This window comes from Scyliorhinus canicula, chromosome 23, assembly GCF_902713615.1.
Source record: "Scyliorhinus canicula chromosome 23, sScyCan1.1, whole genome shotgun sequence".
NCBI classification, from domain to species: Eukaryota; Metazoa; Chordata; class Chondrichthyes; order Carcharhiniformes; family Scyliorhinidae; genus Scyliorhinus; species Scyliorhinus canicula.
In genome coordinates this window covers 7,416,078-7,559,471 of record NC_052168.1, presented here as the reverse complement: position 1 = coordinate 7,559,471, position 143,394 = coordinate 7,416,078, and the positions used below count along the sequence as shown (strand labels likewise).

Below are 143,394 nucleotides of genomic sequence, written 5' to 3'. Positions count from 1 at the left end.
ATTCGGCGAAATAGAGGCTGCAAGTCATGGTCAACACATTCGTACCCGTTTCTTTCCAGGTTACTCAGGCAGTGGACAACCGGCACTGAGGACCCGCCCTGTCTGAGAACCAACCCTTGGTCAGCCAAGCTCGGGTATGGCACAGCACGCCCTACCCGGGGATTCCATCCAACTCGTACCCGTAGCGGCCCATACGCAACTCATTCGGACGTTTCTTTCCAAATCTTGTTTTCATTTTACGTTAGGTAGCCCTTCGGCCACCATCCCACATGCTATTTACATCCGGAAACATTCGGATGGTAAATCAGCAAAGCCTGCGAGACGGCTCGCAGAAGGAAGGATTGTTAGGTGTATGCTGGTCTTTAAATTCGCTTTTTGAAAAAAAAATGAGGGGAGTCACAGGGTGTGACTTAGCCAGTCATTTTAAAGGGTCAATTGGGATTTGAAAGACAGATGCACTAACAAGTAAAGATCTTAAACTGTGTATTGACAGATACTGTGCTTGATCCCAAAGGTTTCAAAGGACGAGACAGAGGTCGAAGCCAGGATTGTCAATACCGGAGGAAGAAGGAAGAGAAAGAAGAAGAACAGCAAAATGATGGAAGCCCACTTATTACTATTTAATGTCATATGTATATGTGTGGAAACAAGACACGTTTCCCCCACAACCCCCACCGTAAATGTTAGTACAGCAAACCCCCAGTGCTCAGCTCTGATCAGCGAGGTTCAGACCTGGTGTACTAAATTCATGACGTGGTACTCCATGTCCTACATAATCGAATCACTGTTGGTGATTGCGATCCTCACCATCCTAGTGCAGACCCTCAGGTTGAGGAAATGGAAGAGGAGAGCCTCTCGTTCCAGCACCTCACCCATCTATAGAGTGCAATCCCCCATCTTCGGATTCCACCAAACCCCTCAACCCCTCACTGATTACAACACTCTGTAAATAAAATTCAGCCATGTATTATATTGTTCCATACTCGACTGCCGAGTTGGGAAGTGTTATGTTGTGGTGTGAATGGTTAAGATTTTAGAGTGATTAAATGTTTAAGTTAAGGTTAAGGTTAATAGTGATAGGTAGAGGTTCCCAATTGTAGTAATGCATGTCCCTTTGAAATAGGGCCAAGTAGAAATGTTAGTTAAAATTTTTTTTTTCTCTTCTTCCCATAGTTTAGAACAGAGTAGAACAGGAACTGGCAAGAGGTCAGAACACAAGGAGGCAAAGTACATAGGTGATCCTTCACAATAGTATGATTGTGAGGATCACAAGGAGGGAATGTAGCCATGCTGGCCACGCAAAATGGACACTGAGCCAAACTAAAATGGAAGGCTGCTGAGAAACAGACAGTTCAGCCAGAACAGCAGTCTGCAAAGAGCAGTTTGCATTCTGCAGCAGCAGAAACCAGTTTGGGCTCAGGTAAAGAGACCTTAGCTAGGTGCAAATGGCAAAACGCTTTGCATGCTAATGAGGCCATCAGACTTGAACACCCACACAATAGATACATTTGGTTCTGAATGGACACATTCCAATCAAGACCCAGACATCGAGGCACCAGAAACCTCCGAACAAAAGGACATAAGAAACGCCCCCTCCATCACGGAGACCCCCTCGCATTGGGGAATTAATCCAGTATCGATAAGAAATTGATCCAATAGGTAGAGCCCGCCCGAGAAGAGGGAAGGACAACGGAACCCCTATAAAAGATAGGGACCTCGTGTTGTCCGGTCTGTTAAACCTGTGCTCCGGCCCCCGACTGACACCTGGTATCCTGACTCCAGCCGTTGAGCACCAGCCGCCGAAACCGTAAGTTCAACGCTCGCTACGCGATCCAAGCCCGCTAGACTCCCAAGTGCCAGAACGCTTGCTGAAGGCTGCAGACAAAACCAGGACGAAGGCCTCGTTCTCTGACCTTGCCTGTTCCTGTTAGATAAGTATTCTGTTTGCTTATGTTTAGTTGTAGCTTAGTCTCTTAGTGTGTGTGTGCATGAGTATTTATTATTAACTGTATAATAAATATTGATCGTTTGAACTTGACTAATCGGTGTATCGTCTTTATTACTTTGAATTTGACCTTGGAATACTTGTGACGTTGCCTATACGGCAGCTGGCGACTCCAGAGCTTAAATAATTACATAGAACAGAGCCTAGCAGTGTTAAGCACACGTCGAACTCGGAGGCGTGTTAATACACTCCAATAAACGCGTTTTACGCCCATAGTAAAACGTGCAACAGGGGTTTCTGGGCAATTTTCCTGGGCAAGCACATGTCCTGGGTCAGACCTCCCCACATGTTTGGGGCAGCAGGGTAGCATGGTGGTTAGCATAAATGCTTCACAGCTCCAGGGTCCCAGGTTCGATTCCCGGCTGGGTCACTGTCTGTGTGGAGTCTGCACGTCCTCCCCCTGTGTGCGTGGGTTTCCTCCGGGTGCTCCGGTTTCCTCCCACAGTCCAAAGATGTGCGGGTTAGGTGGATTGGCCATGCTAAATTGCCCGTAGTGTCCTAATAAAAGTAAGGTTAAGGGGGGGTTGTTGGGTTACGGGTATAGGGTGGATACGTGGGTTTGAGTAGGGTGATCATGGCTCGGCACAACATTGAGGGCCGAAGGGCCTGTTCTGTGCTGTACTGTTCTATGTTCTATGTTGCTGTTCTGCTGCCTATCCGGAAGACACCTTTACGCAACCCTAGATTCTATAGATAGATAGAGAAATACAGCACAGAACAGGCCCTTCGGCCCACGATGTTGTGCCGAACTTTTGTCCTAGGTTAATCATAGAATTTTGGACACTAAGGGCAATTTATCATGACCAATCCAGCCAATCTGCACATCCTTGGACTGTGGGAGGAAACCGGAGTACCCGGAGGAAACCCACGCACACATCTATGTGACCTATACTCGTCACAGAACTAACTCTCTTGTTCTTCGGTATCTAAGCATCTTAAATACCATTTATTAATTATTTATTATTTAATCCTTATTTTAACCATTGCAATTATCAGGCCAATAATGGAAGCTCGTCATTCCATGTTGCTCGATTATATCGAGCTGAGTTGCTGCAATTTGGATTTGGAATTGATTGATTGTCACGTGTACAAAGGTACAGTGAAAAGTATTGTTCTGCAGACAGTCCGGACAGATCGTTCCATACATTAAAAAGCATCCATATCCCAATTGAAATTCGAAGCATAATTCCCTGTTACTTTGCCTGATTAAGCACACTTGTAGCCGGCACAGTTGACTGCAATGTAAAGCTCCACCAGACACACCCCATCCAAGTAAAGCAGGGGTTAGATGTTAAATCGCAAGGAACATGTCTGAGAGGGAGAACAGGGGTTGACTTCCTTTTCCTCAGCTTGAAGCTTGTGGTATCATTTCAATTGACGTAAAGCAAAATTGCTTGCTGCGGTATTCTTTCTAAACCATCCTGCAACTGCTCAAAGATGAAATTCGAAAACCCACATCTGACAAACAAGGTCTGCGTTCATTAAGAGATGAGCAAAACTTAGTCAGCACTTTGGCTGAGAGATGCGCAGAGCTACCGGCTGCCTGACGGTTGTGACGGTGGAGATACCGACCGGTTGAGATACTTAGAACATAGAACAGTACAGCACAGAACAGGCCCTTCGGCCCTCAATGTTGTGCCGAGCCATGATCACCCTACTCAAACCCACGTATCCACCCTGTACCCGTAACCCAACAACCCCCCCCCTTAACCCCACTTTTATTAGGACACTACGGGCAATTTAGCATGGCCAATCCACCTAACCCGCACATGTTTGGACTGTGGGAGGAAACCGGAGCACCCGGAGGAAACCCACGCACACAGGGGGGAGGACGTGCAGACTCCACCCAGACAGTGACCCAGCCGGGAATCGAACCTGGGACCCTGGAGCTGTGAAGCATTTATGCTAACCACCATGCTACCCTGCTGCCCCTACCATACTGCTGCCATGGCCTGAGATGCTCGGGCGCCGCGATACCACCAGGGAAAGACAGTACCCTGTTTTCACAGGTTTAGGGTGAGCAAGACATTGACTGTGCGCCTTCAATATACACTGGCCTAAAATTTATTGCTCCAGATACTCACAGAGGAAGAGCCAATGCATTCAATATTGTATTACGTAACACAGGTACCGTAGCATTGTGGGTACATTACTGGACAACCATCCAGAGGCCTGAACTAACAATGCAGAGTACGAACTCAGATGTCACCATGGCAGCTGAGGAACTTTCAATTCAGTTAATTAAATGAATTTGGAATATAAAGCTAATGTGGGTACATCCAATTGTCCGAACTGCACTGTGGGTGCACCTACACCACAGGGCCTGCAGCGGTTCAAGAAGGCAGCTCACAACCACCGTCTCGAGGGCAATTAGAGATGGGCAATGAATTCTAGCGCAGCCCAAATTCTATGGACGAATATAAAACTGGGCTAAGCTGTGAATTTTACATGGATTAGCCCCTGCTGTAAACAGTAGGAAGATCAAACCAGCATGTTGAGCATTCAGCTTGTGGTAGCATGACTCGGGGTATTACGGTACCTGGGAGTGTGAGCTGCCATTGGTGCAGAGGGCTCGCTGCTCATTGGCCCAGGTATCGTGTTCACTGTATTCTTATTGGCCAAGAGGAAGGTGGCTCCGCCTACGAGGCGGGGTATATGAACCCGTGTTCCCCTGCAGCCAGGCCATTTCTGTACGTCTGCTGCCAGGCTCACTTCTTGCTGATTAAAGCCTTTCGTTTCGGACTTCACCTACGTTTCGTGTCCATTGATTGTGCATCACAGCTGTTCCAAAACAAAGTTTTCATTAGATTCTGCACACCGTAAATTGACAATTGATTCAATCATGGGGAATTACACAGATTTGACAAATGATAGATGCATCATGGGATTAATGCAAGGAGCAATTAGTCACTCCATCCCACAGATGGACCTTCAAACCAATCTCAGCAAAGCAGAGGTTTCTTCGAGTGAAGCTACCCATTCATTTCCAATTAGTCACATGCCGTGGGGGATTTTGTGGTCCAAGTCTCTGAACTACTAGGGAACTAGTTGAGATTTTTCCAACCTCATTCGCAAGAGCATTCACCAGAAGTGGGTTGAGAAAAGGTTTCTTTTGGTCCTCGAGTTCTTATCGCGCCCGTTCCTTGGGAACATCTCACATGGGACCCTCAACAAATGCGGTCATCCCAAAGGTTGATACTCAACCCTTCCCATCCACATGTGCTGTTCTCTCTCTCTCTCCAGGTGACGTCCTCTTTGTCCAAAGGTTGCTAAATGCTGGATCGTCCTGTGATCTCATTAGGGGGCAAGGCAAGATTTCAAGAACTTTCTGTTGCTACTCAGATTTTGATTTGATTTGATTTATTGTCACATGTACCGAAGTACAGTGAAAAGTACTATTCTGCGGCCGAGGGAACGTACACAGTACGTACATAGTAGACAAAAGAATAATCGACAGAGTACATTGACAAATGGTACATCGATAAACAGTGATTGGTTACAGTGAGGAACAAGGGGCCAAACAAAGCAAATACATGAGCAAGAGCAGCATAGGGCGTTGTGAATAGGCAATAATTATTAAATCCAAGACCCCAAATAATGATATTTGACAACTACCATTCTTATCAAATGATTTACCAGAGGTGCGTCACAGAGTATCTGATATTACCGTGGGTAAAACATACAACTTGGGCAGGAGTTTAAGGATGGCAAGGTTTCCCTCACTGCCCGCCTTGCAGGCATTTCATGCTCCAATTAGTGTAAATTGGCTGGAAGCGGGCCATCCGTGACCCCCCCCCCCCCCCCCCCCCCCCCTCCAGCCCACTCGGGAAGTAGTCACGTCTTAGACAGCTGCTGATCAATCTGATTGGCCGGCTCGCTCTCTTGCCCATGCAGTGCCAGAAGCTGCACTGCACAGAACAGTGAAGTTTGAGGGTTGGGGGGGGGGGGGGGGGGGGGGGTGCTTGAACCTGATTTGTTTTCAGGCTCCCCACCATATCGTGGAAACTCTCCAACCAGCCTGCAAAATTGAGGCCGGGCAGGAAACGGTCAATAATTGGCCACTCAAGGGCCTCAGTTGGGGCAAGGGTGGGTGACCTGTCCAAGACCTTGGACGTCCCGGTCCAAAGTTGCAGAGAGGCCGGAGCAGGCAGGAACCTAGTGGGAATCCCACCTGAGGAATTTTACGCTCAACCCACAACCACCCCCTGCCCACAAACCCGCCGGCAGAGGGGGCATTGAATTCTGCCCCAGCTTCTTTTGAAGATTTGGGTTGCTGAACAAATGTTTAAACAAAAGGTGGGACGCCAATGTGCAGGCTAACTTTTGTTTGTTTTTTTGGACAAGAATTGATCCACATGGAGAATCGCTTGACCAAGTAGGGGCCTCACGGTAGCATGGTGGTTAGCATCAATGCTTCACAGCTCCAGGGTCCCAGGTTCGATTCCCGGCTGGGTCACTGTCTGTGTGGAGTCTGCACGTCCTCCCCGTGTGTGCGTGGGTTTCCTCCGGGTGCTCCGGTTTCCTCCCACAGTCCAAAGATGTGCGGGTTAGGTGGATTGGCCATGCTAAATTGCCCATAGTGTAAGGTTAATGGGGGGATTGTTGGGTTACGGGTATACGGGTTACGTGGGTTTAAGTAGGGTGATCATTGCTCGGCACAACATCAAGGGCCTGTTCTGTGCTGTACTGTTCTAAAGTAGTTTTGACCCTCGGCTAGATTCATTGGCTGTGCACATGCCCACTGCTTGTCCCTTCTGGCCCTCTACTTGCCCTGGTGGTTTTCTTGATGCCCGCCCCCCTGCCTTCGGTCCACCTCCCTTCTTGCCCGCTTCCTTCTCCCCCTCCCTTCCTCCCATGCTCACCTGCCTGTCCCCTCCCCCCTCTTTCTCTCTCTTCCTTTGCCTGTCTTGTTTCTCCTCCCACCCGCCTTTACCCATGAGCTGCTGTTCGCAAACATGTCTTGGAATTGTCTGGTGACTAGCCTCCACAAGCTGTGGAAGCCTTCCTCTGAACCACGGATGCCGTATTTCTTTTTAGCTTGAGAAATTCCGCTAGATTGGACAGCCAGTCTGCGCGGCCTTGGGTGGCACGGCCGATCGCCAGCTGAGCAGGAGTCATCGGCAGACAGTCAGGGAGGCAAAGGCAAGGGCGTCTGCCCCTTTCCCCAGAAAGAGCTCTGGCTGTTCCGATACTGCGAAGACCACCCCAAAGACCGCCACTAGTGGGCAAGGCTCCACCCTCGCCCCCACAACCTTGGACGTGGCCTTAAACGGCGTCCAGTACCCGACAAGCCTGGGGTTTACCAGAACATGTGGGGGTAGCTGGCCAGGCCTCCCTGGCATTGTTCGCATTTGTCCTCCAGCTCCGGTCAGAAGCCGCTCACGCGCGTTCTGGTTAAGTGCGCCCTGTGCACCACCTTTAGCTATGTTAGGCTCAGCCTTGCGCATGAGGAGGTGGAGTTCGCCCTGTGCAGTGCTTCGATCCAGAGTCCTCCCGCTTATCTCCATGCCTAGCTCTCCCTCCCATTTCCCCTGTGTCTCGTTAAGGTGTGTCCGCCCGTACATGTCACCGCAGATCCCGTCCCCTAGTTCGTCCACAGTGAGAGGTCTGTCCAGTAATGAGTGTCCTGGTCTCTGGGGGAAAATCGTTGTCCCTTTTCTAAGGAAGTTTCTGATTTGTCTCTATCTTAGCTCATTTCAGGAGTTGGAGCTTTTCAGTGAGTTCCCCCAGCGTTGTCTGCGTATAGATACCCCACCATCACCATCGTCCTGCCTCCACCTTTTGAAGGAAGCGTCCATTGCCGCGGGGATGAATGCAGATGGGGACCATGTTGAGCACAGAGGACATTTGACATTTAATCTGTGTGCTGTATCTGACTTGCGAGTGTTTGACTGGACAGCGTAGAGCTGACTACGTCTATCACATCTTGTATCCAATGTGGTCAGTGCTTAATGCTGAGATTCGATAATGGTGTGGAGAGGGGGAAGGAGGATGTTCTCCCCTCTATTACCGACATCTCTCACCTTTATCTAATCAGGAAGAACTTACATTTGTGTAGCTCCTGTCAAGACCTCCGATCATTCCAATGCACTTTAGGCCCAATGAAGTTCCTTCGTAGGGTAGTCCCCTTCTTTTCTTTGAAATAGTGGCCACACAATCTCTTAACTCCACCTGAAAGAACCTCACTTTGAGGTCTAACGTGAAAGATGGCAGCCCCAACAGTCCCAAGTGAGACAATGCACTCAATTCTCTGGGGTGGGATTTCAGCCGACAATTTCCTAGAAACAATGGAAGTAGGAGCAGAAGTCAGCAATTCAGCCCCTCGAGCCTGCTCCGCTATTCAATCAGATCATGGCTGATCTCTTCCTGGTCTCAAAGCCACCTCCCTGCCCGTTCCCCATATCCCTTTAACACGCTTTTAAAATCAGAAATCTATCTATCTCCTTCTTGAAACCATTCAATGACTCAGATTCCACCGCACTATGGGGGCAGCGAGTTCCACAAATTCGCCACCCCCTGCGCGAAGTAGTTCCTCCTCATCTCAGTTCTGCATCGACCGCCTCTTAAACTATATCCGTGACCTAACTGGGGAGGTGGGAGTGCTGCCAAGCGAGCCAAGGCTCGTGCTTAATAACCAAGGGAACGAGAAAGTAATTAGGGACTTAAAAGTTGGGCGGTAGTGAATTTTGGTGGATGATGAACGCAGAGCCGGCAACTCAAAGCATAAAAACCAGAGATGTGACACTCACAGTTATTAATAACATCCACCTTGTGCAAAGTAATTTAAGATATTGACTCCCGTTACAAAGCATAAGATGTTCCTGGCTATGTGCCGCCTCTGATTTTGATGGTGAAAAGTTGCTGGGCCGAAATGCATTTAGGTGACTGCTGACGACAAGAATGAACTTGCGAATTCTGTTAACAGCGCTTCTCAGAACAGGAAACAATAAATTCAATACATCGTTTCAATGCCACAGGAACATCCTGCGAATAACAGACGGTAAAGTTTCAGTTTCATGGTGTATCGCTGTTAAGGCTGACTGACCACATATAGAGCCTCAAGTTCGGAGCAAAAACAAATGCTCACTTTAATTACTTGGGATTCTAATGGTTCAGGCATGATGTTGCCATCATTCCGTCCGTTTATGATAGGGAGCACAATCGCCACCAAATCCCCCTCCAAGTAACACGCCATCCTGCCTAGTAGTTTTTCTTGGAACGGGGAGACATGATTGAGATGTATAAGCATATGAGAGGCATAGGTAGGCAAGGAAAAACGTTTCCCCTTTAGTGAAGGGGTGAATGACTGGGGGGCCTTAGATTTAAGGACAGGGGCAAGAGGTTTAGAGGGGATGTGAAAACAATTTTCACCCAGAGGGCGGTGGGAGTCTGGAACTCGCTGCTCCATAACATTTAAGAAGTATTTAGATGCGCCCCTGCGATGCCAAGGCACACAAGGCTATGGGCCAAGCGCTGAAAAATGGGATTGTTTTTTGACCGACACAGATGCGATGGGCCGAAGGGCCTTTTCTGTGCTGTATGGCCCGGAACTATACCGCTGCCCTTCACTGTTATGGGTCAAATTCCTGGAACTCCCTCCCTATCAGCACTGGGGATGTACCTATACCACGTGGACTGCAGCGGTTCGAGAAGACAGTTCACCAACACCTTCTCATTTTGCCCATTAGTGGATGGGCAAAAAATGCAGGCCGGGCCAGCGACACCCACAAAGGAATGGAAGCAACAGATTTATTGGAGGCCCAGTAGGTTTATTTTGGGATAAGGGATTATTCCGGATTTTTGTCTATTCTTCTGCGGAAACTCCAAACAACGGGGTGTGGTCATAAAGTGGATGGCTTCAACTTTCAAAGGATTAAGATGCACCCTGGACCTTGTAAGTTAGGCCAGGTTTCCAGCTCCCCGGCCAGATGGTCCATTCGTAGCGGCCCGGTTGGGTGAACACCAGGGTTTAGTCCGCTGGACAAGAACTAGAATGAATATCTCTATTCCGATTGGTTCATCATCAACTCATCGAAAGCGAGTGCATTAACCTTTCCTTTGATAAATTGCCAAGTTGGATTTTGAAACTTAATTTTCACCCCCTGTGGCTTGACCCATGACTGTTGGATGCCATTGGCACGCTTGGAAATGCATTGAGACACCTCAGCTCCCAGTAATCCCAAGTACATACGTCATCTTCCTTCCAATTTCCCCCCACAACCCTTCCTCTCCCCTCCATCAGTGAAGAAGTCTTGTCAAATGTTTTTAAGGCAAAGGTTTTTGAACAGTAAAGGAATTAAGGGCGATGGTGAACGGGTGGGTAAGTGGAGCTGAGTCCACAAAAAGATCAGCCATGATCTTAGTGAATGGCGGAGCGGGCTCGAGGGGCCAGATGGCCTACTCCTGCACCTCGATCTTATGTAAGGCGTTCAGTGTCCGTGACATCTTGTTCCACGGTCTCCAGTTGTCCTCCAGTGCCTTACTCCATTGGCAAGCCTTCGCAAGTGATCCTAGGCTGTGGAAGGACCGTCGACAGGATGATTACCTCAGGGCTGCCTGCTCCATATCTCCATTCAGAATTAGGAGCCAGTGCTGACATTCCCCCCCCCCCCCCCAATCCCCTCGCCCAGGGGGCAGATTCCAAACCGCTGAAATGACCCAAGGAAAACAGCAGTGCATTTAGGTAGCGCCCTTCGCAATTCAGGAGATCCGTGATCGCTCCACCACCAAAGCATCACTTCTGGAAACGATGTCACTGTTGCACACTGGGCTAAATCGCTGGCTTTGAAAGCAGACCAAGGCAGGCCAGCAGCACGGTTCGATTCCCGTAACAGCCTCCCCGAACAGGCGACGGAATGTGGCGACTAGGGGCTTTTAACAGTAACTTCATTGAAGCCTACTCGTGACAATAAGCGATTTTCATTTTTCATTTCATTTTCAAAACAGGGAGGCCGATTTGCGGACAGCAAGCTCCCACAAGCAGCAATGTGATAAATACAGCCAGATCATCCTTTTTTGGTTGAGGGATCGATACTGGGCCTGTTTCCGGAAGAATACTCGCCCCCAGTCCTCCAGATAGTGTCCATGGGATCTCACGTCCCAACTGAAAGGGCAAAAGAGGCCTCCGTTTAACTTTGATGAGATGAAATGCATATCGGCGTAGATTCAGACACATACCTGAAATAAGCTCAAGCAAAGAGAATGGTGACTCACAGGGGGAGTTTATTGCTGCAACTCTCAATCTGACTCCCTTAAATCTCAACTGTGATGGGTCATGGGTTATTCACCTCCTTGAATGCCAGCTGCGTTTCCCACATCCACATGTTCTCTAATCCCAGGAGCATCATTCAGTTGTGAGAAACGATATCTTTCGGAACATTCTGGAGTAATTATGGAATTAGCAGGCCAGATGTGATACCATTTGATAACAGCTCTCTCGCCTCTCCGACTTCGAGAACAGACGCAGTTCTGAGCAGCCAGAGACAGGGGCGCACAGAGGTAGTAGCCAAAGGGAATCTAGACAGGTGCGGTGCAGAGGTTAACAGATTGCATCAGGTGCTCGATAGGATGACATCAAAAGATGGGCGGGGGGGGTGGGTGGGGGGGGGGGGGGGGTGATGCTTTGGTAACTGTCCATTGATCTTTGGCCAGGTGGGATTGAACAGCTGATTGACGTAAGGCAAACAGTCAGCCCCCAGGTGTCTTTTTTCTAAATGCTTTTTATTGGGTTTTTGAACAAAGTATATTTGCCATTATGTACACAGGATATGATATATATATGTAGAAGAGAAGGGCACACGCACAAATCACAAAGGAAAATGAAAAACAAAGAGAAAAAGGTAACAATACAAGAGAAATACAAAATCAATTATTTACACACACAAGTAGGCGTCTCTTTGTGGGGTGGGGGGGTGGGGAGGGAGGCGCGGAGACTGGCGGGGGGGGGGGGTGGAGAGGGAGGCGCGGAGACTGGCGGGGGGGGGGGGGGGTGCAGATATACATTTGGGTGCCGGAGAGACAATTACGGAGGGCAATACTCAAATGGGTCTGGTGCTGGTGTTGTCCCTTGCTTCTCCCGGACGGATTTCGCTGCCGTTGTCGTCTCGTGCTCACTTCCGCTTCAGCCAGCCCAGATATCCTAACCGGCGCTCAGAGGGAGAGAGGGCTGTACTGATTGGCAGAAGCCTTCGTAAGTCCCAAAACCTCCCAGTCAGCTCATAGGGGCAGAGAACAAAAGAGTGGAAGGATTAGACACAGAACGAAACAAAGACACTGCCGCCAAAACCTATCTCAGCTGGTGGGGTGCCTTCTGACGGACGATGGCTGCTGATTCGTCCGAATGTCTCGGTTCCGCCACGCAGGGGTTGTGAGGATGAGATTGGGTTCACCTTCTGACCCCTGGTCCTATGTCATCCTGTTGCTGATGTCAGTCGAGAGGGGTGGAAGGGGGGGGGGGTGGATGTGGCCAAACCCGCCGGGTCATCTCCCGTCTGCTGGGTCGTTGGCCGCCTGGGTACAGGTCAGACATCATGTTAGAAGCAATGAGGCCCTCGTGCTGCGATCATTGGAATCCCGTGAAGATCCCAAAAGAGTCCTCGCCCTTTTTGATCCTACTTCAGCCTTGATTTTGCTTTCTTCATCTGACAGAGGAGAAGTCTTTATCCTGATAACTGCCTGGCATCTCAGTTGTTATCCTGGACTTTGCTCCCAGATTATTACCCTGCTGTCGGTCGATGCTCTCAATTTGCTTGCTTGCAGGGACTGAAAATGAAATGAAATGAAAATCGCTTATTGTCACAAGTAGGCTTCAAAAAATCAAGTTACTGTCAAAAGCCCCTAGTTGCCACATTCCGGCACCTGTTCGGGAAGGCTGGTACTAAACCAGCCCCTGGTGTGGATGATTCGGGTTTGATGATTCGGGTTTGATGTCCTGGCGCCACTGGTTATCCTGGTTTAATAAGTTTATATCTTGTTAATTCATGAGTTGTGCAAAAGTATCTTTATCCTAATGTATCCTGGTGGGGATAGAATGGTGTCGCGCTTCTTGATTGTTGTTGGAGCTGCACCCATCCAGGAAAGTGGAGCGTATTCCATCACACTCCTGACTTGTACCTTGTAGATGGTGGTCAGGCTTTGGGAGACAAGAGGTGAGTTATTCACCACAGGATTCCTAACCTGTGACCTGCTCTTGTAACCACAGTATTTATATGGCTAGTCGAGTTCAGTTTCTGGTCAATGGATATTGATAGTGGGGGATTCAGTGATGATAATATCATTGAATCTGAAGGGAAGGTGATTAGATTCTCTCTTGTTGAAGATGGTCATTGCCTGGCACTTGTGTGGCATGAACATAATTTGCCAATTCTCAGTCCAAGCCTGGATATTGTCCAGGTCTTGCTGCATTTGGACATGGACTGCTTCATTATCTGAAGAGTTGTGAATGGTGCTGAACATTGTGCTGTCATCAGCGAACATCCCCACTTCTGACCTTATGATGGAAGGGAGGTCATTGATGGAGCAGCTGAAGATGGTTGGGTCCAGGACACTATCCTGGAACCCTGGAACCTGATGCCCTGGAACAAAAATGATTGACCTCCGACCACCACAACCATCTTCCTTTGTGCCAGGTATAACCCCAACCAGCAGATGTTTTCCAGTTTTGCTAGGGTTCCTAGGTGACAGCCCACTCTGTCAAATGCTATCATAATGTCAAGGGCAGTCACTATTGTTATGGGCCAGAGTTTAGAGAAGCCCAAAGTGTATCATGGAGTTCACCTGACCCACAACTTTTAATAGATTGTGGTATGGGAGCATACGGCCCACTCTACAGGTGTAGTACAGCAGAAATGGAAAAGTAATTTTTAAAGCATAACAATGTTTATTCTATGAACTCAAGTTAACCTTTTTAAAACATACAGTGAACACCTTAGCGACTCAAATACAACCCCCAAAGAATACAACACTAAGTAATCCTTAAGCTGTCCTTTTAACAACCATAGGACTTAAAAAAGAACTTTTAACAGAAGCACATCAGGTTAAAGTCACTACTGAGAACAGTTATTAGTTGTAGATCACCAAAAGATCAATTTATAGTTTTTATATTACAGAGAGAGAGAGACTAATACCCCTTCTGGCTGTGACTGCAACTATCCAACACTGAAAACGAAACTAAAACACACCCTAGAGCAAACAGCCTAAAACATAAGTAAAAAGCTGACAGACAGCCCAGCTCCACCCACACTCTGACATCACTGATAAACACACATTTCTTAAAGGTACATTTCTTAAACACCCATTTCTTAAAGATACTCTCATGTGACACTATCACCTCACCTTTAAGTGTCCAACTCTTTTTTGTCCATGTTTGAATAATGGCTATAGTTAGATCAGGAGCTGAGTGACCCTGACAGAACCCAAACTGAGCAGGTTATTACTAAGCAGGTGCCATTTATAGCACTGAAATGAAATGAAATGAAAATCGCTTATTGTCACAAGTAGTCTTCAAATGAAGTTACTGTGAAAAGCCCCTAGTCGCCACATTAGACATAGAATTTACAGTGCAGAAGGGGGCCATTCGGCCCATCGAGTCTGGTACCGGAATTGAACCATGCTGCTGGCCTTCCTGGGTCGGCTTTAAAAGCCAGCTATTTAGCCCTCTGCTAAACCAGCCCCTGCTAAACCAGCTGTTGATGACCCATTCCATCACTTTACCGATGATCCAGGGTAGTAACTGGCCGAGTTGGATTAGTCCTGCTTTCTGTGTACAGTTCATATCTGGCCAATTTTCCGCTTTGCTGGGTAGATGCCAGTGCTGTAGCTGTCCTGGAACAGCTTGGCTACGGGCGCGACAAGTTCGGAAATAGTGCCGGAATATGGTCAGAGCCCATAGCCTTTGCAGTCTCCATATCACGCGGAGTGAATCGAATTCCCTCAGGAATGGCACCTGTAATGCTGGGACGGACAGGAGGAGGCCGAGATGGAGGGAGAAACTTGAGTTAACGTTTTGATTCCAAAATGACTCTCCTTCGGAACTGAAGGGAGGTAGAAATCTGATGGATTACAGGCTGTAGAAAGGGGAGAGGCGAGGTCAAACCTCGAAACGAAGGTCTGGGATAGGATAGAGCAGGGGTGGGCAAACTACAGCCCGCGCATGCGGCCCGCCAAAGGTCTTTATGCGGCCCACCAAGATCAAGTCATAAAAAAATTTTTTTTTTAAATTTAAAACAAATTTAAAAAAAAAGTTTTTTAAAAAAATTTAATTTTAAGGTTAATGGGGGGGGGGGGGCTGTTGGGTTACTGGTGTAGGGTGGATACGTAGACTTGAGTAGGGTGATCATTGCTCGGCACAACATGTGTTTCATGTGAAGTTTCTACTTTAAAATATTAATTAATAAAAATTAATTGCTTTTTTTTTTAAAAACCTTTTATTTTGGCTATTTTAAATATTAATTGTTTTACTTAATATACTATGCGGCCCTTTAAAATTGTGAATTTCTGCATGTGGCCCTTGCACGGAAAAGTTTGCCCACCCCTGGGTTAGAGGGTGGGAGAGGTTCTGTGGATCGAGCTTTGGGATTGATTGCAAGGATGTTACATTAGAGGACTTGCACTTTCTCACAGCTCGGCCCAATTCTCAACCTGCGGATACTTTACAACCATTGAAGTACTTCTGAAGCAGAGTCAGAAACGTGGCCAGCTAGTTTGTGCTCAGCAGATATGAATTGGAAATACGTGCACTCACAATGGAGTCATAATTGCAGGAGATTTTAATTGTCCAGATATAGATTGTGGTAGGAAAGTTACTGCGGTAAGAAACTCAAAGACCTGGTGAGTGTATTTCCTGAGTAAGTACACTTTCGACTCCCGCAAAGAAGGAAGACCGTCTTGACATAGTTCTGGGTTAACACTAATGGTGCGAGAGGCAGCTTAACGTGGGAGGAACATTCAGTCCCGTTAACCTCAGGGTAAGACAAGGAGAAAGAAAATAAAGTCGAGGGCAAGGGTACATGAATAGATTTTAAAAATAAGCTAACTTATTGTATGCGACACTGCGCAAATTAAAGGAAAAAATGGCAAATTGGTCCGGAAATGGTCGCTGGGAAGCATTAAAAATGGAAAGGTGGATCGAAGTATATTGAATTAAAGAGAAGAGGGAATGAAAACCAATCAAACGTGAAACTAATTAAAGCAATTAGCACATGCAGAATAAAAAGTCACAATAAATAATTAAGTACAGGAAAGCTCTAAAGAGGGAGGTCCCTGGGGCAGCACGGTGGCACAGTGGTTAGCATTGCTGCCGAAGGTGCTGAGGACCCGGGTTCGAACCCGAGTTCAACTGAGAGTCGGAATGTGAGAACTGTAAATTAAATACTACGCAATTCAAGCCCGTAAATAATATCCACTGGCCGATCATACTTTAACAATGAGATAATACCAAAAAATGATGAATCTATTTCTGTCTCAGGGAATTAATTCCTACACACCTACATATCAGCATGTTCTCAATTTACCGGCTCGCCCCTAAAGATAACAACTGTACTTCACCCGATCTGAATCATAGAATTTACAGTGCCATTCGGCCCATTGAGTCTGCACCGGTCCATTGGAAAGAACAGTCTACTTAAGTCCACACCTCCACCCTATTCCCGTAACCCCACCTCTCCTTTTTGGACACTAAGGGGCAATTTCGCACACCCAATTCACCTGACCGGCACATCTTTGGACTTGTGGGAGGAAACCGGAGCACCCGGAGGAAACTCTCGCAGGCACGGGGAGAAACGTGCAGACTCCGCAGTGAGCCAAGCCGGGAATCGAACTCGGGACCCTGGAGCTGTGAAGCAACAGTGTTAACCACTGTGCTATCGTTGGAGATCATGGCTGGGATTCTCCCTTCTGGGACCGGCCGCCGTATTTTGCCGCATGCTCGGGGGTGGGGGGTGGGGGTTCATCTCTCCACGCCGGCCATGGTGCAGCCCTACAGGGGCTGGCACGGAAGGAAGAAGTGCCCCCACAGAACAGGCCAGCCCGCAGATCAGTGGGCCCTGATCGCAAGCCAGGCCACCGTGGGGCCCCCCCTGGGGTCGGATGCCCCCGCCCCCTCCTCCCCCCCCCCCCCCCGAATTACCTGCCAGGTCCCGCTGGTACGTGAGTTGAGTGATTCACGCCAGCAGACTGGCCAGAAAACGGACGGCCGCTTGGCCCATCGGGGCCCGGAGGTTGCCGGGGGGCGCTGCCAACAGCCCCCGACCAGCGTGACGTGAATCCCGCCCCTGGAGAATACGGCAGCCGGCGTCGGGGCGGGATTCAAGCCCCCCCCCCCCACTAGGATTCTCCGACCCGGCCGGGGGCGGGGGGGGGGGAGAGAATCCCGCCCTGCCAAGCCGCATTGCTGAGCGTTACTGAATACTCGTTGACTGGCTGAAGAATCCTACGGCTACGTTATTTCTGCGACAAAGCTCTGGACCGTGAAAACTCATTCTCGGTCTTCTGCTCTCGTTTCTGTTGGGAGGACCTGCGAGGGGTGATCCCCTGATTGCTTTTATTTTTTGTGAAAATGAGCTGATGTGGCTTTGTATTGGCACCAATATGGAACGCAGACGTTTCCTCGGTGTTTAATAGTTAGTGCGATATGTGGACTATTACGCAGTTGATTTTCCAAATCGTCGCTACTCTCGAACGTTTAATAAACAAAATATTCTTACCCTGCACTGCCGAAATAAGGTTGTAGAAAAGTGATTTTTTTTTTTTCCCTTGGCCCCTCGAACATCTCTGTGGAACCATCCTAGTTCAATAGCAGTTTAAGAATCAAGATCTGGATAATCTACTTCAAACCTAGCACTTACGTACCAGAGAGACTTGCATTTGCATAGTACAACTCATCAGCTCAAGGCTCAAAGCGCTTTAAAATCAATCAAGCACTTTTGAGGTATAGTCATGGTTGTAATGTAGGAAACGCACACAAGAAAATCCCGCAGAATCCCAAGACAGCACAGGAGGCCATTTGGCCTGCCGTTTCCACACCGGCTTTACGACTGAACCCACCAAGTTCTGCCCTTTCTCGGGCACTCTTATGCAATGAAATAAATTAACAGGTAACCAGGGGCAACCTCAGAAGGTAGTCCGGATCTGGAAAGCTCTCTCAGTGAAAGGTAAGTAGCAGCTGATTCCATATATAATTGGAAAAGGGAAGGGGAAAGGAAGAAGAACTTACAGGGTTAACGGCACAAAGCAGAGATTGGGACTAAAGCCCAAATTTTAATTCATGCGTGAAGTGATGGGTGGAATCTTTCCACAATTTGACAAAGTGTCAGGCTCAGACTTGTCGTGTTAAGCACAGAAAGATAACACAGGCCGCAAGTGGATGCAGCTTTACCTGAGAGATACTCCACACCTTGAGGTTAGTTGAATATGATTTATTGAACCTGTCATACTGTTAGCTCAATCTTCTGTGAGTTCGACTCTCTGCTGACCTAGTGTGATTAATCTGTCTGACTGAAGCAGACTAGCTCTTAGCCACGTGCTGCAGGAGTTATATGATACGTACACCCTCACACTGTAGATGTCACCAGTGCAAAGAGGCGGAGTGTGAGCGCCTCGTGCCTTTTACAGTGGGTAAACCACCCCCAAGTGTTCTGCCTGCTGATTGGTTATGTCCTGTTCTCTGTATTCATTCGCTGACTGTTTGTGTCTCATTGTGTGCATGTCTGCATACCATGACAAGAGTGAAAACTGGTTCTCACTCTCCAGTTGCACAGACCTGTATTCCCTGAAAATATTGAGTCTCTTGGAGAAGAAAGTGGGCACGGTTTATTATTGTTTTTTATTCATTCACAGGATGTGGGTGTCATTGGCTGGGCCGGCATTTAATGCCCATCCCTGTGGGCATTTGAGAGTCAACCACATTGCTGTATGTCTGGAGTCACATGTAGGCCAGACGGGGTAAGGACGGCAGATTCCCTTCCCAAAGCATTACTGAACCAGACGGGTTTTTAAAGTCAATTGATAATGGTTTCATGGTCGTCATTAGACTTTTGATTCCAGATTTTTATTGAATTCAAATTTCACCATCTGCCCTGGCGGGATTCGACCCTGGGTCCCCACAGCATGACTCTGGGTGTCTGGATTACTAGTCCAGCAACAATACCACTATGCCCCTGCCACCCACGTCACGAGGCGGAGCCTGATAGAACCAGCAACCAGCTCAACAGAGAGCGGGGCACCAGCTCAACAGAGAGCGGGGCACCATCTTTAAAGGGAGCCCCGATCAACACTGCAGCTCAACGGTCCCCGGCCCCCATCACAGAGATACTGAAGGCTCCACCTCGCCCATCCTGGCCAGCAGTCCGCCCCCCTCACCAACACCGCGGAGTCATCGCTGGCAAACCGCCTCTCCGCTCACTCCCCCCAACACATAAATAAATGCTTGCCCGTCATGAGCCGCCACGAGGGCCTTTCCCTGGCACTGCCAGGAGGCACCAGGCACATCCCTCTCCTAACCTCTGGAGCTACAACTTACCCTCTGCGGCCCCGGAGAGATCCCTTCGGCTGCTTCTCTTTCGGCCCAACCCCCCTCCCCCCACCCACCCCCCCCAGATGTGTACAACATTTGATAATATTCTTGAGATTTGCTGCATTGTAGAGCGGTGAATAGTGAGCGCGACAATCCTGCAAACCACATAACAGAAGATGGAATTTATAAAATTGCCAAACTCCAAAAACAAAGTCGTGACAGCTTGACGTCCAGTGAAACGTCTTGGCTAAGTCAAACATTCATGGCTTGCCAAGTCCCGGGGACAGAGAGGTCTGTAGAAAGGAAATTTCCCGAGTGAAGAGGATGAAGGTCGGCCGAAGGAGCATCAGCCAATCAAGAGCAAAAGAGTTCTTTCCGACAAGTGACTTTATTGGTTGTAAAGTGCTTTGGGGATGTCCTGAAAGGTGCTATATAAATGCAGGTCCTTTCCCTCTATGAAGGTATCGATGAGAAGGAACAAGAACATGAAAGGGGCAGCACAGTGGTTAGCACTGCTGCCTCACAGCGCCAGGGACTCTGGTTCAATTCTGGTCTCGGGTGACTGTCTGTGGAGAGGCTGCACGTTCTCCCCGTGTCAGCGCGTTTCCTCCCAGTGCCTAAAGGTGCACAGGTTAAGGGGATTGGCCACGCTGCATTGCCCCTCAATGTCCAGGGATGTGCTGGTTAGGTTACGTGATTACGGGGATAGGGAGGGGTGGACAGACATAAACGGGCAGAGTAACTCCACTAGTCCAGTGGTGGTGGCAGCCCTGAGAGTTTGGGGCCAGTATGTGGGACCAATGGGAGTACGGTCTGTGATAATTAACGGTTTTCCCTGGGGTGTATGGATGGGGGGTTCCAGATATGGCGAAGAGCAGGGATTGAGAGGATGGGGGATATGTTCATAGAGGGGAGCTTTCCGAGTATGAGGGCGTTGGAGGAAAAGTTTGGGTTGGCGAGGGAAACAAATTCAGGTATCTGCAGGTGTAGGACTTCCTTTGTAAACAGGTGTCAACCTTCCCGCTCCTACCGCTAAGGGGGATTCAGGACAGGGCAGTTTCCAGAGGGTGGGGAGGAGAAAGGAGCGTCTCGGACATTTATAAGGAGCTTATAGGGTCGGAGGAGATGCAGACCGAGGAGCTGAAACGCAAGTGGGAGGAGAGATAGAGGTTGGTCTATGGGAAGATGCGTTGAGTAGAGTCAACATGTCAGCAACATGTGCCAGGCTCAGCCTGATACAGTTTAAGGTTGTTCGCTGGGCTCACATGACAGTGGCCCGGATGAGCAGATTCTTTGGGGTGGAGGACAGGTGTGAAAAAGTGCAGGAGGACCGGAGAACCATGTCCACATGTTTTGGACATGACCAAAGCTTCGGGGATTTTGGCAGGGGTTTGCGGACGTCATGTCCACGGTGTTAAAAACAAGGGTGGCGCTGAGTCCAGAGGCGGCGATTTTCAGGGTATCAGAAGACCCGGGAATCCAGGAGGAGAAAGAGGCAGACATTCTGGCCTTTGCTTCCCTGGTAGCCCGGAGACGGATGCTATTAGCTTGGAGGGACTCAAAGCCCCCGACGTGGGAGACCTGGCTATCGGACATGGCTAGCTTTCTGTTTGGAGAAAATCAAGTTCGCCTTGAGGGGGTCACTGTTAGGGTTCACCCGGAGGTGGCAACCGTTCATCGACTCCTTTGCGGGAAACTAATCATCAGCAGAAGGCCGGGGAGGGGGGGGGGGGGGGGGGGGGGGAAGTTAGATTAGAGTAGGGGGTCCATAAGGGTGGGACCTGTACGAGATGTAAATGGCTTTTGCACTATGTTTATGGTTTCATGTATATTGTTTATTTTGTTGTTGTTACTATACCAAAAATACCTCAATAAAAATGTTTAGTAAAAAAAACGGGCAGAGTACTCATTCGAAGGGTCGGCGGAGACACGATGGGTCAAATGGCCTCCTTCTGCACTGTAGGGATTTTATCAAGTTGCCAAACTCCAGAGCCATATCAGCGATGGCAACTCCAAGAAACCTGAGGATATGAGTACGGTATTTTAACAAGAATTCCAGTGGAGGTCGCTCAGGGATTGGAGAGAATCAACAGGGTTGTAAAATGTTGAGCAGGCCCGACTCCACACCCATCAGCTATTCACATTGTATTTAGTAAAAACCGGTTGTATTCCATCGCACCGAACACAGACGGGTGGGGAAATATCACAAGCGTGTAAGTAGGTGAAGTTGCAGAACGGCGAGGTAATAGAAATAGCATCTTATATTTTAGTTGTGCATGGTGGTTTTGCTGAAGACTGCTACAGCCAGATAGCTCCAGGAAACTGCAGCCCAAGACTTTAGCATAATTGCTCAGAGCTTGCAATGGGCTGTGCAAAACATTATAGGGGGGGGCTGACCTGGCACTGGCCAGGTACATGAGTTTTGAGAGTCACTAAATGAGGCAACAGGCTCAGCACAGTGTACAGATGGGGTAGTTTATTAGTAGTTTTTGATTATTAAGTTTTAAACGGTGCAATTCTTCAATATGCTTATGCTACATAACCTTTGATTGCAAAGTGTGTTTGTGACGAGATTAAATCGGCCCCTTTGTTTTGGATCAACGTAAGAAACAGCAGAAATGGTCAAATGGCCACTCAAGCAAGCTCTGCCATTGAATAGGATCATGGCTGATTGATAACCTCAACCCAGCTTCTTGCCGATCTCCAGATCGTGATTCCTCAGAGCCCAAAGATCGATCAATTGCAACCCTGACCATACTCGACGACTGAGCATCTGATTTCAAACCTTGAAAATGCCAAGAATTCCATCCCTCTGAATGAATAAATTTCTCCACAGCTGAGTGCTAAGTGGCCAACTCTTTATTCTGAGTCTATGCCTCCCCCCCCACGATTCTCCAGCTAGCCAGGGGAAACAGCCTCTCAGCCTTTGTCCTGCCAAGCCCTCTCAGAATCTTACTGGTTTCAACGAGGCCGCCTTTCATTCTTCTAAATTCCAAAGAGTGCATGCCCATAATGCTTTAAATTCTCCTCACAGGACAACCCTCTCATTCAACCCTCTTTGTTGCACGCCCTCTTGAGGCAAATACTCTTCTTTGATAAGGTGATCAAAACCGCACAACGTATCCACGTGAGGCATCAACAAACGCCTGTGTAATAGCAGCAAGACTTCATTACTCGTGTCCTCCAACACCCTTATAATGAAGGCCAACATCTCAATTGCCTACTCCATTGCTTGCGGTAACGTGTGTTACATTTTGGTGTTTTGTGTACAGGAATACACAAATCCATCCGAAAACCAACATTTAAGTGTCACACCATTGAAAAAAATACTGTTATCGCATTCGCGAACGAAAATAGCTTCACATTTTCCTAACTTCTTACTCACTTAATCATAGAATCTCTGCAATGCAGGAGCAGGCCATTCGGCCCATCGAATGTGCCCCAACCCTTCGAAAGACCACCTATCTAGGCCCTCTCCCCGTAACTCCACTCAACCGTTGGATGCTTAGGGGCAATTTAACGTGGCCAATCCACTTACCCGGCACATCTTTGGACTGTGGGAGGAAACCGGAGCATCCAGGAGAAACCCACGTAGACACGGGGAGAACGTGCAAACTCCACACAGTCACCCAAGGTTGGAATCAAACCCGGATCCCTGGCACTACGGAACAGCAGTGCTAACTCCTGTGCCAGCCACCTGCAGACTCTGTGTCCTCCACACAGCTTACGTTCCAACCTAGCTTTGTACCGACAGCAAAATTGGATACCTTACATTTGGTCCCTTCATCTAAATCGGGAATATGGACTGTAAGCGGCCAAGGCTCCGGAGTTGACCCTCACGACACCCAAAAAGCCCGACCCGAAAATGACCTGCTTATTCCTACACTCGGTTTTTTGTTTGTTAACCAATCCTCTACACATGCTAATAAATTGCCCCCAACCCCATGATTCCGTATCTTGTCTGATCTTGATAGCTCTCGCTGGCTGATAGGTTTTCACACCTGCTCTCACAAGTTTCACATCTGCGTTTATTGCCCGAGCAGTAAAAGTAATTTATCCAAAGCATTTTTACATATCGCTCAGACCTGATAAAAATTTATACAAACTCATACCAGCGTTTTTAATTGAAGACTGACTCTCTATTTTCCCAGTTTGTAATTTGATGTAATTATAAAATAAATATAACATTTAAGCCAGCGCAGACCGAGATTAAAAGTTAGTACACAAAGGAGTCTTAAGTTCGACAACCTTGATTCACTTTTTTTCATATCTCATCTTATCAATAAGGCTATTCGTTTTATCGGCATTTTATTCACATCTCCGGCTAATGTCAAGGAACACAAAGTCCATTGTTCACCAGGAATGACTTGGAAAGGTTGAGCATGCGCTGCAATTAGAAAGTATTTGGTGGCATTTCAAACTTCCTCCTCTGCCACCTTCGCAGTAGAAAGGCTTAAGGGATAGGTGTTTTTTTTTTGCACTGAGAGCTTAACTTGGTTCGAGGAATTGGATTCAGGCCGCACCAAAATTATTGTGCATTAAACACTCAAAGGCAGCAGAGAGAGGAGGGGGTTTGGACTCCATCGATTTGGCTTCGAACCCTGGGTCCAACAAGTCAAAATCCTGGATGACTATCACACTGCCCAGTACCAGAGTTGAGAGGATTGGCTTATGAGTAGACTGGGATAATACTCATTGGAATTTAGACAAATCATAGAATTTACAGTGCAGAAGGAGGCCATTCGGCCCATCGAGTCTGCACCGGCTCTTGGAAAGAGCACCCTACCCAAGCCCACACCCCCACCCTATCCCCATAACCCAGTAACCCCACCCAACCCTAAGGGCAATTTTGGACACTAAGGGCAATTTAGCATGGCCAATCCACCCAACCTGCACATCTTTGGACTGTGGGAGGAAACCGGAGCACCCGGAGGAAACCCACGCACACACGGGGAGAACGTGCAGACTCCGCACAGACAGTGACCCAAGCTGGGAATCGAACCTGGGACCCTGGAGCTGTGAAGCAATTGTGCTAACCACTTTGCTACCGTGCTGCGCCAAATGAAGGGGGAATCTTATAGAAACAAATAAAATTATGAAGGGAATAGATAGGATAGAAACATGGACGTTGTTGCCACTGGAGGGTGAAACTAGAACTAGGGGCATAGCCCCAAAATGAGGGGGAGCAGATTTAGGACTGAGTTGAGAAGGAATTCTTCACCCAAAAGGGTATTGAGTGTGTTGAATTCCCTGCCCAGTGAAGCAGTTGAGGCGACCTGATTGAATGTTTTTAAGGCAAAGGTAGATAGATTTTTGAACAGCAAGGGAACTAAGGATTATGGTGAGCGGGCGGGTAAGTGGAGCTGAGTCCACAAAAAGATCAGCCACGATCTTATTGAATGGTGGAGCAGGCTCGAGATGGCCTACTCCTGCTCCTAGTTCTTATGTAAAGCTACGGTGGATTTACACAAGACTCACTCCCTGCCTGACAGTTGATCAAAAGGTTCAACCCGCAACTTATTACACTAAAATACTATAGATTCTCAAAGAGAACATTTGCTCGGAGTATGGATGATTGTCCCAGGATCACAATCGATTGAGGGCCGTGAAAGTGTGGTGCAGCTCTTTCAGAGCTTTGCAACTCTTGTGGGAAATGTGTTCAGCAATCCTGGGTGAGATTTTCCATTTGTTAAGACTCATTTTTCTATAACTGCGTCTTTCCATCTAATAATGGCCATCGAGCACGAACCAACAGAAAGCTTTCCTTGCGCGTAATGTTCGCAAATTGGTGGGTCACACTCTTGGGAGCAAGTGTACAAAACTATCACCCTCATTCCTGATTCAGAAAAATCAGCAAAAACACCCAACTAGTTGACGGTCGTGGGGTAGAACAGGACGCTGATTATGCACGTGACTTATCCTCACACATAGTGAATCGGGAGAGATGTGCTTTCATGGGTGTGGGAGCTAACTTCTGGGATGGGGGGGGGGGGGACGCAAGAGAAGCAACAGAAGAAAGATGGAAAGGACTAGCAAGATGCCTGGGTGCTCATCTTTATGAAATAATCTCAACGGCAGGGAACAAAATTGGAAACACACTTCAATTTTTGACGGTCGATACGGTAAAGCATTCGAAAAAAAAAAATCTAAATGTGCTCGTCATCGGAAAGGTTAGCTTTGTCATCGGGAGTTGTGATCCAGTTCTGATCCCCAATTTGTGCAATTCTGAAATCTGCAATCGCGATGGCCATTATGCCTTTGATTTTGCAACCTGCAGTTTCCCGCTCATCAGACACCCTGCCGACACGAGAGGAAGTGACGGCCAGGTTGATTAGATTGAAAAGCTTTGCTTTTGGTCCAACCCAATATTCGTATTACAATGGGAAAGGCACATGAGCTTAGCCAAAATTAGCTCCTTGAAAATCATTGATTGCCACCCTCCAGAAAGAAGTGCTACTCTCTGGAAAGGTGGGGAGCGTTGCAGTCTGTTGGGCCCAAGGTAGAGTGGCTCTAGTTGGCAAAGATTTCCCCCATCGGGATCCAGATGTTCTTGCACTGCGTGGCATGGTACAGAAACTCCTCTCCTGCCCCCTGCTGAGGGTTCCACCAGTCTCGCTGGACCCCATAATTCACCCAGGTCCTCTTCACATTTGCAGCTGACGACCATTCAACAAACTTGGACCCCTATAGAAGACAACAGAAAAAGACGATTGTTCTTTAAAAAAATAGATATAAAGAAAAAGTTAATGAATGAAAGCGATGGGGTGCGCCCCATGTTGCAAGCTTTACAAAGGAACTCTTCGGTGCCACCGATTGTACACTGACCTGTAAATCTTTCCATCAAAATCATGCAACTCTGGATTTATTTGGCATCTTTCTAAAGCACAGATTCTTCCAAAATGCCTTACAGATAATGAAGCGTCGGTAGGAGAATATTTAGGGAACAGTGATCATTGTACCAGAAGGTTTAGGATGACTACGGTAAAGGACAAGCAGCAGACCAGAGTAAGAGTAATGAACTGGGGGAATTCCAGCTTCATTGCAACAAGAACAAAATCTGGGTTGAACAAACTGGAGTCGAAAGTTGGCAGGAAAATGGTAGCTGAACAGTGGGCTATCTTCAAAGCAGGAGGTACTTCGGGCACAATCAAGGTATATTTCCTCAAATGGGAAAAGCCCAGAGTTGTGAAATAGTTCCCTGTACACCAAGGTCCAGATCATTAATAAGCAAGGGCCCCAACACAGATTCTTGGCAAGTTCCACAACAAACCTTCCTTTGGCCCGAAAACTATCCATTAGCCGCTACTCTCGGTTTCCTGTCACTCAGCTAACTTTGTATCCATGTTGCTCCTGAGCCTTTTACCCCAATAAAATAGGGGCTGGTTTAGCACATTGGGCTAAATCGCTGGCTTTTAAAGCAGACCAAGGCAGGCCAGCAGCATGATTCAATTCCCGTACCAGCCTCCCCGAAGAGACACCGGAATGTGGCAACTAGGGGCTTTTCACAGTAACTTCATTGAAGCCTACTCGTGACAATAAGCGATTTTCATTTCATTTTCATTTCATTTAATTTTCAATAGCTATAAATTTGCTCACAAGTCCATTGTGCGGCACAGTATCAAAAGCCTTTTGGAAGTCCGTGTACACTACATCAACAGCATTACCCTCATCAACCCTCTCTGTTACCTCATCAAACAACTCCAGCAAGTTAGTGAAGCACCATTTAGTTTCTCTTCGGAAATCCATGCTGACTTCCTTAAATTAACCCACGCTTGTTCATGGGACTTGTCATTTTGTCCCGATTTATTGTTTCTGGAGGTTTTCCCCACCATTAGAACATAGAACAGTACAGCACAGAACAGGCCCTTCGGCCCTCAATGTTGTGCCGAGCCATGATCACCCTACTCAAACCCACGTATCCACCCTATACCCGTAACCCAACAACCCCCCCATTAACCTTACTTTTTAGGACACTACGGGCAATTTAGCATGGCCAATTCACCTAACCCGCACATCTTTGGACTGTGGGAGGAAACCGGAGCACCCGGAGGAAACCCACGCACACACGGGGAGGACGTGCAGACTCCACACAGACAGTGACCCAGCCGGGAATCGAACCTGGGACCCTGGAGCTGTGAAGCATTTATGCTAACCACCATGCTACCCTGCTGCCCCATTGATGTTGAACTGACTGGTGTGTAAGTTTGTGAGCTTATCTTTCCGCCTTTTTTTTTGAACAAGGGGGTAACATTTGCATTTCTCCAGTTCTCTGGCATTTTCGCAATTACCAAGTCAAAGAAAGAGTGAAAAGAGCAAAGTCAGAGCTCCCTGGGTGACAATACAGACAGAATTAAGATCAAATCGTATCTCCACCAGCCCTTAGAAAGAACACCCTACTTAAGCACTCGCCCCCACCCTATCCCCGTAACCCCACCTAACCTTTTGGACACCAAGGGGCAATTTAGCACGGCCAATCCACCCTAACCTGCGCATCTTTGGGCTGTGGGAGGAAACCGGAGCACCCGGAGGAAAACCACGCAGACACGGAGAGATTCCGCACAGACAGTGACCCGAGGCTGGAATGGAACCCGGGTCCCTATCGTTGAGAGGCAGCAGTGCTAACCACCGTGCCGATGTATAGATGAGCCCAGCAAGCACAGGTTGAATGAACAGATGACAGGTGAAGCTCAGGTGACAGGTGAAGCTCAATGCGGAGAAATGTGAAATGATTTATTTTAATAGGAAGAACATGGAGGGACAATCTAAAGGTCACAATTCCAAAGGGGATGCAGGAGCAGAGGGACCTGAATGTAGATGTGCTTGAGTCATTGAAGGTGGCAATACAGGGTGTGGGCATGGTTAATAAAGCACACAGTACCCTCGGCTGTATTAAGTGGAGGAAAGGGGGCATAAAGTACAAGTACAGGAGGTCATGTTGAACTTGCACAGAACAGTAGTTTTCGCTCAGCTGGAGTACCCCAACCAGCTCTGGCCCCTGCAATTTAGGAAGGATGCGACATCGGAGAGTGCGCAGAAAAGATCTACGAGAATGGTTTTGGGAATGAGGAACTTCAATAATGAAGGTACGTTGGAGAAGTTGGCACCGTTTTCCCTGGAAGAAAGAAGGCTGTGGGGAGATTTGAGAGGGGCATTCAAAATCATGGAGGGGCTTGGACAGTGGATAGGGAGAAACCGTTCCCCCTCGTGAAAGGATCGAGAACCAGAGGGACACAGATTTAAAGCAATTAGTAAAAGAAGCAAAAAGGTGTCGCAAGGAAAAGCTTTTTCACACAGCGAGGAGTTAGGGTCGGCAATGCACTGCCCGAGTGTGGTAGAGGCAGGGTCAAATGATTCGAGAGGGCATGAGACATCCGCCTAAAAAGGAATAATGTGTAGGGGGGCAGGAGAAAGCGGGAGGGTGGGACAACATCAACTGCTCAGAAGAGCTGGAGCAGATATGACGGGCCAAATGGCCTCCCCTCCTGAGCTGTAACAATTCTCAACCGTTTTGTCACTTTGCCCACAGGGGCTAGCTTTTAGCCCAGGGCGAGGTTCAGTTACTGACCTACATTGCAACAGGAAGAAATGACTTTGGGCAGTGTGCCGGCTCTTAATGAGGGGAATTACACAAATTACATTCAAACAGGACACAGAAGAGAGCCATCACCTTATGTGACGAGCTTTAAGAAAAAATGCCACAGATGAATTGAAGCAACAACAAGCTCTGTGGTGGACTGATCAACCACGTGTAACAGTTAAAGGCTAGGTTTCACAATCCGATCAAACAATTACATTGTGAGCATGTGCCTCATATTACTGCGTGAATTTTTAACGGCAGAGTGCCATATTTGACTGACCTTGTGGAGGGATTGAAATGGGACTGTTGTTTCCTCTCTGCCAGTCAAAGGTGAGAGAATGACGACATATTAAACATTCAAAGTGGACAAAGAAGCTTGGGCAGAGAGCGGTTCGACTAACTGCTAGTCTGAAGCAACTGGCAGCAATCCGATTTAGGGGTCAACCCTATATCTAAACTCAAACACATGATCTAATAATAATCTTATTAATAATCTTTATTGTCACAAGTAGGCTTACATTAACGCTGCAATGACGTTATTGTGAAAAGCCCCTAGTCGCCACACTCCGGCGCCTGTTCGGGTACACAGAGGGAGAATTCAGAATGTCCAATTCACCTAACAGCACGTCTTTCGGGACTTGTGGGAGGAAACCGGAGCACCCGGAGGAAACCCACGCAGACGCGGGGAGAAGGTGCAGACTCCGCACAGACAGTGACCCAAGCCGGGAATCGAACCCGGGACCCTGGCGCTGTGAAGCAGCAGTGCTAACCACTGTGCTACCGTGCCGCCCGCTGCTCTCAAACCTCTTCATCTGTGGACCACTCAGGTGGGATAATAGACTCGGCGGATCACCGACAGCGCCTTCCCCACCCACTATCACTTCCTACAGTGAAAGAAAATAATCAGAATTACCGGGGAGAATGATGAAGCTTTTTAATTTATTCTTTTCCGGGGATGTGAGCGTCGCTGGCTGGGCCAGCATTTGTTGCCCATCCCTAAATGCCCTAGAACTGAGTGACTCGCTCGGCCATTTCAGAGAGGCAGCTGTGGGTCTGGAGTCATATGTAGGCCAGACCAGACCGGGTAAGGACGGCAGATTTCCTCCCGTAAAGAGACATTAGTGAGCCAGATAGGGTTTTCACCACAATTGATGATAGTTGCCATGGTCACAATTACCGAGACTAGCTTTCAATTCCATATTTTTCATATGAATTGAATTTAAATTCCACCAGCTGCCATGGTGGGATTGGAACCCGTGTCCCCAGGGCCTGGGCCCCTGGATTACTAGTCCAGTGACATAACCATGACATCGATAAGACATCAACGAGATGATGCCTGGTTTCTAGCTGGAGTTTTTCAATCTCCTGCTGGGCTCCACGTTCACCCAGATCCTCCTCAATGATTTCAGCCCACAAGTGTTGAAAATGCGATTGTCATAGTTTTTAAAAATCTTTTTAAAATTTAGAGTACCCAATTAATCTTTTCCAATTAAGTGGCAATTTAGCGTGGCCAATCCATCTACCCTGCACATCTTTTAGGTTGTGGGGGCGAAACCCACGCAGACACGGGGAGAATGTGCAAACTCCACACGGACAGTGACTCAGAGCCGGGATCGAACCTGGGACCTCGGCGCCGTGAGGCAGCAGCGCTGACCACTGCGCCACCGCACTGCCCACGATTGCCATAGTTGTACGTTTTCAGGGGTGGCAGAGGGTGCTTCAGAGTTACATTAGTGGGTCTCAAGCTAGGAGCGTGTATGGGAGTCAAAGGTCAACCAAACCTTTGTGGTCAAACACCAGCTTCACCGAGTCGCATTTTTGGGTCTGCGAACCACACAGAGGACCCCTCGCAGACCACCAATGGTCCGTGGCAGACACTTTGAAAACATTATCTGTATGGAGGCGAGGGAGGACTCCATTGTTGAAGGCGCTGTCTTTCCGACAATGTGTTAAGCTGACTCTACACACGCCTGTTGGGCTGGGCAAGATATTCGACGGCACTCATTAAATTCAGAGCAAGGAGGTTCTCTCTGCCTCCTGTCCAGAATTCTGCTCTCAATCACCTGAATCTGACTAATTGTTCGCTCAAAAGTAATCAAGAGTGTGGGCAACGTAGAGCTCAGATTATTGCAATATTTGATCAGCCATTGGAACTTCAATACTCAAAAAAATGAGGCTGGCTTTATGTTTTAAATGGAGCTTGATTATCCAATGCAAAAGTAACTTTTCCTTTACACTAAAACGGGTCATTTCATTTTCACTTGTGGAATACTGCAATAACAAAGATGTTTGTCCAGTCCATCAAGTCTTTGCTGCGCCATTGAAAGATCTATCCACCTATCATCCTTGATCTTCACACATGGTTTTTCTTTTAATAATGTGCTCCGCTACTTTCTCACAGAACTGTCATGACTCATCAGAGCCCTGTCATAAAAATCCCCTCAATGTGCCCATGTCTTTTTAAATGAATATTAATCAGATCCATGACTGCTAGAAACTTTCATATTACTCTGTCCATCACTTCCTACTTTGTGAAGGGATTTACACGGACAATGTTATACTGCTCGAGCATAACTTCCATATCTAAGGACATTTGAAGGTTTTAATCGTGGCGTTTACTACTTCCTCTGCATTCTGGGATGCATGTCACTCAGGACTGGTGTCTTCCCTCCTTTGAAAGTCACCATCTTCTATATTACACCCGTATCTGGTTATCTTATGAAGCTGTTCCATTTCCTTTCCCTCCACCTGTACAGCCCCACCATTGCATGCGATATAGCTAATGATGACTCAACTCACTGGGCACATTTTAAAGGGGAACACTTTTAGGGGCGGCGAGGCGGCACAGCGGTGTGTATGTTCTCTCCATGCCCGTGTGGGTTTGTTTCCTCCCACAGTCCAAAAGATGTCCAGGTTAGGTGGATTGGCTGTGCTAAATTTCCCCTTGGGTGTCCAAAGGTTGGGTGGGGTTATAGGAATAGGGCGGGGGATTGGGCCTTGGTAGGGTGGCCTTTCGAAGGGTTGGTGTGGACTCACCGGGCCGAATGGCCTCTTTCTGTACTGTTGGGATTCTATGTTTCTATGATTATCCAGTGCGCAATATAAAATTTAGCGGTCCTGCGTGTTAATCCTATTTCTTCACACAATCGAGCTCTCTAACCCCCGCCCCCTCATCACCGACATAGGTTTGACCAAAGCCTAAAAGTGGCTAATTCCTTTGAACCATTTTAAGGGGAAATGCTGACGGTCAAAGTCTTTCTTCGTATATCCATTTCGTACAAGACTGGTCTGCGTTACGATTTCAACCGCTGACCTCCGGGAAATCGTACACAGAGCAAGGCCTTTCCAAAGTGGAAACACTTACTGTGAAGTGAATCCAGGTCAAAGACCCAACTGCCCTAACTATTCCTCAGATCTAAAGTTTGAGCGAGTGGTATTTAGCAGTCACAGTCAGAAATTTAAGAGGGGGTGTGAATACAAGGCTTCTATTTCTGTTTCACCAGATCAGAGGCACTGTCACGAACTTACAGTGCTACCCTCCAGCTATTTCCTCTCTATGGAAAGTGAGCGGGTGTTGGGCTGCTGTTTTCTACACGCTCATCAGCGAGGCTCAGAGAGCTTTTTGATGTGCCTTAGAAGCAATGCACTTTATCCCACAACTTCCCCCCTGTATGGAAACAGTGACAGGTCAGCACACTCCAACGACTTCTAGAGTTTCCAATAATCAGGTTTATTAATCTCACGACACAATCACCCGGGCTGAAATAAACTGAGGTCAGCCTTTTAATTTGGTCACGCCGTGAAAATGTCAAAGAAAATATAATGGAAAAATTAAAAGCTCCGGGACACATTCTGCACACTTCCATCCTGCCCAACGTGCAACAGGCTCGATGAATCCAAACCAGCTTTGTTCTCTCTGGGCTCATATATTGACTGCAGACACAATTGCACAGAGGACACACTGGAAAAGGTCCACTTCCGAGACAGTAAAACGTCCCGATTTTAAAATGAGAGACACCCCGTGAGAAATCATTGCTAACAAAACCTTATCTTCAAAATGAATCAAAGTAAAGCCAATCACAGATAGCAGGATGGTTTAAAAAACGGCTTCCTCGTGCAGAATGTACCACACGATCAAAATCATCCAATGTACAATGTACAGTTAACCCTTTCATAACTATTAAAAAGTGGCCATCGCTTGAAAGAGCTACAAACGCCATTACCTACCTGTGTTCGCAGGATTTTTAAAAATGGGACCTTTAAAATACACTCCACAGCAGAAAGCAAAGGTGAGCTGGTACTGTTCATTTACTGCACTGAAACTATTCACACCTCAGACCGAAGCTCAGACTGCATGCGTACAGACGCAGCGTCTTAAACAACAATCTGGTCACCGTGGCTAAACAAGTCTGGTCACCGTGGCGAACATAAACCTAGAAGAGCAGTGTTTAAATAGATTGGGGGGGAGGGGGGGGAGGGTGGCCTTGTCTTCTTTGCAAGTTCCTGTTGCAGTTTCATTTCTAGTTAAAGTTCATGCAGAACAAAACTTTAAAACCTGTCTACATGAAGTATGAGCTATAGAAAAATATAATGGCCGTGATGCTCCCGAATGTAGACCAGGTGCTCCCGCCAGTTGGCACTAGGAGCGACTCTGATGCCATTCAATGCCAAGGTCCGTTCCCCCCCCACCCGCCCAAAATCGCTGGCAAGAACCCCCCCCCCCCCCCAACCAACCTGCAGTTCCCCACCTTCAAGCACCACCCCTTGACCCTTTGTTCTGAGCACCCGGTATTTCTAGGAAGCTCTTCAGAACACAGAGACAGCCTCTTTTTAAAAAAACACCACGTGGTTAGAAAAACAGTTGCTCTTCAGAGTTAATGGAACCCTGTTGAGCTACGTAAGTAAACAACAGTAGTCCTTCCTTTGAAAAGGCCTAGGTCTGTCAATCAAAAGGCTTGTAAAAGATAATAATCTGTGGATTGAATGTAAATAATGCAGTTCAAAGCTTTTAGGCTTCTAACCTTGCAGAGGCTTCAGAAAGTTAAAGGGCAATGAAACTGACTGAAAAAAAACACTTCAAAGGCTCCACCACATTGATGGGAATACCTTCATCTCACAGGTTTTTGAATCTGCCATGCTGACAAGATAGTAAAAAGGGCTTCAGCTGCGGATGGGAAGACTTTCACTCTCTTCCCAGAGATCTTTAATTTTGACATGCTGACAGTTTAAGGTGTTTCAAGGCTGCAGATGGGAAGACCAGCCAAATGACCCCCTTCTCAGGTAAGGCCCCTGACCTGAGCCACCCCCAGCCCGGCACAGGTTCCCCCAACATCCACCTCCCATGAAGGACCCCTCGGCACCCTGGTGGCAAGTGTAGGGAGAGTACTCACCCCCTTGGGAGTGCAAGTGGTCGGGTCCCCATTTCTCAGGACAGGCCCCGATTCCCGACAGCGGGACCCCGGATGTGGCGGTCTGGAGCTTCCCAGGAGGCACCCTGCCCGATAATTACATTCAAATGGAAGTTAATCTGGTATTTGCATGTTTCCACCGGGTCTGGGTGAAAACCTCATCACGGCCGGCAGGGCAAGTCAGGAGAATCGCAACGGCGTTGACGCCAGGATTAGAAACTGACTCTGCATTTCATCAAACTCAATGGTGTAGATCAGGCCTAAAAACATTGGGCAGTGCGTTCGGTTTGGAATATAATCTGCACCTCTCCAACAGGCAACAGCCTGAAAACCACCTCAGCTATTAGTTAGTTTGGTGGAAACCATTCAAAGTCCTCCATTAGGATCCAGCCCTGAGTTTACTTCCAGGACTGCTCATGACTGGAACTGCTACATTCTTTTGTAATGTAGAAGTCATCAGGAACCTCAATCAATCAGGCTCCTGCCCTCGGCTCACTACCCGATACCGGTTGGCGATATGTAAACTATCAGGAATTTCCTACGACATTCCAGCCTTTATCCCAATCCGTGGTTTCTGCAAATAATGTTCCGGCTTTCACCTCAACTTCCTGTTATTTGTTATTCCATGTAGAAACTCTCAATTACATTTCCACATTTATCTCACTTCCTGGTATCTGTTATTCCCTGGCAACTCTCGAGGCTGAACCAAGCTTTTCGCAACCTGTATGACTTGCTCAACTCCAAGACGTACTGCTGACTACATATCCTTGTCATGACTAAGACTGTCTATTTCTACTTCTGGTGCCTCACCTGACCGCATCAACTTATCTGCTGCTGAAATCCTCAAACATACCTTTATCACCACGAGTTCTGACTATTCGAGCGCACCTCCAACTAGCCACCCTTCCAGCCTCCATAAGGTTAAAAGTCGTCCAATCCTCTGCTTCCCATGTTAACTCACACTAGGTCCCATTCACCCATCACAACTGTGTTCACCACCTACATTTGCTCTTGATTGAACAAAGCCTCGCATTTCTTACCCGCGTTTGCAAAAACCCTCCACGGCCTTAACCGTTCCCATCTCTACAGCCCTCTGGCATTCCTCTAATGCTTGCCTCTTGCGCGTCCTTGACATTCATCGCTCCACCACTGGAGGTCGCTGTCAGGGCCCCGAGTACTGGAATTCCCTCCCCAAACTTTAAAGATGCTCCTTAACATCTACCCCTTTGAGCAAACCTTTGCTCCAATACCTTGAGTGGCTTGGAGTCAAATTCTGTTTGAAGACCCTCCTCTGAAGCACCCTGGGATATTGCACTACATTAAAGGTGTTACATAAATCCAGCAGGAATCCATTATTAGATTCCAGTCTGTAAATCACTTCCTTTGTCTTTGGCTTATGAGCAACAGCAGCTACAGCAAAGAAAGCCCCCCCCCCACCACTGCGGACAGTTTACCTTTTCCGATCCAAAATACCACATGGCTTGGACATCCTGATGCTCTACCAAGGATTTACTAAGGTGATCGCGACATCCAGTCAGGATATTCACAACACCGGCTGGAAGGTCCGAGGTTTCAAAGACCTACGGAAGCAGAAATAAGAGTTCTTCGCTTACAAAGTGCAATGCTCATGTCGATTAGCTTTAGTCCGCAGGTAAGGTTTGTTACTAAGTTGCTGTCTGATCATTACTAAGACAATTTTTTAACATTACTAAAATGTCAACACTGCAGTTGTGAATTGAGAAGGATGGTTCTATCTCTATAGCATCATAAAGGCATGGGGCCATAATGGAAAATATACTTTTCTAATAATAATAACCTGGGGGCAGCACGGTGGCGCAGTGGATAGCACTGCTGCATCACGGCACCGAGGTCCCAGGTTCGATCCCGGCTCTGGGTCACTGTCAGTGTGGAGTTTGCACATTCTCCCTGTGTTTGCGGTGGTTTCACCCCCACAACCCAAGGGGTGCAGGGTAGGTAGACTGGCCACACTAAATTGCCCCTGAATTGGAAAAAATGAATTGGGTACTCTAAATTTTAAAAATAATAATGATAATCTTTATTGTCACAAGTAGGCTTACATTAACACTGCAATGAAGTTACTGTGAAAAGCCCCTCGTCGCCACATTCCAGCGCCTGTTCGGGTACACAGAGGGAGAATTCAGAATGTCCAATTCACCCAACAGCACGTGTTTCAGGACTTGGGGGCGGAAACTGGAGCACCCGGAGGAAACACTTGCAGACAAGGGGGAGAACGTGCAGACTCCGCACAGTGACTGAAGCCGGGAATTGAGCCTGGGACCCTGGAGCTGTGAAGCAATAGTGCTAACCACAGTGCTACACACTAACTTTTAATTCATCGGTCAAATCTTTGCTTTGAATCTTTCATAAGAACGGCAGAATTTTATTGAAGTTATCATCAAACAGTGCACCACAATTAGCACCAGTGTTTTAACCACTGCCCAATGTATCAATTCTAGCCGATGTGCTCGTCCAGTGTGTATTTGGTGTATTCGTGCAGGAGGAATGCTATAGGAATCCAACTTGTTATTGTTTTGAGGCAGAGTTGAATCCACACATTAACTGGACAAGTCTGGAGCACAAAACCGGGCATGTCGAGACAGCGCTTTTTTAAGATTACGGCGAATTTCAGAGAACAGGATAACAGAAGCTTAATTGTGTACCTGACAGGTTCTGCGTGACTGAGTGCGGTCAGTGCCAATGCTGGCTTCAAAAATATGGAAAAGTGTATCAAATGCTAGCACTAGCTCTCCCGATTGCAACGGGCATCCTAAAGTGATTTTTAAAAACTTTGCAGCAACCAGTTCGATGCGACCGTGGACATTCGATGGCAAGGCATCGACCCACCATAGCCAGACCCAGGGAGGAAATAAAACAGGAAACTATTTATATTTGGGTGTGCAGGGTTCATGATTCATGAGATCTAACAGTGCATTAAGTGCAAAGCCCAGTGGCATGCAGAATTCGAGGCAGTGGGTCGAACACGGAGGAAAACTGGGAGTGCGCAGCCCACAACTTTAGATCCCTCTGCCACTTGCGATCTTCCAAGGTGCTCGTCAATCCACATACGAGTCACCATGCTGCAGCAAACTGGGCTAAGCTGTCACGCCCGACATGGCTGGATACAGCCAGCTCTGCCACTTGGGCCTGTGGCACGAGTGAAAGCAGAGGCGCTGTTTCAGGGGAATGTTGCAAAGGCGGCTTTCTGATCAACAGGCAGCTGTAGCTTGGCATCCCGGGCGCTACAGTCCAAGAAATCCAAAAATTTACCAGAGCAAAGTTTACATGGAATCTTTACCGCAATGATCAAATCTGTCATCAAACCTAATATCCGTGAAGATTGATTTTTTTTTCTTCTTGCTGTTCTCACCCAGAGATGGCACTGCTCTACCGTGCTGGGACACCGCTGGTAACTCGCCCAAGCACCCCAGGCCTCAGCTGTGAACCCAGTCAGCATGCTATTTGAGCATAAAGGCTTCAATGTCACTTTCACTAATATTTCTACCTGTGCTTTTCAACATGGGGGCCGTGGATAGGAATCCGCAGCAGAAACTCTTTAAGGGGTCAACCACAGCCCATCCGAGTTCAGTTAGCTCAGCATATTAAAGGGATGGAATCTATCGCTGTGGATAACCCGTTAAATTAGGTGGGTTGAGACGCTCAAAAATGTTAAACTTCGTCTCACTGGTTGTACATACAGCAATACATTACAGCTCAACCGAAGAATAGGGGGAAAGGTGGGACGCTTTCTACAAGGACACAATATCGCATTGCTGCACAGATACCCTGAAATTCACGCCTGTACCTGGTAGAGCTCCAGTGCTGGCAGAGGATACTTCTCACTGGGGACAATGACGACTGCGTTTCCTCGAACAATGGCTGGAGCAAAGAGACTCACAAAGCTGAGCAAGGGATTCTCATCCGGGCACACAATGGCGACCACCCCAACAGGCTCCCGAACCATGACTGTGGCGCCATAAAGCAGGGTTTCCTTCAGGCCAGGAAGAAACGTTAAGAGGAGTCAGTGTTTAATAAACCACACAGCCCTTACAACCACTGAGTGAGAAGATAATCTATTATTACGCAATGAGCAACTTGTTACCTCAATGCACAACATTCTTTTCTTTCACTTACAAAATCAATACAGTAAATTGCCAAATCTATACAGGGTTACAGTGCAGAAGGAGGCCATTCAGCCCATCGAGTTCCTCGCTGGGAAACCTATTCTCAGGTTACTGCTTATGATTTTGCCACTTTAGAGTGAGAACTCTGGTCTCCTGTGAGTAGAGAACAGGGAGGATCAGGACCCTTCAAATGGGGAACATAATAATCTTTATTGTCACAAGTAGGCTTATATTAACACTGCAATGAAGTTACTGTGAAAATCCCCTAGTCGCCACACTCCGGCGCCTGTTCGGGTACAGAGGGAGAATTCAGAAGGTCCAAATTACCTGACAGCATGTTCGGGATTTGTGGGAGGAAACTGCAGCATCCGGAGGAAACCCACGCAGACACGGGGAGCACAGACAGCGACCCAAGCCAGGAATCGAACCTGGGACCCTGGAGCTGTGAAGCAACAGTGCTAACAACTGTGCTACTGCGCTGCCCTCCGGCCCACTGTTCTATGTCACAGCACGTTGGTGTTTAGTCATGCTTACCACTTATTTGCTGTCTCACACGTTCACAACCAACACTAACCTCTGTCACTCAAGCCTCCCGACTGCCTGTCAATTTATTCCCACCCTCTGGCATATGGGGCGGATTCTCCGGCCTCCCAGCTGTGTGTTTCCTGATGGTATGCCGCTCGCTGGCTGCGGGATACTCTGTTCCCACCGCTATCGATAGGCATTCCCATCAACGTCACCCCATGCCGTCTGGAGGCCAGCGGGCACGTGGTTCACTGCCAGAGAATCCTGCCGCCACAAAACGGCCGGAGAATCCCGGCCGTGGTCTCAAGGCAGATCATGAGTCCCCTGACACTTCACCCACTTGGCATTTCGAGACAGTGAATGGCTGTCCACTATTTGGGTGGGGGTGAGGGAGATGGAAACCATATGCAAGATTGTCCCTTGTCCTTGTTCCGAATCCCGACACAGGTACCATCTTTAAGTAGGCAAGCCTTCAGCAGGATATTACTGTCGGATTTTTCACGTCGCTTGCATTAGAACATAGAACATAGAACAGTACAGCACAGAACAGGCCCTTCGGCCCTCGATGTTGTGCCGAGCAATGATCACCCTACTCAAACCCACGTATCCACCCTATACCCGTAACCCAACAACTCCCCCCCTTAACCTTACTATTAGGACACTACGGGCAATTTAGCATGGCCAATCCACCTAACCCGCACATCTTTGGACTGTGGGAGGAAACCGGAGCACCCGGAGGAAACCCACGCACACACGGGGAGGACGTGCAGACTCCACACAGACAGTGACCCAAGCCGGGAATCGAACCTGGGACCCTGGAGCTGTGAAGCATTTATGCTAACCACCATGCTACCGATGCAATCGTAGCACTCTGGCTGCTCAGCGCAAATGAGTTACCGGAGCTTTGTGCAAGTTCAGTTCAACACCGGCTTCGACATTTATCCAGTGGGCCGTCGTCGGTGGTGCGGAAGGGGTGGAGGGTGAACCCCATCGAGCAACTGTTTTGATTCTTCCCAACTCAACATGCAATCCAGTTGACCCACCTGGACTGTGCCGCCGTATTTGTCACAATAGGCGCCCCAGTAGAAAAGTCTCTCGATGCACGAGTCCACCTCCCTCAGGGCATCCTCGATACTGACGCCAGTCAGGTTGCTCAGGTGCTGTGCCATCTCTTGCCGTCGCACCTCCAGGTTCTCCGCCATGTAGTAAACGATCTGAGCCCTGTTGTGCGCGGCTCGCTTCCCCCAGCTGCAGGGGACAAAAATCACAAATCCCTCACTGCCCTGTGCTGCTTTTCTTTACGGATTCCTCACTCCGACCACGCTATCCTTGTGTCAGCCGACGACTTCGGAGAATCAGCTGGAACAGCTTAATCCTAATTAAACCGCATCGGGTCTCTCTCTCCCGCCAGGGCAGCCTACTCTGCACCTTGGACGATCTTCAATGACTATTCATACAATTGCAAGACAGATCCCAATACCTGCTGCACTCAGTTTGAAAACTGCCCAACGCGCAACCCGTCTTGTATCCAGATACAGCGGAGATTGGTTTTTTTCCAAATTCATGCATGGGATGTGGGCATCGCTGGCAGGAGCAGCATTTATTGCCCAGTCCTGACCTGGCGCCTTGAGAAGATGGTGGTGGTGAGCTGTCACTGTTAACTGCTGCAGGGCATGCGGGCGAAGGTTGTCACAGTGGTTTGAAGCGCCTGATGCCTTAATCATAGAATTTACTGTGTAGAAAGAGGCCATTCGGCCCATAGAGTCTGCACCAGCCAAAGCCCACGCCTCCACCCTATCCCCATGACCCAGTAACCCCACCTGACCGTTTTTGGACACTAAGGGCCAATTTAGATTGGCCAATCCACCTAAGCTGCACATCTTTGGATTGTGGGAGCAAACCGGAGCACCCGGAGGAAACCCATGCAGACACAGGGAGAACGTGCCGACTCCGCACAGACAGTGATCCGGGGCCGGGAATCGAACCTGGGGCCCTGGAGCTGTGAAGCAACAGTGCTAACCCACAGTGCTATCGTGCTGCCCTCCAGATGGGTCTTTACACAATCATGACATGCATGGTCACCATTACTGAGATTATTATTTTTTTTTAAATTCCAGATTTCTTTTATTCAAATTCCATTCCCCAGCAGCCTAATGGGATGTGAACTTGTGTCTCTGAATCAGCAGCCCAGTCCTATAACCACAGTGCTACCGATCCCCGTTCCCATGGAGTACCATCCTCTTGATAAGAATCAACAAGGGTGGGGAGAAACGAGTTCCCAGAATGAACTGAGCCTGGGTGAAAACTGAAAGCGGAGATCCACACCGTCATAAGAACACAAGAACTAGGAGCAGAAGTCGGCCATCTGACCCTTGAGCCTGCTCCGCCATTCAATGAGATCATGGCTGATCTTTTGTGGACTCAGCTCCACTTATCTTCCCGGACACCATAACCCTTAATTCTTCAAAAAACTATCTATCTTTATCTTGAAAACATTTAATGAAGGAGCCTCAACTGCTTCACTGGGCAGGGAATTCCATAGATTCACAACCCTTTGGGTGAAGAAGTTCCTCCTAAACTCAGTCCTAAATCTACTTCCCTTTACTTTGAGGCTATGCCCCGAGTTCTGCTTTCACCCGCCAGTGGAAACAACCTGCCCACATCTATCCTATCTATTCCCTTCATAATTTTATATGTTTCTATAAGGTCCCTCCCGCATCCTACCGTCACGTGGATTCATCTCAGAGCAGAACCGTTACAAACACTCACCCGGGAGCTCCTGCGTGAGCAGCCTCGACCGCGTTGCGGACATCTTTCCGGTTACAATCCCCGACGTAGGCCAGGGCTCTGCCGGTGTGGTCAAAAATGGGCCGAGAGTACATGCTGTAAGGCCTCTTCTGGGCGCCTCCATAGTACAGTTTGTACGTACGGTCAACGCTGCGGGTAAACAAAACACCAGCATGTCAACTGGGCATACGAGGACAGTCACACTTCTCGCACTCAGTGACAAAGTTCCTTCATTTTCTCACCTCGGAACAGCATCAGTCTTCAGTAGCTTGGGTCGTGCCATTTGCCCTGGGATGGGTGCTAGGTCTGCTCCATGTACTGCCGCATACGTGCTATACTGGATCTCACCTGGGTTTGGATAAGGGCGCTCTTCCCAGGTAGGCCTCACGTACTCATACAAGCCCTAGACAAGAGAGTAAGGGAGGAGGATGAAAGGCCGGTGGTGAGCAACTTCAAAGCTATTTTTCTGTTTCAACCCAAGGTGGCGAATCGCAACAAACTGAAAAACTGACCCAAGAATGAAGGGTAACTTTGCCTTTTAAGTTGCACAGATCCCACACCAACACAACATGAACACCTTCCCCTGTGCACTAAAAGGAGAAAGTCTAAAATGATTCCTCATCAGTCACAACATTCCTCCTCAGTATTTCCACGTATCTTTCAATCTATTGGTTTTTAAAAAGAGACGTCAAGTTGTCCTGGATGAAAGACCCATCGCCAAACAATGTCTATTAAAAATTCACTTTACATGTAGTCGTTGGGAATGCACAATTAGAACAATTCAAATTGGTGTGTCATGTGAGTGTACCTTTAAGAAATGGGTGTTTAAGAAATGTACCTTTAAGAAATGAGTGTTTAGCAGTGATGTCAGAGTCTGGGTGGAGCTGGGGCTGTCAGTCAGCTTTTTACTTTCCTTTTAGGCTGTTGGCTGCAGGGTGTGTTTTAGTTTCGTTTTCAGAGCTGGATAGCTGCCGTCACAGCCAGAAGGTGTATTAGTCTCTCTCTATATAATCTAAAGACTGTAGATCGATCCTTTGGTGATTTAAAACTAATAACTGCTCTCAGTAGTGACTTTAACCTGATGTGCTTCTGTTAAAAGTGTTTTGTTTAAAGTCTTATGGATGTTAAAAGGACAGCTTAAGGATTACTTATTGTATTCTTTGGGGGTTGTATTTGAATTAATGGTTGCTAAGATGTTCACTATGTTTCAAAAAGGTTAACTTGAGTTCATAGAATAAACATTGTTTTGCTTTTAAAACATACTTTTCCATTTCTGCTGTACCACACCTGCAGAGTGGGCCGTGTGCTCCCCATACCACAATCTACTAAAAGTTGTGGGTCAGGTGAACTCCATGATACACTTTGGGGTTCTCTAAACCCTGGCCCATAATAGGTGTGAAATGTGTCTCATAACCTCTCCTCCAGCACTGACCTCTTTCCCACCATCCCGTCCAAATCCACTCTCTTTGTACCCACCGAAGCCGGCCGCAGCATCAAACATGTTGTGTCCGTTGACCCAGACTGCACCGGCCTTTAAACTAAGGAGAGTATTCGTTAGCCAATCTGCGATATCAACACTGAAATGGACCACTGTAAATTAAATGAGGGAATGCAGAGGAGGAGGGTTGGGGGGTGGGGGGGGGGGGGGGGGGTAAGATAAAGATGGGATGGAAAGGAAAGAGCTATAAAGGAGAAAAAAGGAAAACGAGGAAGCGAGGAGGGACTGGGGGGGGGGGGGGGGGGAGAAGAGACTTGAGGAGACGAGGGACGAGGAGGGACTGGGGGGGGGGGAGTGAGGCAAGGAGGGACCTGGAGGGGATGTGGCAGATAAGTGCGAGGAGCGACAAGGAGGGATGAGGTGGGAGCGAGCTGTGTGGAGGGCAGGGGGTCAAGGCAAGGGATGAGGCAGGGAGGGACAGGGACCAAAAGTAAAGAGGGCGCTCGAGCTGTGCATGGGGAGAGCTCGGGAGCAAGAAAGGGAATGCAAATTTACAAGGGAATGGAAGGAAGAGAGGAACAAGGCAGAGACACAAGAGGGAAAGTGGGAGAGGAGGAAGGGGAAGCTGCCACGAACATTACTGCTATCCCATTTAATCAACAAATGTTCTCACCTCATTGCCACCTCCAGTGCTAATGGCAGGTTTTCAGTCCAGACACTGCCCGCGAGTCCATACGGTGTGTTGTTTGCCAAAGCAATGGCCTCCTTCGCAGTTCGGAATGTCAGAGCTACTAAAACTGGTCCAAAAATCTAAAGAATGAGGAGGCAATGACTCATTAAATGGAGCCGCAGCAGTGATCCACGAGACAGATTCCCCCTTCCTGCTGCCCAGGTTTATCCCTACGAAAGTCTAGAAGCAGGAATAATCTCTCGGTTTGAAGCAAAGACAGTCTGGGGCTGTGCTCTGAAATATATTTGAAATCCAAACTTCTAATGTCCTTTTCATCCATCCGTCCATGTTACTCCATTCGCGTCACAGGCTAACTTACTTTATCAAGAGGTGAGATGGAGAGATATAATCTGCGTGGAACCCAACTCCAGCCATAAAGGTCCCACAATGGGATCCCTTGTGCCATAAGACCATAAGGCAGAGGAGCAGAATTAGGCCACTTGGCCCATCGAGTCTGCTCCGCCATTCAATCATGGCTGATATTTTCTCATCCCCATAAGCCCTGATCCCCTTATTAATCAAAGCAATGGCCTCCTTCACAGTTCGTAATGTCAGAGCTACTAAAACTGATCCAAAAGACCAAAGAATGAGGAGGCAATGACTCATTAAATGGTACCACCCTCCCCCCACCCCCACGGGATGAGAGTATCGCAGGCAAGGCCAGCCTTTGTTACCCATACTGTGCAACTGCCCTTGACGAAGCAGTTAAGGGTTCAATACCCTTACCATGAAGGCCCCAACTTCTCAACCTTGTCCCTCACCGGAGGTATGGTGACCCTCAGGTTAAACCACCACCAGTCAGCTCTCTCTCTCTCTCACACACACAAAGGAGCCAGAATCCTATGGTCCTCTGAGACTATGGTGACTTTAATTTCACTGTTTAATGCGGTAAACAGGGCGGTCATTTTACAAACGCCCAAGCTCTGACAAGCGGCAATAGGTTCGTGACCAGTTAATCTGCTTTTAGTGACACTGATTGATAAATATCAGTAGGACACTGGAGCAAAATATCCGGTTCTTCTTTGAAATAGTGTCTTGGGATTTTAGGTCCACCCAAGAGGGCTAAGTAGCCTCCGTTTAATGCCTCATCTAAAAAGAGGGGACAGGATTGGCGTCTATATAGTCAAACAGCCTGTTAATATTAATGATCTACTCCCATACATGGAAATGTGCCATTTTGGGAAGGAAGTGGTGCCTGATGGCGCTCATGAAGCTAGTGCGTTCCTAACTTGTGTCAGCTGTGACTCAGGTGGAAGCACATTTAATGCTGAATCACAAGGTTCTGGATTGAAGTCAGGACTTGAGCGCACAAATCAAGGCTGACACTTGGGTGCAGTACTGAGGGAAGGTGACACTGTTGGAGGTACCCATTATTTTGGATGAAAAGTTAAACCAAAGTCCCATCTGCCTGTTAGGGCATCACGGTAGCACAGTGGCTAGCACTGTGGCTTCACAGCGCCAGGATCCCAGATTCGATGCCCCGCTGGGTCACTGTCTGTGCGGAATCTCTGCACGTTCTCCCCGTGTCTGCGTGGGTTTCCTCCGGGTGCTCCGGTTTCCTCCCACAGTCCAAAGACGTGCAGATTAGATGGATTGGCCATGATAAATTGCCCTTAGCGTCCAAAAGAAGGTGAAGAGGGGTTATTGGGTTACGGGGATAGGGTGGAAGTGAGTGCTTAAGTGGGTCGGTGCAGACTTGATGGGCCGAATGGCCTCCTTCTGCACTGTATGTTCTATGTTTCAGTGGATGCAAAAAGATCCCATCAACGCTATTCCAGAGAGAAGGCCGAATCCTGGCCAATATCTATCCCTCAAATCAAGATCACAAAAATCGGATTACCTGGTGATTACTGTGAGGAATGGGTTAACAGACCTTCCAATTAAATAGTAATTTGATGTCAATTATCCAACATAAGTCACTGATATATAAAGGAGTTACAGGTGGCACCATTTGTTGGAGATGTGTGTGAAGTTGGATCGAAGTAATCAAGGTGTTATGTGGAGAAGAACTCTTGTCTCCTTTACTTTACAGCAATCCAGAAACTTCAACAGTTACCACATTGCGGTTTGCGAGAGTTGCTGCGTGCAAATTGGCTGTCCCGAGTCCTACATTAAAACAGTGACTAGACTTTGACAAGTACCTGACTGGCTGTAAAGCACGTTGAGGTATCCTGGGGTAGTGAAAAATGCTAATCTGTTATTGTTGTACAATTCTGTAAAATTCAAGCCATGAGATTAATTACTCGGTGAGAAAATGGAACCTTAGCTTCAAGAAAGGACTTACCTCTTCCCGGACAACTCGGGAAACGGTGTTCACATTGGTGATGAGGGTGGGTGGGTAGAAGAGACCCTTCGGAGTCTTCTGATGCATTCCTTCACACATCTGATACACCTGCAGTGAGAGGGAGGGAGAATTAATGCAGCTGCCTGGGGTCTAAGATGGCGACCGTGAAGAAGGGATACTCTGTCTTTAGACAGCCCTCTGCCCCATCATGTATGTGCTGGCTGTGGTGATAATGCATATACATATTAAACATACATAGTTATCTCTACGACCTCCAACCAGTAGGTCGCGATAGAGATCCACCATCCGGCAGTTGGAAGTAAGTCGTACCAGAGGGCAGTCACTTTAGTAGTAGTTCCAAGAGAGTTCAGTTATTCGTTACCGTCTGTATGATAGTCCGTCAGTTATCTTTGCACGTGCTTACTTTGTTAATAAACTATGTTACCCGTCAAAGAACTAGATATTCTGCGTGCATCATTACCAGGGCCGCAACACAGAACATAAGGGGCAGCACGGTAGCATGGTGGTTAGCATAAATGCTTCACAGCTCCAGGGTCCCAGGTTCGATTCCCGGCTGGGTCACTGTCTGTGCGGAGTCTGCACGTCCTCCCCGTGTGTGCGTGGGTTTCCTCCGGATGCTCCGGTTTCCTCCCACAGTCCAAAGATGTGCGGGTTAGGTGGATTGGCCATGCTAAATTGCCCGTAGTGTCCTAAAAAGTAAGGTTGGGGGGGGGGGGGGGGGGGGGGGGGGGGTGGGTTGTTGGGTTACGGGTATAGGGTGGATACGTGGGTTTGAGTAGGGTGATCATTGCTCGGCACAACATCGAGGGCCGAAGGGCCTGTTCTGTGCTGTACTGTTCTATGTTCTATAACATTGGCCAAAACAAAAAAAGAGATAACCAGCCTAACCCACTTTCCAGCTCTTGATCTGTAGCACTGTACATTCTGGCTCTTCAAGTGCATATCCAAGTGTTTTTTTTTAAATGCAACCAGTGTTTCTGCCCCTTCATCAGGCAGAGAGTTCTAAACAACCATCTCCTTCGGGGTGAAAACATTTCTCTTCAACTCCCCTCTGATCTTTTTACCAATTATTTTAAATTTGTTCCCCCCTGGAGATTGTCCTATTTGCTAAGGGAAATCGATATTTCCCATCCGCTCAATTTCATGCGCCTTAATTAAATTCCCTGAGCCGCCACCGTCCCGTCGAAGAAAACCACGGCCCTGTTCGAGCGCTCGACATGCTGAAATTCTCAATTTCTGCAACATCCTCACCAATCTCCTCTGCACCACTGTGCGATCGCGTCCTTCCTGTAATGTGGTGACCTGAACTGTACGTGTCTTTGCCACACTTGTTCCAAGTGAGATGCTGTGCATTCAGCAGCGCAAAATTAAATTGCCCATTGGACAGTATGTCATGATATCTATATCGCAGCACTTCAAGTGGATATCCAATTATTGTTAAATGTGTGACAGTTTCTGCTTCTACCATCCTCAGGCAGAGAGTTCCAGGACACCACTCACCCTCTGCGTTAAAAAATTACTCCTCTTTAATTGTTACAGTAACTTTAATTCCCCTGGTTATTGACCTCCGTGCTAGCGGAAATAGGTCCTGGGCGGCACGGTAGCACAGTGGTTAGCACCATCACCAGGGTCCCGGGTTCGATTCCCTTGGGTCGCTGTCTGTGCGGAGTCTGCAGGTTCTCCCCGTGTCTGCGTGGGTTTCCTCCGGGTGCTCCGGTTTCCTCCCACAAGTCCTGAAAGACGTGCTGTTAGGTAATTTGGACATTCCGAAATCTCACTCCGTGTACCCGAACAGGCTCCGGAGTGTGGCGACTCGAGGCTTTTCACAGTAACCTCATTGCAGTGTTGATGTATGACACTAATAAAGATTATTATTATTCCTATCCACTCTCTCTGGACCTCCTAATTTTAAATGTCCCTCAGCCCCTTCTTCCAAAGAAAATCACAGCCGATGATTCAATCTTACCTCCTAGCTAAAACACTGTTACTAAGTAAATAGGACTAAACTGCATTAGGAAAAAGGATTACACAGATATAAGCTTTCCCTGATGATGCCGTGATCCGTGCAATGAGTAGTTGAACCCAACAAACTAAAACATCTGCTGCAATCCCTGGTCTGTGTTGAGTTACGTCATCTGATCCATCTCGGCGGCAGCATCACAGTCGGCCGCAGCACCGTCGAGGCAGGGGAACGGGGAAAACAAAATGCGCACCTGAACACTGTACGGTGAACGCGGTTGGATCGGCAAGTCGCCCCCACCTCATCGACGACAGGATCCGGCTCAGCTGGACCAGTCCCCACAAGTCAATCCACCTGCTGACATTCTCTGCCAAGGTCACGCAGGCGTGACAGGCAGCTGGATGAGGTATCGGACGGCACGAGTTGAACGTGGGAGGAAAGGGCACTCAGGAGCGACGGGGTGAAAAGCTGACCAGAAATAATCGATACAGTGGGCGGGACGTTCGGCTCCTGATCGCGCTGGGCCGGGTTCGGCAGCGGGAGTGGAAAATATCGTGAGAACTGCAAGGTCGGCATAAACGCAATTCGTCCGTGACATTATTGGAGTATTTGAGGGCAGCATGGTGGTTAGCACTGTTGCTTCACAGCTCCAGGGTCCCAGGTTCGATTCCCGGCTTGGGTCACTGTCTGTGCGGAGTCTGCACGTTCTCCCCGTGTCTGCATGAGTTTCCTCCGGGCGCTCCGGTTTCCTCCCACAGTCCAAAGATGTGCGGGTTAGGTGGATTGGCCGTGCTAAATTGCCCCTTAGTGTTCAAAAAGGTTAGGTGGGATTACTAGGTTACAGGGATAGGGTAGATACGTGAGCTTCAGTCGGGTGCTCTTTGTAAGGGCCGGTGCAGACTCGATGGGCCGAATGGCCTCCATCTGCACTGTAAATTCTGTGAGTATATTAACATAGAATTACCAGGACCCCGAGCCAGAATAATCCCACTCATACCCCCCCAGCAAGAAAATCCAACCGCGACGGCGTGAAGGCAGAACAGTTTGAATCACGACTCGTCTCCCAAGGTGTGCACCTGGCGAGCAGACCACCCAGGGAAGCTCAGGTGAGTGCATCGCTCGGCGGGGGCGGGCGGGGTGGGTGCAAAGAGGGTCATGCCAGCGGGGCGGTGCATTAGGTGCATTAGGTGGAGAAAGTTGCTATTGCTGACAGCGCCTTCAATGGCATTTCTCCTGCCCGACGTTGGCCTTTGCCAGTGTCTGGGAAAATCTCGCCCTACGAGCGAAACGTAAACTTTCGGGACAGGGCAACTTTTCTAGTTCCATATGTTGAATGGATTTTAGATTCCGAAGCTAACTTCCGCAATACAGCTACTGAGCTAGACATGGAAAATTTACTGATGTCAACATTTTGGATTTTAATTGTTTGAAGATTAAAGGAGCAAGGAATGATCAAGGGTAGTGGAGGAGTTGTGAAGCTACAGGAGAATTATTTTAAGCAGGAGATGGTGCAGAGAGCCTTGATTCCAATAAAGTCACGAACAGGGAAGAGTTGGGAATATCGATCACTAATTGTAAATTGTCACTGGAGGTCATCTGCAGGAAATCACCAGAGTTGGCGGTTGCCCCATTCAATTTTGGGCTGGCCAGTTGAAAATGTCAGCCCTCTCCAGAACGAGTGGGAGTTGTTCTGGGTCATGTATCCTTTCCCGCTGGAATGGAATGAGATCCGAAATGGAAAACCTGCATCCGGCAATGGATTAGGTGGATTGGCCATGATAAATTGCCCCTTGGTGTCCAAGGATGTGCAGGTTAGCGGCGGTTACAGGGATAGGGCAGGGGGAGTGGGCCTAGGTAAAGTGTTCGTTTGGAGGGTCGGTGCAGACCCGATGGGCCGAATGGCCTCCTCCTGCACTGTAGGGGTTACATGACTCAAATGAATGCACAGGTTTCACATCTTGTGACGTGCGCTTGTTGAATAGATAACCTCCTTTAAGATACTAGCTATCATCAAATAGTGCGCAACTTAAATATTGCAAATATAGGAATTTTCTCGGAGATCGGTGCACGCTTGGAGCGAGTGAGGTTTCAAGAACTGAAAAATTAATAAGGCAGGTATGGTTTTTAACCTCTTACATCTGCTCCTTCAGCCTTAGCCTCCTCCACGTATTCCGTGATCGTCTTCTTCTGGGATTCATCCACCAACGCGCTCATGTCAATGCCCTTGTCCAGGCTATCACCCACACGGAGGCGTTGCATCCGTTGCTTCAGCCGGTATATTAGGTCATCAGCAATCGACTCCTGCATCAGCAGTCTGGAGCCTGCGCTGCACACCTACAAGAAACAGACACCATTAATCCTGGAAAGACCCGAGAGCACCGCGCGATTAATTTTCCAGCTGTCACAGGACGAGGAATTTCAACACCGCGAGGTGGAGCACTTTCCATTTAATAATCTTTACTGTCACAAGTAGGCTTACGCTGCAATGAAGTTACTGTGAAAAGCCCCCAGTCGCCACATTCCGGCGCCTGTTCGGCTACACGGAGGGAGAATTCGCAATGTCCAAATTACCTAAAAGTACATCTTTCGGGACTTGTGGGAGGAAACCGGAGCACCCGGAGGAAACCCACGCAGACACGGGGAGAACGTGCAGACTCCGCACAGACAGTGACCCAAGCCGGGAATCGAACCTGGGACCCTGGCGCTGTGAAGCAACAGTGCTAACCACTGTGCTACCGCGCTGCCCTGTGTAGTACGCTCAGTGGCAGTGCTGGGCATTTCCTGGTGAGCTTGGAGGCAGAATTAAACTTCTCTCTTTGCTCAGCTTCAACTAGGCTCAGGACTGGTGTTGGCCACGGCAAAAGCCTTTACGGAAAAGTGTGCAAATAGCGAAGTCTGTTGACTGTGACTGGGGGCGGCATCCCAAACCACAAAACTTCTCATAAAATACCCTCTATTACCAGAGTCATGCAGCCCTGAGGGTTGTCTACTCCCAAACCACAGCCTGCATGGAACAATGGTGAGGGAAGGTGAAGCGACACAACCAGATGAAGCCCCAATCATTCGTCTTAACCCTGCCAACCTCAGGAGAACCTGCCTTCAAGTAGCAAACATGCACCTGGAAAAGCAGCCATGCTGTGTACCTGGACATTATAGTGTCAGAGCAATAGGAATCTGTATCCACCAGATCCCCTGTTTACCAGGTATGGGGACAGCAACTGCACTGAGCTGTCTGACCTGAGCCAGGCTATCAGCCGCTTCACCGAAACTTTCTCCAACAGGAAATGGCAACCCCTCTTGTATCTTGCCCAATTGATCTTTCTTTATATAAAAGTCCAGGCAGTGTATGGGGAAGGCCACTTAAACATGGGGACCAATCACAGCTGAGGCCTACCCAGTCCGAATCAAACACACAATCACACAACGCCACTTTCAACACAGGTGACTGACTGGTGGTCAGGTGGTGCCTTCTCCACCAGCCTAGCACAAGCTACTGAGGCCAATCTGGTACACTGGAAGGCGCCAGATTGATTGAGGCCAATCTGGAAGGCAATCTTTATTAAGAACCCTTGAGACATTATCCCCAAAGGAGTTACTCAGCTTTGCACGAAATCCTACCCTTTGAAGTCGGGATGGCATAGTGGTTAGCACTGCTGCCTCACAGCTCCAGGGACCAACATTCAATTCCGGCCTCGGGTGATCGTCAGTGCGGAGTTTGTACTTTCTCCCCGTGTCTATGTGGGTTTCCTCCGGGTGCGCCGGTTTCCTCCCACAGCACAAAGATGGGCAGGTTCGGTGAATTGGCCGCGCTAAATTGCCCCCTTAAGTGTCCAGAGGGTTGGGTTGGGTTGCGGGTATGGGCATGGGCTTAAGTGGGGTGCGCATTCCTGGGGCCGGTGCGGACGCGATGGGCCGGGTGGCCTCCTTCTGCAGTGTAAATTCAATGAGTCCAAGTCCATTATCACTAGTCGTGTCATCTAGCCACAGTTCCAAAGGACCAGGGCATCTCTCTCCATTGGAGAGAGATTTCTTTGGCAACTCCGCAAGCAAGGGGTGAGGCAAAGCGGTCGGGCCTCTGTGAAATACCACAGCCAGTACGGGGACTGAACCTGTGCCATTGATGTCTTTCTGGTTAACACGCTGGCCTAATTAAGTGAGCTCACTGACCACCAAACAAAATACTTGAACAAAGCCAAATGTTTGAGCAGGGCTACGATTCACTTGTATGTTGGTTGTCTGGGCAATATACAGCACTTAGCGGCCATTAGCCGAATTCCCAGCCACGAGCCTCACCTGTCCTTGGTTGAACCAAATTGCATCCACCAGGCCTTCCACCACACTGTCCATATCAGCTGTATCGAACACAATGAAAGGAGATTTGCCACCAAGTTCCAGTGATAGTTTCTTGCCCGTGCCAGCTGTAGACTGACGGAGGAGCTGCCCGACCTGTGTGACACAGTAGAAGGGTCAGATTATATCATCAACCTTGCTCAACATGCAAGATTTTCATAGATCATAGAATTTACAGTGAAGAAGGAGGCCATTCGGCCCATCGAGTCTGCACAGGCTGTTCGAAAGAGCACCCTATCTAAGCCCACCTCCACCCTATCCCCGTAAACCCACCCAACCTTGTTGGACACTTAGGGCAATTTATCATGGCCAATCCACCTAACCTGCACATATTTGGACTGAGAGGAAACCGGAGCACCCGGAGGAAACCCACGCAGGCACAGGGAGAAGTGCCGACTCCGCACAGACAGTGACCCAGCCAGGAATCAAACCTTGGACCCTGGAGCTGTGAAGCAACTGTACTAACCACTATGCTACCGTGCCCCCCCCCCCCACATTTTGAAGGGGTTCAATAGGGTAGACACACAGATCGCTTTCCCTGGCCGGGGGAATCCAGAACAGGGGTCCACTCAGGCTAACAGGTCGATCCATTAAGGCCGAGATGAGGAGACATTTCTTCACTGTGAATCGTTTGAACTGTCTGCCCCAGAGGGTTGTGGGGAGAAGTTAGCATGGCGGTAATGTCATTGGGCCAGTAATCTAGACTGATGATCTGGAAATGCGGGTTCAAATCCCACCGAGTTGCCCTGGTGGAATTAAACTTCAAATAATAAATCTGGAATGATAAAGCTGGCCACAGTAATGGTGTCCATGAAACTATCATGGTTAAAAAAAAAACATCTTGTTAACTAATGTCCTTTAGGGAAGGAAATCTGCCACCATTACCTGGTCTGGCCTACATGTGACTTCAGAGCCACAGCCATGTGGTTGACTCTTCACTTCCCTCTGAAATGGCCGAGCAACCCACTCAGTTCAAGGGCAATTAGGGATGGGCAACAAATGCTGGCCATGTCAGCAATGCCCACATCCCATGAAGGAATGCATTTTGCTAAATGCTCTCATCATCTTCTAGACGGAGTGTGATGGATATTTGGTTGTTGAGGGAATCGAGGAATATGGGGAGCCGACAAGAAATTGGAGAGGAGGTAGATCGTCAGCCATGGTTGTGCTGAATGGTGGAGACGGCCAAAGGGCTACACGGTCTATTCCTGATCTCATTTCTTTTGTTGTTGCTATCGCCCAAACTAAAATCAGGAACAGGACACCAAACCCAATAACTTCACACTTTGAGAAAAACCGTTTTCCAAACACTGGCTACAAGTCACGTCAGAGCCTAACCCAATTACTCCAGGTCTACCCCTCCTTTGTCACGTCTCTCAAAACATGGCCTCTAGATGCCATTTATACTGTGTCTCACAGCATTTTCTGGTGAGCTGGTGGCTCAAATCGATCATCCTTTGGGTAAAGATGATTCCTCCCCCCACCATCCACCCCAATTTCCTTTGTTGACCTCCCAATTTCCTCAATCTTAACTCTTTGCAAAGTGGGGGCAATTCGTCTGGACCAATTTTCTTAATTTTGCTGCAAATCTGACAAACGTCCAATTAGATGGCCAGAAGGTCTGCTCGTTTTCGAAAGGAAACAAGTCTAACCCCCCACAGAAGCAGCGAGTACGGGGCTGGGAAAGCTCTAATGCGGGGAACAGCTCAACCAACTAGTTAGTCTGCAAACACTGGTATCTTTTTGCCCTTCAACACCCATGTCCTGCTAGCCCAGGGCTCCAGGCAGCTCCTCTCGCACTGACCAGCTTCTGGTCCACAGCCTCGGGGGGCACACTATCCAAAGTGATGTCACCATTTACAATTTTATCCCTTTTCTGAAGGCATCGGTATTTTCTTTTTGATTGGGTTGCAGACCCCATTAGTGCTGCCAGGCTTCTGGCACTTTCCCCAAGTGCTTGCTCCTCCGTGTGAGAGACGAGACAACGAAGATCTACAACCATGGGCCTTGTAACTCTGTAAATGGTGACCAATAGCATTCAGGAGCAGGAACCTTGGTGGATTTCTCCCCTCCCTAACCCAGGGGCACTGAGGTTAATTGTAACATACAAAGTGCAATCCCTCCAAAGTCAAAAGATTAATTTCAGATTAGAGGACAAAAGTTTATGGCTGTTCTGTTGGAGTTTAGCGACACTGGATAGTATCTGGAGTAGGTTGGGCCTGTACTCATTGGAGTTTAGAAGAATGAGGTGACCTTATCGAGACATATAGGCTTCTCAGGGGGCTTGACAGGCTGTTTCCCCTTGTGGGAGCGTCTTGGAACAGAAGGCATAATCTCAGAGCAAGTACATTTAAGACAAGACATGAGGAGGAATTTCTTCTCTCAAAGGGCAGTGAATCTGTGGAATTCTTTACCAGAGAGCTGGAGAGGCTGGGTCGTTAAGTAGGTTCAAGGTTCAGAAAGACAGATTTTCAATCAGTAAATCAATCAAGGGTTATGGGGATAAGGCGGGAAAGTGGAGGTGAGGATTATCACAACAGATCAGTGATGATCTTATTGAATGGCGGAGCAGACTCGATGGGCCATAGAAGAACATAACATCGAGGAGCAGGAGTGGGTAATTCAGCCCTTCCGGTCCGATACGCCATTCAACACCATCATGGCTGATCTCCTCTTGACCTCAACTCCACTTTCCTGCCCATTCGCCATAACCCTTCAACCAATTCCAAATTAAAAATCTGCCTCTCCTCCTTCCATTGACTCAATGTCCCGGTCAATCCACCACATTCTGGGTTAGTGAATTCCACAGACTCACGACCCTTTGAGAAGTAATTTCTCCTCATCTCGGTTTTCCATCTGCTATCCCCTATCCTAAAACTATGACCTCTCGTTCTAGATTGTCCCACAAGAGGAAGCACCCGCTCTACGTCTACTTTGTCAATACCTTTTATCATCTTCTATACCTCAGTTACATCTCCCCTCATTCTTCTAAACAGGAGAGTGTGTATAGGCTTAAACTGCTCAATCACTCTGCATAAGACAAACCCCTCTGGCGGGATTCTCCGTTACTGAAGCTACGTGTTGACACCAAGATAGAATCAGTGAACTTCTACGACAGCATAATTGGCACCGGTCCCAGAGCAATTAATTCATCAATTGTTAATGGGCGAGGACTATCACCACATGGAACACACCCGATTCCAATCAAAAGCTGTGTCGGAATCGCCTTCTTCGGGAATGACACTCGAGATGCTGACAAGCTGCAGTCGCATATGAGCACTCCACTCCCCACACACACTCATCCCAGCCGCGCACACACACATTACACTCCCCACACACACTCATCCCAGCCGCGCACACACACATTACACTCCCCGCACACACTCATCCCAGCCGCGCACACACACATTACACTCCCCGCACACACTCATCCCAGCCAACAAGATGGCACTGGTTGCACTGGAGCGCACCCATCTCATTGATGGTACGCCCGGGGCCAGAGGGTACCGAGGGGGCTGGCCTGGAGGGACACCCACTCGACCCACGGTACCAAGTTCACAGTGGGCGGTCAGCAGCGTGCGCGGCCGCACGCAAGAGCCTTGCAGGCTACGGCAATGTTTGTTTCTTTGCCCGTCCCACCCCAAACCCCACAGCCCATCCCCTGGCCCAGCCCCTCCTATTCCCCCCGCCCCCCAGCGGCACAACTGTCAGCACACCATGGTGAAGTTGGACACTTTCCGTACCCCTGCTCTCCCACTCAAGCAGCCACGGCACGCCTTTCCCGATTTTTGAAACCACGATTTTTGAACCGGCCGGCAGAGCGTCTCAGAGGCGCCTGAGAATATCTGGTCAGGCCTAGTCAGGACATGCGAATGCCGTTTACTGTACGTACACCGTAGAATGCATTGACGTCGCTGTCCAGGAACTGGAGCATGGCATTGTGGCGGGCGTCCGGCATGATTTTGGCCTCACGACCGATTCTCCGCCCAATCGCGTTTCCCGATATTGGCGTCGGCTGATGGAGAATTCCACCCCCCATGTCTAGAATCAATCAAGTGAACCTCCTCTGAACTGACTCTGTTGCAACTAAAGGTAAAGGTGAAGTCCCCACAGTCCCAGGTGACCATCGGCTGTTTTCTATCCACCCTGCCTATACCCCTCATAATCTTATAAAAGGTTATAAAGTCTTATAAAGTCACAACAGTCCCAGATGACCATAGGCTGCTTTCCCCTTTGAGGGGGAGAGCGCTGACTGGTGGTGTTTTAACCAAACGATCACCACACAGGCGAGGGGCAGGGTTCAGTAGGCGGGACCTTCATGAATAACCTCAGCCAGTACGGGAATTGAACCCGCGCTGCTGGCCTCGCTCTGCATCACGAACCATGTCTAACCAACTGAGCAAAAATGGGCAGCAAGGTAGCATAAGTGGCTAGCACTGTGGCATCACAGCGCAAGGGTCCCAGGTTCGATTATCTGCTGAGTCACTGTCTGTGCGGAGTCTGCACGTTCTCCCCATGTCTGTGGGTTTCCTCCGGGTGCTCCGGTTTCCTTCCTCAATCCAAAGACGTGCAGGTTAGGTGAATTGGCCGCGCTAAATTGCCCTTAGTGTCCAAAGAGGTTGGCAGGGGTTGTTGGGTTATGGGGATGGGGTGGAGGTGAGGGCTTGGGTGGGTCGGTGCAGACTCGATGGGCCGTGTGGCCTCCTTCTGCACTGTATGTTCTAAATCAGCCCCCCTCCCTCCTCAAATGAGGGGACTAAAACTGTACACAGCTTTCCAGGTGCAGTCTCACCAATGCCTTGTACAGCTGCAGCGACACTTGCCTACTTTTATACTCTATTCCTTTAGCTAAAAATTACCTGCATGCTAGCTTTCTGAGATTCATGCACGAGGGCACCCAGAACCATCTGCACGGAAGCACCCTGAAGTTAGACACCATTAGATATCAGAATGGCCTACCTTTGCTCCTACGTCTCATGGTCTAACACTGGTCATCAGAGGGGGCTCTACCCTGCCACCCCACATGAGCTGCACAGCTCCCAATCCACAATTATGGTTCTGGCCTGGAAATCATGTCCCAACATAGTGGACGGGGCGTTAAAAATAATAATCACCAGTCAATGCAATTTTGTAACCTGGAGCTTGATAGAAATTGTGGGACCCAAAGGGAATGTGGTGCACTGGTTAACTGCGGGTCCTGCATCCTCCAATACCGAGACACAAGGAGCGAACACATTAGGGTCAGGCGGCTGGTTTTAAATCACTCGAGTCTTTGAAACTCAACAGTAAGACATTAGAAAACTGCGCCCCATCACATGCTGCGCCAGACTAAACACCCATAATTTTCCCTCCCATTTTGTTGCCTGCTATTACTGCAGTAGTAGTCCAACCCTTCCAATCACGGATATCAGGTTTCATGTAGTTGAAGTAGCTGTCAATGGAAACGCCATGCGAGGACAGTTGATACAAAGCACCTTCCAAATTTACAGTAACAGCAAGGTTCGTGCCAAAGAAAATCACAGCACCAAGATCCAAAACCCAGCTGGACCGAGTATCATCTTTCTTCTGTGTTTTTGTTACACCGAAGGCAAGGAATATTAGCGTTCCCCACTTCAGACAAAGTGGCTGTCAGCTACTTGATCCTTCAAGTACCCCCAGCCAGCACAAGTTAGATCATCTCTCGCAGGGAGTTGGGAAAACTCCCTCGAAGCATGGCGATCAAGCACTTCCTGGTCGGGTAGAGTATGAATTTGGTGCAGACTGAACTTCAGTTAACATTTACAGGGGCACCGAATGTTTTAATAATTGGCCGACAGGGACTTCCCAGAGAAAACGTCTAAGTGGAAATGGAATAAATTAGTGATGACAAATTCCAGCCAATTCACTTATGTAAACATCACATCGGGAATTGCAAATTAATTGGCTTTCTGTCGAGGAACTGCATCTCTTCTGACTGTGGAGCCAGGTCACAGGGCTTGGCTCACTCGCATCAATGGTTGTACATTTTTAAAAAATGTTTCTCCTCTGATCCCTGAAGATTCTTTTCATTTTTGAGATTAGATATCATTGCCAATGAGCAGAGGAGATTTCTCCCCCCCCCCCCGCCCCCCACACTGGCCCCCGGGAAACTGTGTTAAGGACACTTCTATCACCTTCCAGAAAAATGCTAATGAAATGAAATGAAAATCGCTTATTGTCACGAGTAGGCTTCAATGAAGTTACTGTGAAAAGCCCCTAGTCGCCACATTCCGGCGCCTGTTTGGGGAGGCTGGTACGGGAATTAAATCAGCCCCTGGTTTGCAGAAAGTTTGCAGAAGTCAAACCTTCTCATCCATGGGGCTGGTTTAGCTCACTGGGCTAAATCGCTGGCTTTTAAAGCAGACCAAGCAGGCCAGCAGCACGTTTCGATTCCAGTACCATCCTCCTCGGACAGGCGCCGGAATGTCGCGACTAGGGGCTTTTCACAGTAACTTCATTGAAGCCTACATGTGACAATAAGCGATTTTCATTTATTTTTCATGTGGCCCTGACGGTACCTTTACTCCCAAGGCGGACTTGTCCAGCCTTTTCCGCACGGAGGACCGCATGTCCTACATTCCCGGTACCAGCCTACATACCGGTAGCACGGTAGCATTGTGGATAGCACAGTTGCTTCACAGCTCCATGGTCCCAGGTTCGATTCCGGCTTGGGTCACTGTCTGTGCGGAGTCTGCACATTCTCCCCGCGTCTGTGTGGGTTTCCTCCGGGTGCTCCGGTTTCCTCCCACAGCCCAAAGATGTGCAGGTTAGGTGGATTGCCCATGATAAATTGCCCTTAGTGTTGGGTGGGGTTACTGGGTTATGGCGATAGGGTGGAAGTGTTGACCTTGGCTAGGGTGCTCTTTCCAAGAGCCGGTGCAGACTCGATGGGCCGAGTGGCCTCCTTCTGCACTGTAAAGTCTATGTCAACATTTTTCTCATTCAAGGGGCCGAAGTGCAAATTTCAGAAATGTTTGGCACAATGTTAACACGAATTTCTAAAAGAAACTGAGGAATTAAACAAAATAACTTGCTGAGTGAAAAACAATGAATGAGTAACAGGGATGGGTATTAGAGAGTGCAATAGGGCGACTGTCTGCATTTCTGGCTCATTCCCAGGCTCAGGGTGCACATTTAGTCACCCCCAGCCACGGTGAGGGTGGGTGTGTGGGTCACGGTGAGGGTGGGGAGGGGAGTGTACGATGCTGTGTGTGGGTCACGGTGAGGGTGGGTGTGTGGGTAATGGTGAGGGTGGGTGGGAGAGAAGTGTATGATGCTGCGTGTGGGTAACGGTGAGGGTGGGTGGGGTGTACGATGCTGTGTGGGGTCACGGTGAGAGTGACTCCCCCCTCCACACCCTCCCTCCCTCTCCCTCCCTCCACACACTTCCTCCCTCCCCCCTCCACACCCTCCCTCCCCCCTCCACACCCTTCCTCCCTGCCGCCGCCCTCCCTCCCCCCTCCACACCCTCCCTCCCTCCTCCACACCCTCCCTCCCTCCCCCACACCCTCCCTCCCTCCCCCACACCCTCCCTCCCCCCTCCATACCCTCCCTCCCTCCTCCACACCCTCCCTCCTCCACACCCTCCCTCCCTCCCCCGTCCACATCCTCCCTCCCTCCACATTCTCCCTCCCCCCTCCACACCCTCCCTCCCCCCTCCACACCCTTCCTCCCCCACACACCCTTCCTCTCTCCCCCCTCCACACCCTTCCTCTCTCCCCCCTCCACACCCTCCCTCTCTCCCCCCTCCACACCCTCCCTCTCTCCCCCTCCACACCCTCCCTCTCTCCCCCCTCCACACCCTCCCTCTCTCCCCCCTCCACACCCTCCCTCTCTCCCCCCTCCATACCCTTCCTCCCTGCCCCCTCCCGTCCCTCCACACCCTCCCTCCCCCCTCCACACCTTCCATCGACCCTCCATACCATCCTTCCTTCCTCCCCTCCCTCCACACGCCCTAGTGAGCTGATCAGCAGCAAACACGGGGAAGGAACAGCCTGCAATTGGAGAGCCGGTCTAGGCAGAATCTTCCATTCAAACTTAACTGTTTGTCCAACATTTAGAAATCTTGCCCTGGGGTTGCACATTGGACTGGCCTGATTTAGGGGATTGGCCTCTATCTCCCAGTGGATCAAGTCCATTTGCCATGAAGAGCAGCAACTGTTGGTCAGGTGACAAGACACACACAGCGCAACAAAGAACAATGCAGCATGAGAACAGGCCCTTCGGCCCTCCAAGCCTGCGCCGATCCCATGTCCTATCTCGACCAACCGCCTGTATTCTTCTATACCCAGTCTGTTCATGTGTCTACCCAGATAAGTCTTAAAGAAATAAAAATCGCTTATTGTCACAAGTAGGCTTCAAATGAAGTTACCGTGAAAAGCCCCTAGTCGCCACACTCAGGCGCCTGCTCGGGGAGGCAGGTGTGGGAATTGAATCGTGCTGCTGGCCTGCCTTGGTTGGCTTTCAAAGCCAGCGATTTAGCCCTGTGCTAAACCAGCCCCCTTGACTAAACCGTCACTAACGTATCTGCCTCAACCACCTCACTTGGCAGTGCATTCCAGGCCACCACCACCCTCTGCGTAAAAAACTTCCCCCGCACATCCCCGCTGAACCTTTCCCCCTCACCTTGAACTTGTGCCCCCTTGTAATTGTCATTTGCGCCCTGGGAAAAAGCCTCCAACTGTTTACCCTATCTATACCCCATATAATTTTATAAACTTCTATCAGGTCGCCGCTTAGCCTCCGTCTCACGGTAGCATGGTGGTTAGCATCAATGCTTCACAGCTCCAGGGTCCCAGGTTCGATTCCCGGCTGGGTCACTGTCTGTGTGGAGTCTGCACGTCCTCCCCTTGTGTGCGTGGGTTTCCTCCGGGTGCTCCGGTTTCCTCCCACAGTCCAAAGATGTGCGGGTTAGGTGGATTGGCCATGCTAAATTGCCCGTAGTGTAAGGTTAATGGGGGGGATTGTTGGGTTACGGGTATACAGGTTACGTGGGTTTAAGTAGGGTGATCATTGCTCGGCACAACATCGAAGGCCGAAGGGCCTGTTCTGTGCTGTACTGTTCTATGTTCTATGTCTCCAGGGAGAACAATCCCAGTTTAATCAATCTCTCCTCATAGCTAATACCCTCCATACCAGGCAACATCCTGGTAAACCTTTTCTGTACTGTCTCTAAAGCCTCCACATCCTTCTGGTGGTGTGGTGACCAGAATTGGACACACATTATTCCAAATGTGGTCTAACCAACGTTCTATATAACTGGAACATAATTTTTGAGCCTTTATACTCGATAACCCGTCCTATGAAGGCAAGCACACCATATGCTTTCTTGACCACCATTTCCACCTGTGCTGCCACTTTTAAGGATCTGTGGACCTGAGACCACAGGAGCTTGAAATGACAGGTGGGGCAGTGGAAGATAAGCAGATTGAAAGGAAACGTCTCAAAAAAATTGATCGGATCAGTACCGCCGTGGAGCCGGTGAAGGCGACTTTGTCGACAGATTGATGCATCGCCAGTTTGCTGCCGAACGCTCCATTTCCTGTCACCACATTGAACACGCCGGGCGGGAGGCCGGCTTCTGCACAGATCTCGGCCAACAGCAGGGCGGTGAGTCGAGTGTACGTCGCCGGCTTCAACACCACCGTGTTACCTGGAGAGAGAGAGAGAGAGAGCAGGGAACGGTTCAGGCTAGAGATGGGCAGTCAACGAAGCACTGCTACCTTTCTTTATTGTCATGCGAGTGTCCCTTTAAGAAAGGTTTCTGTCTCATCACATGGCTTCATTGTGTGGGTGGAGCTGGGCTGTGGCTCTGTGAGCTATTTTTGGTTTCTCTTTCACATTTGGCTGCTGTGGACTCAGACAGAGAACAGAAGTGTTTTGACCTGTCTCTCTCTAGTTTCATTTTAAAGAGCTGTAACAGGAAAAAAAAAACTGATTAGAGCCACCCGCTGTTTTGGTAACTTAAAAGATACAGTTTGCTATCCGCAAGAGTTTAAACCTGCTGATGAGACGGGGTGAGAAGCTCAGTCTTATTCAAGTGAGAATTCAGAGTGCTGGGCCATGCCCTTAATAAGGGGTTTTTGCTTTATGGGATTTTGTTTTTGAATTGGAACAGTTAAGGGGATTCTTTAAGGGTTATACATAGATTACCGTTGCTGTGTGGGGTCTTTATGTTTGTAATTGATAAAAATTCTTGCTGTGTGCGTTTATCCAACTGTTAACTAAATTCTTAGAATGAAGTTTGTTTTTGATTAAAGTGTCTGGGAAGACTGTTAAATAGCAGCTGAAGGGAAGGCCCTTGTGCTCAGCCTAGCCAAATTCAACAAAAAGTTATAGGTCAGGTGAACTCCATAATATACTTTAGAGTTTTTAAAAACACTGGCCCATAACATTATGAACTGTGCCTACGTGCCTTCAGGTTACCATTCATGGGTCACCTCAACCCATAATCTTCCCCGCACCGTGGACTTATTATTCAGCTGATCTGCAAAGTGTTACGTTAATGATGCAACCGTGTGGACCGGCCCGTCCCACTCCGGAACTGGAAATTCCCACTCGGAGCCGACAGTGATGTTAACGACCCAGATCACTTGTTTCCATGATGTTGTTTGAAAGATAAATGGTGGCCAGGATGGCAAGGGAACACTCATGTTTTTCTTCAAATGCTGTAGAGTCACAGAACCCTGTATACCCACCGAGGGGTCGATGGTAGGGCCCTCGTCTCATGCGAAAGACAGCACCTCCGACAGTGCAGTACTCCTTCTCCCTTTTGCGCTGAAGTGTCAGCCCCCAAGTTGGGGTTTGAACCCACCATCATCTCACCCAGGCGTGAGCGTGAAATCAGATTTTTAGTCAGTAAGGGATTCAAGGGTTTGGGGGAAAAAGGCAGGAAAGTGAAGTTGAGCAATATATCAGATCAGCCTTGATCTCAATGAATGGCGGAGCAGACTCGATGGGCCGAGTGGCCTAGTTCTGCTTCACGGACTTGTGGTCACTGAGCCACGGCTTACTTGCTGAAGACAGCGTCCAAGGAGCCCCTTGCTGCCAACCGAAATGGGTTGAAAATGTTTGGGCAGAGAGCGCAAGCAGAATGCAAGCGGGTAAAAGCAATTTAAAGTTAACTTACTCAATTAAAAATGGGTGGATTGTTACGGTTCGAGAAAAGGTCAAATAAATGTCAAAGTAAGATCAAGATAAGAGAGAAGATGAAGGAGGGAAGGCAGAAAGACAATGCAAGCAGAATTGTTTAAAAACATATTTGATATTATTTCTAGAGTTTCAAGTTATTATTTCGCACATATTAATAATCTTCTATCTGCACACAATCGCCTTACTTCCTGTTGTTACATTTTTGTCACGCTAGTGTCAGCGTTTTCCATTTTAAACTCATATTTTCACAAATGTGGTGTATCACAAACATTGGCAAATAACTTACACTTTCCAGAAGTGATTTATTTCCCATCTTATTGCCAGTATCCCTACTGTTACAGAACAGCACAAATCTCCAAATCGCCAGTATCGAGGCCACAGGAGATTTGTGAGTAAGATCCAGATGTGACAATACCCCTGTACCCCTGGCTGGTTTCACATCTTTCCCCCTCTGCCAACTTCAGCTCATCCATAAGACCACTGCTCGCAGCCTACTTTGCACACAATGGATTCACCCATCACCCACATCTGCTCGCCGCCCGACGTTGCTTCAAGTGTTCGATAGGCACCACAGCAGCCGGAACCTTCTGCCCCCTACAGGAGGTGAGGAAGGTGGTGTCAGGGCATGGGAACTTGCCGGGTTGGCGTCGGAACCCATAGCCAACCCCTTCCCACCTTCGTAGAAGTAGGTTCTGGACAGGAAGGCCTGTGGTCGATTTTCCAGCTCTGCCTCCATTTGAGTCCTTTATGTAAAGTTGCCGTAGTCCCAGATGACCACAGGCTGCTTTCCCCTTTGAGCTTTAACCCGAGGATCACCTCCCTTCAGCAGGAGGGGAGGGTTGAGAGGGCGGCGCCTTCATGAATAACCTCAGCCGGGACGGGAATTGAACCCGCGCTGCTGGCCTCACTTTGCTTCACAAACCAACTGACCAGTTAATGATCCACCGCACCACGCTTTTCTAAGTTTCAGGTGGGCCTTCCGATATGCGGACCAGCTGGGGGGGGGGGTACGAAGAGGGCTAATCCGGGCATGATCGAGAGCATGGGTATGGCCACTGACGGCCATTCCATTGCCCTCGCTGCTGACCCCGTGCCGCCCCCCCCCCCCCCCCCCACCCACAAGACCATCTGCCCCCACCACCTGTAACAGCACTTAGCTTTATCCTGAGTCGCTCTGCAATCCTGGGGCCCCTGGTGTGGGTGTTGCCCCAGCAGCAGCTTCCGCAAACCCCCTCCCCCCCACCCCGCGGCTGCCTAGTGCAAAGGATGCCAGTCCCTGCTTGGCTGGCAACTCTTGACAGATGATTGAGAGGTCGTATGCCAGGGTCCTCAAGTCTATAGCTGTCCACGTAACTGCTCGATGGGTGGAAGATAGGGTGGGCCTTCTTCCTTGGAGTCAGCGTGGGTGTCTCACTCCTTCTTCAGGCAGTGAGCAAGACACCCGCCATACACAAAAGATTCTGCCCTATCTCCCTCTCTCTCCATCATGCTCCAGCTTCCAAGATCACGGTGTTCCTCCAATTCAGTCCGCTTTTGTGACTCCGATTTCTATCGCCCCAGCATTAGAGGCTGTGCCTTCGGATCAACAGCCTCAAGATCTAGAAACATCTCCCTCATTTAAAAGCTACATGAAGTCTTCCTCGGATTAATCTTTCAGGTCATTCACATTGACGTCTCTATATGCAGCTTGGTATCTTTGCCTGATACAGCTCCTTCCAAGAAAATTAAAGGGCTCTCCAGCAATATATAAACTAAGAGGCCCTTCCCCATGGCTGGAGAAGCTTGAACAAGAGATCATCGTCTCCGGATAAGGGGCTGCCAATTAGGACGGAGGCAAGAAATCATTTCTTCGCTCTGAGGATTAGGAATCTTTGGAATTCATTAGCCCAGAGGGCTGTGGATGCTCACTCGTTCAGTGTTTTCTAGGATGAGGATCGCCTGCTCCTGCCCCGAAGTTGTTCCTATATAAATAAATGGGGCTGTTTAGCACAGGGCTAAATCGCTGGCTTTGAAAGCAGACCCAGGCAGGCCAGCAGCACGGTTCAATTCCCGTACCAGCCTCACCGAACAGGCGCTGGAATGTGGTGACTAGGGGCTTTTCACAGTAACTTCATTTGAAGCCTACTTGTGACAATAAGCGATTTTAATTTCATTTCATTTCAAGTTATTGGGTGTAGCGACAACAGAAACGCTCGAAACGAGAACTGTCCCAGAGCCTCAAGCAGCAGCACGAACGAAATGCTATCAGTGGTCTCAAATCAAAAGGAAATTGCTGCAAGATTTGCTCTGAGATGCAAGGTGGTTTGCTATCTTGTGCACATTACACAACTGGCAGCTTAGCTTTAGCCTCCTTTAACTCCAACGTCGTTGAAGCTCATTCGCTGCTTTGTATAAATTAGGGGATTGCAGTCCAACGAAGGCAAAGAGGGGTTCACATCTCCTCTGCGAGCACGTCAGCCCCGACACGGAGCGAGACTCCCGGCCGTTTTGCCCTCCTTGACACCGTGAAAAGGAAGAGATTTGTTTTCACACAATTAAAAGTACATTAACTGGAATAAACATCTTCACTGATTGCGCTCGTCAAAGAAAACCATAAACTGATGCAAAAAACAAAGATAAGTTGCTGATCAGTTTATAGACCGCAAGGAACAAAAGATTTCAGATAATAAACTTCCACTTATCTGCAAACAACTATTGAGCAAGAGTTGGCCAAGAAACTTTAAACCATCTCACCAATTTACAGTATTAACTGGCAACACCGTTGCTAATTGCACGCCACCCTGCTTGTAGATGGCTCTGGCCGGATGTTAAATTGGTGGCTTTTCCTGAATAAAACACGCAGTAATATCAAGTTCTTGTATGTGAACTTGCTGAGTGACCTGCTCTCTTGTCCAGCTACTTTGGTGCAGCGGATTTATTTTTTTGTCCAGGTTTAACGTCAGGCCCATCAGATGGTTGCTAAAGATGCCCTTGTGCTATTTTCATGAAGAACCAGGGAATTTTCTTTGCTGTTCTGGACAGTATTTCTCCCTAGATAAACATCACAAGAACTGATCATCTGGCCATGATCGCATAATGATCATCTGATCACATAACGGTCATCTGGCCATGATCACATGAATGTCTGTGGGAGCTTGCTGTGCACAGATTGGCCACCACATTTATATTGCCCCATTATGTATTTTCTTTTATTTCCTTTTTTTTTCATGTACTTAATGATCTGATGAGCTGCTCGCAGAAAAATACTTTTCACTGTACCTTGGTACCATGTGACGGAGGTTGAGGGGCGACCTGATAGAGGTCAATAAAATTATGAGGGGCATAGACAGAGTGGATAGTCAGAGGCTTTTGCCCAGGGTAGAGGGGTCAATTACTAGGGGGCATAGGTTTAAGGTGCGAGGGGTAAGGTTTAGAGGAGATGTACGAGGCAAGTTTTTTTTACACAGAGGGTAGTGGGTGCCTGGAACTCGATGCTGGAGGAGGTGGTGAAAGCAGGGACGATAGTGACGTTTAAGGGGCATCTTGACAAATACATGAATAGCATGGGAATAGAGGGATATGGACCCTGGAAGATTTTAGTTTAGACGGCATGGTCGGCACAGGCTTGAAGGGCCAAAGGGCCTGTTCCTGTGCTGCACTTTTCTTTGTTCTAATAAACAAATCCGTTTTCTAGATTACTTCAAAAGCGCTGTATTGGCTGGCCAGCATTTTGGGACGGCCTACCCTTGTGAAAGGCGCTATTAGAAATGAAAGACTTTCAGGGCTACATAGACCACGTTTCTGCCTGTTCCCTGAACTCTGGCACCAGGGATCAGTCCACTCGCTTCTCTCAGCACCGTCTACAAGGCCTAAACACCTCTTGAATATGTCGATGGCCAACACTGTCCTCCTCCAAATACCCTGCCCTAAGAGGACGTTAGCGACCATTAGCTTCCACTGGATTGGTCCATGATGATGCTTAGCAAAGTACTGCAGTGGTTTGCCATTGCCATTTGCAGTCTGGCTGACCAGGAAACTCTCCAGTTCTTACCGCCTGTCATAGGAAGGATTTACAGGCTGATAATCAACCTGTTTGGCCACATTACCTTCTGGCCAACACTGTATAAAGTCTTTACAATGCAAATGAATTTTATTTTGGATCGAGCTAGGGTAGATTTCTTCATTCCGGAGGGTGTGAATCTTTGGTCTTCTCTACCCCAGAGAGCTGTGGGTACTCAGTCACTGCGTATGTCTGAGGATATGAATGGACACAAAGGCAACCAGGGGATACGCAGCTAGCGCAGGAAAGTGGAGCGGATGCTCAAGATCAGAAATAATCTTATTGAAAGGCAGAGCACAGCCCAATCCTGCTCCTATTTCTATACTTTCACAGGCAATTTGAGCTTGATGCAAGTGCTGAATATTCGATGCAAGGTAAAGCTGACAATTCACGAGTACCTCTCAAATTTAATTTTACAGATATAATCGTACACAGAAAAGGCCTCCTTAGCCCTGTATTCAATGTGATAAATCCCATCATGATTGCATTATGCAATCAAATCAGTCAGCGATGTCCACTGAATCCTGAAAGAGTGACAGTTTCATTCGATATTCCGTACATGGAAATAGCACAGTGGATATGTAAATAGACCAGTAAACCTGAAGACTGGACATATGACCCAGTGGTAAGAGTTCAAATCTCAATACGCACAAGGAGTCTTTTATAAATTCATTTACAGGATGCGGGGCTCCGCTGGTTAGGCCAGCATTTGGTTGCCATCCTTAATTGACCCTTGGGAAGGTGGTGGTGAGCCGCCTTCTTGAACCGCGGCAGTCCCCCGAGTTGTAGATACACCCACAGAACTGTGTGTGGGGAGGGGGGGGGGAAAGAGAGAGAGAGAGAGAGATCCAGGATTTTGACCCAGCGACAGCCGTTATATTTCCAAGTCAGGGTGGTGAGTGACTTGGAGGGGAGCTTCAAGGTGGTGGGGTTCCCAGTTATCTGCTGCCTTTTTCCTTCGAGGTGGTGGCCGTTGTGCTGCCTAAAGAGCCTTGGTGGACGGGGTGCCAATCAAATGGCTGCTTTATCCTGGACGGTGTCGAGCTTCTTGGATTTGTTGGAGCTGCACACATTCAGGCAAGTGGAGAGCATTCATCACACTCCTGACTTGTACCTTGCAGATAGGGCACAAACCTGGGGCGAATTACTCTCTGCAGAATTCCAAGCCTCAGTTAAGTGCAATTATGAATTGGAAGGAGATGTTGGCCTTGCCAACTACGCCAGCACCAGTGAATGAACTGGAAAAATGCGAACGTCTTACCCATAGCTAGAGCTGGACAAATCTTCCATGTCAGCAACATCAGGGGGAAATTCCAGGGAACAATTGCAGCAACAACACCTGAATAGAGGGAGGTAAGTACATGTATGTTACTATATTTAGTGGTAAAGCCCAAGGACGCATCTGAAAAACATATGCAATCTCACCGTGCAGAATCATGACATTTCTGTAGACAGCTCCCATCACAGGCAAGGATTATGCAACTTAGCGTAAAGACAAAGAATTTAAAATGGCACCTATGAAGAGTGTGATGTGTCTGCTGCCTATAAGATACATCCATTCAAACCCAAGAGATTTTTATATGTACCATGAGTTTGGAGCAGCCCCACTCCACCAGTACATGGCATAAAATGCAGTCAATCTATTTCAGGTAACTGCATGGCTCAAAGGTTGGTGTGGGAGAAATGGGTTGTAATTCATGGGACATTGACACCGGTACTGGGGTAGGAGGGAGCTGTTTCGATGGGGCGGTCTTCACCCGAATCATGCTGCGACCAGAGTCCTGGCGAATCTAGGTCTGGGAGTTGAAAATCCAAGGGTATTCAATATTTCGGAAGGTTAGGCAGAAAGGAAAAGGAGGTAGTATAGCTTTGCTGGTAAAGGAAGGGATCAATGTAGAATGAAACAGTACAGGCACTGGAGATCAAGATGTGGAATCAGTCTGGGCAGAAATAACAAAGATGGGAGTAATCTACAAGTCCCCAAACAGTAGTTCCACATTGGGGCATACTGTAAACCAAGAAATATTGGAAGCTTAAGAAAGGTATGACAATAATCAAGGGTGATTTTAATGTGCATACAGCCTGAAGGCCGGTACGGGAATTGAACCCAATGCAGAGGTAATAGAAAGGGAGGAACTTAGGACAATCATCATCATCACTAGGGAAATAGTACTAACCAAACTATTGGGATTGAAGAGACAGGTCCCCATGGTCTGATGGCCTATATCGTAGGGTCTTAAAGGAAGTGATAGGGGAGACAAGGCTGGTTTAGCACAGTGGGCTAAACAGCTGGCCTGTAATGCAGACCAAGACCAGCAGCGCGGGTTCAAGCCCCGTACCGGCCTCCCCGAACAGGCGTCGGAATGTGGCGACTAGGGGCTTTTTACAATAACTTAATTGAAGCCGACTTGTGACAATAAGCGATTCTTATTATTATTAGATAGTGGATCCATTGGTTATAGTATTCCAAAATGCTCTGGATGCGGGAAAGGTACCTGTGGATTGAACAAATGCTAATGTAACATTTATTCAAAAACAGAGGGAGGCAGAAAGTAGGAAACTATAGACCAGTTAATTCAATGTCTGTCGTTGGGAAATTATTAGACTCTAATATTTAGGAAGTAACAACAGAACATTTAGAAAGTCAAAATGCAATTCATCAGTGTCAGCATGGTTTTATGAAGGGTAAATCACGTTTGACTAATTTGCTCGAGTTCGTCAAAGAACTCGTAACAAGCCAATTGATAATGGGCATCCTGTAGATGTAGCGCATCTGGACTTCCAGAAGGCATTTGATAAGGTGCCGCGCAAAAGGTTAATACACAAGGTTAGATCACATGGGATCAGGGGTAATTAATTAGCTTGGATAGAAGACTGGCTGATGAACAGAAGGCAGAGAGTCAGGATAAATGGGTCTATTTCTGGTTGGCAAGATGTAACTAATAATAATAAGAATCGCTTATTGTCACAAGTATTCTTCAATTAAGTTACTGTGAAACACCCCTAGTCGCCACATGCCGGCGCCTGTTCGGGGAGGCTGGTATGAGAATTGAACCCGCGCTGCTGGCCTTGTTCTGCAGCTGTTTAGTCCACTGTGCTAAACCAGCCCCATAGTAGTGGGGTGCCACAGGGTTCAGTCCTCGGGCCCAACTATTTACAATATATAATTAATGACTTGGGTGTAGGGATAGATGGTACGATAGCCAAATTTGCAGATGACACCAAAATAGGTGGGCTAGCAGGTTGCAATCTGGAAATATGAAATTTACAAATAGATATAGACAGGCGAGCGAGTGGGTCAAAATTTGGCAGGTGGAGTTTAACGCGGATAAGTGGGAGGTTATCCATTTTGGTCAGCAAAATGGAAAGCCAATTTATTATGAAAATGGAGAGAAACATCAGAGTGCTTCGGTGCAGAGGGATCTGAGTGTCCTGGTGCATGAATTGCAGAAAACTAGTATGCCGGTTCAGCAGGTATGGCACATGGGATGTTGGCCTTTATAGCTAAAGAAACAGAATATAAAGTATGGAAGTGTTGCTGCAGCATTGGTAAGACTGCAGCTGGAGTACTGTGCACAGTTTTGGTCCCCTCATTTGAGGAGGGATGTTGCTGCAATAGAGACAGTTCAGAGAAGGTTCACTCGATTCAGAGATCAGGGGTTTTTCTATTGAAGAGAGATTGAACAGTTTAGGCTTATAGACTGTCGGGTTTAGAAGAATGAGGGGAGATCAAATTGAGGCATATAAGATGATAAAAGATGTTGACAAAGTAGACGTAGAGCAGATGCTTCCTCTTGTCGGACAATCCAGAACGAGGGGTCATAGTTTTAGGATAAGGGATAACAGATGTAAAACAGAGATAAGAAGAATCTGTGGTGCGGTGCGGTGGATGCCAGGACATTGAGGAGGAGATAGACAGATTTTTATTTAGTAATGGGTTGAAGGGTTATGGAGAACAGGCAGGAAAGTGGAGTTGAGGCTATGAGGAGATCAGCCATGACCATACTAAATGGTGGAGCAGGCTCAAGGGGTTGAATTGCCTACTCCTGCCCCCAGTGCTCAACCAGCTGAATTTGGCCCTCGGTTTTTAGCATCATTTAGAAGTAGGCGTGGGGTTGGGATTGATCACAGTGAGCGTGCTTCTCCGAGGTTAGGCTTCTGCAACAAAAAGAAAAAAATAATTTCCATATCCAGCCCATGCTGCGGCTGAGCTGGGAATCCTTGATGAAGCCGAAGTAAAGAGGATTAATGGTGCATCTAAATTATGCTCGACTCAGATTGGGAATGCAGGATGGGCGTTGAAAAGAGCTAACTCTAATCCATGCTGTACTTTCCAAAGGAGTATTAGATGGGGGACAGTGTAGAGGGAGCTTTACTCTGTATCTAACCCCGCGCTGTACCTGTCCTGGGAGTGTTTGATGGGGACAGTGTAGAGGGAGCTTTACTCTGTATCTAACCCCATGCTGTACCTGTCCTGGGAGTGTTTGATGGGGACAGTGTAGAGGGAGCTTTACTCTGTATCTAACCCCGTGCTGTACCTGTCCTGGGAGTGCTTGATGGGGACAGTGTAGAGGGAGCTTTACTCTGTATCTAACCCCGTGCTGTACCTGTCCTGGGAGTGTTTGTTGGGGACAGTGTAGAGGGAGCTTTACTCTGTATCTAACCCCATGCTGTACCTGTCCTGGGAGTGTTTGATGGGGACAGTGTAGAGGGAGCTTTACTCTGTATCTAACCCCGTGCTGTACCTGTCCTGGGAGTGTTTGCACCTGGTGCCTTTGTGGAAGTAAAAATTTAGGTTTGTTGCAGGGTAGACATGGCCCAGATCAGCTCTGGTGCCTATTTCTCCACAATCAAACAGTTTGACAACTCATGCCTATCCCATGCATGTGGTATGGTCACTTGAATGAGGTACACTGTTGGACCACTGGCATTTGCACGTACCCTCAGCATTTGGGGGGGGTCTTCGACTTTCCTCCTTGCAAGCCCTTCATATACATGTTGCAACATTCAATGCTTACAAGTTGACCGCAGGCCACAACAGGCAAAAGATAAAAACGGCTGCTTTGTCCCACTTTTGTACTTGGGGTGAAGGTGAACTGGAAAGGGTTTCGGAAGGGGAGTTTTTTTTTCTTTCCCAACCGGTTAAACAAAGCACATTTCTGGGGCCTGGCAGTTCCACATCAAATGCACATTACCAACTTGCTTTGCAATTAAGCCATTTTCAGTCCGTTGCCCCCACCTGGTGGTGGAATGGAATAATAACGCAAATGTGTTGAGGCAGCCTTAACACCAGAGGTCTGATCGGAATGAGTGATGCATTTTCAGAAAGGAGCAAGCATTTTTCACAGCGCCTATCACAACCTCCTGTTGCACATTTACAGGCAGTAAAGAATGTTTTGAAGTGTAGTCACCGTTATCTTTAAGGAAATGAGGGCAGCACGGTGGCCTAGTGGCTAGCACACCCGCCTCACGGCGCTGAGGTCCCAGGTTCGATCCTGGCTCTGGGTCACTGTCCATGTGGAGTTTGCACATTCTCCCCGTGTTTGCGTGGGTTTCGCCCCCACAACCCAAAAATGTGTAGAGTAGGTGGATTGGCCACGCTAAATTGCCCCTTAATTGGAAAAAATAATTGGGTAATCTAAATTTATATTTAAAAAAAAATCTTTTAGGAAATGGACGGCAGCCAATTTGTGTTCAGCAAGCTCCCACAAACAAACACGATTGTAATGGCCAGGTGATTTATTTTTGCAATGTTGGCAGAGGATTAAATATTAACCAGGACAACTGGGTTAAATCCACTGCTGGTCTTCCAAATAGAACCATGGGATCTTTTAAGTACTTGGGGTGAGTGACACAGTTGCTGGACTAGCCACCCAGAGGTAATGCTCTGGGGACCCGGGCTCCAAACACAATTTTTATCATAGAATTTACAGTGCAGAAGGAGGCCATTCGGCCCATCGAGTCTGCACCGGCTCTTGGAAAGAGCACCCTACCCAAGGTCAACACCTCCACCCTATCCCCATAATCCAGTAACCCCAGCTAACACTAAGGCCAATTTTGGACACTCAGGGCAATTTATCATGGCCAATCCACCTAACCTGCACATCTTTGGACTGTGGGAGGAAATCGGAGCACCCGGAGGAAACCCACGCACACACGGGGAGGATGTGCAGACTCCACACAGACAGTGACCCAAGCCGGAATCGAACCTGGGACCCTGGAGCTGTGAAGCAATTGTGCTAACCACCATGCTACCGTGCTGCCCATATGGTAAAATTTGAATAATAATAATCTTTATTAGTGTCACAAGTAGGCTTACATTAACACTGCAATGAAGTTACTGTGAAAAGCCCCCAGTCGCCACACTCTGGCGCCTGTTCGGGTACACCGAGGGAGAATTCAGAATGTCCAATTCACCCAACAAGCACGTCTTTCGGGACTTGTGGTAGGAAACCGGAGCACCCGGAGGAAACCCACGCAGACACGGGGAGAACGTGCAGACTCCGCACAGACAGCGACCCAAGCCGGGAATCGAACCTGGAACCCCGGCGCTGTGAAGAAACAGTGCTAACCACTGTGCTACCGCACCGCACCGATAGAAAAATGATTGGTTCGTTATTGAAATCTCCCAACCTTACCCCGGCTGGCCTAGATGTGACTCCAGACCGGCAGCAATGTGGTCGACTCTGAAGTATCACAGCAAATGCTGGCCCAGCCAGTGACTCCCACAGCCCAGGAATGAATACACCTCTTGAGGTGAGCCTCGTCCAAAAGATGTTACCTCCGACAGCGCAGCACTCCCTCAATGCTGGGGAGTCAGCCAGGGTTATGTACTCATGCTTCTTGAACCCACAACCTTCTGACTCAGCCGCAGACTGTGCTATCTACACTGCGTTAATAAAGCCTGGGAAATAAGTCTGATGGAAGGTCGGAGCCCTGAAACTTGTACTCTGTTTCTCCCTCGTGCCAGGTCATGGCCACCTTTAATACTAGATTTCCACCGATCTCTTTGCAAAGTGGCTTGCGTGTCTGTAGGCGAGCCCATACTGACCTACTGGCTTCCAGTCCTTCATTTCGACGTCCATGAGCTGTGCCCAGCCGGCGTGGTGATAGAAGTGGCGCACTACCAGCGGGATGTCGCAGTCACGGGACTCTCGGATTGGCTTCCCGTTGTCCAAGCTCTCCAGCACGCTCAGCAGCCGCTGGTGCTTCTGAACATTTCTGGCCACACTGCGCAAAAAAAAAAACAGAACAGTGCACAGTGACCGCTCTGGCACACCACACCAGGCCATTCCAAAACCTTTATTCTGAACAGCCCGAGGTAATCAAGTATGCAAGCCTGGTGCGCATGGTGCCCGAGAAGGGGTGATTTATTTTTAAAGTTAATTTTGTTCGATAGAAGCATGCAGGAGTGGTTCTAGCCAATCTGATTCGAAATAAAATTAAGCTACAGTAGAGCCCGGAGGGGAAATTGAAATACTCCTGTACCGCTCGGAGCCGTGCATTAATCAGAGAGAATCTCAATTGGTATAAGCCAATTACTTCAGCACTATTATGGACACCGCAGCCTCATTCTGCACATCAATACTAAAAATGAATGAATGTAAAGAGTTATGATCCCCCTAAAGAATATCCCGGCGTTATATATACATTACATCAATAGTGAAGCACAGGAGGCCACACAGCCCATTTAATCTGCCTCAGCTCTTCGAACAACCAGTCCAGTTAGTCCCACTATTCTGCTCTTTCACCATATCACTGCAACATTTCTTTCTCATAGAACATAGAACATTACAGTGCAGTACAGGCCCTTCGGCCCTCGATGTTGCGCCGTCCTGTGAAACCCCTCTAAAGCCCATCTACACTATTCCCTTATCGTCCATATGTCTATCCAATGACCATTTGAATGCCCTTAGTGTTGGCGAGTCCACTACTGTTGTAGGCAGGGCATTCCACGCCCTTATACTCTCTGAGTAAAGAACCTACCTCTGACATCTGTCCTCTATCTATCTCCCCTCAATTTAAAGCTATGTCCCCTCGTGCTGGACATCACCATCCGAGGAAAAAGGCTCTCAATGTCCACCCTATCTAATCCTCTGATCATCTTGTATGTGTCAATTAAGTCACCTCTTAACCTTCTTCTCTCTAACAAAAACAGCCTCAAGTCCCTCAGCCTTTCCTCATAAGATCTTCCCTCCATACCAGGCAACATCCTTGTAAATCTCCCCTGTACCCTTCCCTGTGCTTCCACATCCTTCCTATGATGTGCCGACCAGAACTGCACACAATACTCCAAATGCGGCCGCACCAGAGTTTTGTACAACTGCAACATGACCTCATGGCTCCGCAACTCAATTCCTCTACCAATAAAAGCTAACACACCGTATGCCTTAACAACCCTCTCAACTTGGGTGGCAACTTTCAGGGATCTATGGACACCATGATCTCTCCGCTCGTCCACACTACCAAGAATCTTACCATTAGCCCAGTACTCTGTCTTCCTGTTATTCCTTCCAAAATGAATCACCTCACACTTTTCTGCATTAAACTCCATTTGCCACCTGTCAGCCCAGCTCTGCAGCTTATCCATGTCCCTCTGTAACTTGTAACATCCTTCTGCACTGTCCACAACTCCACCGACTTTAGTGTCATCTGCAAATTTACTCACCCATCCTTCTACGCCCTCCTCCAGGTCCAGTTCTCTTTTGAAAGCGACTATCAAATCTATTTCCACCACCCCATCAGGCGTGCATTCCAAAGGCAAACCATTCAATGCGCAAAACATATATTTTAAAAAATAAATTTAGAGTACCCAATTCATTTTTTCCCCCCAATTAAGGGGCAATTTAGCGTGGTCAATCCACCTACCCTACACATCCATGCAGACACGGGGAGAATGTGCAAACTCCACACGGGCAGTGACCCGGGGCCGGGATCGAACCTGGGGCCGTCTCGCCCTGAGGCAGCAGAGCTAACCACTGCGCAGCCCCTATTTTTCCTCTTGACACCTGCCGTTCTTTTCCCAGTAATCTTCGATAATCAAATAATCAACCCGACAAATGTTGGAAAATGTTATTTATGCCGAACACTTCATGATTTTAAACACGTTTATCCAATCTGTTCTAAAGAGAAGAACTCACTTCCCGACTCCTAAACCCTGACTATTTACAAGTCACAAATACTCTCCACTTGCTTGGATGAGCAAAGCTCCAACAACACTCATGAAGCGTTACACCATCCTGGACGAAGCAGGCCACTTGATTGACACCACATCCGCCACCTTCGCATTCACTCCCTCCACACCCGATACACAGTGGCAGCCATGTGTGCCATCTACAAGATGCACTACAGTAACTCACCAAGGTTCCTTCATCAACACCTTCCAAGCCTGCAACCTCTACCCCATGGGAGGGCAAGGGTGGCAGGAGCATGGGAACACCACCACTTGCAAGTTCCCCTTCAAGTCACACGCCATCCTGACTTGGAATTCTATGTCGCTGGGTCATCAAGTCCCTCCCTAACAGCACTATGGGTGTGCTTACACCCATATGGCCGAAGCAGTTCAAAAAGAGGCTCACCACCACCTTCACAAGGGTAATTAAGGATGGCAGTAGCGCCACATCCCATCCCACAGTGCAGAAGGAGGCCAATCGGCCCATCGAGTCTGCACCAACCCCCTGAAAGAGCATCGACCTAGGCCCACTCCCCCACCCTATCCTTGTCACCACACCGAGCCTACACTGTTGGACACTCAGGGGCAACTCAGCACGGCCAATCCACCTAACCTGCACATCTTTGGACTGTGGGAGGAAACCGGAGCACCCGGAGGATACCCACGCAGACACGGGGAGAACGTGCAGACTCCAGGAAGACAATCACCAAAGGCCGGAATCGAAGCCGGATCCTGTGAGGCAGCAGTGCTAGCCACTGCGCCAGCCTTTGAATATAAAAATAAGTTAATGGCCTACTTTTGTCTTTCTGGGGATCAGTAGGGTTATGGCTGGAACTCTGATCCGCCACAGCATGGTATGTGCCATATCCATCAAGTGTACTTGTAACGCTGCACAAGGTTAACTAACTGTTGGATGCACCTGTGATGGGGCTTTCCAACTGCGGGACCGCATATGTAGTCAGTAATTTAGCTTGATGAATAATCAGCTCCAGCAACCTAACTGGATGTTCCCTAATAGCTCATTATGGCCCAACTACAATATACATCCAACAACCTCTCCACCTGTCAGATGCCATCTCTAGTTAACGGATTAGATTGATTATGGCTCACTATCCGCCCGGAATTGAAAGCCAGTTATACAATAGGGACTTTATAAAATGACCACAGCACGGAAATGCCACTCCTACCCGGCCAATAAGAATAAATCACTGCACAAAAAAAAAAGCACGCTCAGGAACACGGTGCGGAAACACTATTTAAGCTGAGGAAGTGACTGAGACGGCGCTGCTCATGCCGAAGCTGAAAGTGAGAAAAACCTTTGGGCAGGAAAGCAGAACTGAATCCCGGAACGCCGATCGCATGTCGGAAGGAATTGGGTAAACACTGATGCAAAAGCAGGATGTTGGAGATCGGAAACAGAACATGCTGGAAATACCGGGGTCGGCAAGTCGGGCAGCGTCTGCGGAGAGAGGAGCAAGTGTTTCGGGGACATCACAGACGTGGAATGTTAACTGTTTCAGCGTGCCCTGATGCTGAAGGCCCGGCTCAGTACTTGCGGTATTGTTTTGATTTTTATAGCTGGATAAACGATTTGATAACATTGGAACTGAACGGAGCCACTGCTGCTGCTGACCTCAGTTGCAACAGAATTTGGTATCAATTGCACACCGTGGCCATTATGAGACTGTCCAAACAAACTTTAAACAGCACTCCTTGTGAGCAGTGGGTAATTTACAATCCCATCAGTTTAGACTGAATTCCAACACACAATGTGATTCAGTTATTTACTGGGAACAGAGCATCGCACGGTACCTGTACAGATGCCTCGCTCTCACGTGGCACGACAGCTTGCTCCACGACTCAAAAGCCCTCCTTGCGACTTTGACCGCGAGTTCCACGTCCGGGTCCTCGCCCTCGACGGTGGTGGCCAGAGATTCCCCTTGCAGAAATAAAATATTTTCAATCAAAGCTGATGCTCCTGTTGGGTCTGGGCACAGTAACAGGAGGAGGCCATTCAGCCCCTCTAAAATTAATTGAGCTTGCATCTCCTGCGTTTTGTGGGAGACAGCGCGACACTTCTACCATTCTTTGCGTGAGGGAGCTTCTCTTATCGTGTCCCACGAACAGCCAGTCCCTATTTTAAAATTATTTCCCTCAGTATTAGACTCCCTCAAAAGCAGGAAAAAAAAGGCCGTAATTCTCCGGCCGTTTGCTGGCGTCTGGATTCTCTGGTCCTGCCACAGCGCACGCCCACACGTGGGTTTCCTGGCAGCTTGAGGTGGCTTCAATGGGAAATTCTATTGGAAAACAGGTGCCAGCGAACAGCGCGCCAAATTCTCCTTCCCCGCCATGAGTAGCGGGACGGACTCGCAACGGAGAATCCCGGTCGAAGTTTCTCGCTATCTGCGCCATTAACTCCTTTTAAAATCCTTACTTAAATCACTAGTAATATGACACCTGGACCATGTAACAGCTGAATTCTGTGCCTCAGCCAACCGGCTGCTGAAACTCGCGCCCATGATTTTTGTTGCCTCACGGTTAAACCCCCCTAATGCTCGCCTTCCATTTCCACCCCCCCCCCCCCCCGTACGTTTAGCTTTGTCAGATGTTGCCCATTTCTGATCGTGCACTGTTCCATTCGCCCACGCCCCACCCCCGCAGACGTACATTGATATAGCGCCTAGTGTGACCGAAAGGCACCTGTCACAACGCTGCACCCGCCTCAGGCCTGCACCAAAGAGGTGCCGGTCCAGTTTATCAGCTCAAGTCCTGTGGTGGGGCTCAAACTCACAACCGCCTGACTCAGAAATAAGGCATTTTATTACACTGTAACTCACACACTAGCTGTACAGGATCAAACAGGAATCGATTGATCTCTTACACATTGCACAATTAAAAGAGGTGGCACTGTGGGATATCCCTTTTACCTACTACGTATTGTGCACCTCTGTAACCTGATGCAAAGATACATTTGAGCTATGAAAGGCCAAATAGGAGTGAATCTACTTTTCACTGTACCTCGCTAAACATGACAATGAACAAATCCAAATCACTCTATTTTACCCAATGGACATGCAGATACATAAGCTGTACACAATACCAGGGTGCAGTAAACTGTGGGAACAAAAATGGTGTTGCAAAGCAAAGAAACTTCATCATCCTGCACCGAGGAGCCTCCCTGGACCCATATTGCAACCCCCAGGCATGGCTAAACTAACTGGTTGATGAAAGGGACGAAGCAAATGATACCGACTCTTTTAATAATCTCCGGCGACAAGAGATGAGGTTTCAGGTTAAGAAGCTGAGTTAAGCTTTGATATGGAAAAGGACAAGCGTTCCTTACCAGTAGCGGGGTTTTTGGACGTGTAGAACTTCCGGTTTTCCGGCTTCACCCATTTTCCTCCAATGAAATGCCCGAAACACCGCTTGTGATAGTCCAGCCAGGCCTGGTAGGGAGAAACGGGACTTAATGAATAAATATTTTCCTTCCCTCCACTGAACTACCCTCTTTGTTCGGAGTCACCAACTCTTACTAGAGTATAGGTCGAGAGCCATCAGCTGTCCTCAACCAAATAGCCACTTTGACAATCAATACCTGGTAAGAATTATAGAAATGAAATGAAAATCGCTTATTGTCACGAGTAGGCTTCAAGTGGTTACTGTGAAAAGCCCCTAGTCGCCACATTCCGGCGCCTGTTCGGGGAGGCTGTAACGGGAATCGAACCGTGCTGCTGGCCTGCCTTGGTCTGCTTTCAAAGCCAGCGAGTGGAGTTGAGGGGCGGAAAGGCAGCTGATTGCCACCTCTTTATGTTCAGAGGCTATTTCAATTGACCCTTTTGCCTCAGTGGACGCTCAGCCATCCTCGGCAGGAACCAGAAATGAGGATTCAGGGCTGGAATTCTCCGGTTCACTGGTCCCGCTAATGCGCGCACCCTCCTCCCCTCCCGCCGCTGTTTTCCAGAGGCATGGGGTGGCTTCAATGGGAATTCCCATTGACAGCAGCGGGAGTAGGGAATCCCGCCGCCAGCGAACAGCACACCGCCGCCTCCTACTGGCTGGACGCAGCTGGGAGGCGGGAGAATCCCGTCCCAGGTTTTGATTCTGTGTATTCGCGATGCCACATCAGGGTGTTGCCTTTACGCAGCGAGTCGCCAGGAGAACGAATATGCTCTCACTGACAGATGCAGGGTTCGGAACTACAATTGGTGAAAAAAAAGAGACTTGCATCTTTCGCAACCTCAGCGTGGACGCTTTACGACTAACGAAGCAGCAGCCAAGTTGCCCGCTGCAGGTTGTTACAAATGACCAGATGATCTGCTTACGTGATACTGACGGACAGATGGATATTGGCCAGGACATTGGAAATAACTCCCCTGTTCTTCTATCAAATAGTGGCCATGGCATCTTTTGCGTCCGCCTGAGGGGGCAGCCAGGGTCTTTCTTTACAAACTGGGCCTGTATCCACTGGTGTTTGAAAGGGTCTTATTTTATTTTTTTTAATTTAGAGTACCCAATTTCCAATTAAGGGGCAATTTAACGTGGCTAATCCACCTGGCTTGCACATCTTTGGGCAAGAAACCCACGCAGACACGAGGGAATGTGAAAACTCCACACGGACAGTGACCCAGAGCCGGGATCGAACCTTGGACCTCGGCGCCGTGAGGCAGCAGGGCTAACCACCGTGCTGCCGCTGGAAGGATCTTGCTGAGACATATATGGTGGGTGGGCGCAAAGAGAATATTTCCCCTTATGGGGGAGAGCCGAGAACCAGGGGACTCAGTGGTCTCCCATTTAAGACATCAAGGAGGAGAATGTATTTCCTCTGAGTGGATCAATGGTTTGTGGAAGCCGGGTCACTGAATATTTTTTAAGTTGGGTTAGACAGATTCTTAACGGCCACGGGTGTCCGGGGGAGGGGTGCAAATAGCCAGCTCCTAATTCATACGCACGTACGTTTAGTCTCACCCAAAAGCCAGTCCCTGTAGCAGCTGCAGGTTTAGGTGGGCAATACAAGAGTTCAACAAACAGACGCAAGGTTTAGGATTGCCGTTTGTCAACAACGAACTGAGAAGTCGGGCAGGATTTTATAATAATCATAATAATCGCTTATTGTCACAAGTAGGCTTCAATGAAGCTATTGCGAAAAGCCACATTCCGGCGCCTGTTCGGGGAGGCTGGAACGGGAATTGAACCCGCGTTGCTGGTCTTGTTACAAGCCAGCTGTCTTAGCCCACTGTGCTGAACCACATCAGGGCGAATACAGAGGTGGGTAGGCACGAAGATTTATTCAAGGGGGCGGACAATGAAGACTGGCAAATGCTCTATTACGGTCAATTGTCGTCGTCTGTCCATCCATCCCCCCCCCCCCCCCCATCGTCGGAGTCCCCAAATCTTGCCCTTTGACTTGGAACAGAAAGGCAAACAGATAACAGTTATCCTTGTCTCATGAGCTTTTTCCGTCAGATCACAGGATGTCAATTTGCTCAGTGATTAACTTCTGGTGGTCTGCATTAGCGCTCACATGGCTATCAGATCAGATTCTGCAGCAAACACAGGAGTCAGCATGTAACAGGCCACATTTTTCTTTGGCGGACGATTTTCTTAAATCAGTTCTCAGGAGTGGCTGCAGACCAGCCCAAAGTTTACCCTGAGATACAGGGTGATCTGTAGGCCTGGCACGGCATGTAGCAACCCCATCTCTGAGCCAGAAGCTCTGGGTTTGAGTCCCACCCCAGCACTTGACGGCCACGGAAGGTGTGTTCATAATGTGGCCAAACAGGTCGATTGGGCTGTATCATTCTTTGTTCTTTAAGGAAGTGCTGAGGGTTTTGGCCAAGGTTGGTATCATGACCAGTACAGGCATAGAGGGCCGAATAACCTGTTCCTGGGCTGCATGTTGTTTCATTAAAAACCTACAAACCATTCCAAATACTCGCCAATAATAACAATAATCTTTATTAGTGTCACAAGTAAGCTTACATTAACACTGCAATGAAGTTACTGTGAAAACCCCCTAGTCGCCACACTCCGGCGCCCGTTCGGGTACACCGAGGGAGAATTCAGAATGTCCAATTCACCTAACAAGCACGTCTTTCAGGACTTGTGGAAGGAAACCGGAGCACCCGGAGGAAACCCACGCAGACACGGGGAGAACGTGCAGACTCCGCACAGTCAGTGACCCGAGCTGGGAACTGAACCTGGGTCCCTGGTGCTGTGAAGCAACAGTGCTAACCAGTGCTGCTGTGCCCAGGTGTTAAGAGTAGGAGTGATTCACGGTCAGCCATGCCGTTGAAAGAAATTGGAGCCTCGACCATCACTACCCATAGCGCCAGACTATAACAAGCATGGAAAAGCGTATGTTGCCACAGCAACTCGGACTCCTTGTATGAACCGGAACACACCACCACTTGCAGCGTCACGAATATTACACAGTTAGCCATCCTGTCTGTTGGCATGCACATGTTAGAGTACGTGCGTGCAGTTTCATGTGAATAACAATAAAACTCTATGTGAAGAAGACTTGGTTTCTGTCTTCACTGCCAACCAATCATTGGACTTAAGACTTGGCACTGTAAAAAGGAAGTGATTTTTACACAATTAAAAACACATTATCTGGAGTAAACACCTTCGCTCTTCTAAAACCATAAACTGATGTGAAAAATAAAGATAAATTGCTGATAGATGTTATATACCTCCACCGACAAAGGGTTTCAGATAATAATCTCCCTTTGAACTAGAAATAACTATTGGAGCAAGAGCTAGCCAACATTTCAAACTACCGAGACAGTCTGGAATTTGGAACATTTGTAGTTCAAAAATCTGAAAATGCGAGGAAGCTGAAATAAGTATTTAAAATTATGAGCGGCACGGTAGCACAGTGGTTAGCACTTCACAGCGCAGGGCCCCAGATTCGATTCCCGGCTTGGGTCACTGTCTGTGTAGAGTCTGCACGTTCTCCCTGTGTTTCCTCCGGGTGCTCCGGTTTCCCCCCCACAAGTCCAGAAAGACGTGCTTGTTAGGTGAATTGGGCATTCTAAATTCTTCCTCAGTGTACCCGAACATGCGTCGGAATGTGGCGACTAGGGGCTTTTCACAGTAACTTAATTGCAGTTGATGGCCTTTTAGGGATGGAAAGCTCATGCAAGTAAAAATGGACTGTACAAAGTGTAACCTTACTGTGTGTATATTGTACAAGACAACGCTAAATTCCCGAGAAGCTTAAGTGGGGAAATTACAGAACCTGGGACAGGTTTCCCGAAGAGCAGAGAAGGTCGAGGGGTGATTTAATGGAGGTGTTCAGAATTAGGAGGGATTTTGACTGGAGGAAGTAGACAGGGCCGGGATTCTCCAACCCAGCTCCGGGTCGGGGGAACCGCGAGAATCGCGTCATCACGCCGGCTTTCCGATTCTCGGGCGCCCACGGGATCGCCGCTGCGCCGGTCGGGGGCCGTTGAAAGCGATTCTCCGGGCCGAGTCCCGCCGGCGTGGGTTACTTATGGTCCCACCCAGCGGGACCTCTGAGTTCTACCTGCGGGGGCTGTCCTGGTAGAGGGGGCAGGGGGATTTGACCCGGGGGGGGGGGGGGGGGGGGGGGGAGGCTCCACGGTGACCTAGCCCGCAATCTGGGCCTACCAATCGGCGGGTGGGCTAGTTCCGTGGGGGCCTATGTTCCTCCGCGCCAGGCCCCTGTAGGGCTCCGCCATATTACCCAGAGACGGGAACCCACGCACATGCAAAACTGAAGCCGGCCGTTACGCGCTTGCACGGACTCACGCCGGCCGTGGCGCGCATGTGCAAACTCACGCCAGCCGCGGTGGACTCGTGCCCAGGCGCCGGAGCTGCGGACCCCACTCTGGTGCCGTACTAGCCCCTTATGAAGGAGTGGATACCTGCCACTTCGGGCCCAGTGACGCCGGCATCAGAACTTGGCCACGCGATTGGAGAATCCCGGACCAGAGGTTTAAGTCAGCAAAAAGCCAGAGCGGAAATCAGGAGAATATTCCGCCCCCCTCCCCCCCCCGCCCCGAATGTGGTTAAGGTCCAAAACACACTCTCTAACAGGTGGTGGCCTCAGATTCCATAGGAACTTTCAAACAGCATTTGGCTATGTATTTGTAAAGCACCAATTTGCTGAGTTATGTACGGAACTACAGTGGACTCATTGTTCAAGGAGCCAGCATTGGCGCAAGGGGTAGAATGGCCTCCCGTTGTGTTGTGAGATTCAAAGCTTTGCAAAATCAGATGTGAGTGGATCACTCATTCCACTCGAGCTGATATATTTTCAGCAAGTCTCTGGTCTCACCAGATTTTATAATAAGGGTGTCAGGAGGAACGTGTGACATCCTCGCGGTGCCTATCCCCAAGACCTTTAACCGGTGAACTCCCTCGGCCCACACTCAACAGTTAGGTGGAGGGGGGGGGGGGAGCAGTAAGTCTTCCAGCTATGATTGGCACAACACACCAAAATGGAAGGTGGACCTGGCTGTTTTGTGCCATGTCACCACCAGTGGTGGGAGGAGGTTTGTTCGTAAGTTCATAAGATATAGGAGCAGAATTAGGCCATTTGGCCCATCGAGTCTGCTCCGCTATTCCAAGATGGCTGATATCATTCTGGCCTTAACTCCACCGTCCAGCCCGTTCTGCATGAGCCTTCAACCCATTACCAATTTTAAAAATCTGTCAAACTCGTTCTTAAATTTACTCACTGTCCCAGCATCCACCGCACTCCGCGGTAGCGAGTTCCACAGATTCGCATCCCTTTGGGAGTACATAGAATCATAGAACATACAGTGCAGAAGGAGGCCATTCGGCCCATCAAGTCTGCACCGACCCACTTAAGCCCTGACTTCCACCCTATCCCCGTAACCCCTCCTAACCTTTTTGGTCACTAAGGGCAATTTATCATGGCCAATCCACCTACCCTGCACTTCTTTGGACTGTGGGAGGAAACCGGAGCACCGGGAGGAAACCCACGCAGACATGGGGAGAACATGCAGACTCCACATGGACAGTGACTCAGAGCTAGGATTGAACCTGGGACCTCGGCGCCACGAGGCAGCAGTGCTAGCCTCTGCACCATCGTGCTGCCCCTTGCTCCACGTCTACTTTATCCATACCTTTTATCATCCTCTGCACTGTAAATTCTATGAAAATTCTATCTTGTATTCCTCAATTTGATCTCTCCTCATTCTTCTATACTCAGGACGGAACTGTTCAACCTCTCTTCATATGACAAACCCCTCATCTCTGGAATCAATCTACTGAAGCTCCCCTGAACTGCCTCCAATGTTACTATGAAATGAAATGAAAATCTCTTATTGTCACAAGTAGGCTTCAATGAAGTTACTGTGAAAAGCCCCTAGTCGCCACATTCCAGCACCTGTTCGGGGAGGCTGGTCCGGGAACTGAACCGTGCTGCAGGCCTGCCTTGGTCTGCTTTAAAAGCCAGCGATTTAGCCCAGTGTGCTAAACCAGCCCCATCTTTCATGAAATAATGGGTTTGAGACCCACGCCAAGACTTGTTGGCCAAGTAAGGTGTTTTCATAACCTCCGGGCAGCATGGTAGCATTGTGGATAGCACAATGGCTTCACAGCTCCAGGGTCCCAGGTTCGATTCCGGCTTGGGTCACTGTCTGTGCGGAGTCTGCACATCCTCCCAGTGTGTGCACGGGTTTCCTCCGGGTGTTCCGGTTTCCTCCCACAGTCCAAAGATGTGCAGGTTAGGTGGATTGGCCATGATAAATTGCCCTTAGTGTCCAAAATTGCCCTTAGTGTTGGGTGGGGTTACTGGGACAGGGGGAGGTGTTGACCTTGGGTAGGGTGCTCTTTCCAAGAGCCGGTGCAGACCCGATGGGTCGAATGGCCTCCTTTTGCACTGTAAATTCTATGATAACACGGACGAGGAGGTTGAATATCAGCTCTGCTTCTCTCTCCACAGCTGCTGCCAGACCAGCTGAGCACTTTCCATTTCTACTGAAGATCTCCAGCATCCGCAATGCCGGCTAAAGGGGACGGCCACATTTGTTATTATGAAGATGCTTACCTGTAAATATACACGTTAATTTTTGCATTTTTTTTTTCTCTCTCTAATAATTTGTAATTTGTTGGATATAAAATATGAAAACTCAATAAAAAACATTTTATAAAAAAAAAACGTTTTGCTTCCTGGTCAGTCAACGTATGGAAGAAACCATGGAGCCTCGGTCATCATCATACATAGCTCCAGACTCCAACAATTTGCATGCAAAATCCACAATAATTCAGACTTCCTGAGTGAACTGCCGCACACCACCATGTAGAATGCCTACGATCTCCCGCCTCCTGGGAGGTCAGGATCCCAGCAGCAAACATTTAGCAAATAGTCTTCGATACAGTGCTCGGTTGGCCATTTATCTCAGAGAAACACTTCCCCGTAGTTGTTCAGCTTCAGGGTAATCAAACTCCTCTGGTGCATCATAAGTGACCTCAGATCTCTCGTCGTCTTGTGACCGGTTCATTCATTAACCAATTAAAATACCACAGGCTGAACAGACGCAGCATTATGGATGTTCCACACCCTGCCTCCTTCTGACCAAAGACTGGAAAGAGCATCTGCTCTAAACCAAGCGATACTGACAAATGAAAGTGAGCTTTAATGGCAAGTAATTCTAGTCCTTTACCATCCTTCCAAACCCATCGGGTTTAATATACATGTAAAACCCCTTAGATAGATGCGTGTTCTCATGGAATGCCCCCCACTGACGATGCAGTGACATCCGCATGTATTCATACACCTTCTGTGATGCAAATATCTGAAGCCGCTTCACAGGAAAGGTTTACAAGGGTAATTACAGAACTTTGGGCCCAGGTATTTAAAGCTGCGGTCACCATTTTGGTGTGATGGACTTGGGGAATGCACAAGAGACGGATTTAAAGCGGTTCAGATGAGGTTTACTAGGCTGATGCATATTATGAGGACAGGTTGGACAGGCGGTGCCTTTTTTCCACTGGAGTTGAAGCGAGGCGAGTTTAACGAATACAAGATCCTGAATAGTCCCGACAGGGTGAACGTGGAAAGGGTGTTTCCTCTTGTGGGCGAGTCCAGAACCGGGGGGGGGGGGGCGGGGTGCACTGTTTTAAAATTAGGGGTCACCCTTTCGGACAGAGATAAGGAGAAATGATTTCTCTGAAGGTTGAGAGACTTTGGAACTCTCTGCCTCAGGAGGCAGTGGAGGCAGGGTCATTAAGGCGGAGGTGGATAGATTCTTGTTCAGCAAGAGGATCAAAGGTTGTTGGGCGTAGGGAGGAATGTGGAATTTGAAACTCACAGATCAGCCATGATCTTATTGAATGACACAGCACGTTAGAGGGCACGAATGGCCCACCGTTGCTCCTATTTCTTATGTTTGTATGTAAATATTTGAGAGGATTGTGGGGCATTATCGGGCATGACCCAGTTGGCCACTGTGACAGAAGGTTGGGAGCTCAGGTCCAACTCCGAGGCTGATGCTCCAGCGCAGTTACTGAGGAAGCGCTGCACTGTTGGAGACACGTCAAACCGAGCCCCCCATCTGGCCCTCTCAGGCAGGACATCCCACGGCACTGTAATAGAATCAGAATCCCTACAGTGAAGATGGAGGGCATTGTGCGCATCAGGTCTGAATTTACCCTCTAAAAGAGCACCCTAACTATGCCCACTCCCCTGCAATCTCAACTAACCTGTATATCTTTGGACTGTGGGAGGGAACCAGGGCACCCAGAGGAAACCCACGCAGACACGGGGAGAACGTGCAAACTGTTCCAACACATCAATGACCTGCAAGCATGGACAGAGTGTAACATAGTAAAATTTACAGATGATACAAAATTAGGTGGGAAACCAGACAGTGAAGAGGAGATAAAGATTTTACAGACGGATATAGATAGGCTTAGAGACTGGGCCAAGGTTTGGCAGACGGAGTTTAATGTGGATAAGTGTAAGGTTATCAATTTTGGCTGGAAAATAGATAGGCAAATTACCTAAATGGAAAGCAGATTTAAGATGTGTCTGGGCAGAGGGATCTGTGTGTCTTTGTTCATGAATCACAGAAAGTCGGTATGCAGGTACAGCAAATGGAATGTTAGTGTTTATTGTAAAAGGGTTGCAGTATAAAAGTAGAGAAGTGTTGTTGCAATTTTATAGGGTGATGGTGAGACCACCTCTGGAGTATTGTGTTCTGATGTTCCCACCCTGGGCTAGAGGTATCAACTCCAATCAATTTTATTAATAACAACACTTAAATAGGCAATAAATAACTGCTGCAGCACGGTAGCAGTGGTTAGCACCGTTGCCTCACAGCACCTGGGACCTGGGTTCAATTCCAGCCTTGGGTGACAGCCTGAGTGGAATTTGCACGCTCTCCCCGTGTCTGCGTGGGTTTCCTCCGGGTGCTCTGATTTCCTCCCACAGTCCATAGATGTGCAGGTTAGGTGGATTTGCCATGATAAATGATCCCTTAGTGTCCAAAAGATAGGCTGGGTAACGGGGTGAGGGTGAGGGTGAGGGCCTCGGTAGGGTGCTCTTTCAGGGTCAGTGCAGACTCGATGGGTTGAATGGCCTCCTTCGGCACTGTAGGGATTCTGTGAAATACAACTGGCTAACTATTATCTAATACCTAACACCCTCTCCTCTGGCTTTTAAAGCAGACCAAGGCAGGCCAGCAGCACGGTTCGATTCCCGTACCAGCCTCCCCGGACAGGCGCCGGAATGTGGCGACTAGTGGCTTTTCACAGTAACTTCATTGAATCCTACTCGTGACAATAAGCGATTTTCATTTCATTTCTTTGACTCGCCCCCACCCTCTATATATACACACACACACACACACACGTGCGCACACATACACAAGACAGACAAACACACAGGGATGTAAAGGAAAATAATGCGACAAGTTAAAAGAATAACAGTCTCGGTTTCGGACGGACACATGGACGGCATGGTAGCACAGTGATTAGCACTGTTGCTTCATAGCGGCAGGGACCCGGGTTCGATTCCCGGCTTGGGTCACTCTCTGTGTGGAGTCTGCACGTTCTCCCCGTGTCTGCGTGGGTTTCCTCCGGGTGCTCCGGTTTCCTCCCACAAGTCCCGAAAGACGTGCCTGTTTGGCGAATTGGACATTCGGAATTCTCCCTCTGTGTACTCGAACAGGCGCCGGAATGTGGCGCCTAGGGGATTTCATTGCGGTGTTAATGTAAGCCTACATAGGGGCTGGTTTAGCACAGGGCTAAATCGCTGGCTTTTAAAGCAGACCAAGGCAGGGCAACAGCACGGTTCAATTCCCGTACCAGCCTCCCCGAACAGGCGCCGGAACGTGGTGACTCGGGGCTTTTCACAGTAACTTCATCTTGCGACAATAAGCTATTTTCATTTCACTTGTGACAATAATGAAGATTATTATTAATCCATCTTTTAGTCTCAGCCGTCAGTTTCAGTGTTCCTGCTTTCCGTCTGTAATGGTTTTCACTGTAGATTCATCAAGATCTCAAGACTTCTCTTCAGATTCAGATTCTCGAAGAAGAGCGGGAGGGGGGGGAGCACCTCGCTCGGGATATGCCCACTCCTCCCAGGCAGTGCCCACTCCTCACGGGCAGCGCCCACTCCTCACTCGGGCAGCACCCACTCCTCACCCGGGCAGCACCCACTCCTCACCCGGGCAGCGCCCACTCCTCACCCGGGCAGCGCCCACTCCTCACCCGGGCAGCGCCCACTCCTCACCCGGGCAGCGCCCACTCCTCACCCGGGCAGCGCCCACTCCTCACCCGGGCAGCGCCCACTCCTCACCCGGGCAGTGCCCTGGCCAATGCATAAAAAGCCAGCGGGACACCGTTGCACCGAGTCTTCCTGCGTGCAAATAGGCTGCCGTGTTTCCCGTAGAACAGTGGCAGCCCCTTCCGGGATGTAAAGGCGACAAAAAAAGAAAATCCCCTGGTTGGTTTTGGGGGGGGGGGGGGGGGGCACCCTGAGGTTGTGACAGGCGCTACACAAATGCACCCGTCCCTGCAGCACAGGCCCCCCCTCACAGTTCCAAGGGGGGAGGCTGTGCAAGGAGGATTTTTGCAGGAGGTTGTCTTTGCAAAACCCTCATGTTGAGTTGACCTGAGCCTGGCCCCGCCTGGCAGCAGAGCCCGGGGCAAAGGTCACTGGGATCTTTCCAGAAGGCGGGAGCCTGGAAAGGGGGAGGGTGAAGGAGGGTCTCACCTGCGCGTTGCTCGGGCTCTCGGGGGCCGGGCCGTAGCTCATGGCGCCAAAAATCTCCTCGACACTCAGTCTCTCCGTGGCAGCGCCTGCCGCCATCACGCCTCCCGGGGGCCGGCTGTCAATCACCGGGAGGGAGGGGACTTCCGCCGGAAGGAGGTCGCCGGTCCGTCCGTCCATCCTTCCGCCTAAAGAAGGTCAAAGCGCGCCCTGGCGCCGGGTTCCGCGGAGGCAGATTGTTTATGTTTTTCATTTTCTATCTATCTAACTCCACATTGGATATTCGTGAGGTTTTCCCGCGTCGGTGGCGGGGAGAGGAAGAGGCGGAACCGGGAGGGGGGTGTTTGTTAGACTCTCCGCTCCTCCCCCCCCCCCGGGAACTTTGTTCTGGGGACGCTGCGCATCGGGGGCCGGTTTGGGGCGTTGCGCATAGCAACAGGTGGAAGCTGCAGAGGCCGAGTGAGGAGTGGGCGCTGCCCCGGGTGAGGAGTGGGCGCTGCCCCGGGTGAGGAGTGGGCGCTGCCCCGGGTGAGGAGTGGGCGCTGCCCCGGGTGAGGAGTGGGCGCTGCCCGGGTGAGGAGTGGGCGCTGCCCGGGTGAGGAGTGGGCGCTGCCCGGGGGAGGAGTGGGCGCTGCCCCGGGGAGGAGTGGGCGCTGCCCCGGGGAGGAGTGGGCGCTGCCCCGGGGAGGAGTGGGCGCTGCCCCGGGGAGGAGTGGGCGCTGCCCCGGGGAGGAGTGGGCGCTGCCCCGGGGAGGAGTGGGCGCTGCCCCGGGGAGGAGTGGGCGCTGCACCGGGGAGGAGTGGGCGCTGCCCCGGGGAGGAGTGGGCGCTGCCCCGGGGAGGAGTGGGCGCTGCCCCGGGGAGGAGTGGGCGCTGCCCCGGGGAGGAGTGGGCGCTGCCCGGGGGAGGAGTGGGCGCTGCCCCGGGGGAGGAGTGGGCGCTGCCCCGGGCGAGGAGTGGGCGCTGCCCCGGGCGAGGAGTGGGCGCTGCCCCGGGCGAGGAGTGGGCGCTGCCCCGGGCGAGGAGTGGGCGCTGCCCGGGTGAGGAGTGGGCGCTGCCCCGGGTGAGGAGTGGGCGCTGCCCCGGTGAGGAGTGGGCGCTGCCCTGGGCGAGGAGTGGGCGCTGCCCTGGGCGAGGAGTGGGCGCTGCCCTGGGCGAGGAGTGGGCGCTGCCCGGGTGAGGAGTGGGCGCTGCCCGGGTGAGGAGTGGGCGCTGCCCGGGTGAGGAGTGGGCGCTGCCCGGGTGGGGAGTGGGCGCTGGCCGGGTGAGGAGTGGGCGCTGGCCGGGTGAGGAGTGGGCGCTGGCCGGGTGAGGAGTGGGCGCTGCCCCGGGGAGGAGTGGGCGCTGCCCAGGTGACGACTGGGCGCTGCCCGGGTGAGGAGTGGGCGCTGCCCCGGGCGAGGAGTGGGCGCTGCCCGGGTGAGGAGTGGGCGCTGCCCGGGTGAGGAGTGGGTGCTGCCCGAGTGAGGAGTGGGCGCTGCCCCGGGTGAGGAGTGGGCGCTGCCCGGGTGAGGAGTGGGTGCTGCCTGGGTGAGGAGTGGGCGCTGCCCCGGGCGAGGAGTGGGCGCTGCCTGGGTGAGGAGTGGGCGCTGCCCGGGTGAGGAGTGGGCGCTGCCCGAGTGAGGAGTGGGCGCTGCCCCGGGTGAGGAGTGGGCGCTGCCCGGGTGAGGAGTGGGTGCTGCCCGGGTGAGGAGTGGGCGCTGCCCGGGTGAGGAGTGCCCGAGTGGGGAGTGGGCGCTGGCCGGGTGAGGAGTGGGCGCTGCCCGGGTGAGGAGTGGGCGCTGCCCGGGTGAGGAGTGGGCGCTGCCCGGGTGAGGAGTGGGCGCTGCCTGGGTGAGGAGTGGGCGCTGCCCGGGTGAGGAGTGGGCGCTGCCCCGGGTGAGGAGTGGGCGCTGCCCCGGGTGAGGTGTGGGCGCTGCCCGGGTGAGGAGTGGGTGCTGCCTGGGTGAGGAGTGGGCGCTGCCCGGGTGAGGAGTGCCCGGGTGAGGAGTGGGCGCTGGCCGGGTGAGGAGTGGGCGCTGGCCGGGTGAGGAGTGGGCGCTGGCCGGGTGAGGAGTGGGCGCTGCCCCGGGGAGGAGTGGGCGCTGCCCAGGTGAGGAGTGCCCGAGTGGGGAGTGGGCGCTGGCCGGGTGAGGAGTGGGCGCTGCCCGAGTGAGGACCGGGCGCCGCGCGGGTGAGGAGCGGGCGCCGCCCGGGTGGGGAGCGGGCGCCGCCCGGGTGGGGGCACTGCAGGGGGTTTGATTTATTATCACGTGTACCACGGTAAAAGTCTGCGTACGGTCTAGATAGAACGTTCCATACAGGGAGAAACATAGGACATCCATAAATACACAATGTAAATACATAGACACAGGCATCGGGGGATGCATACAGAGTGTAGTACCACTCAGTAGAGAAGATGTGGGAATAAGTCAGGCTAGTCCATAAGAGAGTCATTTAGGAGACTGGTAACAGCGGGGAAGAAGCTGTTTTTGAGTCTGTTCGTGCGTGTTCTCAGACTTTTGTATCTCCTGCCCGATGGAAGAAGTTGGAAGAGTGAGTAAGCTGGGTGGGAGGGGTCTTTGACTATGCTGCCTGCTTTCCCCAGGCAGCGGGAGGTGTAGATAGATCAATGGATGGGAGGCAGTTTTGTGTGATGGACTAGGCGGTGTTCACGACTCTCGTTAGTTTCTTCCAGTCTTGGGCGAGCAGTTTGCCATACCAGGCTGTGATGCAGCCAGGTAGGATGCTTCCTGTGGTGTACCTGTTAAATTTGTAAAGAGTCAATGTGGAGATGCCGAATTTCCTGAGGAGGTATAGGCGCTTTCTTGCTGGTAGCGTCGACGTGGTTGAACCAGGACAGATTGTTGCTGATGTGTATACCTAGGAATTTGAAGCTGTCCACCATCTCCACCTCTGCACCATTGATGCAGACAGGGATGTGTACCATCCTTAACTTCCTGAAGTCAGTGACCAGTTGCTTGGTTTTGCTGGCGCTGAGGGAGAGATTGTTGCCGTTATACCACTCCACTGGGCTTTTCTGTACTCTGATTCATCGTTGTTCGAGATCCAACCCACTTGGTGGATGTTGCGGGGGTTTGGTGGGTGCTGTGGGGGTTTGGTGGGTGCTGTGGGGGTTTGGTGGGCGCTGCGGGGGTTTGGTGGGTGTTGCCAGATTGCTGGGTGCTGCGGTTTCCCAAAGAATTGTTGCTGTCATGCTGTCAAGTGTAGCTGTTGACTGTTGTATGAATGTGGTCAGTTTACAGGATATGGCCAGTTGACTTGGTGCTGTGAGAGGTGGGCACTGTCTGGCTGGGTGCTGACAGTCTACCAGATGTTTTGAGGTGCTGCCAATCGGCCTGGAGATACTATCTGGATGAATGCCAGTCTGCTGAGTGGGCGCTGTGAGTTGCATGTGCTGCCTGCTCACCGACTGTTGTGAGAGGCTGAGAGAGTGCAGAAAAAATCAAGGCTTTATATATACTTCCAGAAACAAACCTTATCAAGACTTGCCAAAAATTAGACCATGAACTGATGGTCAGTTGGTTGGTTGCTTATGTTTTGTACCAGTAATTTCTCCTGATGAATTCCTGACCTGGGTCTTCAATAAGATTAAATAAACTGATCCCTTAGCTTTGGACTGAATGGGGGAAAGAGCATAAAATAACTTTAATTTGAGTGAAATGACATGGAAGTGATCATGTGTACAAGTATAGTAGAGTGAGGGTAGATTGGAATTTTAATATGCAAATATGACAAAATACAAACGAGGATTTATAGGTAGCTGCTAATCTGGGCTGAAGGTCTGGTGGTGCAGTGGGTCCCACCCCTGCCTCTGAACTAGAAGCTTTAGGCTCAAGTCCCACTCCAGGACTTTATGGCCACGGGAGGTGCATTCATTTAAAAAAAATAAATTTAGAATACCCAATTATTTTTCTTTTTCCAATTAAGGGGCAATTTAACGTGGCCAATCCATCTATCCTGCAAATCTTTGGGTTGTGGGGGTGAAACCCACGCAGAGACGGGGGGGGGCGGGGGGAGGAATGTGCAAACTCCACACAACACACACCAGAGTGGGCGAGATTCCTGATCAGTCGGGTGATGGAAAGAAATTGGAACCGCTACCATCGGCATCCGTAACTCCAGGCTGCAACATGTATGGAAAGGTGCATGTTGGCATGGCAACTCAGACTCCCTGTGTGATCTGCAACACACACTAACCTGGAGGCAAATCAGTCTCCAGTGGAATTGTTTGTTGTGTCCGTCTGGAACACTTACCTACATGCTGTGCTTGAGAAACGGTCTGAGAGGGACAGTTGAGAATAACAGCACCACCTTGTGTTTATATAGTTTTATTAACGTAATAAAGCAGTCGCTTCATAGGGTCACAGAATCGTAAAATCCCTATAGTACAGAAGGAGGCCATTCGGCCCATCGAGTCTGCACCGACTTTCCGAAGGAGCACCCCACCCAGGCCCATTCGCCCACCTCATCCTCCTAACCTAGCCTACACATCTTTTTGTGATACGAAGGGGCAATTTAGCACAGCCAATCCACCTAACCTGCACATCTTTGGACTGTGGGAGGAAACCGGATCCGGCACCCGGAGGAAATCCACGCAGACACAGGGAGAACGTGCAGACTCCACAAATACAGTAAGAAGTCTTACAACATGTTGGACTTTAACCTGGTGTTGTATGACTTCTTACTGTGCTCACCCCAGTCCAACGCCGGCATCGCCACATCATGTCCACAAATACAGTCACCCGAGGCCAGAATTGAACTGGTCCCTGGCGCTGCGACGCAGCAGTGCTAACCACCGTGCCACCCAGGAAACATAATTTGACACCACGTCACATAAGGGGATGCAAGGACAGGAGATCAAAAGCTTGGTTATCGAGGTAGGTTTTAAGGAGAATCTTAAAGGAGGAGTAAGGGAGAGTGACAGGGAGGGCATTCACAGAGCTTGGCACCTGAGCAACCGAAGGCACGGCAGCCAGTAGCAGAACGATTACAATCAGCGGTGCACAAGATATTGGCAAGTTGGGCTGCTGGCAGGGATTACAGCGAGGTAGGGAGGGGTGCGGCCACAGAGAGGTTTTTAAATGAGGAGGAGAAATTGAAGGTCAAAATTTTAAAGTTTAAAAGTGAAACAGAAGTTCAGCATTAGGTTGTCGGCTGCCTATTCCACGGCCAGCCAGGATGTTACCGAGCTATAGTTACACACCACAATCCTGTCTCATTGCTTTTACATAATAGGGAACAATAAGATAGCCTTGGAAAAAAAGAAATGATTGGTGAATGACAACTTTATTCAATTCTACTGCTTTTATATATATATATATATATATATATATAAAAAATATATAAATGACAATCCTATTGACCTTGGTGCTCACTCTTTTACTGGTTATTGAAAGGCGGACCCAGGCTTTTCACAGACACCGAGTTGGACCATGGAAACTACAGATGGAAGTCTGCTTTCAGCTGAGATGACCGAGGATGCGCTTTATGAGCAGCTGCTACTGCAGGTAGGCATGCGATCCCACCTAGCGGACCCTCGTTTACTGCAAGAGCCCTCAAAGTTTGAATATCTGCGCCGATGCAGCTTTTATTTATTATGGTAACGAGCGTCCATTTCTCGCCCGCTTCCTCCCCCAGGCTGCGAAGGAGATGCAGAATCAACTGCCGACAGGACAGGAATCCAAGCAGATCAGACCGCAGCCAGGTACGCAGTCGCATCCCTCACCTCCCATCCACTTAGCATTCCGCAGAAGTGGCAAGCGGCCAGAACCGGAGAAAGGTGACCGAGCAGGAAGAGGCCATTCAGCCCAGCATGTCCGCGTCAGCCAAACAAGAAAAGAGGGAAAAATTAACAGCCTCTCATTTCAATTCCACTTTCCGTAGCCTTGGGTTACAGCATTTCGCTGCAGATCCAGGAATTTTTTTTATTGAGCGTTTCAGCCTCAGATCTTTAATCAGTAAGGGGATCAAGGGTTATGATGATAAGGCAGGAAAGTGGAGTTGAGGATTGTCCCATCAGATCTGACACAATCTCATTGAATAGCCGAGCAGGATCGATGGGCCGAATGGTCTACCTCTGCTCCTAACCACCAACCTGGACAGCTCTCCCCCGCGGTATTCTCCAACCCAGATTAAAAGATTTAAAGCATGTTCAAAAGGATGTATGTGGATTTTAAAAAGCGTTATTGGTAGCACAGTGGTCAGCACTGTTGCTTCACAGTGCCTGGGTCCCGGGTTCGATTCCCCGCTTGGGTCACTGTCTGTGCGGAGTCTGCACGTTCTCCCCGTGTCTGCTTGGGTTTCCTCCGGGTGCTCCAGCTTCCTCCCACAGGTCCCGAAAGACGTGCCGTTAGGTGCATTGGACATTCTGAATTCTCCCTCTGTGTACCCGAACAGGCGCCGGAATGTGGCGACGAGGGGCTTTTCACAGTAACTTCATTGCAGTGTTAATGTAAGCCTACTTGTGACACTAATAAAGATTATTATTTTTATTGCCCACAACGAGTGTTTCTTCCTTTACCGAAGTGATCGGCTGATCCACAACGTGGAATCAGTTTCGAGCCAGGGGTGCAGATTGTTCCTGATCCGAGAAATAAGAGTAAAAGCAAACTAGTGAAGCAATGCATTATCAAAATATAGTGAGGTGCTAACATGTTTCATGACAACAAGACGGGGAAAAAGCCAAGTGGATTCCAGATCATTTTTACACAGTGTGACTCCTTTTACCTCTCAGGTTACGCTGTGTACTTAGTAGACAGGAGTTAGCAAACACGTAATTAATAATAATAATCTTTATTGTCACAAGTAGGCTTACACTAACAATGCAACGAAGTTACTGTGAAAATCCCCTCATCGCCACATTCTGGCACCTGTTCGGATACACAAAAGGAGAATTCAGAATGTCCAGTTCACCTTACAAGCACGTTTTTTGGGACTTGTGGGAGGAAACCGGAGTACCCGGGGGAAACCCACGCAGATACGGGAAGAACGTGCAGACTCCGCACAGACAGTGACCCAAGCCGGGAATCGAATCCGGGTCCCTGCCGCTGTAGAGCAACGGTGATGACCACTGTGCTACCATGCCGCTCCTCTGTCCTCAACTCTGCCGCCTGCTCTGTTACCCACTACTGATAAACTCATGTCCTGTCTGTGTGTGTGCGCGTATGCGTGCGTGTGTGTTCACCTCCAGGCCATTTCTGTATTAATGAATGATCCACAGGACCGCCAAGTTCCTGATATGTTTTATTGTCCAGTAACGATTATTTGTGTTTATAGGAAGCCTTTAAGGCAAATAATTATTTTTAACTTTTCTTTACCATAATTGCCTTCGAAAGGTGGTGATGGTGAGGTGCTCAGGTCCATGTGGTGGGGCTTTTTGTTCTCTCTAGAGTTTTGATACAGCAGAGTGGCTTCCTGGGTCGTTTAAGGGTCAGCCACATTGCTGTAAGTTTGGAGTCACATGGACAAAGATGACAGATTTCCTTCGCTGAAGGGCAATGGTGAACCAGATGGATTTTTATTAATGAAGCTAGAATATTATTGCAGATTTACTAATTAAAGTTGCATTTCACCAACTGCCATAGTGAGATTTGAACTCCTGTCTCCAGAGTATAAGTTCAAACCTCAGGATTACTAGTCCAGTAACATCCACTGTGCTACTGTCTCCTTGGTGAACCAGGTCACTCTTTAGGGATAGTCTTGGGCTCTGCTCTGCACCTCCTTCCCCGGGTGGTCTAACAAAGCGTGGGGAAAGTCACCACACAGGAGGCCCTGTTCATTTCCCGCCTTTCTGCATGTCGCATGCGTTACACGGGGCTCCCAGTGTTTTCTTCTTTTCTGGAAACAACCTTGCCTGCTGCATTTCAAGCTCTTCTTCAAGTCTCTGCCTGAAGGCACGTCTGACCCTGGTAGGCCTCCACCAGAGGTAGGGAGGCAGGTTGGTCCGGAATTTACCCCAACGGGAATTAAATCATGTGCTGTTGGCCCCAATCTGATCCACACCAGCAAAAGGAGTCTGAGTTGCTGTGGCAATATGCATGTTCTAGTCCAGAGCTATAGATCGTGATGGTGGGGGCTCCAATTCACCTTCCATCACCTGGCTGACCAGGAATCCCCCCCCCCCTTTCTGCCAGCCATTGGTGTGGGTTGGCAGGATTCACAGGTTGATACTCAACCTGTTTGGTCACCTTCCTTGGCCATCAAGACCTGTCCTGGGGTGGGACTCCAGCTTAGAGGCAAGGAAGCTACCCCCTCCGGCCCAGAACTACCTCACATTACAGCCCCACTGGTTGAAAGAAAGAAACACTTGTATTAAGACGGTACCCATCAAAGCAATTTGCGACCAATATAAGTAACTTTTTGAAATGTAGTCACGGCAACCAATTTACGCACAGCAAGCTCGCACAAACAGCAATGTGAGACTGACCAGGTGATTTATTTTTAGGGATGTTGATAAATAAGAACAAATACACAGGTTCTTCTGCAAACATCCAAGAAAACGGATTGGGCCTCGGTTTAAAGTTTCATCCAAAGGATGGCGCCTCTGGCAGTGCAGCACTGTGTCGTACTGCACCGGGGGTACCAGCCTAGATTTTCGGCTGAAATGCTTGGAGTGAGACCTAAATTGGCAACCGCCTGTCTTAAGGTCGTTAACCATCGAGCCGCAGTTGACCGAGGTTGCCCTAAGGTACTTGGTCAAAGGGGTATTCGACTTGTACAGGCAATGCTGTAAGCAGGTTATTTTATCACAGGCATTAGAGCCATGATTCCGACCTCTGCCAAGTGCCCGATGTGCAGATGCTTTACCGTAGGTCAACAGGGCAGCATGGTGGTTAGCACAATTGCTTCACAGCTCCAGGGTCCCAGGTTCGATTCCCGGCTTGGTTCACTGTCTGTGTGGAGTCTGCACGTTCTCCCTCTGTGTGCGTGGGTTTCCACCGGGTGCTCCGGTTTCCTCCCACAGCCCAAAGATGTGCAGGTTAGGTGGATTGGCCATGTTAAATTGTCCTTCGTGTTCAAAATTCCCCTTAGTGTTGGGTGGGGTTACTGGGTTATGGGGATAGGGTGGAGATGTGGGCTTGGTTAGGGTGCTCTTTCAAAGAGCCGGTGCAGACTCGATGGGCTGAATGGCCTCCTTCTGCACTGTAAATTCTATGATAATGGGAGGGGTCGTCCCTGAGTTATTTCCTTTGCACTACCCTTTCTTTAGATCAAGGGAGCTGGGGCCAGTCCTGACTGCCTGCAGCTACAACAACCTGCATTTATACAGCACCCTTCACCATCTGAGGCACTTCAAACAAAATGTGACATTGAGCCGCAGAGGGTAGGTGGCCAGAAATTTGTTCAAAGAGCTCAGTTTGAAGGAGGAGAAAGGCAGCGAGACTTGGGAGGAAATTTCAGATATTGGGGCCCAGGCAGCTGGAGGTTCGCCTGCCCAATGGTGGAAATTGAGGGAAAACTACTAATTAGTTCGACTGATAAATCACTTGCAAAAGAAAAAAAACTCTCCCTTTTCGCAGGTTTTTGTGTGAAGACAAAGATGAAGAGCAGCGAGAAGATTTTCATCAACGTTTGCAAATCCGATCAGATCCCGCCCCCGCCAGATCTCTCTGAGGAGGGCTTGGTGACGCTGCTGGAATCGGACGACCCTTCCGGATACAGGATTCCCATGAGCCTCGGCGAACCGCATGCTGAAATTGACAACAGTGCGTGTTTGTATAATGGGGGAGAGGAAGGGGGTTATTCTGTGCGGGTGGGTGCCTGGGGGTTAGGGCGGCGTGACCGCATCAGTGAGCAGGATGGTCCCAGTCTGTGCCGATCGTGGAAGTTACAGAAGGAGGACACTCGGCCCTCATGTCTGTGCCAACTCTCTGCTAGAGCGACTCAGCTCATTCCGCTCCTTCGCTCTTTTCCCAGAGCCCTGAAGATCTTTCCTCTTCAGGTAGTTATCCAATTCACTTCCCCCAGCACACTCCCAGGCAGGAGGCGCCTTCCAGATCCTGACCACTGAGGCTGTGTTTAAAAGAGGGTTTCCCCCCCACATCACCTTTGGCATTTCTGACAGCCGCTTGAATCGGCGACCTCTGGCTCTCGAGTCTTCCGTCGATGGCAACAGTTTCCCTCTGTCCAGGCCCCCCCTGTAGCGTTAACAGTAAATGTCAAGTGAGGGCTGGATTGAGCTTGAGGGGCCAGGCCCTCCTCACTCACAGTGGGGAAACCTTGTCTGAGCTGGCCTGGCCAGTCCTCTTTGGCAAGGTATCAGAGGACAGCCGTTGCTGTGCCAGTGGAATACTGCACTCAGGCTGATTAGTTTTGTTTCTTTCCTTCCCAGGCAGTAATGGATGCACTGCGTATGACATAGTCATCAATTCAAAATTTTACAACAAAATTCAGGTAAGGACCAAAGATTTGTATTGAAGGGTTTCGTCATGCCGCATCAGGGTTAGTACGGCACTGTGACGGGTATAGCAGGGAACGAGCAACCCCGAGGTCCAGAGATGGCATCAATGTGAAAATCTGAATTTGTTACATCTGGACAGTGTGGATCTTAAGCAATAGGGGCAGGATTAGTCATTCACCCTCTCAAACCTACTCCACTATTCAATAAGATCATGGCTGACCTGATGTGGCCATAACTCCACTTTTCTGCTGGTATCCACCCCCACACCACCACCACCCCAGTAACCTTGACTCCTTGTCACTCAGACTTGAATATATGCAATAAAAGCAAAATACTGCAGATGCTGAAAATCTGAAATAAAAACAGAATGTCGGATAACTTCGGGTCTGGCGGCATCTGTAGAGAGAGAAAAAAAGTTAACATTCTGGATTTTTTTGCGAGGAGAGGTTGAGTAGGTTGGGCCTGTGCTCATTGGAGTTTAGAAGAATGAGAGGTGACCTTATTGAAACATATCGGATTCTCGGGGGGGCTTGACATGGTTGGGGCAGCAGGGTAGCATGGTGGTTAGCATAAATGCTTCACAGCTCCAGGGTCCCAGGTTCGATTCCCGGCTGGGTCACTGTCTGTGTGGAGTCTGCACGTCCTCCCCCTGTGTGCGTGGGTTTCCTCCGGGTGCTCCGGTTTCCTCCCACAGTCCAAAGATGTGCGGGTTAGGTGGATTGGCCATGCTAAATTGCCCGTAGTGTCCTAATAAAAGTAAGGTTAAGGGGGGGGGTTGTTGGGTTGTGGGTATAGGGTGGATGCGTGGGTTTGAGTAGGGTGATCATGGCTCGGCACAACATTGAGGGCCGAAGGGCCTGTTCTGTGCTGTACTGTTCTATGTTCTATGTTCTATGGTCGATGCTGAGAGGTTGTTTCCCCTTGTGGGAGAGTCTAGGAACAGTGAGCATCATCTCAGAGTAAGGGGTCGTCCATTTAAAACAGATGAGGAGGAATTTCTTCTCTCGGAGGGGAGTGAATCTGTGGAGTTCTTTACCGCAGTGAGCTGTAGAGGCTGGGTCGTGAAGTATGTTCAAGGCTGAGATAGACAGATTTTTAATCGGTAAAAGAATCAAGTGTTATGGGGATAAGGCAAGAAAATGGAATTGAGGATTATATCAGATCTGTCATAATCTCATTGAATGGCTGAGGAGACATGATGGGCCGATTGGCCTATTTCTGCCCCTGTGGTCTTATGGACGGGAACCTGCCACCCCCTGGTTACCCAGTCAGGCCCCACGTGGCTCCAATCCCACACTGTTCCGCCTGACACGTAATCCCCTCTGAAGTTTCCCGGACGTGACCATCTCGAGTAAATGTGGTCCTGTGTCGCCTAAATAAATAACGCTCGCGAAAAGATCTAATGGGACACCCAGCAATGCCAGCAACAACATCTTACACTTGTGTAGCACCTTTAGAACATAGAACATAGAACAGTATAGCACAGAACAGGCCCTTCGGCCCTCGATGTTGTGCCGAGCAATGATCACCCCACTCAAACCCACGTATCCACCCTATACCCGTAACCCAACCTTGCCTTACTTTTTTAGGACACTACGGGCAATTTAGCATGGCCAATCCACCTAACCCGCACATCTTTGGACTGTGGGAGGAAACCGGAGCACCCGGAGGAAACCCACGCACACACGGGGAGGACGTGCAGACTCCGCACAGACAGTGACCCAGCCGGGAATCGAACCTGGGACCCTGGAGCTGTTAAGCATTTATGCTAACCACCATGCTACCCTGCTGCCTCTTAATGAAGTAAAGTATCCCAAGGTGCTTCTCAGGAATGTTAGCAAGCAATATTCGACACTGAGCCGCATAAGGAGGTATTATGACAGGTGACTTAAATCTCGGTCTTGGGTCGCATCTTGAAGGAGGAGCAGAGCGAGTTGGAGGTTTTGGGAAGGGATCCCTCAGATTGGTGTCTAGGCAGTTGACGGCCGAGCTGCAGATGGTGAAGACCAGTTTATGGCGATGAAGTGATTTGGGAGTGTGTGAAACTCCCAAGTCTCTCCGCCCAACAGTTGGCAGAGCTTTGGTCACGCTGCAAAGTGGCAAAAGCACAGAACCAAGACCTTAACTTCATGCAGACCAGAGTTGCAAATTTACAAGCATCTTCTAAATGCAAAGGGCCATTAAACCCTGGGTGACTTCTGGCACTGGGTAAATGGTGCCTCAATTTCGATTCGGTGGCCTCACTGGGACAGATGTCCTTCAATACAAATAAATCCTAGCAACAGTATGATCCAGTGTACCTACCGTGCCAGTCCGGCTGAAGCAACGCATTGGCTAAAAATGTTGTACTTGTGTAAAAAAGCAGTGAGATTTTGCACGATGATCTTCATGGTCAACCAGCCAATTTCACCACTGCAGCGACTTCAAGTGGTACCCTGAACTCTTTTATATCTGGTTTCTACTACTACTCCACAGTATAATGTAACCCTTTCATTGTTGCTTGATTTAAGGATTTAGTTATCCTTTAATGTTTGGGCTGTGGGCGGTAGATGAACAAAGGAACTTTGGTTTGTATACCACCTTTCACAGCCTCCGCATGCTTGTAAATTTGCAATTCTGGGTCATCAAAAAGAGCAGAGGCATTGTTCTGGTGTCCTGGCCAATATTTATCCCCCCACCAACATTGCTAAAACAGATTATCTGCTCATTCTCACATTACCGTTTGGCGTGCTTCACAGCGCCAGGGTCCCAGGTTTGATTCCTGGCTTGGGCCACTGTCTGTCTGGGGTCTGCACGTTCTCTCCGTGTCTGCGTGGGTTTCCTCCGAGGGCTCCGGGTTCCTCCCACAAGTCCTGAAAAATGTGCTTGTTAGGTGAATTGGACATTCTGAATTCTCCCTCTGTGTACCCGAACAGGCGCCGGAGTGTGGCGACTAGGGGCTTTTCACAGTAACTTCAGTGCAGTGTTAACGTAAGCCGACTTGTGACAATAAAGATTATATATAAATTGACTTGCACGTTTCCTACATCACAACAGTGACCACACTCCGAAAGTTCTTCATTGGCTGCAAGGCACCATGGGACATCCTGAGGCCCTGAAAGGTGCTAGGTCAATGCAAGTCTTCCTTTCTGTAATGCAGGACAGTAATTTATTTTTCCCATTTGTTCCTTTTTCCTTGACACAGAACAACAAACTCTTCATGGAATTCTTCCTGACTATCGGCTTTGAAGGGCTGGAAAACAAATATAATTTGGAACTTTCCCGAGGTAACTATCTCCATTGTTGTTTAGCTTGCCGCTTATCCCCTAGACCTGGAGCCCGTCCCCCTTTGTAACCTTGGAACAGAGCCTTCGTCTGGTGAACTACACGGCTAGTTCCAACGATGGGCAGAATGAGGTGCTTTCCCAGGTGGCAGGCTGATTTTTCAGTCTGTACTTTCTACGGGGCTGTCTCCCCTCCCTGGAACCCTGCCAAGATTGTTGCCATACATTGGTGACAGAGGGCGAAAGAGCAAGGCAGTTGCCCGCTGCTATTTTCAGCCACCAGTCTTGTGAGGGTGGGAGACACCTGTTTCTGTTGAGTGTCATGTGAGAGTACCTTTAAGAAATGGATGTTTAAGCAACGTACCTTTAAGAAATGCAGCAGCTCATATTACTGAAGTGATGTCAGAGTGTGGGTGGAGCTGGGTTTTTAGCTCAGCCTTTTTGCAGTGTTTTAGTTTCAGTTTGCGAGAGAGCAGCTGAAAAGTTCCTAGCTGTGAGCTGTTTGAAAGGAAAAGCCAGTTTTGAGGAAAAGAGCGTGGGCGTGTCTGTGTTTGCAGCGAGCTGGATCTGCTGTGATCTCTGCAGGGAAAGACTATCTCTGAATCATTTGGGTGATTTAAACTCATAATAGTAATGTCTTTAACCTGATGTGTTTCAGTTTAAAGGTGTTAAGTCTTTTGGAGGTTTGAAGGAACATTTTGAGGGATTATTTAGTGTTGTATTATTTTCGGGGTTATCTTTGAAGTAAGGGGTGGTAAGTGATCCAATGTTTATTCAAAAAGGTTAAGTTGAATTCATGGAATAAACATTGTTTTGTGTTTAAAAACCCACGTGTCCATAATTGTAATACCACACCTGGAGAACAAGCCGTGTGCTTCAAAAGCAACAATACATTAAAGGGAGAGGTTGGTTGAACTCCATGATACATTTTGGGGTTCTGAAAACGCCGCTCCCATAACGTGAGCCCATGATTTGCAAGTCACCAGAAAGCTGGAAGATTGCCTATATCAGTTCGATGTTGGTAAGCTGGCGAAAGAAATAAATTAAAGACTTGAATTTATATAGCGCCTTTTGTTAGGATACCGGACCAGATCCCGAAATTTGTTAGGATACCGGACAAGAATCTAAAAAAAATCTTTTTTGATTTGTAAAGCTGTGAGGAAAGGGTACTTTACCCCCAAGAGTGACTCTGATTAGTAGGTATTTTTTTATGTAAAACAAACTTTAATTTAAACACAGAATTAACCACCTTACTATCAAAGAAAATAACTTTACAATTATCAGTTAAATAGTTCTTAAACACAAGGAAAAACCTGAACTTACTATTCATATCTGCTGCTAACTCCAATTAAGCAACCCAATACAGTTCAATGCCACTTATAAATACAGTTAACAAACGGATTGCCTGCCTGCTTAGTTATATGGAGTCTTTAGGAGAGGGAGAGGCCCTTCAAGAGCAGAACCAGTACACATCTGCTCACCCTAGCAGCATTTGGCAAAACTGCTGTTCAGTTTAAAGTTCTCCTGTCTGGTCAGGCATGAATCCTATGGTGAACTGCAAATCTACAGACCGACCTGGCTCCTCCCATTAATTATTGAATAGCTTAGTGTAGTCTCCAATTTGATGTCCATGACAGAATGGAGACCTTCCAGGACCATAAGACATCGGAGTCATAGTAGGCCATTTGGCCCATTGAATCTGCTCCGCCATACAGTGAGACCATGACTGATCGGAAATTATAACCCTCGATCTTTATTGGATGTGAACCCAGATTCCAGCGGTGAGCCAGTGTTGCTGAAATTGGTAACAATTTTGTTCCCAGAGTGGCGAATGCTGAAAAACAGGAAATTCCTGGGATCCATATCAGAACAGAACATCAGAACAAAGTCGAAACCTGTTATCCAAGAACTGGAATCCAGGTAGAGTGATCGGCGAAAGAACTTGCACCTCACACGACCTTGATGCGTTTCCCCTTTGCACATAAAAACAACATGATAGCACCCATATCATACAACACAGCAGGAGCCCATCTTGCCTGAAGGAGGTTCTCCAATTAGCCTAACTCACCACCCCCCCTCCCCCCCACTCCACTTCTTTCCCCGCAGCCCTGCAGCGCAGATGGAAATAATCCCAGCCACTCCCGGGGTTCTGATGGAAGTGCTTTCCATTTTTTAAATTGGGGGCTGGTTTAGCTCAGTGGGCTAGATGCGATGCAGAACAAGGCCAGCAGCGCGGGTTCAATTCCCGTACCAGCTGAGAATTCTGACTTCTCCCTCTGTGTACCCAAGCAGGCGTTGGAATGTCGCGACTAGGGGTTTTCACAGTAACTTCATTGCAGTTTTAATGTAAGCCTACTTGTGACAGTAAAGGTTACTTATTTACTGGGGCTGGTTTAGCACAATGGGCTAAACAGCTGGCTTGTAATGCAGAACAAGGCCAGCAGTGAGGGTTCAATTCCTGTACCGGCCTCCCCGAACAGGCGCCGGAATATGGCGCCTAGGGGCTTTTCACAGTAACTTCATTGAAGCCTACTTGTGACAATAAGCGATTATTATTATCATTATTAATTATCTACTTGTTCCCCGGATGTGGGCGTCGCTGGCTATGCCAGAATTTGTTGCCCGTCTCCAATTGCCTTTGAGAAGGTGGTGGTGAGCTGCCTTGAACCGCTGAAGTCCCTGTGGTGTAGGTACACCCACAGTGCTGTTAGGGAGGGATTTCCAGGATTTTCACCCAGTGACAATGAAGCAACGGCCAACATATTTCCAAATCGGGATAGTGAGTGGCCTGTTGGGAAATTGCAGGTGATGGTGCTGGCATCTGATGCCCTTGACCTTCTTGGTGGGAGAGTTTGCAGGAGGATGTGCCCCAGAAGATGCGGCACGGTGGCAAGCACTGCTGCCTCACCCCTGGCGCTAACAGGGATCCGGGTTCAATTCCGGCCTTGGCTGACTCTCTCTGTCGAGTTTGCGCGTTCTCCCCTTGCCCGGGTTTCCTCCGGGTGCTCCGGTTTCATCCTACAGTCCAAAGATGTTAGGTGGATTGGCCACCCTAAATTGCTGATTTGTGTCCAAAGGTTAGGCGATCGGACTGGGGATTGGGCCCAGGTAGGGTGCTCTTTCAGAGGATCGGTACAGACCCGACGGGCCAAATGGCATCCTTCACTGGTGGGATTCTATGAGCCTTGGTGATTTGCTGCACTGTGCCTTGTAGACAGTCCACACTGCTGCGACTGTGCTTCAGTGGAGGAGGAGGTGAATGTTTACAGTGTTGAATGGGGTGCTGGTCAAGCAGGTTGATTTTTTCCTTGTTGCTGTTAAGCAAGCGTGGAGGTGCCGGCGTTGGACCGGGGTGAGCACCTGTCCTCACCTGAGGAAGGAGCAGTGCTCCAAAAGCTAGTGTTTGAAATAAACATGTTGGACTTTAACCTGGTGTTGTAAGACTTCTTACTGTTAAGGAAGTGGGCAGACAGCTGAAAGACATCTTGCATTTTCCTAACTTTTTCCATGTAAAAAGATTCAAACTTGGGGGAACTGTATGATCCCAACAGAATAAGGCTAAACCCATCCATCCTATTTTGTTTCGACAGCACCTCGTCCCCAGGAACCGGCAGTAACCCCCTTATATCAGAAGTGGAAAGGTAAGATTGCTTCATCTTAATTTCGAGTGGGAGAAGTTAATTGTGGGCAGCACGGTCACATAGTGGTTAGCACAGTTGCTTCACAGCTCCAGCGTCCTAGTTTCAATTCCCGGCTGGGTCACTGTCTGTGCGGAGTCTGCACGTTCTCCCCGCGTCTGCGTGGGTTTCCTCCAGGTGCTCTGGTTTCCTCCCACAGCCCAGAGATGTGCGGGTTAGGTGGATTGGCCAGGCTAAATTGCCCCTTAGTGTCCAAAAAGCTGAAGTGGGGGTTATTGGGTTACGGGGATAGGGTAGATATGTGGGCTTGAGTAGGGTGCTCTTTGTAAGGGCCGGGGCAGACTCGATGGGCCGAATGGCCTCCTTCTGCACTGTAATTCTATGATTCTATGAATTGATTAGGTCACTTACGATAACGTATATTGAATAGAGTGCAGTGCGATTGAGATACTGATTGCAGGAGCCACATTCATGTTTGAAATATGGTTTATTTATTCAGAAAAGGTATCAGGACTGTATACACAGAATGTCGCTTGTTACTGAATTTCTTTCTCTCCGTTCTGGCAGTACCTGTGTAGAGCCGGAATACACAATCGTGGCTGAGCCTGCAGACGAGCACCCCAGCTTCCTGGTAGCAGAGATTTCCTTACCAAAAGTGGTTAGTGTTACATTTCCAGCCAGATGCATTTTGAGGAAGATGGAGGAGGATTCTGCAGCGCCATCATAGATTTGTGAATAAAGTTTATATAGTGGTCAGCATTGGTGCTTCACAACGCCAGGGACCCAGGTTAAATTCCAGGCTTGGGTTACTCTCTGCGTAGAGTTTGCACGTTCTCCCCATGTCTGCGTAGGATCCTCCGGGTGCTCCGGTTTCCTCCCACTGCCCAGAGGTACGCGGATTAGGTGGTTTGGCCATTCTAAATTGCCACCCAGCGTCCAAAGATGTGCAAGTTAGGTGGGGTTACAGGGATATGACAGGGGAGTGCGCCTAGGTAGGGTACTCTTTCAAAGGGTTGGTGCAGACGCGACCGGCCAAACTGCCTCCTGCACTGTAGCAATCCTATTCTAAAATATGGAAACCATTTCCTAATGAGCTTAATCAGTCATGAACAGCGAAAAGCCAATCAAGCACAGTACAGAAGTGCTCTAATACCTAGTGTGAGTGAATAGGGGAGCAGGAGAGAGAGAAGGTTGTGGTCGGCCGGGGTGGGAGGAAGTCACGCAAGGGAGGGGAGGGGGCTCACGTGCACGGGGAGGGGGATAGAGAGGCTATTTCCAGTGGCTGAAAGAGGGGGGCAGCTGTAAGGTGATTGGCAGAAGGAGGTTGCGACACGAGGCAAAACATTTTTATACAATGATTGGTTAGCATTTGGAATGCGCAGCATGATCGGTTGGATACCTACGATTCTACAGTTACATGGGGCTGGTTTAGCACAGTGGACTAAACAGCTGGCTCGTAACGCGGAACAAGGCCAGCGGCGTGGGTTCAATTCCCGTACCAGCCTCCCCGAATAGGCGCTGGAATGTGGCGATTCGGGGCTTTTCACAGTAACTTCACTGAAGCCTACTTGTGACAATAAGCGATTATTATTATTATTACAACTTCTCTCTCTTTGTGTCGCAGGATTCAGCAGGATCACTACTGCTTGACCTCGGAGAAGACCGGATTGTGCTGTGGGCACGGCCTGACCTTTATCACCTAGATATTTACATCCCGTATAACATTGTTCAGGAGGAAAGTGGCTCTCAGTTCAATCGGAAAAGCAGGGTAAGGAGATGCCGAGCAGATCACTGATCTTTCTACTACGCAACTGACCTGTGACAGACACCAGCCAAAGAAGCTTATTGTAAAAATACCCTTTCGTTTAAAAAAAGTGCGCATGGACAGAAAACATGCTTAGCAGTGTGTTGTTTCCTTTTACCTGTGTTTTTTGCTGTATATGTGCAGGTGCCATAAAGCATCAGACAGGAATGAATTGTCCCTCTTTATCCAGTGTGTGCTGTCCATGCACAAGGGCAGATGTGCCACATTTGGGTCCCAGGTTCGATTCCCCGCTGGGTCACTGTCACTGCGGAGTCTGCACGTTCTCCCCGTGTCTGCGTGGGTTTCCTCCGGGCGCTCCGGTTTCCTCCCACAATTCCCGAAAGAGGTGCTGTTAAGTGGATTGGACATTCTGAATTCTCCCGAATTATAACCGAACAGGCACCGGAGTGTGGCGTCTAGGGGCTTTTCACAGCAACTTCATTGCGGTGTTAATGTAAGCCTACTTGTGACACTAATGAAGATTATTATTATTATGTTGCACCAGACAGGAGTGAAATGAGCACTTGTCAGTGCGGCAAAGCGAGAGATAGTCAGCGACAGAAAATAAGGAGGAAACTGACCTTGAAAAGGAAGTTACCGAAACGTAGTGCGGAATTATTCACTTTGTGGACTGTTTTCTTTTTCTCGACAGATTCTGACTGTAACGATGCCAGTCCAGCCGGCCTAAAACCAGGATCGATTCCAGGACCAGCAGTGCTCACGGAGACCAGATAACCGGTGGGGGGGAGGGGGGGGCGCTTTCACTTGATCCCAGTGTGTACACCGTCAGCATTTACCCTGTTGATTTCCATGCCATTGACATGGTTTTACTGTGTCGTGCTCTTGGGAATTATGCTTAAAAATAATCGATGTTCCAAGTCCATGGCCACCGACTACCCTCTGGCACCTCGTCCAAGTTTTTCTTTTAATATTGATTCACGGGATGTGCGCATGGCTGGCAGGGACGATATTTGTTCACACCTCATTCACCTCGAGGTGGCGTTGAGCCGCGCCCTCCAGCACAGCTGCGTGGTTTGCGACGCCCGATCTCAGGGGAGTCGAAAGTCAGTCACGTTGCTGCGGATCTGAAGTCTCTAGGAGGCCAGACTGGGTCAGGAAGGCCGATTTCCTTCCCAGAGTGAACCAGGTGGGGTTTCTGTGGCGATCCAGTAGTTTTACGGTCCCCATTACCGGGGCAGGCTTTTTGTTTGGAGTTGAACCCGCAACTCAGGATCACTAGTCTGGGCCCCTGGGCGACTGGATCAGTGGCAGAAGCACTAAGTTCCCATGTTGCCTGCTGTGCATAGCAATTAGTGGAGAAGGCAGGCAAGCTGTTTGACATTGGAGGGCATCACAGCCACATCCAGTGCTGCCCTCCAACTTCTTGTTATCCTTTGCAGCAACCAGTCACTGTTTTAAGATTAAAAGCGGGGATTAAAGTAGGTTTTTTTAAAATTCTTATTCATTCCTGGAATGTGGCCATTACTGGCAATGCCAGCATTTATTACCCATCCCTAATTGCCCTTGAGAAGGTGGTGGTGAGCTGCCTTCTTAATCCCGCTGCAGTCCCTGAGGTGTAGTAGGTACACCTACAGTGCTGTTGGGGAGGGAGTTCCAGGATTTAGACCCACCGACAGTGCAGGAAAGGCCGATATATTTCCAGGTCAGAATGGTGTGTGGCTTAGAGGGGAACCTCCAGGTGGTGGTGTTCCCAGGTATCTGCTGCCCTTGATCTTCTAGACGGCAGTGGTTGCGGGTTTGGAAGGATTATTGTAAAAACACAAGAGGAGGAGCAATGCCGGTGCAGATACAATGGGCTGAATGGCCTCCTTCACCCTACTACATAGAAGTATAGCACAGAACAGGCCCTTCGGCCCTCGATGTTGTGCCGAGCATTGTCCGAAACCAAAATCAAGCTCTATCACTCCCTGTCATTCTGGTGTGCTCCATGTGCCTATCCAATAACCGCTTGAAAGTTCCCAAAGTGTCCGACTCCAATATCACAGCAGGCAGTCCATTCCACACCCTAACCACTCTCTGAGTAAAGAACCTACCTCGGATATCCCTCCTATATCTCCCACCCCGAACCTTATAGTTATGCCACCTTTAACAGCTACATCCACCCGAGGAAATAGTCTCTGAACGTCCACTCTATCTATCCCCCTCACCATCTTATAAACCTCTATTAAGTCGCCTCTCATCCTCCTCTGCTCCAACGAGAAAAGCCCTCGCTCCCTCAACCTTTCCTCATAAGACCTATCCTGAAAACCAGGCAGCATCCTGGTAAATCTCCTTTGTACCCTTTCCAATACTTCCACATCCTTCCTCTAGTGACGTGACCAGAACTCCAAATGTGGTCTCACCAGGGTAATGTACAGTTGCAGCATAACCCCACGGCTCTTAAACTCAAGCCCCCTGTTAATAAACGCTAACACACTATAGGCCTTCTTCACGGCTCTATCCACTTGGGTGGCAACCTTCAGAGATGTGTGGACATGAACCCCAAGATCTCTCTGTTCCTCCACATTCCTCAGAACCCTGCTGTTGACCCTGTCATCCGCATTCAAATTTTTTTCTACCAAAATGAATCACCTCGCACTCATCAGGGTTAAACTCCATCCATTTTTCAGCCCAGCTCTGCATTCTATCAATGACTCTTTGCAGCCTACAACAGCCCTCCACCTCATCCACTACTCCACCAATCTTGGTGTCATCCGCAAATTTACTGACCCACCCTTCAACCCCCTCCTCCAAGTCATTGATAAAAATCACAAATGTCACTTGATGAAGCCGGTGTACAGCTTCATCCTTAACTGAGAGAAGGGGGTAAAATGGGCCAAATGTTCCTTTGGCAGGGACCAGAATAAACCTGGAATTTTATTACTAATTCTGTGAAACGAATTTGAGAAGTGCTCTTTATCCAGAGCCCCAAGTTGCAGCCCAAACCTTGCCCTTCAGACACTGACTGACCTGCTGCAATCACGTGTCTTATGTTTTCTGCTATTATTTTGGATTTAAAGCATCCAAGTTTTTCTTTTGTAATTAATCTGCATTTCACTGCTCGGATATAACATTTCACGGCTTTCTTTGAAATTGGTCGAATACATCAAATTTCTCTAATGTGAGAGCGTGAAAGTTTCCCGGGGTCTTTGTGAATGCGACGAGTTTGCGGTTCTGCCCATTCTTACACTAGGTTTTTCGTCTAGACCGCAGTTGCATGGTGTAAATAAAATGGTTCATGCTTTTGAAATGGTGAAGTGTGTAGTTGTGGATTATTTTCATACAGGCGCATATTTGGACATTTACATCTTCCGTTACTTCTGGCTCTTATGATTTTGAGAACCGGCTGCCGTTGGCCTTTTTTTCTTTTAGTAGAACAAAGAATAGAACATAGAATCCCTACAATGCAGAAGGAGGCCATTCGACCCATCGAGCCCGCACAGACCCTCTAAAAGAGCACCCTACCCAGATCCACCTCCCAGTAACCCCACCTAACCATTTTGGACACTAGGGGGCAATTTAGCACGGCCAATCCACCTAACCTGCACATCTTTGGGAGGAAACCAGAGCACCTGGAGGAAATCCACGCAGACACGGGGAGAACGTGCAGATTCCGCACATTCACCCAAAGCCAGAATTGAACCAGGTTCCCTGCATCCGTGAGGCAGCAGTGCTAAGCACTGCGCCACCCTGCTGCAAAGGGATTCATGTAGGCCATTTGGCTGAGGTTGATGGGACGAGGGGGAGAGGAAATACAGGAGGACCAAGTGAAATAAAAAGAGACCTCCTCGTAGTTACGCATACTGAGTGGAAGATGCTGCCTAAGGAGCCTTGGTGAGTTAATGCAGTGCATGTTGTAGACGGTACACACGGTTACCACTGTGCATCAGTGGTGGAGGGTTCGAATGTTGGTGAAAGGGGGAGCAATCAAGCGGGGCTCCTCTGTCCTGGATGGTGTTGAGCTTCTCGAGTGTTGTTTGGGCTGCATTCATCCAGGCAAGTGGAGAATATTCCATCACACTCCTGACTTTGAATGGAAAGGCTCCGGAGAGTCAGGAGGTGAGTTATCCGCCGCAGGATTGCTCGTCCATCCCACAGTGTATGGCGAGTCCAGATAAGGCTCAATACATTTGCAGATGTAATTTTGTCACTTGACGAAGCCGGTGTACAGCTTCATCCTCAACTGAGAGAAGGGGTAAAATGGGCCAAATGTTCCTTTGGTGGGGACCAGAATAAACCTGGAATTTTATGCGAGCGGTTTACAAGGTCAGACTTGGCAGTCGGTTGAAATACCTTTTGCAATCAGCGTGCAGAGCAAATCTTGACAATGGCGGTGATAATCGAAGGAACAACGTTGGCTCGGGCAGCAGAATTCCCTGAATAGTGACATAGGATTGTTTTACTGTTCGCCCCCGGCAAGCAGGGACTTTGATTTAACCTCTCGTCCAAATTATGACACCGTTGGCAGCTCAGCACATGCTCGCTATTGCACTGGAGTGTCAGCCTGATCCTTATACTGGGCACGAGTTGGTCCTAAACCCACTATCTTTGACTCAGAAGGTAAGTGAGCAGCGTTTGATGTGCGTGCATTTAAAGTATTATGTGCAGTATCTGTGCGAAAATAGATCAAATGGTAAAGAATTAAGAAAGATTTGGCAATGCAAATGAAGATATAGCTCTTTCAATCTTTTATTTGCTATTTTTTCAGGGGCACTGTTACCTGAAAACTAAAACCATTACTTGATACAAACTAATACATGCATATTTTTGTCAAATTTTCACAATATACATTAACGATCTGGAAGAAGGAACTGAAGGCACTGTTGCTAAGTTTGTAGATGATATCTAGTGGATCAGGTAGTATTGAGGAAGCAGGGGGACTGCAGAAGGACCTGGACAGACTAGGAGAGTGGGCAAAGAAGTGGCAGATGGGATACAATGTGGAAATCTGTGTGGTTATGTACTTTGCAAGGAGGAATCTAGGCATAGACTATTTTCTAAATGGGGAAATGCTTAGAAAATCAGAAGCACAAAGGGACTTGGGAGTCCTCATTCAAGATTCTCTTAAGGTTAATTAATGTGCAAGTTGAGTCGGCAATTAGGACGGCAAATGCAATGTTAGCATTCATGTTAAGAGGGCTAGAATAAGAAGGGGTAGAGTGGGTTAGGATGGAGGAGGAATCTTGTAAGGGGTCTAGTTTGAGGGCTATGGTGACGGCAGCATTGCCAATGGCTACGAGTAGGTATTCAGGGAGCCCAATAGTGCAGTCCACGGTGAAGATATGAAATCAGCTGAGGAGGCATTTTAGGGTGGAAAGGATGTCGGTGTTAACGCCGCTGTGCAAGAATCGTGGATTTGAGCCAGGCGGGGTTGGATAGTGTATACAGGAGGTGGAGGGAAGTGGGGCTGGTCAAGGTGAGGGATTTGTATTTGGAGGAAGGGTTCGCCAGTCTGGAGGAGCCAAGAGAGATGGTAGAGCTGCTGAGGGGTAGTGAGTTCAGGTATCTGCAGGTTAAGGACTTTGCATGAATGGCCTGGAAGGGGTTCCCTAGGTTGCCGGCATACACCTGGCTGGAGCGACTGCTGCTTCCGGATGTGGAAGAGGGGAGAAATTGGGGATATATATAAGTGACTGGGGAGCAGGGAGGCGAGCGGGTGGTGAAGATCAAGGAGAAATGGGAAGTGGAGTTAGGAATGGAGATCAATTGGGGAGTACAGAGTGAGGCACTGCAAAGTGTAAACGGGACCTCCTCATGAGCAAGAATGAGCCTGATACAGTTTAAGGTGGTGCACAGGGTGCATATGACTCGGACGAGAATGAGTGGGTTCTTTCAGGGGGTAGCAGATGGTGTGAGAGGTATGGGTGGGGGCCAGCAAATCATGCGCACACGTATTGGGGTTGCAAAAAAGTTGGGAAGATTCTGGGCAGGATTGTTCGCGGTATTAGCTAGGATGGTGGAGGAGGAGGTAGATACGGACACTTTGGTGGCAATATTTGGGGTTTCAGAGAAGCCAGAGCTCATGGAGAGGAGGAAGGCCGATGTCAGGGGCTGGTTTAGCACAGGGCTAAATAGCTGGCTTTTAAAGAAGACCAAGGCAAGCCAGCAGCACAGGTTCAATTCCCGTACCAGCCTCCCCAAACAGGCGCCGGAATGTGGCGACTAGGGGCTTTTCACAGTAACTTCATTTGAAGCCTACTTGTGACAGTAAGCGATTTTCATTTCATCTCTCATTTTCATAGCCTTCGCCTCTCTAATTGCATGCTGACGAATTTTGCTGGAGCGGCGTTCGATATCGCCACCGGGGGGGAACAGCATGGTTGGGTGACCTGTACAACTTCCTGCGGTTAGAGAAGATAAAGTATGAGTTAAGGGGCTCCGCGGGGGAGTTTGAGAAAAGGTGGGGGGGATGTTTGTGACCGTGTTTGAGGAGCTGTTTGTCGCGGGGGGGGGGTGGGTGATGGGGAGAGGGGGGAGGGTGAGAAAGGAGGAAAATATGTACAAAGTATAGTTGATTGTTGGGAAGAGTATGTTTACCGAGGTGTTTACTTGCTGTTACATGCTTTGATACAAGTTTGTAATAAAATGCTTTTGGGCAGCACGGTGGCACAGTGGTTAGCATTGCTGCCTACGGCGCTGAGGACCCGGGTTCGAATCCCGGCCCTGGGTCACTGTCTGTGTGGAGTTTGCATGTTCTCCCCGTGTCTGCGTGGGTTTCGCCCCCACAACCCAAAGATGTGCAGGTTAGGTGAATTGGCCACGCTAAATTGCCCCTTAATTGGAAAATATAATTGGGTACTCTAAATTTTAAGAAAAATAAATAAATAAAATGCTTTTAAAGAAAAAAAGAGGGCTAGAATACAAGAGCAGGGATGTACCTCTGAGGCTGTATTAGGCTCTGGTCAGACCCTATTTGGAGTATTGTGAGCAGTTGTGGGCCCCCTATCTCAGGAAGGATGTCATAAGAGTCACAGATGTTCACAGCATGGAAACAGGCCCTTCGGCCCAGCTGGTTCATGCCGCCCAGTTTCTATCAGTAAGCCAGTCCCACTTGCCCGCATTTGGCCCATATCCCTCTATACCCACCCTGCCCATGTAACTGTCTGTTTTTTAAAGGACAAAATCGTACCCGCCTCTACCACTGCCTCTGGCAGCCCGTTCCAGATGCTCACCACCCTCTGTGTGAAGAAATTTCCCCTCTGGTCTCTTGTATCTCTCCCCTCTCACCTTAAACCTTTGCCCTCTAGTTCTAGACTCCTCGACCTTTGGGAAAATATGTTGACTATCCACCTTATCTATGCCCCTCATTATTTTATAGACCTCTATAAGATCACCCCTAAGCCTCCTACGCTCCAGGGAAGAAAGTCCCAGCCTATCCAGCCTCTCCTTATAGCTCAGACCATCAAGTCCTGGTAGCATCCTCGTAAATCTCTTCTGCACTCTTTCCAGTTTAACAATATCCTTCCTATAATAGGGTGACCAGAACTGAACACAGTATTCCATGTGTGGTCTTACCAATGTTTTGTACAACTTCAACAAGACCTCCCAACTCCTGTATTCAATATTCTGACCAATAAAACCTAGCATGCTGAATGTCTACCTGCGACTCCACCTTCAAGGAGCTATGAACATGTGCTGGTCTTCGAAAGGGTCCAGAGGAGGTTCACACGCATGATTCCTGGAATGAAGAGCTTGTCGTATGAGGAACGGTTGAGGACTCTGGGTCTGTACTCGTTGGAGTTTAGAAGGATGAGGGGGGATCTTACAGGATACTGTGAGGCCTGGATAGAGTGGACGTGGAGAGGATGTTTCCACTTGTAGGAAAAACTAGAACCAGAGGACACCATCTCAGACTAAAGGGGCAATGCTTTAAAACAGAGATGAGGAGGAAATTCTTCAGCCAGAGGGGTGGTGAATCTGTGGAACTCTTTGCTGCAGAAGGCTGTGGAGGCCAAATTCTCCATTCTTGCAACGGATCCCACCACGGAGGGGACCACAGAGTTTTACAGCACAAAAAGGTTGCCCTTTGGCCCATCGTGTCTCCACCTATCTGTTCTAATCATATTTTCCAGTGCTTGGTCCATAGCCTTGTGTGCTACAGCGTTTCAGGTACTCATCTAAATGCTTCTTAAATAAGATTTTACAGATTCAACAATGAGAGGGGGGAGAGGTTTGAAGCGAGAGGTGAACAAGTGGCCAAGGTGTGAAAGGGAATGTCTCGATCGCGAAAGGCAATGATCGAATAGGCAGTGTCTAAATGGTGACTGGGTGGGGGGAGGGTGACAAACTATCATTGCAAAACTTGTTGCAAATGTGTTAAACTTCCTGAGTGAAACCTGGAGCATAATGTTAGAAAACTGCATTCCACCGCCTCCTAACTGTTAAATCAGTCAGAAGTTAACTCTTGGGCTTTCTGTAGAGAAAAATGTCCTGGTGGGAGAGTGGGGGGGAGGTGGGAATGGGAGGAAATAATAAAATCGCCCTTCCCTTTAATTATTCCACAGGTCCTTAAGAGCTGTTGAACTTGTGACATCTCTTGAGCTGTGAATACCTCGGACAAGAATTCTAACGCTGACCACGAGAGTGGACCTTCAGCAGTTTGACTGCTGAGTGAACCTGCATTTCAGCAGTTTAAGGTAGCTGTCGATTTTGTTGGTGTCGCGGCGAAAGCAGTGCAGGAGATTGTACAAGTGCAGCATTATGGAGCCTCCATCCTCGGACAGAGGTTGGACCCACTGCAGGGTCTGCTGAACGGCCCCGCTCTGCTGTGTAACCTGAGAAGGGAAATGAGAAGCATTTTGAGCTGGTAAATACCTACAACCATCACCCTTGCACTCTCTGACCTGCATTGGCTCCTGATCTATCAACCCCCCCCCCCCCCATTCCTTGTTAAATAATTATGGAAGCCTTGAGGAAATTCCAACTGAACAACATCGGGCAGTGCTCCGATTCCTTCTGCTTGTGAATAGCCTATTGTCGTTCTCTGTCTATTCTGATGCTAAGCATTTGTGCGTCAACCAGAAGCCAGATAGTAACATTGCACAACCCTCTAGTTTGCTGGGATGTGAGCTTCTCTAACTAGCAGTTCATGCGCCATGGTAGCACAGTGGTTAGCATGGTTGCTTCACAGCGTCAGGGTCCCAGGTTCGATTCCCCGCTGGGTTCACTGTCTGTGTGAAATCTGCACTTTCTCCCCCTGTCTGCGTGGGTTTCCTCCGGGTGCTCCGGTTTCCTCCCACAAGTCCCGAAATAAATGAATAATCCTACATCTTGTAGGCTTACATTAACACTGCAATGAAGTTACTGTGGAAAGTCCCTAGTTGCCACATTCCGGCGCCTGTTCGGGTACACCGAGGGAGAATTCCGAATTCTCAGCTGGAACGGGAATTGCTCTGCATCAGAGACCAGCTGTCTAGCCCACTGAGCTAAACCAGCCCCTGTTACTTAACCCGGTTAGGTAATAGGTAACCAAGGTCCCTGGCACTGTGAAGCAACTATGCTAACCACTGTGCCAATTAGCTGCAACGCATTTTGCGGTGCCCCGAGTTCATGATGGGTTTTATAGTTTTCCGTCTCCTTGCCCCTTCATATCCCTGTGACTTTACCTGCTCGCTGATCTTGCTCAATCCTTTTGCAAGTTGCTTCATTTGCTTGGCAATCTTCATTGATTTAATCAAGATGGAGCTTGTGATCGTATTGTCACTGAACCTCGAGATCGCGTACTGTAGAGGGTCCCTCCAGGAGCGTAGTATAACAACTGCAAGGTTCAGCAGGTGCTCGCGCTGGAGTTGAACACGTGAGAAATTTTTTTTTTAAAGTTTTAATTTGAAATGCTGTCTTTCATTTTAAGTGCTGTCAAAATCTTTATTCCCTATTCTTCCATGGGTTTGTGGTTGGCCCCTCATTAAAAACAGGCAATTTGTGTCCAAATGTACTCTTCCTGGGTCCTTCACCGAAATGGCCCGCAGACACACAGTTTCTTAGTTCCCAAATGTTGGAGGGTATTTGTGATACTGGAATTATAGGTGGCCCGGTAACTACATTTGTGCTCCTATGTTACTTTTGAATAGTTCTGATGAGACAAAAGGTCCTCATTGGCTTAGATGCCTGTTTAGAAGAGGCAATTTGTAGAAATAGATAGTGTATACACAATGCTTGTGAATATCAGAAAATGGCTGTTAACTATTTTAGCAATACTAAAGACTGAACCAGCTACTTTCCTTTAATAATAAGTTACAAACTGTGTAAACTACCTCATGAGAACCTACGGAGTATTTCAACAGCCGCTGATAACAGCTTCCCAGAACAAGAAATGCTATGTGTCCTTGATAAGATTAAGGACTCCAGTTGCAGACAGGACATCATTATGTTAGTTTTGAATGACTTCTGTATGAAGTTAGGGGCGGGTAAAGACAGCACCCACTTTAACCATATATGTGATAACTGGGATGTTAGGAAAATTGATTGACTGCATGTAATGAAGTGCGACACGAATATAGTTGATTGATTGTATGTAAATGAGAATACAACTAATTCCGCCCCTTGAATCTGTGTATTAACCCGTGTGAGCCTCAGCTCAAGTGAGAAAAGGTGCTGTCAAAGGCTCAGGCCTTTCCTCCCAGAATTCTGATATAATAAACTGCTTTTTTTGACTTATACTCAGGCCTTTATGTGAATATTTTCACCTCTAACACCAAAGAAGAAATGTTCCTTTGGGGAAGTATTGCAGACCGGCATTTCCCTTGGAGGCTGTCACGCAGTAGACAACACTGTCCAGTGATCCAGTGGGGGGGTTGGGGGAAGAGAATTAGTTCCTTTTCCTATCTTTCCAGCACCCTTCTTCCTGCCAAAAAAAACAATGCCTGCCAAAAACACTTGACCAAGGAAACCATGTGGGTGGCATGGCATTCATAGGGAGAGCCATTTGGCCCATTGTATCAGTGCCAACCCACTGTACGCCATATGACACAGTGCAATGATGCAGAATGAATTCATGCTGCTCACAGTGCCAAGGGCCGTTTGGGTTAAGTTTACCTCCTGTCTTCCATTTTCACTGCCCTCTGAGCAAGAACATTTTTGGGAGTAATTTGCCCTCCTGTCTTCTAAGCGAGTAAGTGGGGTGTAGCAAAAATCCTACTTAATGAGGAATGGATGATTTTCTGAAATTGAGGGGTAAATTTTGTGGCATTTTACTCTTTGAATTGCTTCGTCATAAATACTCACACTTGTATTTAATGCATCTTCTTTGTTCTGAGGTGTCATTATGGAGGAGGTGTGGCAGCTATTAACAATGCTGAGGTTAAGATGTTTGCCTTGGATAAGGCGCTGATTCTGTTAATGAAAAAACATTGCGTAAGGAACAGGAGCACGAGTAGGCCATTTGGCTCATTGAATCTACTCCGTCAGTCGATAAGCTTACGGCTGATTTGATTCATAATCTTTATTGTCACAAGTAGGCTTACATTAACACTGCAATGAAGTTGCTGTGAAAAGCCCCTAGTCGCCACATTCCGGCGCCTGTTCAGGTACACACAGGGAGAATTCAGAATGTTCAAATGACCTAACAGCACGTCTATTATGGCTCTTTCTTGTCTGCCGCCATAACCCATGACTCCCTTGTAGACCAAACATCTATCCAACTCATCCTTGAACGTAATCAATGATTCAGCCTCCGCTCTTCCCCTGAATTCCAAAGATGAATGACCCTCTGAGAGGAAAATATTCCACCTCATCTCCGTCTTAAATTGGAGAACCTCATTTTGAAACTGTGTTTCCACTGCCCCACCTCCCAGTTCCAGATTTCCCATCGAGGGAAACATCCTCTCGACATCTCCCCCTGCTAAACCCCCTCGTGTTTCAATCAGATCAATTCTTTGTAAAAGTATTAGCATGCCTAGCACCAGAGACAGTTGGAATACACTCTGCACAAAGATGTGCAGGTTAGGTTGATGGGCCATGCTAAATTGCCCCTTAGTGTCCAAAGATGTGTGTATTAGGTGGGATTACGGGGATAAGACATGGAAGTGGGGCTTGGTGGGGTGCTCTTTCAGAGGGTCGGGGCAGACTCGATGGGCCAAATGGCCACCTTCTGCATGAGGGATTCTATTTTATGATGATTGCTATTGTGTGCCAGTGGCAGAGGGACTGAATGTTTAAGGTGGTGCATGGAATGCCAATCAAGCAAGTTTTTTTTAAATTTAGAAGACCCAATTATTTTTTTTCCAAAGAAGGAGCAATTTAGCGTGGCCAATCCACTTAACCTGCACATCTTTGGGTTGTGGGGGTGAGACCCACGCGGATACGGGGAGAATGTGAAAACTCCACACAGGCGGTGACCCGGGGCCAGGATCGAACCCGGATCCTCAGCGCCGCAATCAAGCAAGTTGCTTTGCTCTGGATCGTGTCAAGCTTGTTGGAGTTGCTCTCACTAGGTTCATAGATCATACAATTTACAGTGCAGAAGGAGGCCATTTGGTCCATCGGGTCTGCACCAGCTCTTGGAAAGAGCACACCACTCTATCCCTGTAACCCAGTAACCCCAGCTAACCTAAGGGCAAATTTAACATGGCCAATCCACCTAATCTGCACATCTTTGGACTGTGGGAGGAAACCGGAGCACCCGGCGGAAACCCACTCATACACGGGGAGAACGTGCAGACTCCGCACAGACAGTGGCCCAAGCCGGGAATCGAACCTGGGACCCTGGAGCTGTGAAGCAACTGTGCTAACCACTCTGCTGCCGCTAACGTTAACTAAACACTAACACCAATCCTCAATCAACGCACATCTGATACAATTCACGGACCGGCATAGATAATCATTTGCTATTCATCCTATCATAGAACTTCTGTTTAATCCTTTGCGTTTGTTTGCTCCTGTGAATATTACTTTGTTTTTATTTTTTGCCAAGAATCTCGTTCAACCGAGATGTACAGTTGTTGGGTAGATTCTTTGAAAAAGCAACTTGGGTTTGATATAAAGATACTCACAAATTCATTGAGCACATCCGTGGACAGAGTGTGGATCTGGTCGGAGATCTCAACTGCCCGATCAAACAGTTCACCTATTGAAATTGTTTGGCATGCACCATGCTGGTTGACACAAATGGGCATGATGCTGCCAGTCCCGGCTTGAACTCCAAACACCAACACTACCAGGGAAAGTAAATCTAGGAGTGAGAAAAAAAAGTTACAAGTAAGTTAAGCTCTGAATGTGTTAATGATGGAGTTACGGAGCCAGAGAAGTTCCAGGTTCCGTCCACGTGCCATGCTGATCACAGTCGGGATTCTTAAAGTGCTGCCATTGACCACGATGGCTTGGCTGGGCCAACGAGAGAGTAGGTTGGAAAATCAGCCAGCATTTCTATTCCCGGTCCCTACCCTTTGACTTTTTTCTTCTTCCTGCCCATTGGAAGGTGGGCAAGAGGAGAAACGGCAAATGCTGGAAATACTCAGCAGGTCTGGCAGCCCCTGTGGAGAGGGAAACGTGGTCATGTTTTGAGCCAAGTGTGACTCTCCTTTGGAACCTCCGAATCAGCAACCCACCGAGCAGCCAGCGAACACTCCATGCCCAAGCTCATAGGCAAGGATTGGCCAGTTGAGGCCAACGTGTGCAACTGAGCTGAAACACCAGCCAATTCCTTTACCAGAAGAAAGCGCGGGGGTTGGGGGGGTGGGGGGGGGGGGGGGGGACAGAAGCAAAGAGGGGTTATAAAATTGAAGACTCCACTCATTGAAATTACCCATTGTAATAGGAGTCATCGCCAAGAAAAACAAACCTACAACATGTAAGCTTACCATAAAATGTCTCCTCTTGGGCGGCACGGTGGCAGAGTGGTTAGCACTGCTGCCTATGCACCCGGTTTCGATCCCGGCCCCGGGTCACTGTCCGTGGGGGGATTGCACATTCTCCCCATGCCTGCGTGGGTCTCATCCCCACACAATCCAAAAAGATGCGCAGGTTAGGTGGACTGGCCATGCTAAATTGCCCCTTAATTGGAAAAAATAATTGGGTGCTCTAAATTATTATTTTTAAATGTTTCAATCCAATTCTCGTAGCCATGAGCCCATTCTGACTGCTCACTCAACCTCCACGTAATATAGCTGTAGTGAAATGGAACATCATTATAACAGCACCTCGGAAAGCATTATTCTCTAGTTGGGGGTCACATTTTTTTAATCTTCATTTTCGGGATATGGGTGTCACTGGGCAAGGACAGCATTTATTACCCATCCCTAATTGCCCTCGAACTGAGTGGGTTGCCGGGCCATTTCAGAGGGCCAGTAAATAGTCAACCAGATTTTGGGTCGAAGTCACATGAAGGCCAGACCAAGTAAAGGAGGCAGATGTCCTTGCCGAAAGGGACGTTCGTGAACCAGGTGGGCTTTTGCAACAATGGTTTTGCAATCGTTCAGTTTTTAATTCCAGATATTTTTATCAAATTCAGATTTCACCATCTGCTGTGGTGGGGTTCGAAACCGGGTTCCCTCGCATTACCCTGAGTGTCTGGTTTACCAATCCAGTGGCAATACCATTGATGCATTGCCTCCCTCGGTAGGGGAAAGGGTGGGAGCTTTGCTCCAGACCTAACCTATGGTATATTTTTCATCCTGAAACTGGCCTCCTTGAATGAAAAGAATTCAATTTTCCAACACTAACATCCCTTACCTTGATAACTGCAAAACGTCACTGTAATAATAAATTCGGAAAAGCCCATACCATTAAACGAAATGCGACCATAGATTTGAAGGATGACCATTGCCTTTGATATTCTTTTTAACAGGAAAAAGCAAAGCTTCAACTTATCTTGTTACTTACCAAAGCATTTGGAGCAATTTATATACCTGTTTATAATAATATTCATTAACTACATCACTGTGCATGGGCCCTCCAACGATTAATATTCAGTTAGCACCTTTCACCACACAATTAGTCACTTATTGGAAAGATATTGTATGCAACTGGTTAATTAATTAATATTTAGTCTTTTTCTCTCTCCTTAATTACATCCGAACCCGTGCTGTCATGTCCCTTAAATAGAACCTTGTATCGAAAGAATGGAAAGGACGTTTTGGTTGGGAGAATAAGAAAGACAAGCATGAGTGGTGGAAATCCGCAATGAAAATAGAAACAGTCGCAACTTGTCAGTCAGCATGTGAGAAAGGGAAGGTGGACCAGCTCTGCTGGTGTCACTCTTTGTTAGATCTACGTCATGGACTGTAGTAGCCTTTAAGGGATGTACAGCAGGAGGGCGGTGTGACCCCACCACCCCGAGTGGGGAGGGGGGGCGCTTGATGCAGAACGCTGGCTTTTGTACCCAGGGTAGATCCTAGAGCTAGTAGTGGTAACATCGTGAAAGCCTCTGTAAATGCCGTTCGTAAATAACCCGTTACAATTCGTTACACACACTGACTGGCGATTGCCAATCCTTCCTTTGCTCCATACGCAAACCCTGTTTGTTCTCCCCTCTCTGTCTATCGCACCAATCAAAGGTGAGCAGAGGGGTTCCCTACATCACAATAGTGATTACACTTCAGGGAAGTATTTCACTGGCCGTGAAAAGGTCTGGGGCGGTTTGTTTTTTTGCTTGCTTATTTGTTCCATGGATGCGGGCAGACCATTTATTGCCCCTTTCTATTCGGCGGGAAGTTCCACTTTTTTGACCACCCTTTCGGGCAGTGACCACCACCCTCTGGGTGAAAATGTTTCTCCTCGAATCCCCTCTAAATCTCCTGGCCCCTTAACTTACATCTGTGACCACCCCTGGTTATTGCCGCCTCTAGAAAGTTTCTTCCCGTCTATCCTACCTATGTCCCTCAACTTTGTACACCTCAATCAGCCCCCCCCCCCCTCAGCCTTCTCCACTCCAAGGAAAACAAACCCACCCGATACAGCCTCTCTTCATAGCTGAAGCGCTCCAGCGCAGGCAGCATCCTGGTGAATCCCTGCTGCACCCTTTCTAGTGCAATCAGACCCTTCCTGTGGTGACCAGAACAGCACATAGTACTCTAGCTGTAGCCTAATGAGCGTTTTATACAGCTCCCTCACAACCACCCTACTCTTATATTCTATGCCTCGGCTAATAAACCCAAGTATCCCATATGCCGCCTTAACCACCTTTTCTATCTGTCCTGCTGCCTTTAGGGACTTACGGACATGCTCGTCAAGGTCCCTCCGTACTTCCTCGCATCCTGCCGTTCCTTGTGTATCCCCTTGCCTTGTTAGTCCTTCCAAAATGCATCACCTCACACTTTTCAGGGTAAATATTGTAACCATTGACGTATTGTGGAGGGGGGGTTTGAGGGTGGAGGTGAGAGGTCAGCCGGATGCACACATACAGTTGCCGATTCTGTAACCATGTCTATGCTGGTATCATAAAACACGGCAAATACTCAGCAATCTGGCAGCATCTGGTGAAGAGAGAAACAGTTGATGTTTCGGTTCGATAACCTTTCGCAACGAGCCTGTACCGCTCCATTTGGAGACTCTCGAGATGCACAGCATATCCATTTCTGAAGGTGGATAAATCACCTGGACCGGATGGACTACACCGCCGGGTTCTGAAGGAGATAGCTAAGGAGATTGCGGAGGCATTGGTGATGATCTTTCAGGATTAACAGGTGGCAGGAAGGGACCCAAAGGACTGGAAAGTGGCAAATGTAACACCGCTGTTTAAGAAGGCTGGGAGGCAGGAGACGGGAAATTATAGGCCGGTTAGCCTGACTTTGGTTATTGGTAAGATTTTACAGTCCATTATTAAAGATGAGATCGCAGAGTGCTAGGAGGTGCATGATAAAATAGGACTGAGTCAGCATGGCTTCGTCAAGAGGTGGTCATGTCTGACAAATCTGTTAGAGTTCTTTGAGGAGGTAACAAGAATGATCCCTGGAATGAAGAACTTGTCATGTGAGGAACGGTTGAGGACTCTGGGTCTGTACTCGTTGGAGTTTAGAAGGATGAGGGGGGAATCTTATTGAAACTTACAGGATACGGCACGGACTGGATAGAGTGGGCGTGCAGAGGATGTTTCCACTTGTAGAAAAAACTAGAACCAGAGGACACAATCTCAGACTAAAAGGATGATCTTTTAAAACAGAGATGAGGAGAAATTTCTTCAGCCAGAGGGTGGTGAATCTGTGGAACACTTTGCCGCAGAAGGCTGTGGAGGCCAAATTACTGTGTCTTCAAGACAGAGATAGATAGGTTCTTGCTTAATATGGGGATCAGGGGTTACAGAGAGAAGGCAGGAGAATTGGGATGAGAAAAATATCAGCCATGATTGAATGGCAGAGCAGATTCGATGGGCCGAGTGGCTTAATTCTGCTCCTGTGTTTTATGCCCTCTTGAAGCGTGAATTTGCTTAAGGGCAAGTTACAGAACTCAATTAGGGTTAATCATTCATGTTTGCACCCTCGGGGGCAGCATGGTGGCACAGTGGTTAGCATTGCTGCCTACGGCACTGAGGACCTGGGTTCAAATCCCGGCACTGAGGACCTGGGTTCGAATCCCGGCCCTGGGTCACTGTCCGTGTGGAGTTTGCACATTCTCCCCGTGTCTGCGTGGGTTTCACCCCCACAACCCAAAGATGTGCAGGATAGGTAGATTGGCAACTCTAAATTGCCCCTTAATTGGTCAAAATAATTGGGTACTCTAAATTTATTTTAAAAATGAAAAAAAAAATGTTCGCACCCTCAGATAATCCCATCAGTCTGACATTCATCGCTCTGAATGCCTCTCTCAGGAAGTGGAAAAAACCTTGAGAAGATGTCAAAACAAAGATTAGTTGTCTCTTTTATTCAGCAATTAGTCCCACAGTGTCCATATGTTCTCCACATGTGCAGGTAGCTCTCTACGCACACAGGAAAACCTGGTGCGTCATTGTAACCACCAGCTGATAGCAGACCACAGTCCAGCTCGTTTGCCTTCCACCATCCTGATAGCCACACGTTAGAAAGAAAGGCCTGCATTTATATAGCACCTCTCATAAGCGCAGGAAGGCTGCAAAGTGCTTTGGAACACATCCAGTCACTGTTGTAATGCAGCAGCCAATTGGCACACAGCACGTTCGCACACAAACCGCAATATCAGTCCTTAATGGCACCATTAACACCCCCCCCCCTTTTGCCTCATGTCCGTGACACCTTTGCCAATATCTCCTTTGCCCCTCCCTATCACTGTCCTATTCTGTCCACCTATGGGTTTTAATACAGGGACTACCGGTGCTGCCCAATCGGCACAAGGTGCTGGCCGGATGATCCCCAGGCTGAGCTCATCTTTCAATGCACTGGGGATCAAGCGGACCCCGAAGTATTGAGGCTGGACCTCAGGAGTTACGTGTACCGTGGCCACGGTCCCCTTAATTGTGTCCAGGCCTTTCTGGAAGACTTCTGGGTACTTCCCCAAGACTTTGTAAAGTTCTCCAGTGACATCCGTAATATCTGTTGCCAGTCCAGCCAGAGGTATTGAGCCAATCACAGCCCAGCGGACTCATAGAATCATAGAATTTACAGTGCAGCAGGAGGCCATTCGGCCCATCAAGTCTGCACCGGCTCTTGGAAAAATCGCCCTTACTTAAGCCCACACCACCACCCTATCCCCATAACCCAGTAACCCAGATACTAAGGGACAATTTAGCATAGCCAATCTGCCTAACCGGCACATCTTTGGACGGTGGGAGGAAACTGGAGCATCCGGAGGAAACCCACGCAGACACAGGGAGAACGGGCAGAGTCCCACAGACAGTGACCCAAGCCAGGTATCGAACCTGGGACCCTGGAGCTGTGAAGCAACTGTGCTATCCACTGTGCTACGGTGCTGCCCTATTATTAACTGACTGCTGTTCCTAGGTGACTGGGGTTATTGTCATGCCAGCTATGGCTGGGGGTTCCCCCGTGGAAGTTACTAATCTCGCCTCGGTGACCGCCAAGCCCAGCTGCAGAATCTCGTCCGTATTTTCTATCTTCTTCTTAGTGAAAACACAGCTCCCGTATCCTGCTCCATATCCAGCGGGTAGCTGTTTACCTGGACACTTATTTGGATGGGGACAACCTGAGGTGCGGCAATGCAATTTAATTGCGTGCACTCATCGTCAGAAGGCTGTTCCAGGTGGAGAGTCCTGGCTCTGGGCTGGCATCTCCCTTGGGAAGGCCGGAAGGTTTGCTGGCCGACTTGTAGGTTCCTAACTTTGCGGCTTCGCAGACCACAAGTGCCGCACCGCCGCGGATCATCCATCGACTCCGGGGTGAGGGGGGTGGGGAGTCCTGCCTGGTTACAGCAGCCCTTGGCCAACAGGCCTGGTCCTGACAGTATTAATGTCAAGGTGTGGTTCCAGAGGTCCCAACCCTAGGGGCGCACTGTGTGTCGGAATGGGGGGGGGGGGGGCACATCCAACGCGGTTTACCTCTATCCCTGTCATCCCGTGGAATTCCTGGACTCCCTCCTCTGCGCTGTCCCGGGAGAGGGAGATCTCAACGCCCTTTTTCAGGTCCAGCAACGGCTCAGCCAGCCATTTCCGCAGGATAGCCATATTATTAACCCTGCACACAAGGTGCATTTCGGGCTGGGATAGCCCATAGTCTCAAAACTCTGCCAGTTGGCGCAATCGCGCCAGAAATTCAGTAACGGACTCCCCTAAGGTCCTCTCGACCGTGTTAAATCGGTGTCTTTGAACAATGACCGATGACTTGAGGTGGTAGTGGTTTATCGTGATAATGGTCTTCGAACGTCTTGAAGTCTGGGGCTGTGGTGCATGTTCGGCTCTTTATGACGCTGAACATGGCAGTCAGAAGAATTACCGTCTGGCGATCAACCCCAAAGATAGCATTTGCCTTTAAACAAATTGCGCGTACACCAACCGTATTGAGCACAGTCCTCTGCACCCGCATCGACTCATCGAATCTGCCAAAGAACAGCATTTTCAACATGTTACAAACCTTAATCCTTTGTGATGCGAGGTGGCGGTACTCTGAAATGTCTGGCAGCGCAGACTGCGGTTCCGCTTTCTCCTCATCGCCAATATAGTAGTCACGGAGGAGTCTGGAAAGAAGATTCAAAAATGGTTTGTTTTCAACCCTTGGTTTCGGAAGGTTATAAACAAGCAACAGCCCAAGTCCCAGCCGGAACTATTCTGAAACCCTGGCTCCCACCTGGGCCGGGCTTTATCCTGTGGAATTAACCAGCCCGCTGATGGCCCCCACCCTTCAGCGCGGGAGCTTGTACTCCACAAGGCTCACAGGGAGATTAATCCGGTCGTCCCTCTGGGTCCTGTGGGGGATTACAACAATCATCTTTAGACTTCTTCATGGGTGGCACGTGGCGCAGGGGTTAGCACTGGGACTGCGGCGCTGAGGACCCGGTTTCGAGACCCGGGTTCGAATCCCGGCCCTGGGTCACTGTCCATGTGGAGTTTGCACATTCTCCCCATGTCTGCGTGGGTCTCACCCCCACAACCAAAGACGTGCAGGGTGGGTGGATTGGCCGTGCTAAATTGTCCCTTAATTGGAAAAAATGAATTGGGTACTCTAAATTTATTTTTAAAAAATCATTAGACTTCTTCCCCGACCTGCTCCCAGGCTGGTGTTTATATCCTATAGAGGATCCTCCAATTGGGAGGAAGCTCCGCCCCCGATCACCTGGGGAGCTCGTATTCCAAGGTGTAGGAGAGGAACCTTTTTTTTAATAAATTTAGGGTACCCAATTAATTTTTTCCAATTAAGGGACAATTTAGCGTGGCCAATCGACCTACCCTGCACATCTTTGGGTTGTGGGGGGTGAAACCACCGCAAACACAGGGAGAATGTGCAAACTCCACACGGACAGTGACCCAGAGCCGGGATCGAACCTGGAACCTCAGCGCTTTGAGGCAGCTGAGCTAACCACTGCTCCACCGTGTCGCCCGTAGGCGGGGATCCTAATATAATGCAGCTGCAAGCCCCTTTGAGGGTCTTAACTGCGGTATTGGTTTCCTTGGAGGAGAGACGGTTGGGGGTGCAGGGGGAGTAGGGGTGGGTGCTGTGGTTTGAGAGAGTAAGTAGAGAGAAACTGTTTCCTCTGGTAAGCGACTCAGTAAGTAGATGCACTGGATTTAAAATAATGAGTTGAAGAGTGGAGTTGAGATCCTTTTTTACTCGGGGTTGTTACGATTGGGGAACCATAAACTGAAATGGTGGCGGAGATCGATTTGAATTGGAACTTTTGACGGGGTTTTGGGGCGTGTAATCGAAGTGGATTAATTTGCAGGGAATGGGACTAAATCGGGAATGGTAGCTTCCTGTGCTGTAGGGTTCTTTGATTCTACATGGATCCGAAATTGATTCACAGCATCCAGAGAACATGCAGACATACGAATTAAAGCAAGAGGAGGCCATTAGGCCCTTCAAACCTGCCCCGCCATTCAATGAGAACATGGCCGATCGAATTGTAACCTCAACCCCACACTTCTGACGATGCCTGACAACCTTACACCCCCCCCCCCCACCTCTGTTAATCAAGAATCTATCCCGCTCTACCTTAAAAAATATTCAAAGACTCTGCTTTCCACCGTCTTTTGAGGAAGAGAGTTCCAGAGACACACGAACCTCTGAGAAACAAAGATATGTCCTCATCTCCGTCTTAAATGAGCCACCCCTTATCTTTAATCGGTGACCCCTGTCATGATATGCAAACATGTAGATAATGATGCACATAACCAATGAGCAGGAAGGACACTCAGGGGTGGTATCTCACTATAAAAGGCATGAGGCATTCACACTCCGCCTCTTTCCACTCAGTCTCCAGAGCTTGGTGCTCGGCCAAATCCATGAGGGACACCTGGGCGTCGAGAATGCAGATGCAGAGCCAGGCAGGCTGTCTACTGGCCCGGTATTAGCCAGGATATCTCGAACGTGGTCCTCAACTGTGCGAACTGTCAACGCTTCCAGCCAGCACAGAGAAAGGAGACGCCCCAGCAGCATGAAATCGAGACCTCCCAGTGGTCCAATGTTGGCATCGACCCCTTTCGTACGAATGGTCATGACTACGCGGTGATTATTGACTTTCTCCAACTACCCAGAAGTGGTGAAGCTCTCAGACCTGACATCTCGGACCGTCATCAAGACCTGTAAGGAGACGTTCTCCAGGCATGGTATCCCACTCACTGTCATGAGTGACAATGGCCCGTGCTTCAGCAGCCACGAGTGGTCTATGTTTGCCAAGTCATACCATTTCAAACATGTCACTTCCAGCCCACACTATCTGCAGTCCAATGGGAAGGTGGAAAAAGGGGCGCACATTGTGAAACAGCTCATCTCCAAGGCCGCGGATTCTGCTTCTGATGTCTACCTCGCGCTGCTTGCGGACAGGGCGACCCCACTGTCCACTGGCATGTCGCCGGCTCAGCTCCTGATGAATAGGGACCTGCGGACGATACTTCCAGCCATACACTTGCCCAACCTGGATCACCTCCCGGTGCTGCAGAAGGTGCAGCGGCTCCGAAACCAGCAAAAGCAGGGCTATGATGCTCATGCCACCGATTTGCCCGTGTTATCCCCGGCGGACACCGTCAAGATCAAGGTACCGGATGGTGGCTGGTCTGCTCCAGCTGTCATTGTTTGATAGGCTGCGCCCCGCTCGTATGTTGTACGTATGGCTGATGGTTCTGTTGTGCGACGAAACAGACGGGCACTGCGCAAGGTTGCCTGCCCACAACCGCTCTCTACTCCGTTTCCGTCCGTTGTTCTTTCACCTCCGGATACCTCACACCACGAGGCCACCAGTCAGGCTTCCATCCCGCCTGACAAGGCACTGTCGTCCCCACCACCACCTCTCCGGCGGTCAACAAGGATCAGACGCAAGCCCCGGAGACTGGACTTGAGAACACTTGCTTTGTTTAGTTAACTTTCTCAGAACTGCTTGCAAAGCATTGACACAAGTGATGGGAATCCATTGAAATAGGACCGTTTGTTAGAATTATTAAAGGAATAGACAGGGGTAGATGCGGTTGAGATGTTTCCCCTGGTCGGGGAGTCTAGAACCAGGAGGCACAATTTCAAAATGAGGGGGAAGACACTTAGGACCGAGATGAGGAGAAATCTCCTTACACAGAGGGTGGTGAATCTTTGGAATTCTCTACCCCAGAGGCTGTGGAAGCTCAGTCATTGAGTATGTTTAAACCAGAGATTGATAGATTCCTGCTTAACAATAAGGTAAAGGGTTATGGGGACAGAGTGAGAGTGAAAGACATTGAAGTGTCCAATCGGTCATGATCGTATTGAAGAGCGGAGTGGGCTCAATGGGCTGAATGGCCTCCTCCTGTTCCTATGTTCCTAGGATCTAGTTTGTTTTTCTCTGACTGTGTGACTGACAGATTCCCCGCTTGGCAAATATCCACATTCGGGCTGAAATAAGGAGCTGGTTCTGTGCCGAATCGCAGCCCATTGCCTCAGCACTCCAGCGTGCATTTCATAAAGCGAGCGCAGAGCGACAGACCGTCCCTTCGTCCTCCAGTGTTTGACATTGGGGCACAGTAGTACTGTGGTGATGCTACGGGACTAACGTTCTCAACCAGGTTCAAGTCCTTTCATGGCCTCGCCCTCCAACTCCCTCACCGCACCTCCCCCTGGCCCCCATACACCCCACCATCTCTGTAATCCCCTCTTGCCACACAACCCTCTGGATGCTCTGCGTTCTACAGATTTGATGTGGAGATGCCGGCGTTGGACTGGGGTGAGCACAGTAAGAAGTCTTACAACACCAGGTTAAAGTCCAACAGGTTTGTTTCAAACACTAGCTTTTGGAGCACTGCTTCCTCACCTGAGGAAGGAGCAGTGCTCCGAAAGTGTGTTTGAAACAAACATGTTGGACTTTAACCTGGTGTTGTAAGACTTCTTACTGTTCTACAGATTTGGCCTCTTGTGCATGCCCCACAACGCCTTACTTTTTGCATCCTTTTTTGTTTCATTAATTTATGGGATGTGGTTGTCATTAGCTGGGCAGCATTTATTGCCCATTCCTGAGGGCAGTTAAGAGTCAACCCCATTTGCTGTGCATTTGGAGTCACAGGTAATGGCAGATTTCCTTCCCTAAAGGAAATTAGTGAACCAAATGGGTTTTTCCGACATTCGATTGTGGTTTCTGTATATTATATAATCGCTTATTGTCACAAGTAGGCTTCAATGAAGTTACTGTGAAAAGCCCCTATGGTCACCTTTAATTCCAATTTATTGAATTCAAATTTCACCATTTGCCATGGTGGGATTCGAACCGGGATTCCCAGCGTATGACTCTGGGTCTCTGGATTACCAGTCCAGTGTTACTTCCCCTGAGCCACTGCCTCCCCTTGGGGCCGACGCCCCTGAGCTGGGCAATGTCCACCCTAAAGGAGGAGAAGCGGAGAGGCTCAAAATTCTAGGAAGGTGCTCCAGAGTCCTGGGCCTCGGTAGGCATTGTGCCAGGTGACTCCATCATGGCTCTGAAAGTGCACCTTGCACTTTGTACACCAGGTGGCACTATAGGCATGTAAGCTATATTTTAGCAGAAAAGCCAATTGTTTTTTGAGCTTTACCACATTAAAGAGAAGCGATTCACTTCTGTCTGATAATTAATTAATAATTTTTTTTTAATTTAGAGTACCCCATTCATTTGTTTCATATTAAGGGGCAATTTTACCCGGCCAATCCACCTGCCCTGCACACCTTTGGGTTGTGGGGGCGAAACCCACGGGGAGAATGTGCTAACTCCAGACGGACAGTGACCCAGATCGAACCTGGGACCTTGGCGCCGTGAGACAGCAGTGCTAACCCACTGCGCCACCGTGGTGCCCAATAATTAATTTTTTTATGTGCTTCTGGGGTTAGTGTCAATGGCTAGGCCGCCATTCATTGCCCATCCCTAATTGTCTTTGAGAAGGTGGTAGTGAGCTGCCTTCTTGAGCCGCTACAGCCTATGTGATGTAGGTACACCCGCAGTGCGCATAGGAAGGGAGGTCGCGAATTTTGTCACAGTGACTAGCTCAGTGGTAAAAACAGGGTGGCATGGACAAGTTGGGCCGAAGGGCCTGTTTTCATGCAGTGAACCTCTACTCTATGGTTCTATGACAGTGAAGGAATGGCGATTTATTTCCAAGTCAGAGTTGGGGGTGGGGGGGTCTTGCAGGTGGTGGTATTCCCATGTGTCTGCTGCCCTTGTCCTTCTAGGTGATAGAGGTTGGGGAATTGGAAGATGCTGCAGATAGACCCTGGGCGAGGTTTGCGTGTGATTACTGTTTGCTCTTCCACATTATGCAGTGAGGTAAAGGGATATGTGAGTTGTGTGTGGCACTGGTTGCCTCATGTGTGCTTCAGCAAAGTTCCCAACACTAAGCAAAATAACATGTTCAAGGGCGGCACAGTGGCAGAGTGGTTAGCACTGCTGCCTCACCTAACACCAAGGACCCGAGTTCAATTCCCACCGAGGGTGGATTGGCTATGCTAAATTGCCCTTGGTGTCCAAAAAAGGTTAGGTAGGGTTACTGGGATTGGGTGGAGGTTTGGAGATAGGGTGGAGGTGTGGGCTTAGGTAGCGTTCCAAGGGCCGGTGCAGACTCAATGGGCCGAATGGCTTCCTTCTGCACTGTAAGTTCTATGATATGATTCTATGACAAATTCTTCGAGGATGTAACTAGTAGAGTTGATGAGGGGGAGCCAGTGGATGTGGTTTATTTAGACTTTCAGAAGACTTTTGATAAAGTCCCGTATAAAAGATTAGTGTGTAAAATTAAAGTGAATGTGTTTGGGGGGAGTGTATTGCGATGGATAGAAAACTGGTTGGCAGATAGGAAACAAAGAGTAGGAATAATCTGGTCTTTTTCCAAATGTCAGGCAGTGATTAGTGGGGTACAGCAAGGATCGTCACCTGGTGTTAGGATCTCAGCTATTCACAATATATATTGATGATTTAAATGAGGGAACTAAATGTAATATCTCCAAATTTGCAGATAACACAAAGCCAGTGGGAGATTGAGCTGTGAGGAGGTGTCCTTCAGCGTGATTTGGACAAGTTGAGCGAATGGGCTAATGCATGACCTCATAGAAACCTATAAAATTCTAACAGGATTCGACAGGGTAGATGTAGGAAAGATGTTTCCGATGGCAGGATAGTCCTGAACTGCAGCGAGGAACAAGACAGGGCTCTCCCCTGTCCCCACTCTTGTTCGCGTGAGCGATCGAACCCCCGGCGATAGCCCTGCGGGACGCGAAAAGCTGGAAGGAAATCCGGAGAGGAGACAGAGAGCACAGAGTCTCACTCTATGCAGATGACCTGCTCCTCTATGTCTCGAAGCCACAGGAGGGACTGAAGGCAATACTGCAAATCCTGAAATGGTTTGGAACCTTCTCGGGCTACAAACTAAACCTGGGCAAAAGCGAGGCATTCCCAGTGAACCCAAAAGGGGGAGGGACAGAGCTGAAGAGGCTCCCGTTTAAAACGGCCCAGAACAGATTCCGTTACCTGGGGATCCAGATAGCCAGAGACTGGACACAGATCCACAAGTGGAAGCTGACCAGCCTGGTGGAGGAAGTAAAAAAGGACCTTCAATGGTGGGGCTCACTCCCACTCTCCCTGGCGGGAAGAGTGCAGACGATCAAGATGAACGTACTGCTGAGCTTCCTCTTCCTGTTTAGATCCATCCCGATCTTCATCCCCAAGGCCTTTTTCCAATACGCAGACAGGCTAATCATGGTGTTTGTGTGGGGGGGGTAAGAACCCGAGAATTCCCAAACCGACACTGCAAAGAGGGAAAGTCAAAGGGGGCCTGGCCTTAGCAAACCTACAATACCACCACTGGGCAGCAACGGCAGAAAGAGTGAGGGGATGGGTACAAGAACCCGACACAGATTGGGTACAAAAATGGAGGAGGCATCCTGTAAAGGAACGACCCTCTGGGACCTGGCAACAGCAGCACTCCCATCCTCCTCAACAAGATACACAACGAGCTCAGTGGTAGCGGCCACGCTGAGAACGTGGACCCTGGTGAGACAGCACTTCGGGATAACCAAAATGGCCCCCATGGCCCCCCATATGCAGCTATCATAGATACCCCCCCCCCCCCCCACTGCCCCCCAGCCATGCTGGATACCACCTTCAAAAGCTGGAGGCAGGACGGGGGCACACTGACGGTCGGGAACTTCTACGTAGGGCGCAGACTGGCGACACTAGATGAACTGACAAGGAAGTGGAAACTAGCAAGAGGACAGGAAATGAGACACCTCCAAATAAAACACTTCCTGCGCTAAGAGACAGTGGGGTACCCTGGGGCCCCAGAAACCACACTACTAGAGGACCTGATAGGCACAAGCAGCGAGAAGGGGGGGGGGGGGGGGCAATGTGGGAAAATATATGGACAGCTAATGGACAGAGCCCGGACTCCACTGGACGAGACCAGACAAAAATTGGAGGACGAACTGGGGACAGAGATAGGGTGGGGACTCTGGAGCGAAGTACTAAGCAGGGTGGGCTCCACCTCCTCCTGCGCAAGGCTCAGCCTAATGCAGCTCAAAGTGGTGCACAGAGCGCACCTGACCAGAACCCGAATGAGCAGGTTCTTCTCGGCGGTTGAGGGCGAATGTGGACGGTGCCAGAGGGGCCCGGCCAACCACACCCACATGTTTTGGGCTTGCCCCAAGTTTGCTGGGTTCTGGACTGCCTTCTCCAAGGCAATGTCCAAGGTTGTGGGGGTGAGGGTGAAGCCATGCCCAATAGTGGCAATCTTCAGGGTATCGGAGCAGCCAGAGTTACACATAGGGAAGGGGGGGCCAACGCCCTCGCTTCCGCTTCCCTAATCCCACGCCGGTGAATCCGGCTCGGCTGGTGATCGGCAGCATCACCCAAAGCTGCAGACTGGCTCGCTGACCTCTCGGAATTTCTCCACCTGGAGAAGATTAACTTCGCCATCCGAGGGTCAGAGGCAGGCTTCCTGGATACTGGGGGGCAGTTTGTCGGTCTGTTCCAAAGCTTGTTCGGGAAGGTGGGGGAACCACGAGAGATGGGGGTGGGTTACCCCCCTTTTTTTTCCATTCTGTCCGGTAAATCAAAGAAAAGCACAGCCAAAGCCGGGGGTGGGGGGAGGGAACGACACAATGGGGAAGGGGGAGAATACATAGACCAATCCAGAGGGCACCGACACGCACACAGGGTCAGTTAAACAGAGGACAAAATAAACCTCTCTGTATAATAAAGGAAATTAGCGCGGGCAAGAAAAATGAGGGCCGGGATTCTCCCCTACCCGGCAGGGCGGGGGGGTCCAGGCGGGATGGAGTGGCGTGAACTACTCCGGCATCGGGCCGCCCCAAAGGTGCGGATTTTTCCGCACTTTTAGGGGACAAGCCCTAACCTTGAGGGTTAACCTTTGGCGCCATGCCAACCGGGGCCGAAGGGACTTCGCGGCCGGCGGAAGTCCGCGCAGGCGCAGGGGAGGGGGGTCACTTCCGCGTCCGCCATCGTGAAGGCTATGGCGAACGCGGAAGGAAAAGAGTGCCCCTACGGCACAGGCCCACCCGCCGACCGGTGGGCCCCGATCGCGGGCCAGGCCACCGTGGGGGCACCCCCCGGGGCCAGATCGCCCCGCGCCCTCCCAGGACCCCGGAGCCCGCCCCGCCGCCAGTCCCGCCGGTAAGGGAGGTGTTTTGATTCTCGGCGGTGGGACCAGCGTGACAGCAGTGGGACTTCGGCCCATCGCGGGCCAGAGAATCGCCGGGGGGGGGGGGGGGGGGGGGGGGGGCCCGCCGACAGGCGCGTCGCGATCCCCGCCACCGCCGAATCTCTGGTGCCGGAGACTTTGGGAGATGGCGGACATCACTCCGGCGTCGGAGGCCGCTCCTCACCCCCTACTCTCCCCCTCCCCGGGGGGCTAGGAGCGACGTTGCAAGAAATTCGGCAGCCGGGCCTTGACGCTTGCGTCATAGCGGCGCGCCGAGAATGACGCAGCCGGCGGCGCCTAAGTGACGTCAGCCGCGCATGCGCATGTTGGCCGGCTCCAACCCGCGCATGCATGGGGTTGCCGTCTTCCCCTCCGCTGCTCCGCAAGACGTGGCGGCTTGATCTTGTGGGGCGGCGGAGGGGAAAGAGTGCGTCTCTTAGAGACGCCGGGCCGACGATCTGTTGGCACCGATCGCGGGCCAGTCCCCTCACGAGCACGCCCGTGGTGCTCGATCCTCTCCTCTCTCCACCCCCCCCCCACAGGCCCCACACTTACCTGTTGCGCGCTGTTCACGCCGGCAGTGACCAGGTGTGGTTGCTGGCGGCATGAACCCATCGGGGTCGTCCTGGTCGGAGAATCGGCGGTCGCTGGGAAAAACGGCAATTCTCCGAGCGGCGTGACGCAAAACGCAACACGCTATTTTGGGGGGGGTGGGAGAATCGCGGGGGGTGCCAGGGCGGCGTGGTGTGATTTGCCCGGCCCTCCCGCGATTCTCCCACCCAGCGTGGGGAGCGAAGAATCGCGCCCAGTACCTCCAACAGTGTAGCACTCCCTCAGTACTGCCTCTTTATGGCCGCGTGTTCTGCTGTGTACAGTATGGGTCACCTTATTTAAGGAAGGTGTAAGCAGTTCTGAGAAGGTTTACGAGACTGGAATGGGCGGGTTGTCCTATGAAGAAAGGTTCGACAGGCCAGGCCTATATCCGCTGGTGTGTAGGAGAATTCAAGGCAACTTTGTTGAAACATGTATGATCCTGAGGGATATTGACAGAGTGGATGTGGAGAGGATGTTCCCTCTCTTGTGGGACAATCTAGACTTAAGGGGCACTGTTTAAGGGGAGTCGTCCATTTAAAATGGAGATGAGGCGAAATCTTTTCTCTTAGAGGTTCGAAAGCCTCCGGAACTCCTTTCCTCAACAGGCAGTGGAAGCAGAGTCTTTGAATATCTTTAAGATGGATGAATTCTTGGTAAGCAAAGATGTGAAAGATTATTGGGGGTAAGCGGATGAGAGATTTGATGTTACTATCAGATCGGCCATGATTTCATTAAATGGTGGAGCAGACTGGAGGGGCTGAATGGTCCACTCCATGCTCCTTATTCGTATGTTCGCACGTACAGCAAATAATAAGGAAGGCAAATGGAATGTTGGCCTTTATTACAAGGAAGATGGAGTATAAAATTGGGGAGGCCTTGATATAACTGTACAAGGGCATTGGCGAGGCCACACCTGTGTACTGTTTTGGTCTACTATTTAAGGAAAGATATATGTACGTTGGAAGCAGTCCAGAGATAGAGAACCTAGTGGAGTGGAGCAGCGACAACAATCTCTCCCTCAATGCCAGCAAAACTAAAGAGCTGGTCATTGACTTCAGGAGGCAAAGTACTGTACACACCCCTGTCAGCATCAACGGGGCAGAGGTGGAGATGGTTAGCAGTTTCAAATTCCTAGGGGTGCACATCACCAAAAATCTGTCCTGATCCACCCACGTCGACGCTACCACCAAGAAAGCACAACAGTGCCTACACTTCCTCAGGAAACTAAGGAAATTCAGCATGTCCACATTAACCCTTACCAACTTTTACAGATGCACCATAGAAAGCATCCTATCAGGCTACATCACAGCCTGGTATGGCAACTGCTCAGCCCAGGGCCGCAAGGAACTTCAGAGAGTCGTGAACACCGCCCTGTCCATCACACGAACCTGCCTCCCATCCATTGACTCCATCTACACCTCCCGCTGCCTGGGGAAAGCGGGCAGCATAATCAAGGGTCCCTCCCACCCGGCTTACTCACTCTTCCAACTTCTTCCATCGGGCAGGAGATACAGAAGTCTGAGAACACACACGAACAGACTCAAAAACAGCTTCTTCCCCGCTGTTACCAGACTCCTAAATGACCCTCTTATGGACTGACCTCATTAACATTACACCATGTATGCTTCATCCAATGCCAATGCTTATGTAGTTACATTGTATATCCTGTGTTGCCCTATTATGTATTTTCTTTTATTCTCTTTTCTTCCCATGTACTTATTGATCTGTTGAGCTGCTTGCAGAAAAATACTTTTCACTGTACCTTGGTACACGTGACAATAAACAAATCCAATCCAGAGAAGGTTCACTGCGCTGATTTCTGGGATGAAGGGGTTACCTTATGAGGCACGCTTGAGCAATTTGGGCCTCTACTCATTAGTGTTTGAAGAATGAGAGATGACCTTGTTGAAACGTATAAGATTATGAGAGTGCTCAACGGGGTGGATGACGAGAGCATGTATCCACTTCCAGGGGACTCTCGAGCTAGGGGGAAAATAAGGAGATGAAGAGGAATTTCTTCTCTGAGGGTCATTAGTCTTTGGAATTCCTATCCCCAGGGGGCAGTGGAGGCTGAGTCATTGAATATATTCAAGTCTGAGCTAGGCAGGTTTTGATCGACAAGGGAGTCAAGGGTAAGAGGGAGCCACCAGGAAAGTGGAGCTAAGGCCTCAATCAGACCAACAATGATCTTATTGGACCGAAGGGCTGAATGGCCTACTCTGTTAATCTCCGATGGCAACTCTATAATAAGAACCAGAGAGCAGGTCTTAACGTTTTCAACTCCCAAGTTTCATTTGTTCTACAACCACCTCTCCAACAACACCATAGTGCCACCTGCATCCCCTTCATATTTGGCGCAGTCTATTAAACAATATAAAATCCCAATTCCAATTTAAGGACAAGAGAACATGAACTCGTTCCTGACATACTTCTGCTGGTATTATGGGTCTTATTTTGGGTGGTTCAATTTGGGCAGAATGAAGTTCAAAATGGCCAAAATTGGCGTCAATAGAGAAGCTCTGGGGCAGAGATCTCACATAAAAGGATAAGCAGAAACCCCGCTGAAGCAGATGGAGGTAGAGTGGTAATCTCACTGTGACTGCTAATCCAGATGCTCAAGCTATTTCTTTGGGGACCTGGGTTCAAATTCCCCCCCCCCCCCCCCCCCCCCCCCCCCCCCCCACACCCCCTTACAGCTGGTGGAATTTAAATTTGGTTGTTTTCTTTTGAGAAATCTAGAACATAACATGTCTCTCGGTTACGGTAAGCTATGATCGATCGTCGTTAATAAAAACCCATCTGGTTCTCTAATGTCCCCTGAGGGAAGGAAATCTGCCGTCCTTACCCGGGTCTGGCCCTACACGTGACTCCAGCCCCACAGCAATGTGATTGGCTCTTACCTGCCCTCGGAAATAGCCGGGCAGGACACTCAGTTCCAGGGCAATTAGGGATGGACAACAAACATTGGCCTTGCAACTGGCCAGCGACACCCACATCCCATACAAAGCAGTCGGAGGTGCTTCCAGAGAAAGATTGGATTGGGGGACGAGCTCAGGAGGCGAATGGCGCCTGATGGCATTTCCCGATTCTTCAAAAAAATCCTGCACTTGGATGGCAATGTCTTGGTTGGACTTAAGAAAGCTCAAGGCCGCGACTCATTCCACCTTCACTCTCTGTAAAGTGCCTAGTGGCAAAATGTTCTTCGAGTGCATTGACCTTGAGAGGTGAAGTGAAATATTTGACTTCCAACGAAAAGAGATTTTAACCCAACCTTAATCTGACTGTCCAACATAACTTGACATGATTTGATAAAACATATCCCCAGTAAACCCGTCCCTGATATTAACGCTGCCACATCCATTAAGGCTGGTAATACTACAGCGTTATCACTTACCAGTAACCAGAGACTTCATTAAGACCTGTGTTGGGGTTTTTGCACAGGCTCACGTGACCGGCTACATTTACCAAGAGAGAAGCACACAAAGTGATTCTTGCGAGCTGTAAAAAAAAAATTATCGCCAGGGGAAACGTGACACCTGATTGCATCACTGCAAAACTGGATCCGCCCCTGTTTCTAATTCTGGAGCCTCAGGGGAAAGAAGCTGAAGAGGCGCTCGCACTTTTCAGAGAGAAAATGCGCTTGCCCATCTCCCGGCAAGACATCCCAACATTCTGCTGCGACCTTGAGTGCCCGGGAGATGCTGAGGCAGGCACACC

At 49.1% G+C, this 143,394-nt stretch overlaps 3 protein-coding genes across 10 annotated transcripts; 1 reads left to right on the top strand and 2 right to left on the bottom strand.

Moving 5' to 3' along the window:
- Window positions 1-25,552: 25,552 nt before the first annotated feature.
- aldh16a1 (aldehyde dehydrogenase 16 family, member A1) lies at window positions 25,553-91,477 on the bottom strand. Of its 2 annotated transcripts, XM_038783461.1 has the most exons (17): window positions 91,332-91,477; window positions 80,460-80,562; window positions 78,929-79,055; window positions 74,996-75,174; window positions 69,206-69,283; window positions 62,222-62,406; window positions 52,680-52,832; window positions 50,523-50,720; window positions 46,406-46,513; window positions 44,065-44,201; window positions 43,386-43,491; window positions 42,196-42,356; window positions 41,936-42,103; window positions 40,210-40,414; window positions 38,323-38,508; window positions 35,954-36,079; window positions 25,553-26,198 (listed from the first exon to the last, which is right to left on the bottom strand). In XM_038783461.1, exons 1-17 carry the CDS (start codon window positions 91,425-91,427, stop codon window positions 26,025-26,027), a joined length of 2,490 nt encoding a protein of 829 aa, XP_038639389.1. In that variant the 5' UTR covers window positions 91,428-91,477; the 3' UTR covers window positions 25,553-26,024. The 2 variants fall into 2 exon arrangements, with proteins under 2 accessions (XP_038639389.1, XP_038639391.1); XM_038783463.1 differs by lacking the exon at window positions 35,954-36,079.
- Window positions 91,478-91,604: 127 nt separating this feature from the next.
- pih1d1 (PIH1 domain containing 1) lies at window positions 91,605-112,044 on the top strand. Of its 7 annotated transcripts, none has more exons than XM_038783467.1 (11): window positions 91,605-91,833; window positions 96,728-96,838; window positions 96,969-97,035; window positions 100,850-101,035; window positions 101,662-101,723; window positions 104,915-104,996; window positions 106,817-106,913; window positions 108,584-108,634; window positions 109,199-109,289; window positions 110,256-110,399; window positions 111,088-112,044. In XM_038783467.1, the coding sequence occupies exons 2-11, from the start codon at window positions 96,764-96,766 to the stop codon at window positions 111,121-111,123; spliced, it is 891 nt and encodes a 296-aa protein (XP_038639395.1). In that variant the 5' UTR covers window positions 91,605-91,833; window positions 96,728-96,763; the 3' UTR covers window positions 111,124-112,044. The 7 variants fall into 7 exon arrangements, with proteins under 7 accessions (XP_038639395.1, XP_038639392.1, XP_038639397.1 ...); XM_038783464.1 differs by having other exon boundaries at window positions 91,606-91,810; XM_038783469.1 differs by lacking the exon at window positions 91,605-91,833 and adding an exon at window positions 91,883-91,901.
- A 6,982-nt stretch (window positions 112,045-119,026) lies between these two features.
- prl2 (prolactin 2) lies at window positions 119,027-143,164 on the bottom strand. Its single transcript, XM_038783964.1, has 6 exons — window positions 143,072-143,164; window positions 130,367-130,469; window positions 123,425-123,603; window positions 121,659-121,766; window positions 120,041-120,217; window positions 119,027-119,209 (listed from the first exon to the last, which is right to left on the bottom strand). The coding sequence occupies exons 3-6, from the start codon at window positions 123,545-123,547 to the stop codon at window positions 119,027-119,029; spliced, it is 591 nt and encodes a 196-aa protein (XP_038639892.1). The 5' UTR covers window positions 123,548-123,603; window positions 130,367-130,469; window positions 143,072-143,164.
- Window positions 143,165-143,394: the final 230 nt, after the last annotated feature.

What these genes read in the sequence shown, in the direction of transcription:
- aldh16a1 (XM_038783461.1), bottom strand. Translation starts at nt 91,427, where the DNA reads ATGGCGGCAGGCGCTGCCACGGAGAGACTGAGTGTCGAGGAGATTTTT. An exon ending in TTGTCCAGCTCTAGCTATGG is followed by an intron (nt 62,407 to 69,205) that starts GTAAGACGTTCG and finishes CTCTCTCTCCAG; the next exon opens with GTAACACGGTGGTGTTGAAG. An exon ending in AATACGGCGGCACAGTCCAG is followed by an intron (nt 38,509 to 40,209) that starts GTGGGTCAACTG and finishes CCTGGCCTGAAG; the next exon opens with GAAACCCTGCTTTATGGCGC.
- pih1d1 (XM_038783467.1), top strand. Translation starts at nt 96,764, where the DNA reads ATGGAAACTACAGATGGAAGTCTGCTTTCAGCTGAGATGACCGAGGAT. An exon ending in TAATTTGGAACTTTCCCGAG is followed by an intron (nt 104,997 to 106,816) that starts GTAACTATCTCC and finishes TTTTGTTCCCAG; the next exon opens with AGTGGCGAATGCTGAAAAAC. An exon ending in AGTTCAATCGGAAAAGCAGG is followed by an intron (nt 110,400 to 111,087) that starts GTAAGGAGATGC and finishes TTTTCTCGACAG; the next exon opens with ATTCTGACTGTAACGATGCC.
- prl2 (XM_038783964.1), bottom strand. Translation starts at nt 123,547, where the DNA reads ATGCCCATTTGTGTCAACCAGCATGGTGCATGCCAAACAATTTCAATA. An exon ending in CGGATGTGCTCAATGAATTT is followed by an intron (nt 121,767 to 123,424) that starts GTGAGTATCTTT and finishes TTTCATTAACAG; the next exon opens with AATCAGCGCCTTATCCAAGG. An exon ending in AAGATGCATTAAATACAAGT is followed by an intron (nt 120,218 to 121,658) that starts GTGAGTATTTAT and finishes GTTCAACTCCAG; the next exon opens with CGCGAGCACCTGCTGAACCT.